At 36.2% G+C, this 144179-nt stretch overlaps 1 long non-coding RNA gene across 4 annotated transcripts; it reads left to right on the plus strand.

Moving 5' to 3' along the window:
* The first annotated feature begins 44714 nt into the window (after positions 1–44714).
* On the plus strand, positions 44715–102649 carry LOC131048528 (uncharacterized). 4 transcript variants are annotated; one of them, XR_009106458.2, is made up of 6 exons: positions 44715–45473; positions 45657–45823; positions 48473–48568; positions 76364–76541; positions 102146–102215; positions 102338–102649. It is a non-coding gene; the product is annotated as an uncharacterized LOC131048528 (long non-coding RNA). The 4 variants fall into 4 exon arrangements; XR_009358603.1 differs by lacking the exon at positions 48473–48568 and having other exon boundaries at positions 44720–45473; XR_009358602.1 differs by lacking the exon at positions 76364–76541 and having other exon boundaries at positions 44729–45473.
* Positions 102650–144179: the final 41530 nt, after the last annotated feature.

Here is a 144179-nt window from a genome sequence, read left to right on the forward strand (position 1 = left end):
AAAAAAGCATGAATACACACATTGGTGATCCATGAGAAGAATAGTGAGAGAGAAAACATGGACTTCTCACCCCTAGATCTTGTCCAGGTGATCCATGGGAAAAAGGACATGGAAAACTAGCCCCTAGAGTCTGTCTAGGTGATCCATGTAAGGGAGGAGAGTGAGAAAGTCTAGCCTTATGCCGCTAGTTCCACTCAACCTCGTGCATGTGTGTGTAAGTGAGGTTAGAAGCACCTCATAGGAGTCTATGCCTGAGTATGCTACAACCTATATATGTATAGTACAAAGGCGTGACATCTCACTCTAAGAGTCTATGCTCTGGTTCCGAGAATAATCACCTTGCATAAAAGAAAAATGGAGACATCTTGCTCTAAGAGTTTGTGCTCTAGTTTTGAGAATGACCCATTGCTCAAAAAGTGTAATGTTTATGTCATAAGTAAAGTAGGACAAGGATACCTACCTTCATCACAAAAGAAGATACCCAAAAAATACAACAATGTCATAAATCCAAGCAAGAGAGTTTTGCACTCTTTAAGCAAGGATAAGATAGTTGAAAAGGGATATCTTGTAGTATGTGTAAAGGAGATCCTTAGAGGAGAAGAGATCTTTGTACAAAAGGCACCTATCCCCGAGAGGAATTGTCTTAGACAAATATAACATCTTCTAGAATAAGACAAAGAAGATAATAAGAATGCAATACTTCCTTCTTTTGCGAGGTGAAAGTGATTCTTAATGAAGGATGACGCTCTTTTTAACCCAATTGGGAGAGTGAATTCATTATGGATGTATTTTACCAAGTGCAAAAGAGGTTGTAGTCAAGGACTTACACCTCTTGTAAGAGAGAATCCTTGAACAAACAACAACAAATGCATACAAGGAATAACATCAAGTAATAAAGTTCACACCATCCACAAAATAGGAAAAAGTGGATCCTTAGATAAAAATAAGGAAAGATCATTGCCTCCCAAGGATAAGGACAATGAGAAGGACTTACACAATCTTCTAGGCAGAGATTTAGACATAAGCAAAATGTACTACATACTCACATGAGTTCATGCAAGCAAGACATTAGTGTATGTAAAATGCTCCTCACAAGAAGTGGGTAGGATAAGAAAGAGAATACACATCTTCTCCCATATCTAGGAAAAGAGGATTCTAAAGAAAAGATGACCAATATTTCCACACTATTACCCCAAAGGGAAATTTTAATCATAAAAAGAAGAGATGTATGAAATCACTCTTGTCCCCATAGGAACAAGAGATAACAGAAAAATTAGGCTATTATGTTGCTTCAAAAATATGATTGCACTTGAAATTGTACCATCATGAATGACAATGAGCCCCCAGTAAATGAGCTACCAATGTCACATAATGATGAGCAACATAATAGCCATTAAGGTTATTTAAAGACATGATAGATTGAATGAGGTATTTGAATATGACATGCTAAACACTCAACCATAAGTGAGATCAAAAACATGTATAAAATGATAAAAATTGAAGAAGAAAAGTCACAAGAAATATTAGAAGAGGGATGAGTGTAATTTATTAGAGCCTTATCCCTGGAGGAAAAGACTTTATGATGAATAGGAGATAAAGATTCATAAGTGGATTTAGAAATTTGAGGGGATTCATAAAGAGATTTGTTCATCGCCAAGATTTCCTTATGAGGGGAATGAGAGTTGATAGAAGTAGAAGATGATTTTGTTGAAGTGAGATCATCATCACTACTAAATATAGCATTCACATTGAGAGATGGTCTTTTAGATGCTTTGGTGCGCTTGTAGGGATTATAACCAAGTCCAAAAGTCTCATCATAAAAATTATTCCCTAGAGGAACCTTTATCCCTTGTTCGTGAGCGCCACAACCATTTCCATTATACCCATACTTAGCTAAAATATGAAAACCATGACCATAGCAATTAGCCATTTCAGAAAGAGAAGGTGGTTTCTCATAAGACAAAAAATCAAATTCTTCAGAATTAGAGGTGTGAGGAGAAGCAGTTTGAGAAGCGGCCACAAAATTATTGTTCATAGGTTCAGGTAAGGTTGATTGATCTTTAGTTTCTTCCTTCTTTTTAACTTTAATCTCTCTAGGAGGAACCCTATACTCACCTACAAAGGTGGGATTAAAGTCAAGAGATCCCCAATCATCTTCTGCGAGAACCTTCTCAGGATCAAAAGCCTTTTCATGTGTAGATTCAAGTTGAGAAGAATCTTCTTCAAGAACTTCAGACTCCTCCAAAGAATTTTGATTATTAGAGGGTGATGATTCATCCATAGGTATCTTGTTTAAAGAGTCATCACTAGAAGAGGAAGGTTTAAAAGAACTCCCTTTGGAAGTAGAAGTTTGCAAACAAGCTTGAAAATTAGTATCACCTATCAAGGTATATGTCTTATTGTTATAAATAAATTTAACTTGTCTATGCAATGTAGAGGGGACAGCTTGCATACTGTGAATCCAAGGTCTCCCTAATAACAAGTTGTATCTTAGATTTCCCGACATAACATGGATAGGAGTAGGCAAAGTAACAGGTCCCACTGTGATGGGTAAGGTGATAATACCTAATGAAGACTTAGCCACATTATCAAAGCCTTGAATAGGATGAGAGTCAAGCTCAATAAGGGATGTATCCATATTCATCTTATGCAATAGATTAATGCTACACACATTAAGGCCAGAGCCATTATCTACCAGTGTTCATCTTATAGCAGTGTCATTTATGATAACCACAATCATCAAGGGATCATATTGATGTTGAATTTCACTAGTAGGCAATTCATCTTGAGTAAACACAATTTGAGCTTTAGGATTCATCACAGAGTTAACCAAAGACACTATATTACTAGATGTATTAGGTGGAGGAACATTCAAATCTTTCAAGGCATCTTGTAACATTCCATGATGAGTGGAAGAAGTTTGGATCAAATCCCAAAGGGATATCTTAGTAGGGGTAGCTTTAAGTTGTTCTATGAGATCATATTCCTTAACAATAACTTGTGAAATACGTGGAGCTTGAGGAAGAATAGGTTGGGAAGGAGGAAGTGAAGTTGGGATAACTGGAGGAGGATTAGGTTGCCTATTGTTTCTTGTGTTATAGGTATGAGCAACCGCATTATAACTCTCTCTAGTCAGTTGCTTAGCATAGTCATAAGGGCTCTTAGAAGAGTAACCTCCTTGCACAGTAATAATAGGTTTCTTATGAGTGCAAAAAGAATCATTAGCATAACCACCTTGAACCACTAAGATAGGCTTATTTAAAGGTTGAGAATTTTGAGAAGGACAAGCACCTTGGACAGTGAAGAGAGGTTTGTTAGGTGTTTCATTCACATGTATCAAATTGATTGAGGATGGTTTAGAGGAATGAACAAAAGTGTTGGAAGAATTATTGATAGTCTTCTCTTGCACTAAAATCTTATCACGGATTAAATCAATTTCAGGAGAGAGACAAGGGGTAGGCAGAGTAATACTAGGAAAGGTCATATCATCCTCTATCATCAAAGGATCTACATGGGGAATAAACTCTCTACGAGAAGGATCAACATTACTCTCTAAAGTCTCACTTTTGAGAGGGAGATCTTTGAAAGAGATGTTAACCATCTTGCTTTGAACTAGGGTATCCTTATGAGTAGAACCAAGTTGAGGAGAGGGAGATGCTTTATTTTTAGAGGGAGAATAATTGAGATTCAAGGAAGGTGAGAAACTATCAAGGGATGTTTCAATCTTGATTTCATCCACTTTGGCTAGGGTTCTCTCATGGGATAGAGAATAATCTACACCTTCTTCTAATGGTTCATCCCAAATAGTGAAGTGGTTGAAAGGAATGTTTGAAGTATTGTCAATTTCGGGAAAGGAGATAACATTGTTTAATAATTCCTCATCCTTAGGAGGGAGAGCATCAATAGATGTGTTAAACTCATCCTCTTTCCTCAAAATATATTCAATATGATCTTTAGGGGAGAGATAATTAAGGAAATTGCTTATTATTTCATCTTCTTTCTCTAAGGGATGCTTATGAATAAGACAAACTTTAGGAGAAGGGTAAGCATTTATCATTAATTCATCATCTCTAGTGGGAATTTTGTTGGAAAAGGAAATGCCATCACTAGGAAATGTAGGGATAATGTCATCTTCTTGCACAAAATGATCCTCATGAAGGGAGTGTTTTTTAGGAGGAACATGAACATATTTCTCCAAAGATTCATGCTTAGGAAGGAGATCTTTGAAAGAAGTGTTCATAACCTCTTGTTGCACTTACATGCCCCCATTGGAAGGACCAACTTTAGGAGAAAATAAGTCAATTTCCATCAATACCTTTTCACTTAGAGAGGCATAATGGAGGGAAGGTGAAGTAACATTAAGAAAGGTGTTTTTGATATCATTCTCTTCCTCTAGGATAGCTAAATAGGAAGGGCACATTTTATGAGAATTGCCAAGATCACTCTTAAAGTCTTCATCCTTAGAGCATGGGAGAGTCTCAAAGGGATTGGTAGCAACTCTTTTAGGCACTAAAATGTTGTTATAGATGGGGAGAGGTTCTTTAGGAGAAGGAAAAATTGAAACAAGGGAAGCTAACCCATTATCACATCTATGAAATGAATGCATCATGACAACAATTTTCCTCTTTTAAATGATAACACATGCAAAATAGAAGGAAATGTTTAATTTTAACCAATGCAAGCACTTAGAATGTAGATTTAGAAAATGAAATTTATGATTCAAATGAGTTCCTAAATCAGATTTGAAATTATTGATCCCAATTAAGCTATCCACAAGTTCAACTTTGAATTGAAAAATTAGGGTTTTAGCAAAAATTTCCTCCAAATTTTTGAATCTTGCAAGAAATTAAAACTTGTAAATACAAATTTGAATTTGGAATACTCAAATTTGAAAACATAAATCAGAATTAGAGAAGATTGGAATTCATGTCGAGTTCACCAAAAATGTGTAGGGGAAAAAGTGACACTAAGCAAACATGCCCTAATCTCACTTTCAATCACACACTTGTGGAATACGAAAGAGCCTAGAGGTATCACACAATTGGCTACTTCTTTTTGTGGAAGAGATAACCACGGGCTACCTATTAGGATTTCTATTCCTTTGTTGCAAATGATAGATAGAATGATGCAAGTTCAACTATTAACCCTAAAGTGTAAGTATGAACTAGTAACTTTGAGCACAAGATTGTAGAATTGAGATTTAATGATGAACAATTGTAAGGATAAGAGGAGAAATGTAAATGTGTACCTTGAATGGATTTGATTCTGCATATTTGCTGCTGAAGCCAGAAGCTTGAAATACTAAAGCTGCTACCTCTGAAACTGCCAAAATTCACTGAAATGGACAAGGACTAGGGTGCCCAGCGCCCCTGTCCCAGGGACCAGGGCACCCAGCACCCCTATCCTGGTAGGACCAGGGTGCCCCATGCCCCTGTCCTAGCTTTCTGGGTTGGAATTTGGTGTGAAGTTCTATCTCGGCCCGCTTCTGTCGGATCTGCAACTTGCGGCATCCTACGAATTCAGAAATCTGCACTTATATCTGAAAAGGTATGGTGGGTGGCTATATAGGGTTTTGCCTTAGTCAAACCCCCACTTTGGTGATTTCCACCTCCACGAATAGCCAAGTTGTATTGTAAAAGTAGTGTGTGTACAGACCTTGTGTGTGTGCAAGATCCTAAAATGCAAGTAAGCAAACTAGAGCAACCTAGAAAGTAAACCCTAATTGCTTGTAAATGATAATGTAAATGCTCCAAACCAAGATGCAAAGTGATCTAAAGCATGAATACAAATGATATAATGAGGCTTATGCAAAGACATGAAAACAACATGAAATCATACCCAACCCCAAGGGAGGGGTACAAGCCAATCTTCAGTCGGTGATCCCTTATTGCTCTTCAATGCCTTCAAAGCCATAAATGGATGAATGAAATTGATGAATGCTTGATGGATGGATGTTGAATGTTATTGAAGTCTTCAAAGATCTTCTCTTTCGCTGCATAGAAGGTCCTGGAACTAAAAATTTAGGATCCTTTCAAATGAAGAAAGAGAGCTCTCATATATGAAACCCTAGGTCTTAATTTCAACTTTTGGCTGACCTAGAGATTGAATCTCCCACCAATTTCTGGGGGTTAAGGTTTATTTTATGATTGGATCGCGCTCCTAAAATTTTGGGAAAAATGTCCGGGACCATGTGCACTCCGGGCGCCATGGTCCCGACAACTTTTCACCAAATTTTCAGGGCCGTTAGATATGATGATTTTAGAGAGAATCCTGAAGTTACAGGTGATTTTGAGATGTTTTGACCCTTGAAATCAAGCCCCCACGTTCAAAATAGGACCTAATTAGGGTTTTTGATTAAATGATGTATTGGAGGAATAAAATGAAAAGGGCACACTTTAATGAAAGGGCCCAACTTTATGATATGGGAGATGATAAAATAGAACCTTAGACCTAATTAATTTAATTAATTAAGTGCTAAAGGGGAAATGCAATGCAAAATGCAAAATGCGCCAAGGCGAGTGCTAAACTAGGTGTGAAATTGTACCACCCTAGTAAGTGCGTACAATTTACGACGCTACAAATTCACATTAGCAAATTACGTTTAAGAATATATACATACGTTGATTTCTAATACTTACAATTAATGACGTTTTCATATATATATATATATATATATATATATATATCACCCGTTCGAAAAGTATATTAAATATAATATATTTATAATTCTAACTATATACATGCATATTCTAAAAACATAATAGTTCGATTGGCGATATCAACTAATGATAATATAATCACCTTATCTTTATTCAAATAACTACCTATAATTGACAATCGCCCCCCGTGTATATAATGTCTATACATATATTCAAATGATCAAGTCACAATTATCAAACTAACATGTAGATGAGATTCATATCTACTTATACCAAGATATTAACACATCCTTTATAAACACCATTAAGTCACTAGATCACTTGACTCTTTTTCCTCCAAATACCAAATCTACACTTTACTCTTATGGACGTAATAAATGTAACAATTACCAATGACATACAATAATTAGGAACACTAGACAGGCAATCTGAACAAGCATCAAGCGACTTTTCATAAAGATCAAACAATAAAATATGAAGAACGAACAAATTGACGGATGACTAACTGAAGACACTCACCCGAGTGTAATTGACTAAAATATGGTGAACTACTATCTCCTTCACTTCCATCGGATAATGTATGACACGCTCAGACTTGTGTAGCTAGGTGGAGACGTTACCCCGTACCTACCCGGTACTTGTTCCTGCAATATCTTGCATCACCGAACCGCACATGCATATATACCATATATAAAATAGGACATACACATTGATGAAGGAGAATCACGACGTTCCCTATCTCACCGAAATGAGTGAAGGAAAATCGTCCCCTTGCATCCATTACACTTGCAGATACACAACATACATTGCATAAATAAAGTAAAGTGTCAGTACATTGCAATAAACCATACTATGCCATAAATCACAAGTACGGAAATAGTGTAAATAAATCATGCATCTCATATTCAAATTAAGCATGGAATAATATCATATAAATCTGAATAATAATTCATGGTAATGTATCCACTGAAAATAACAAGAACAAAATATGAGTCCAAACGAGTAGGGGTACTACAGATTCATAGGAAAAATTGTGTTTCAAGTAGAGAGAGTAGTAAGCAAAGGGGAAGCCTTCTGTTACAATTAGGAGAGATTCAATCTCACACATTGTGACTAAAACCACAATTTTGTGAACTTCCCTAGTTTACAAAATTTTCAACTAACAATTTTAACCCAATCTTAGTATTTTACTCACTCCTAGTGCTAGTGTTGTGTTGTTTTTTATGTGAATCCATGTTTTATGTGTTTTCATGTGTTTAATCTATGTTAGTTTTATGTTTTGTTCCCACTATGTGAAATCTCTAAAAAAATTGTACTGGGATGCTAATGTGGCACATGGATGTTAATTCGGAACACTTCTATCCTTTGATTATATAGTCATACAACATCTAATTTATACTATAAGTGCCCTTTCAAGTTCCATTTTTTTATTATTGTTTGCAGATTTTTACAAGCCGCTCTTGTTACCTATGCATTTGTAATCCATCTTCCATTATTTTGGATCCTCATTTTCTAATGAATGCTTTATCTTTTCAAGGCCAACTTACAATATTATGTAGCATTCTTTAGCACATTACAATATTCTAGTATTCTACAACACCTCCTAAGCCTTGTGATCATTTTTTGTTGTCATTGTGGAGACTATTTTTTATATATTTTATCCTCTTTTCCTTCATTATTGTTTTATTTTTGGGTTTGATTCTTTTATCATTGTGGAGCTTTCACATTCTTTCTTTTACCATACACACTAGGGTATTTCTCCCCATAGACTACGAATTAATGCTTATAAATTTATTTTCTTTCATTTTTACATTCTTACTCCTATACATATGTAGGATAAACACACACACTCTCCAATTTTCTCACATTCCAGTTTTTCCTCATAGAGGCCAAAAGACCAAAATAAGAGGTTCAATTGAAGGCAAGTTGCTAAGTAGCCATTCTCATATTGTAGTTTGATTTTGGACTCTTGAATGCCCAAAGGGTTTCATTTTAATTACTCCCATTTTATTTTCAATTATTTCTATTAGAGTTATTATATTGAATTATTTTTTTCTGTTTTCTTCACTATTGGTGTATCTAGTGTGTTGTCCCAAGTGATGTTGTATCTCTAAGTATAGTTATTCTTGAAATTCATCATAGAACTAGAGTTTTGTAGTTCTTTAGATGACTATACACAAATCACATGCCAACACACTAATTGAATATTAATATATTGTGCTACCACCCTAATTAATCATCTTCCCATGTTATAACTTATTTATCGTTTCAATAATTCTATTATATGATCAAAAGGTGTTGGACACATGCGTTGAGTGCCCTAGTCTAGAGGTTTTCACTTATTCAAAATTTGAGAATGTTTATCACAATATGATCTATAAGTTTTTGTTAAAAATGGTTGATTGGTTGTCATTGATGTCAATCCAAGTGGTTTGGATTGATCTAGATATTGTAGTAGTCTATGTTGAGTATGCAAAATGTTGGTAGTGCAAAACAGTGGAAGATAGGTATGTATGAATGAAAGGTAGTCAATAGTGGTTGTAAGTAGACTCTTTCAGTAGATTGTTGCCCCAAAATTGTGTAGTGTCAGTTCGTAGATATGTTTCATATAGTGTTTGAGTTTTGGTGTTGCTTGTGACAATAAGTTTAATGCTCCACATGTATATGCTTTAATGATATTGTATTTTGGTGATATTCAGTTGACAATTGACAGGATTGTAGTGCTCTGCATTCTTGTCTCGTTGTAGAAATGACAACAAATTTTCAATATATTGGTTGTCATTGCTCAAGATTGTTGTATTCGAGTTTTAGTGCTCTAAAAGTCATTCTTTGGATGTTGTCCTATAGAGATATATTCAGCTATGTAGTTTCTATCAGTTTTATGAGCTCTAATTTGCCTCCAACTTTTGATATCTAATGTCAATCTTATTGATGATCTATTGTTCATGTCCTTAACTATTCCTATGCTAAGGTGGATTGTGCTCTTTATGCTTTGGTAGCATGTTCTTGTGGAAGTTTGAGGTTATCATCATTCCATGTCAGGTTGACCTTGAATGTTTTTATTATTATTATGCTCTAGTGATTTTAGTACATGATTCGACCATTGGAATATCTTTTCGGTGAGTGTGTCTGAGCCTGACTTAATGAATATTCTTATCGGCACACACACACACACACAAAATATATATATATATATATATAATTATACATATTTTGATCGAATATATAAAATATGAATATGAGAAAGCGATAGAGAGCAGAGTGAAGTATTAGTAAAGAAGGTGATAAGTTAGAGAGTGTGAAAGATTGGTGAAGAAGAAGGATAGTTTTTGTGCAATAGTATTTTGTGTGTGAGCAGGTAGTTAGCAAATGAGTTGTAGAGTTTCTTAATTGGATCTACTGCAAGCAGTTGATGTGTTGTCTAATCTTAACAAGATTTGATCCCATGCATATGTAGATGCAATTTTCTCAGTTCATTCTTATTCTTATTGGTAGTGAGCCTTCCAAAAGTGAGCCTTTGTAATCTGGGTAGTGAGCCCTCCGCAAATGAGCCTCCTTTTGTAATCTCATATAACTAGTTATATTATCTTGAGAGTTAACCCTCCCTATGGTTTTTCCCATTTGGGTTTTCCACATATAAAAATTTGGTGCCTCTCTTATGGTTGTGTTTGTTTTGGATTTTATTTCATGTGCTAAGGTTAATTGAGATCAAATTTAGTTTCAGAATTTATGTGTGTTAAATTTGGGATTAAATTTGGGTAATATTGATTCACCCCCCCTCTTAGTATTTTGGTATGTTGAACATATTTGTTGTTGTGTATGAACCTGCACACAAAAGTGGGGAATAATGGTTGTGTTGTATAGGGTATTATTCAAACCGTGTGTTGGTGTTCCTTCTCTACAATTACTATGTTGATGCAAAAGAGAGGTCATCCTCAAAAGGATTGAGGCTAAACAATAATGGAAATATTGCAATAAAATGATTATACCTTAGGTATGAAATCCTCTCATGTAGTCTCACATAAAGGTGATGATGCAATTCTCTTTAGATTAATCTTGAAATTGTTAATATAATAACATGGTAAACATAAATCACAAACATGAAATCATACATAAATTTAGAATGTTTTATTTTGTTATTCAATGTGTTCAATACTCATATTCGGAATACTTGGATTCTCTTAGAATCTATTAACCCTTGTGAATGATAGAAGATGTGCTTTACATAGGGACCACAAGGTTATTTTCAAGTTTAGTCCAACATAAAATGGTCAACTACCCAAATTGAGATCAATTTTTAAAATGTGAAGGCCGACACTTGCACTGGTTACAATTTCAAGAAATTTTAGTGGGACTAAAAACTTGGGTGCCCTAGTCCTATAAAAATAGGGCCTCACAAAAGGGATTCATGACTACTGGTCCCACCAAAATAGGGCCCAAATAGACTAAATTGTTATAGGAAGAAGAACAACAATGTAGGGCCCAAATAGGATAAATTATTCTAGTAAGAAACACAACAATGTAGGTCCCAAATAGTGTGTAATTTTAAAGGGATATAATTTATTATACTACAAGTTATATCTTAAAAATTTTAGTTTTGACTTTGAAAAAATAAAAGCATGCTGATACATATATAATCTCATTCATCTTGATTTTTTCCCATAGATCCTTTGCAAATTATTGGAATATCACCTCCCTATGTCAGTACATGTCATTGCAAGGAATATTTCTTAGAGTCTTCTTCTTGATAGATAATGAATTTAGACAATGGTAGTAGTCCCTTTTCTCTTCATCAATTCATAAATTTCATCTATGAAGGGATAGATTAAGCCTATATTAACCCATGTTACTATTGTCAAATTATTGACGTTACTCTTTCTATACCATCTACTATAATGATACCTTTTACATTAGTCATAATAGAGACACCACATATATCTTGTATTGCTAACTTTACACCTTGCAAAGATAAATCTTCTTCCAACTCATATCTCAGTGATGATTAATGTTCCTTAGAACTCGCCCCTTTTTACATTAGTGAACATAAATGTTTAGCCCAATTAACTTAAGAATTTTATATGAAACATGTATTTAATTTCTTATGGAAGAATCATTCCATTATCTTCTACCATTTATACTACTAATTTTTCCACATATACATGTATACCATTTATACTAGCTAACAGAACGAAAAGATCATTTCATGAAGGGTGATAGTAGTGTTGGATATTGTTGGTCATTGTTGCTGCTACGATATGTTGTTTTCATTGATGTCAACATATTCCTATGGTTTACTCTGGTGATTGCAGATTGGGAAGATTTTATGATCCGGTTTGTAGTGTTGGTTTGTTGATCACTGTTTTGCAGAGTTCAGTATATTCCAATGTGATCAGATCTTGTACTAATATTTTGGGAGATTTCTTGGGATGCTCTTGTGTATCTTCATTTCAGATGGTTCATGATTTGGTTCTCCCCAAGTTATCTTTCTTCGTGACAATTACCGATTGATTGTGTTTTGGAGCTTTCAAATGTTGATCGATGAAGATTTGATAAGTGGTGTTGGTGCATTGGTTCCTGATGATTCTAATGTGCTTGTTGGTGTTTCTTAGTCATGTTCTATTTGTTTTGGTGATCTGTATTGATCGTTGTGTGATTTTTTTGTGGTTTTCATCAACCGGTATTGATTTGTGTGTTATGTGGTATTCTTGGTGGTGTAGCATGTTGCGATTGATCTTGGCATGATTTCTAGTGAAGTTGCATGTTTGGGAATTTTATTTAGGTCCATGCTATGCTATTTAAATCATTGTATTGGTCTAGTGGACGATCTTTGTATCGTTTGATGTAATTTTGTAATTATGAGTTGAGGATTAGGGTTTAGCCGACCTTGTTATCAAGGTTGATAAATTGTATATATAGGTGATATAGTCATATAATTTAGCTATCATTGTTGTGTCTACATTATCAGAGAGAGATTTGTGAGTGAATAAGTGAATTATCCTTCGGTTTTGAGATTGAGGTGAGATTGGTGTTTTAGAGTAGACAACTGTGCTTAACCGAGACAATAATTAGGCACCAGAACTATAATTAGGCATTTTGAGATTCTATTCTTTTAGTTCATTTCTTCCGGATTCTAGTTTGAATCTTATTGTAAGTTAGTGAAACTTCCCTAAGGGTTGTAGCCTTCCAAGCCATTATATTTGAGCAGTGAGCTCTAGGCAGTGTGCTTGAATGCAAGTGCATTCCCCATTGTAATATTTTCACATACTATTGTAGAGAATCATCTTACTGTGGGTAGGTTCCCACTGTGGGCAGAATATCATGACACGTCTAAAGCTAGAATCAACAACCTTTCTCAACATTCTTCATGCCTATGCCAAAATGATAGCTTTTGAATCAGGTATGGAAATTCATCCCAGTATAGTGGTAGGCAAATTGTTTTCAAATACTGTAGTTGCAAGTTCCCTGGTACGCATGTATTACAAAATATGTAACCCTAGACATGAGAGCTTGTGAATTGTTTGACATAATACCACAAATAAATGTGGTCTCATTGAATTTGATGATTATATTATATTTTCAAAATGGAATCATTTAAAAGGCTTTAAAAACCTTTAAACAGGTACAACTAGCAGGTTGAGGCTGGAATTATGCAAGTTTTGCCCATATCATCTATGCCCGTGACAAAATGTGAGGAGTTTTGAACAAACCATAGATGTCTATTAAAGCATGGTGAGAGGGGGATATATGCCAGATATTATAACTAGAAAGGCTCTGATAAACTTGCTCTTAAAATGTATGGAGATGTTGTCCATGGAAAAACTATTCTATACTCTCTTTGAAGTGTATTCGTTTCAACTATAACTGTTTAATTGCTTTTGCATATGCGATCCTCATTACTTAGCACAATAAATGCAGATTTAAAGAAGTTAATTGATAAGGCAAATCTTCTTCAAGCTTTGGCTCTAAGTACAAATGACAACAGTCTACCTCCCATAGGGAAAATGGGCTGAAATTTTGAAAATGGAGGGACAAGGAAGCTTGTTAGGAGTTTGAAAGAGCTTCCCCTTCATGTCAGGTACCCAAATTATCTCATGTATCAGCAATTTTTCAATACCAAAAATCAATTTTATACTCGTCAGATGAATTGAAAGTTCTAGTGCCAGAGGAGTACTGGGAGAAGAAATGATGGACTTGTATGGTACAAAAAATGGTGCCTACAGATTCATTTGGTGAAGGAAATGGATGTCTAGGCAAGGCCATATTTGGGAAAATAGGTATCAAGAATTCCTCTAATGCTACTGGAGATGTATTTGGGTTCATTAAGGTGTGATGTGCAAAGATGGATATGTCTACAAAACTATTTCCATGAAATTTATTAATTCCCAGAATATCCAACGCAATTGATAAGTTTCAAAATTCCCAAAGCCTAGAGATGTTGCAACTATCGATGTAGCTTACTTGTTAACATAACTAGCCAATAGAAAGAAAAGATCATTTCATGAAGGGTGATAGTAGCATGGTTGTTGAAATGGAAAATTATGTTCTCATGATCCTTTTGATACAATCAAAGAAGATATTCTCATATTTGTTGATAATGTTGTTGAAAGCTCCGAAATAATTTCATGGGTAACTAGATTAGGATTAAATGAACTACGTGATTTTGTGCAATTAGATCACACATTTTTAGTGTAATTATAAATGTTGAGAGCTCAAGTTTTAGGTTTTGAAGGGTGCTCTAGATTGGTCGGAACTTGTCATTGGTAAATTGAAAGATATTCAAAAGAAACTTTTTGTCAGTCCACAAATTGCAAATTAAATAGCAAAAGACAAAACTGTATGATTTGATTCACATTGAGAGTGAATATAACTGCCTCAACAAAAAATAGAACAAACAAATAAAACAAATTTAATCTTGATGATTAATATTGTAACATTCCCCCCTTAATCTAAATAAATTAAACCAAGTATTCCTCAAATTTTATCAAACTTCTCTCATCTAGTTGCTTTGGTAAGAAATTTGCGTGCTGATATGCAATAGGGCAGTATTTGAGTTGTATATTATCATCTTTCATATGGTGTTGAATCAAATGAAAATTGGTGTTGATATGTTTGGTATGATCATCAAAGATTGGATTTTGGTCATTTTGATTGCATTTTGATTATCAACAAAGAGTACTGGGGATGAAACTTCTTATTCTTGTACATCTTCACAAATTCTTCAAAGCCATAAGATTTCCCGAGTTGCCTTAGAGCCTACCATATTTGGCTTCTGCAGAGGATAGGGTTGGCACTGGTTGCTTCATAGTATTAAGAAATTGGATGTAGATTTTCTATCGTTCAAGTGACCCGCATGATCAAAATCTAAACATCCAAGAAAAGAGAAGTGTGTTTCCTTTGAGTATTTGATCCCATAGTTTTGAGTGCCTTTTCTATACCAAAGAACTTGTTTGGCTGCTAGCCAATGAGTTTTTCCAATGAGTTTTTCTAGGTTGTTGCATGAATCTAGAGAGAATTCCAACAACAAAAGAAATATTTGTGCGAGGATTTGTTGCATAAATTAAACTGCCAACAAGTTGCCTATATGTAGTTACCTCAAACAATGTTGTAGAGTCATTTGATGTGAACTTTCTAAATTTTGATGTAGAGGAGTTCTAAGTGGTTTGCAACCAGCGATGCCAAACTTATTAAGAAGTTGAGCAATATGTTTTTGTTGGGTGATGAAGATATACTTGGGTTTTTGAATCACATCAAAACCTAAATAGTAATGAAGATGACCCAAATTTGTCATTTCAAACCCTTGCTTCAATTTTTTCTTTCACATTTCAAATATAATCCTCATTATTATCAATGATAAATAAATCATCCACATAAACAGGAGGATAGACAATAATGTCATTGTGGGATGCAAAATTCATCTTCTGTTAGCAAAGTAATCAATTAGAAACAAGGGAAATCATGAATCCCTATCCTAATCAGAATTTAACAAACAATACAATGGAATAACACAACCAAGAAACAAGAATTATAAATCATCAAATCCATAAAAACTCCCTATTTTGTGACTGCGTAGAACTTCCATTTCTCTTCTCCTCTTCGTGGTATGATGGCTCTCAGATATTGCGCTGGTAACCTGCAAGTGACACAAAGATTCAAAGTTTGGGATTGTTGAAAATGGGGATTGGATGCTCAATTTATAGAAAATTGGAGAAGATTGATTGAAAGGTGGAACAGAATGATCAAGAGGTGTGAACTCAGGTGAGCTCAAATGAAAGTTGATAATTGAACTACTGATTGTAGGAGTGAAACTCAATAGATTGAATAGCTTAATTGAGTCATCAACCTCTTTAATAGGAGTTGTATCATCAAAATTCAAAATGCTTGAAATTCAACTTCAAGAGATGGTTGGTAAGTATTTCATACCAAACTCGGGGGGCTTGTTTTAAAACATACAATGATTTTACAAGCTTGCATACTTGGTGTCTTTACCATTGAGCCTTTTGGTTGAGCCATACATACTATTTCTTTCAGATCACCATTCAAGAATACAATTTAGATGTCCATTTGATGAACTTTTCATTCATTTTGTGTTGCAAGAGACAATAGAAGAATGGTAGTCCATTTCACTGTAGGTACAAAAGTTTCATCATTATCTCGTGCAATAAAGAATTTCATGTTAACTTCATCATACAACCTATAGGCTTTTGAAGATTTAGAATAGCCAAGAAAAATGCATTTATAAATTCAATGATGTAACTTAATTGTTTTTTCCTTGGGATTCAAAGCATTGGAAGTGAAGAGAAAAATATGAAGATGTCAAATAGATGGAGGATAACCAAACAAACTTCATATAGAGTTGCTTGGTGAAAATCGGACAAAGGAGATCCATTGCGAAGATAAACTATTGTTATTGCTCTGAAAAATGTAACATGATGCCTTTGAAATATAACATTACTTGAATCATATTCATGATAGCTTTATTCATTCTTTCAATAACCATTTTGTTGAGGAGTACCTAGAATAATGAGATGATGTTGATTTTGATGATTTTGATGAAGTTAATTCTTAGAAACTATAGAAGTAAATTCTCCAGCATTGTCTATTCAAGAGTACCAATTTGTGGTTGTGCTTGGTTTACAATTATAATGTGAAACCTTTTAAAAGTTTCAAAAACTTCTAATTTCTAATACTAGAAATAAATCCAAATCGTGCGGCTATTCATGATTTGGTTGTATCTCATTTTTTGGATATTGTTTGTCTTCAGGAGACTAAGCTTTCAGTTGAGTCCATGCTTTAGTGTGCTCCTACTATTTGGGGTTTTGGTCATTGTTAATGTATTAGAGATATGGGTGCTTCTGGAGGGTTGGCCCTTTTCTAGGATCTGAGGAAGATTGTTCCACATTGGTGGATCTCTAGCCCCTTTTCTCTTTCTTTGGCTACTTCTAGTTTGGAATTGGGTGAGATTATTTTGGTTACTACTATGTATGCCCCAACAAATTTTCAAGGCAAAGTATTGTTTTGGTCCCATATTCAGTATGTTAGAGAGACTGCTCCTTTTATTCCTTGGGTTGTGGCTAGAGATTTTAATTATGTTTTATGTTTGGAGGAGAAAAGTTGGGGGGGGGGGGGGGGAGGGGTTGCCTTGATTGGGTCCTTCCTCTATGTTGTTTCATGAGAATGTGGACCATTTGAATTTAATTGATATTAAACCATCTAATGGAGTCTTTACTTGTAATAATAGAAGAAGTGGTGTAGAGGCAATCTTTGAGAGCTTGCACATGTTTTTTTTTCTTGTTTCTAGGTTGGTGGCAACTTGAGTACTACTTCTGAAATTCTTGACTAGAGAGGCATTGATCATTGGCCTATCAAACTTTCAGCTTCTTTTGTGGTAGTTCCTAGAAATCCTACTTTTCAGTTCTAGCTTATGTGGTTGTGAGACCCTTCCCTTCATGACTTAATGGCTTAGTCCAATGGAGAGATAGAAGCCCTGCTTATGGTACCACTACGTATTGCTTTGTTAAGAAACTGCAATTTGTTAAGTGGCATCTTAAAAAGTGGAACATGTCAAGATTTGGTAACCTTCATGTTATGACGAGGAATGTCCAGGCTTGCCTTGATGTTATCACTCATGAAATCCAGGATCTTGGCTTCTTAAAGGACTTGGGTAGAGCTGAGTCAAAAATTGTTAGTGAGTTGGAAGAGTGGGGACATAGGGAGGAGATTTTTTGGAAGCAGAAGGCCCGTAATGGCTGGCTTCAAGAAGGGGATCAAAATACTACTTTTTTCCACAAGTCAATGCAAGCCCGTCATAACAAGAGTTACATATCCTCTTCCATTAATGCTGCTGGAGATTAGATGAATTCTTTGTCAGCTATGTCATGTGAGGCCACACAGTATTATGATGCACTCTTTACTGAAGATTCACCTTATGCCGAGGAACAAGAGAATCTTATCCCGGGTTGTATTCTTCTCTTGTTACTAATGAGATGAATGATTCTCTTATGTGTCCAATCTCTCTGTCTGAGTTGGAGGAGGTTGTGTTTGGGATGCGTAAGGGAAAGGCTCTGGGCCTGGATGGGCTTCCTATGGAATTCTTTCAGGAATTTTGGGATATTGTCAATTAGGACTTGTTGGAAGTGGTCCACGAATCTTATTGCAACAAACAAATGCTTAAGGCTATGAATTATAATTTCCTTGTTCTTATTCTGAAAAAGGATGGTGCTAATCGGCTAGACATTTTCAGGCCTATTGTTTTGTTTAATGTTGTCTATAAAATTTTCACCAAGTTGATTGTTGAGAGGCTCAAATGTTGGCTCCCCATTTTAATCTTAGATGAGCAAGGGGGTTTTGTGGTAGGTAGACACATTCTTGATGGAGTGGTAGTTAGCTATTCACTCTAAGGCCGTTTCCAAAGAGAAAACTATGTTCATCAAACTTGATATGGCCAAAGCTTACGATCGAGTTAAGTGGAGCTTCTTGCAAAATATTCTCATAGCCTTTGGTTTTAGCTCAACATGGGTTCATAGGACTATGAGTTGTGTTACTTCTTTATCCTTTTCTATTCTTCTTAGTGGGGAACCTGCGATGTTATTTGGGGCTTCCAGGGGTCTTTGCCAAGGTGATCCTCATTCCCCTTATTTATTTATTATTATGGTTGAAGGCCTAGGTAGATTTATCAAGTCTTGAGTTTCCTAGTATATGATTTAGGGTTGGACTTGGAATCATGAGTTACCTAAGCTTTCTCATCTCTAATTTGTGAATGGAACTTCTCTTATAGGAGTTTCTTGCATTCATTAAAGCATAATCCTTTAGGCGAGTGTCAGATATCTACTTAGCTACTTCAGGTCAAAAAGTTAATGATCAAAAGCCTTCAATCTATTTTTTCAATACCCCAAAATCTATTTAGAGGAGGGTTACTGATATCTTGAGGTTTCAAATTTGGTATTTCCCCTTTCTGTATCTGGGTGTTCCCCTTGTTGTTGGACAACAATCAAGGTTTCTCTGGCAGGACTTGCTTGATAAGCTACCTAGGAAAGTTAATCACTGGACTTATTAGTGGCTTTCCACTACTGCCAGGGTTGCTCTTCTTCAATTGGTGATTTAAGCTCTTCCTATTTATAGAATTTTTGTTCAAGCAACTCCTATTTATTTTCTTAAAGAATTTGATGCTCTCACATTCTAATTTCTTTGGAGTAGTAATTTGCAAACTTCTAAGTGGAGCCTTGTTTGATGGGAAGTTGTGTGTTATCCCAAGAAGGAAGGGGGTTTGGGTCTTCAATCTTCTATCTGGAATGAGTAGGCGCTAGCAACCAAATTATACTAGTGATGGTGTACAAGTTAGAATCAGATTTGGTCTCAGATTCTCAGGCATAAGTATTTATCTAGTATCGATTAGGTGGATATTGGTCATTACCCTTTGGAGGGAAGGGGCTCTATGATTTGGCACACTTTGAAAATTGGAGCTCAGTTGGTTAAAAAGGGCCTTTTTTGGATCTATAATCGAGGCTCTGAAGCTCTTTTTTGGTTAGATTCTTGGGACGATAATCCTCCTCTACTTTCCATGTATCTCCATTTGTAGCCCCTCTATGATAGGTTTTTAGCAACTGGTTGGAATAAGGTTATGCATTATAAGTGTATTCAAAATATAGGCCTTATTGTGGGGTATAGATGGAAGGAACCTGGTGAATGGTCATCGAGTGGCTCAGAGGAGAATCAAAATGAGTTGGCTCAGATTCCTGCATCTAGGTGGCATCTAGGGAGTGCAACTCTTAGGTTGGGTAGGATGCATTGGTCTGGGGAAGTGCCTTTATGGGCAAATACTCTATTTTTGTTGTCTATTTGGAGCTTCTTAAACAAATGTTTGGAGAAATTGAGATACCTTGGTGGAAGCAGGTCTGGAGTAAATTTTGTTGATCAAAGTGCAAATTTTTCCTGTGGTTGGTTAGTCATAATCGGTGCCTTATGTGGGACAATTTATGTAAGTGAGGCTTCTAGGGTCCTTCTATGTGAATTTTGTGCTACACTGATGTGGAATCTATCTCTCATCTTTTCCTTTAGTGTTCTTTTCAGTTCATAGTCTGGGGTCAGTCTTGTTGGCATGTTTCTTCTTTGATTGAGTTTTGGGCCCGTTAGGGGAACCCCCTTGTGAGGACCCAGTTCCTTCAGGTGGCTTGGCTTGTTGGTCACTCTTTTATTATTTGGCATATTTGGTTGCAGAGGAATCATAGGATTTTTTAGTATAGTAGGATGATCTGTTTGCATTTGTGGTAGAAAATTTTTCACTCTCTTCAGGAGATTGTCTTAGCGAAGTGTGACTTTTCTGGAGGTGTGGATCCTAGAGATGTTTCTATCTGTACTCGCCTGAGTTTTCTACTTCAAGGAGGTGCTCCACTAATTGTTGATCAAGTTATGAGGAATAGATGTAGACACCCTCTATGAAGAATCAACAGGGAGGATCGTTGGACCCCTCCGCCATAGGGAGTTTCAAAATTAACAATGATGGTTCTTCCTATGGGAATCTTGGTCATGCAGGTATCGATGGGGTTGGTCGTGATATTTCTAGGAACATCCAATTTATTTTTCTATAAAGGTCTCCAATTGAATAATCTTATGGATGCTCTATCCATCTTTTGTGATGTTAAGCGTAGGTATGTTCTTGGTTGGAGAAGGATCACTCATGAGTCTAATTCTCAGGTGATGGTGACTTTTCTTAATAGACAATAGTTGGATGATGTTGGGTGGCACTTGCAGTTGATTATTAGACATATTCTTCGGTTGTGTGGCTCTTTTGATTCTGTTGTTTTTAGGCACACTCATAAGGAGTGGAGTGGGGTTGCTAATTGTTTGGCCAAATGGGCTTCTGATCAAATGTATGCTTGTAATATTGTGGATAAGAGACAACTGCCTCCTAACATGGCTACTATGTTAGATCATTTTGTGGATAGTGGCAAGGTTCCTTAAGGTCCTTGTGGAGTGGCTTGTCCTTCTTTTCTGTATTTTTCTTGTTATTGAATAAAACTTTACCCCTCTTTTAGTTAAATTAGAGGGAAGTGATAATGTATCTACTCCTATATTGAAAGTGGGCATAGTTCAAAAAGCTTATTCTTTAGGAAAAGGCGTCGAATCCCAATTGTTATTTTTCTTTAATGCAACCAACTCTTCGTCCATGAATTTCATCCAAGAATTTGCATCATCCATAGTCGTAGCCTCTCTAATAGTCTTAGGATCATCAATGTTAGCAATCAAAGCAATAAATATAACCAGAATCCAACAATGAATATCCAAAACTTTTTAGTTGCCACATAACACATGTAGACCTCCTTAGTTGTTAAGTTTGAGGCTCTTTCTCTTCTATAGAACTTTCAAAGTTGCTTGAGCTCTCCCATCATCAAGTCCAACAAAATTCTGTAGTTCATCTTTCATTGGAGTAGGTAAGATTTGAACTACCTCCCTCTATTTCTCTTTTTTCTCTTTCTCTAGTTGCTATTAAACAGTGGAAGGTTTCATTTATTTGAAAATCACACTTTTACTATAGAGAACCTTCTTTGCAAATGGATCCCAAAGCTTGTAACCCTTCACATCGACACCATAGTTGATGAAGATACACTTAACTACCTTGCTTTCCAATTTAGATATTTTCTCACTCAATAATGTAAATATGCCTCAAAACCAAATACTTTGAGATGTCTCATTGAAGGCTTTTCACAAGACCATACCACCATGGGCATCTTATCAACAAGTACCAATGAAGGAGATTTGTTGATCAAATAACATGCAATAGCTATAACTTAGCCCATAACTTCTGTTCAAGGCCAACACCACTCAACATACTCCTAGCCCTCTCCATCAATGTTCTGTTCATCCTCACTGCAACTCCATTTTGTTGTGGGGTGTATGGAGTAGTTTTGTGTCTTTCAACCCCATTCTCTTTATAGAACTTGTTGAATTCTGCTAGACAAAACTCACCATTTTTGTCATTCCTCAAACACAATTTTTCTACTAGTCTAATTTTCAACCAAGAACTTAAATTCCTTAAACCAATTAAATACATTAGATTTACTTCTCAAGAAATATAAATACATCCTTCTACTGTAATAATCTACAAATGAAACAAAATATACATATTTTGATAATGAAGGAACTTTCACAAGACCAAACACATATGCATGAATATAGTCTAAAACCTTAGAAGACATATGAGAACTAGAATAAAATTTAACATGGTGTTGACATATAGACAATGTTTACAAAAATTGAACTTGAGACCACAATCATTAAGGCCTTTCACAAGTCTCTTACTTTTTAGAGGTCTAAGACCCTTCTCATCAATATGACCAAGTCTCTAGCGCCATAACATTATTTTCTCCACTGGAAGCTTCATGTCTCGAACATTGACACCCTTAAGTACCCAAAAGCACTACCATCGGATGTAGAAAGAACAATTTTCTTCTCTGCTCGATCCGATAGTGAGGATGAAAAATCCAAAGGTCTCTTCTTTGGTACATCAAAGGAGCTATTGCACTAAACAATGCATGCATCCAACTTGTACAAAGTGTTGATTTGAACACCCTTAGCCAACACCATAGCTCCTCTTCAATCTCACTCCCACTCAAGAAAACAACTTGAACACCTACATCATTCAACTTGTGCACTAAAAGAAGGTTCCATGCAAAACTAAACTAGGGATATGGAGTACACCATAAATTCCCTTCACTTTACCCTTAGGGAATAAAAATTTGACTCTTCCATGACCAACAATCTTTAGATGAGAGTCATCACTAAGATATACTTTTCCATAATTGTGCTCTTCATACTTCATGAACCAATCTCTATTAGAGGTCATGTCAAAAGATGCTTTCAAGACAATCAACCATACATCTTTTAATGCATGCATAGCCAAGGCTACAACAAACACATCATAATCACCTTGAAAGGATTTATCTGAATATGAATTAGAGGCATTTTTATTGTTTTGTTTTTCTCCTCCTTGCATTCTTTAAAAAATGACTGTTCTTGCCACAATTCCAACATTTATCCTTGGACTTCTTTGCAGGAGACTTAGATTCTCTAGGGACTTATATTTGGACATTGTCCTTTTCTTGCCTTTCTCCATTGATCTACCTCGAGCAACTAGGGCCTCCTTAGCCATCTTAAAAGAGTTTCCTTGCATTTCTTCAAATAACAATGAAGCAAACACATCATCTATTTTGAAAGTGGTTTTGGTACTCCCAATACTGATTGCTAGGTGGTCCCATGAGTTCAGTAAAATCTATAATAAAATCATACAACTATCCTCATTCTCAATCGTCACAACAATAGAACCTAGCTAAGCAAAAATCACGTTGAATACATTGAGATGATCAACAATGGATCCTTTTCCCTCCATCTTCAAATAAAACAACTTATTTCTAAGGAATAACTTATTTACCAAGGATTTTCCCTAATAATTGTCTCCAAGTTTCTTCTAAATCTCTGCTACATTATTCTCTTATGAAAATTTAAGAGATATAAATCATTTAAATAGACTCTTATCGGACCCTTAGCTTTTTGATCCATTATATCTCAATTGGTTTGTGGTGTTGTAGATATGACAACCCATAGATCTCTATCCCTGAGCATATCTTCCATTTTTAGCTTCCAAAGTTTGAAGTTACTATGTTAGAATTTCTCCATCTTATAACTACAACAAGGTTATGAGCAAAACTTTTGCAAAAATTCCATTGAAAGAGATCAAAACAAAAAAACTCTTCTACCCAACAAAGTGTGTTGGTGAAAAATTATTTTCACAAAAATGTTGTTGGTTCCCAAATCAACAGATCCCTAAACCCTAAGGATTTAGCCACATTCTTATCAACAAGTCTAAGGCTGGATCTGGCCAACAAACAAGATTCAGTCACTAAGGCTGCAATCTTTTGCACTTTTGGCTTTGCAAAACCAAGGCGGGTAAACCTTAATAGTGCCTAATGATTTTGCAGATCTACTCATGGATTGACACTATTACATAAAGCAAATATTTCAATGAAAATATACCAAGGAAAGGAAATAAATATTCATATTTGGCTTCAACCTCAGTTTATACCTTACATTCTTGCATTGAGATTGGTTATCTAAGATAAAACCACTCCTATTGCAAAAATATAAAAGGTGAAACAAGAATGATTCTGAAAGCTTAAATTTGATCAGTGCCCACCTAGGGTAAACAAATTCCAACCTACAGATTATCAACACTCAAAATGAAACACATTTAATGCCCGTTTGAACATACTATAACTTGCATAATATGTTTCTGAAAATCATAACAAAATACCTAATACTTCCCAGTCAAACACATATTGCAGTAGTTTGAAAATAGAATTTAACTCTTTCTTTGAAAGAGGCCCATATTCAACTACACATTCCTACCAGAGAAAGATAAACTCATACATCATTGACATAAAAGTTCATACAACACATGGACATAAAGTATAAGGCAACCAGAAAATGATCTTCATTTCATCACTCATTCAAAATATCAGTTTACACTTCAAAAGGACATATGTAAAAAGGAAATGTTCATCAACCCATATATTCCTCTTGGCCTATGTACATATTACTTAGCAAAGCTTTCAAAATTCGAAGATCAACCCCTTCACAATGGCCCCTAATTCCCTTTTATAACACTAAGGGAGCAAACAAGCTTCAGCCCGATTGTGACATCTGTCAAAACCCTAACTACTACATTTTACAAAAAAGCTACCTAGTAGCTCAAAATTCATCTTTGTGTGCAAATCTTCAAGGATCTAGGTTCTCATTCAAATCATGTTATTGTTATGAGGCCCCAAAATGGACCCTTTTTGAGAGGACCATGGTACTGGGCACCCTGGTCCTTGAGGACCATGAACATCAGGGTCCCAAGATCTTGGGGAGAGAAATGGAGACCATAAAAATTTGAGCTTGATACATGGTGTGAGTAGAATCAGAGCTTCATTCAGGCCTTAGGGGACAAACTCCAAAGTGAGGGCCCAAGTGAGGACATAATTGTAAGGGAGTACAATTTAGGATGGTACACAAGGATAACAAAGTTGGCTAAGATTTGATACCAATCGAAAGGAAGGTGGGGTATGAAAAATGCTTCCATTGCTAACCTAATCAAAGAGAGTGGATGCAAATAAACTTCAAACCCTTAACTTTTATAGTTTTAGATTGCATTAAATTAAATACAGATTAAACCAATGCAAATAATAACATCAAAATTTATGTTGAAAACTCCTTTTGAGAAAAAACCACACTCCAAAACACAAAGCTCAATTGCATTACCAGAAATAATAGTTACAATGCAATACAAAGAGATGATGCTCTACATGAGTAATCATAACAACAAAGAATCTTGGAGTAATTCTAGCAACATAATAGCATCTCAGAAAAGCCTTCAACCTATCATACAAAATATTCTAAGGCACCAAGTATTTGTAGAGCTCACACATGAAGAGTAGGTGCCCATGGTTTCTAAGACCATCTCCAATTCCTAGGTGGTTAACTAGTGTCCAAAACAACAAGTTGTCACAAACATAACCCATTACACATAGTTTCTCAAACCAATACCTACCTTTTCATCCCTGGGAAATCTACCACATGCAAGACATCTTCATAGAAATTTTTAAATCCAAGAATAGGAGTTTCCCTTTGCACATAACCACCCATTAAATATGAGCTCTTCCACTTTCATAGTGTGAGTTAAATAACTTCCACAATTAACTCTCACAACTATTAAAATTTTCATCACAAGTTGTCATAGTTTGTCATTTAATTGACATAGCAACTTATGACACTCACCACCATAAATAGCCTAAATTATAGGTTTTCCAAGGTGGGTGCTAAATTCCTAAAAAATAGGAACTTTTTCATAGTCATCAACTTCCATACAGGATGCCGCCTCATCAAGAGGTCCCAAGAAGTGATATGACAAAATATAAAGTTAGATACTTACGATAAAATGAACATGCATCAAATAATCAAATAAATCAATTCTAGGAATCTAAGGTTAAGTCACCTTAATCCCAACACACAACTTATGGGGATAAGTGTGATCAGATTAGGATCATATTATGTTATTTTTCAACTTTTACACAAAGTAAGCCATCTTACACACTAGTCAATGGATATAGGGAAACTACTAGGGCATGGGTATGTGATTTTTACCATATATTTTCCCCCCACTTGCATGTGAGCTAATGTGAGAGTACATGTTAGTAAAATCAAGTGGTCAATGTAGAAATGATATTTTCCACACCCAACATATGGATAAGAGATGTCGATCATGTGTGCTATCATCACCACAAGTGCTCAATCAATAGCTTGCAAGAACATGAGCAAAATTTGTAAAATGAGTATAGTCACTTGCTAAGATTTTTTATAAAAATTAAAAGTAATGTGAGATATTTTACTTTCTACTAGAAAAATACTACAACTTTGAGTATGTGGACATACATAAAGGATTCTAACCAAGTGGATAAGGACTTTGACCAAGTGCACAAATGTAAAGGAACTTACACCAACTAGATAAGGTTTCAATAACTTTGACCAAGCAAAACAAGATTTGACTCTAGATATAACATGATAAGGTCTCAACTAAAGAAAAAATGTACTTCGTTTGGTTAGAATGATGAAACTTTATTTACTAGTAGAAAATGATCATATCTATCATAATTGTATTGTTGCAATAAAAATCTAGAAGAAATGTCAATGATAATAATTCCCACTACGTAGTTGCATATTGAATGAAGTGAAATTAGAACAATAAATAAAATAGTATATAGGAAGGTGAATAAGGGGGTTCATTTGTCCAATTATATAAACTAGAAATCAGGCAATTCACATCCAATTACATTAAGTGGAATGAAATTCAATAGGAGAGCACAAATTGAATCTCACTCACCTTTTTTATTTTATTTTAATTGAGTTTAAGATTGGAAATGACGAAGACTAGGTGTAATGATCTAAAATTGAGAGTAATCAACATGAATAGAGAGTTTTAGAACAAATATGGAGATGTTAAGTATAGATATAGCAATGGGAAGTAGAGAAGAATGTATGTTTGAAATCTGAGCTAAAAAATGCTAGACAAATGTTGCGAGGTGACCTTGTCCCAAAGGTATAAGATGTAGATACTAGAAATATATTTAAAATTAGAATGTTGCTCAGAATATTCTCCTAAAATAATGTTAAAAAAGTGTTAGACAATGGGGCTAGGTGACCTTGTCTAAGGTTTCCCGCTTCTTCAAAATTTGGTTCTCTATGTCTTAGTTTATAATTTTCGGATATGTATTCCTTCTCTTTCAAACCTATAACTTGCACACACAAGAGAGGAAAAATGGTGTTGAGCTGATAAGGGTTTTCCTTAGTCAAACCTTGGGTTTAGAATTAACTCGTAATGAAAATAGACTTAAAAATAACATGCAATTCCAAAGGAGGTTTGCCATGAAGAAGAAAAATATGTTGCACATGTAAGGAAGTTAAGTAGTGGAACAACTTCCTACACTAACCTTGAGAGGAGGGTGATGGAAATTTTTTTACAGATCATCACAACAATTACAAAAAATAAAAATAGATATAATAAGATTCAAACCATAACACAATGATTTACGCGGGGAAAACCCTTTCGGGAGAAAAACCCCACACTCCAAAAGCCGCCCAATATATTATTCAGCAATAAAAAAAAATTAAATTATACTTGCAGAGAAATATCTTCACAAGAGTACCACTAATCAAAGATTCAAAGGTAACTCAATAGCCACAAGACTCTTACACCCAACCTCTATCTCACACACTACATATATAGGAGATACAATACAAGAAATAGTCAAACAATATTACAAAACCATGGGCTAAAACTACCCAATAAGGTGTAGCCGACCTTATCTCCCTTCTAGATGCCCTATGATGTGTCCCTCCCTTTTTATAACTCTTTTATGTGTCCTATGTATTTTATATTTCCTATTTTAGGAGTACAAACTTCCAGAGGCCATAACTTGTGAACTGTGTGTTCGATTGACGAACTGTTTGAAGCGTCAGAAAGCTCGCAAAGTACTCTATTGCCTCGTAAAATGCTAAACTATTAACACCCACTTTTCAGGGTTTTTTGGGGCCTAAAGTCCTCAAAATCAAATTTAAACCTTTCATTAGATCCCTCCAAAACGGAAAATTTAATATCTTCTAAACTAGTTGTGATCTTGCGACGTAACTTTACCAAAATGCTTATCTAGCCAACCAGAAGCTTCGAGGAGAATTTCACACCATTTCATGCCCAAATGAAAACTTACCATAAATAGTAACCTCATATAAATGCAAGGTTGAGACACCATTTCCCAACAACACATATGAATGCCATTGTTGTCATTGATGTCAAACCAATGTGAATTTATATGGTCTAGTTGTTGTTGGTGATCCAAATATGTATATGTTTAGTGGAAGTATGTTATATCTGGTTGATGATCCAGATGTCCGTTTCTATGATATGTTGCTACAAGATTGATTGCATATTCACATGGTGTTGATCAGAGGATATGGGATGATGTTTCGAGGTGTTTCCAAAATTTTAGTGTTCCTTGCTTGGTCGAAAAGTGATTATGTTATCTTTGGTGTATGCTCTAGTAAGCTATGTTATGTTCCAGAATGTATGCTTGTACCGAATATGCTTTACATGATGTTTCTATTCTTAAGGTGGTATACTTCTTTTATGGTGGACCACTTATTCTATTTTTGGGCCCGGATTAAGATATTTTTGATTTAGTAGATCAATTTGTACTGTCTCATGCATATTGGTTTGAGTGGTTGCATCTAAATATTTTTAATGATGATTGGAAGGTGTGCCGACTTGGTGTGAATCCTCACATGTCTTCTTTTCCTTCTAGATGATATATTTTTGGGTCGATGCTATGTACACATTTCATTTTCCCACGATAGACTTATAAAGTTTATTTTGATCCGATTTGTATATATTAGGCAAATCGATTATGTTTGAGGTGTGATACATGATGAAAAAAAGGGAGTGCGCTATGATGATTTGAAGGAGGTGTGAAGCAGATCTAAGGTTCGGTGGTTATGAAAAGGAGACATATGATTAAAATTTGTGAACTATTATCCCATTTTGATAGATGCTACTTTGTAAGCAGTTCAATCAATTATTTCTATTGTATGTGAACAACAATTTGTATCTTGCCCTAAAGAAGTGATCTTCAGTAGAGGAAAACCTGATTTTGTATCTTGCCTAAGGTTGTTGCCTTAGTCTGCAAGTCCAGAGTAGTGAGCTCTTTGGCTTTTTCCCTGTTTGGGTTTTCCACATAAATCTTGATGTTCTTGTGTTGATGGTTTTTGGTGTGTTGGTGGTTTAATTTTATGCATAAATGTTTTGATGAATGTTATGGTTCAAGTAACTTAATGTGATCAAGTTTTTGTATATGTTGATTCACTCCTTCTCTTAGCTTTTCGGTAGTGTTCAACAATTGGTATCAAAACATTGGTTCTTGAAAAGACAGATTAACCATTGAGGTAGATCTTATATTTTTGAACACTATGTTTAAAGGAGAACTAAATGATATGGATCATTGTGGTTCGAATGATTTGGATGACATTGTTGATATGGAAGGTGAACTGAGCTATGCATTGGTAGACCTGGATGATAACACAAAAAAATATAAAAGGTAGTTGAGAAGATTTATTTTCTGTGAAGTCTACTTGATAAAGGAAAGAAGGTCATTGGTGAATTTAAAATAAATATTGATGAGAAGACTAGAGAATATTCAAGGCTTGAAGAAGAAATTGGCAAACTTAAGGAGGAATTGAAAGCAACAAAAAATTAGATTGATAATGGATTAAAACTCAAAGGTGGCAGTGAAGTGTTATATGTCATTCTCAATTTTTAGAGACAAAATAAAGGCAAAAGTGGACTTGGCTTTGAAGAAGGTGAATGCTCAAAGGACACTAGAAAAAAAAAGATCAATGAACACTCTAGCAAGAATCGAGAAAACTTCATTCTAGACTAAAACTTTGAAAATTCAAGGAATGTCCAGAGACCTCTTTTTGTACCTACCGGGTATTCATCCTTTAATGGTAACTGTTTATGATGTAATAAACTTGGGCATAGAGCTAGTGAAAGTAGAAATTAAATTAGAAATAAATATTTTCATGGAAGATGTCATTATTGTAACAAACTTGGTCATAAGGCAAGTAAATGCAGAAGTAGGATGAGCTAGAAAAGAGATGAAAATTTGAAAATTAGCAAAGGTGTTAAATCTTTCAATGGAACTTGAAATGTTTGTGTGACCTATGGGCATAAGGTTGTTGATTGAAAAATAAATTGGATATTCAAAAATAGTAGAATGAATGACAATAAACTTTAGAAAGGGCTGATATGCTATAATTGTAACAAAATAGGACACATTGTGAGACATTACAGAAGCAAAACTGAGAAATCTGATGACTCGGAAAATAAAATTGATATCAATGAAGAAAAGGAGAAGACGAAGATGAAATGGGTGAAGAAATAAAATAATGAGACTAAATAGAATATTGAGGATGGATCCACACCTTCTATGGGTGCAAATTCTTCTTCTAGTAACCAACTCAAACAATTGTGTTTGAGGGGGAAATCTTAATGCATATCTTTTGTCCCCTCTTGGTTTGACATTGAGTTTCTCTCAGCATGGAAAATGTGTGAAATATATTTCTAGTGGATTATATTGAAGGTTCAAAATGTTTTTGGTAACTTCAGGTATACAGTGTATCAAGTTTTTGAGAAAACCCTAGATGATGACTATTTATTGCTTATTCATTTGTGCAATTGCAATCAAAGAGATATAGAGTGAAAAGAGAAGCAAATGAGATCAATCAAAGGTATTTCTCTTGTTTTTGATATTTCCAAATGGAAAATCCTAAAATTATCAATGTCAATAGTGAGGCAAGACCTAGTTTGAATCGTTTGTTTTAGCGATGAATGACCCTATTGGTGCATTTTCTATTGTTTTTGACATTGTGGCATGTAAAGAAGACATTTTTTAAAGTTACATTCATGTTTCCTTGGAAGGGTATGATCATAGCTAGCTTAATGATATTAAGAAGATTCATCTAGTAGATGGTACACAAAAATTTAAGGCAATATATGCTTTTTAGGGCAATAGGGTTTAGATGCTTGGAGTAACTTTCCCATGTTCAATGATAAAGAGATAATTAAGATAATGTTAATAAAAATTCATTCAAAGACTATTTATGGTTGGATCAACCACATTTGATCAATTGGAATCATGCTTGCTTTGAATTCTACAAAGAATAATGAGGTGAATAGATTAACTAGTGTCGTGTTTGATAAGAGAGCCCTTCAAATTGATAGAATTGATGACTTGGAAGTCAGGTATGCAACTTTCATATAAGGTGTATAATAGGAATCGTGAAGGACCGTGTTCTTCCACGATGATATATGTGGCCTATAAAATGATAAAGGAAAATGATGATTATGATCTATGTGAATTGTTGAGGTGACAATTATTGAATAACCTCTAATTGACGAAGATTGAATTGTACGCCTTCTAGTATGGTTCACTCATTGTGTGTTTGGTATTTTATTTTCTAATGCATTGCCTAGATTAAATTATGTTGTATGGAGAAGACATGTTTTTGTTAGTGCTCAAAATAAGGAATATTTGGATAATTTAGATGATTGTGATGTTGCTTGTCATAAGTTATTCATCGATATTTGGACAAAAAATGGTTGTAAGGAATTGAATCCCTTCGAAAGTTATTGAATGGTACAAGTATGTTATTAATTTCTTGGTTGACAAAGACAATTGTTTCATTGGAGCTATTATTCTGAGGACTTGATGGGTGGATAAGCTTCCTTATGAAGTGTCAAAAAATGAATGCATGAGTATTGTGGAAATAATCCTTAAAATGCCAAAAGATGTGAATGAAGAAAGAATTGGAACTTATGATGAGATCATGGGTAAGAGTGTTGAAAAGAGATCCAACAAGATTGAAAATGTGTTGAAATAAAATAAAGCAAGGAAATCATCTAGAGAAGCTTGTGCTTCTTCTTCTTTGTCAAGAGCTAAACGTATATCAAAGGAATCTGTAGCGGCTATCATTGTTGAAAGTGATGAAGAAAACTAGAGGTAAGTATACATAGAAGTGTTTCAACAAGGAAGATGGTGATTGATTCCCCTACTTCTTTAGAGGAAGGTTATTTTAATGAAGATAAAGTGCTTGAGATTCTTGGGAGATCAGATGGCTTAAGAAGTTTTGGTGAGTTCTATGTCATTGGTCCCTCTTATGTTCAAGATACCATTGAACAAGCTTGTGTAACGTATTTGCTCCAAAACAATCTTCTTCCCATAAATGTTGCTGATGTTCTTCTAGAAGAATTGATAGAGTTGTTATTTAAGCGTATTATCTATAGTTATTGGTGATGATAGTGATTCTAGTGAACCTTGCACATAAGGAAATGTGGCAGAGAAAATGACAGAAAAGTGCCTAAAGGCACACCATGATCTTAAGTTGAATTTGATAAATTTCAAAAAAATGTTGGATAATGCAACATAGTTGTATGGGTATTGCTTGAGGTGGCCTACGAGTACAAAAAAATTTAAAGATGAAATAGACTCCATTGAGTCTCAGCTTACGGAGTTAGCCTAGTCTTTCAATATTTACAAAGATGCTAATGGTGCAATGAGATCCAAGGCTCGAGATCTTCATTCTCAATTGTCATTGTGACAAAAGTAGAGAGAAGAATATGTGAAGTTATTTTGTGGACTTAAGGATGCCATGGAATTATGATTGTCTACTTTTCTCATACTACTGGCAGATGCAGAGAAAGTTTAGCAGAGTGTGGTAAATACTGATGTCTTTGATGATTCTATGAATTTAAGTATTGTTTGTGAGTGTTAGAGGAAAATTCTATTTGCTACTATACATTCATGGAACTCTTCTTTTGTGGGATTGATGAAATAATACAAGGATATTTGGTCTGGAAATGTTTGATAGGTATTCCTATTTTCTTTACTTTTTGGAGATTTTTGTTAGGGGGAGTTGTAATTTTGCTCAATATTTTTTTTTTGTATGAGAAGTGGCCCTTTTTCATTGTTATCAAAGGAGGAGAAATATTGTTAGGGAAACATATTGCTTGAGGATTTTTTTGTTTTGCCATCAATGACAAAGGGGACATTGTTGCACATATGAATACCATTGTTGTCATTGATGGCAAACCTGTGTCAGTTTGTATGGTTTAGTTGTTGTCGGTGTTCCAGATATGTATATGTTCAGTGGAAGTATGATATATTTGGTTGATGGTCTAGATGCCTATTTCTATGATATGTTGCTACAAAATTGATTGCATGTTCACATGGTGTTGATTAGAGGATATGGGATGATGTTTCAGGGTGTTTCTAGAAGTCTGGTGTTCCTTACTTGGTCTGGAAGTGATTCCGTTATCTTTGGTGTCTACTCTAGTAAGCTATGTTATGTTCCAAAATGTACGCTTGTACAAAATATGCTTAAGATGATGTTTCTATTCTTAAGGTGGTATACTTCTTTTATGGTGGACCACTTATTCTATTTTTGGGTCCGAATTAAGATATTTTTTATTTAGCAGATCAGTTTGTATCGGCTTATGCATATTGGTCTAAGTAGTTGTGTGCAAAGCTTTTTAATGATGATTGGGAGGTGTGCCAAATTGGTGTAAACCCCCACATATCTTCTTTTCCTTTTGAATGATATATTTTTGGGTCAATGCTATGTGTATGCTATATTTTCCTGTGGCCAACTTAAAAAGTTTATTTTGATCTGATTGGTATATATTAGGCACATTATGTTTGAGGTGTGATACTTGATGAAAAAAGGGAGTGTGCTATGATGAATCGAAGAAAGTTCAAAGTAGATATAAGGTTCGTTGGTTGTGCAAAGCAGATAGATTAGTACAAATTATGGATTGTTATCCACATTTTGATAGATGCTACTTTGTATACAATTTAATCTATTATTTCTATTGTATCTAAATAGCAGTTTGTATCTTGCCTCGAAGAAGTGATATTCAATGGAGAAAATCCTAATTTTGTATCTTGCTTAAGATTGTGCACCTTAGTTTGCAAGTCTAGAGCAGTGAGCTCTTTGGCAGGAAGCCATATTCATTGTAAGCTGTTGATATATATTGTGAGTTAGATTCTCATTGTGGTTTTTCCCTATTTGGGTTTTCCACTTAAATCTTGGTGTGTTGATGGTTTTTGGTGTTTCGGTGGTTTACTTTTATGCATAAATGCTTGGGTGAATGTTATTGTTCAATTAACTTAATGTGATCAAGTTTTTGTATATGTCAATTCATCCCCCAGCTCCCAACTTCCAGTAGTGTTCAACAAAATATATGTGGGAACTCATGACCAAACCTCTATGGCTTCTTGTTCATAGTCTTGCATGTCTCTAGTCACTCCTCCATGCATGGTTTCAAACAAACTATAATGTTGGATGAATTTGTAATGGATTGGAATAGAAAATGAAACACCAAATTGTATCTAACACAATTCCAGGTTTAGATCATCCTCTAATGAAAATTTCAAGCTATCACCATCACTATTAGTTTTAGTAGACATAAAACCATTACCAACTAAAACAATCTTATGATCTCCTATAGTAATAAACTCAACTATTTTATCATCTTCCTGTAGCGTCATAAAATTGTGACCTTGCAATTTTGAACCACATTTGGGTCTTCACATTGGCAAAACGAATCCCTAAGCCTGATTGGAGACTCGATACATGCTCACACTGGCCGAAGCTTGTATCATCAACAATTATAAAACCTCTAAAAAGAAGTAAAAGATAAACGTGTAGTTGCTAATGATAGCATGACTTTTAAAAAGGAGTTTTTGCATGACCACCCCACTGGGACTCCAACTGCGCTTCCAACTCACACTTCACTTTTGAGAAATTTTTTGCATGACTACGAAATCCTGGCTCATGCAACACCGTTTTCGTAATGGTCACCTAGTCACAGTTTCATAGTAGTTAATTGAAGTCCAAGGCACAAAATTCCATGTTTTGCATGATTACAAAGTGTTGGTTCGTGGAGCACCGTTTTCGTAATGGTCACCCAGACACAGTTTTGTAGTAGTTAACTAGAGTTCAAGGTAGAGACTTGCATGTTTTGCATGATTACAAAGTGTTGGTTCATGGAGTACCGTTTTCGTAATGGTTACCCAGTCCTAGTTTCATAGTAGTTAACTGGAGTCCAAGGTAGAGACTTGCATGTCAACCGCGACTCCTTTCTTTTTTAGAGCTTAATTTAGATAGGTTTTTTCCTAAAAAATAGGACAAGAAACTTTGTAAATTGGAGATTTCTATTCATTGTTAAGGGTCCACAAATTGATGATTTCAGACCCACTTAGAGATTTTAGATTATTTTTGCAGATTGTTATGAACTTGAGAAGTTTTTGTGACACATTCTTTGAATTTAATACAAGAAGTAGCTTATAGATTGCTTGATCTATGCATATGTTCTATGAGTTTGTTCTTTGCAATCTAGTAATGTCTATTATTTGAAATCAACAACTTGTTCTGATCTTCTGTTTATTGCCTTATAAATCATATTGCGCACGTAAGTGGTGTATGAGAATTAATGCGATAGAATGATATTGTAGTGATATTATTTCCATGAATTTGTGAGGTTGCATGACTTTGTATGTTCATTGGAGGTCCGTTATTGAATGCTGATTTGGATAATATTTGATGATTTTTGGATTGCAGGGTACTAATTGAGTAGTTCGTTAAGTTGTTATTGAATTGGTTTCATTGTTATTTTCTTGTTTCTTTATCTTTTTCATTTTTTTACCCCTATCCTTGCCCTATTTTGGGCCCCTTCCATTCAAATTTTGCATTGGGCTTTGCATTTTGGAAGAGGGAAAAGTTTCCCTATGTCGGCCTATAACAAAAAATCAGTCAATTAACCCTAATTGACGAATACATAAGATGCATTCTTCTCTCATATTTGCATAAGATAGATACATGAAGAGGAAATTGCGATCCTAAGTGAAATCAAGCATTCAAGCATTCAAGCATTCAAGTGTCCATTCAAGCATCCATTGAGCATCTCAAGTCTCCTTTCAAGGCTAGGTGTTGCATTCAAGTCAAGGATTCAACCATTGAAGTGGAGATCTCTCTTGACATTCAATTCTACATATCCTTTCAAACAACTCTATCAACATTTCAATTACATCCTCCCTTGAGGTGAATTCCATTTCAGTCATTTACTTTCATTACTTACAAGTACTTTTCATCATTTGGTTAATTCTGAAACTAGGGTTTGACCTAAAGGAAAACCCCCAATCCCAACAACATTTCCTCTCTTTTTTGTGTGTAAGTTGCAGGTGTGCAATTGTATTTGCAGATTTGGACTCCATTCTTAGAGGCGAAAAAACACTTTTCGAAAGACCGTGTGCACTTTCAACACGGTCTCGAAAACTTTCGCCCAAATTTGCAAGGGATTTTTGTCTCGGCCTTTTAATGCTAATTCCAGGTGCACATCTTCATCTCGCATTTCTATCTCAACTTATAATCATTTCTTTGTCGCTTTTGTCTTAAATCGCATAATTCAACCTATTGCATTCTAAAAGAGGGGTTACTTTCACTTTCCAAATTCATTGTCAATTCACTTGGCATTCAATCTCTTGAGATTGGATCTAGTGAATTCTCCCCCTTCTTTTAAATGTAATGTGTGTGAGAGGTTGAAGATAATATTTTGTGAAGCTTTCACTCCTCTTGAGGAGAGAAATTTTTCCTCTTGACTTCTCCATCCCCCTTTTTCACCACATTACACTTCCATTACTGATAACCCCACATTCTCAACTTCTATAGTTTTCAGTGAAGACAATCTATCATCATTAGAGGCTCCAAAGAACTAGTTTGGGATACAAGCCACATAAGGATGACTATTTTCTATTTGTCTATAACAACCCATATCATTTGGTTTAATAACTGACTAATTTCTCCTCCTTTTCTAATCAATTCAATTTTGAATTTATTATTACTTTTCATATTTTCAAACCCATCTGGTTCCATGTCATTACAAGAAGAAGAAAGATGAAAACTCAGGTCATCTCATTTAGAATCATAGAGTTAAAAAAGAGGATTATTTGTAACTTTCAAGTGTTTATATGAATCTGGTTGCAGGTACAATACATTAAATATGTTCAAATCATTTTCATGCTCTTTATCCTCAATTTTTTTAATTTGTTCATGGATTATTGTTGCTACTATAGCGTTATTTATTGGTTCATCTACAACTTCAAAAGTGAATGTTTTTTATTTCATTTGCAACAAAAATACATCACTATTTATATTTCCTTTGTTGTGAACCATACCATCAAAGAATTATTTTGCATTCCCAACTACTAAAGTGAAGAAAATTGCCATACTTGCTGATTGTGTATGAGGATAATAGTTTTCTTCATTTATTGAACTATTAGAATCACTTTCATTTTCTTCATAATTAAAATTTGTATATTTCAACTATACGAGGCCTAACTTCTAGGTTGCCCACTTCATGATCTTGAAAATGTTCTTGACCAAAAAATGTAAGATTAGAACATTCAACTATGCAAGGTAAAAGATATACTCTTTTTGATTGTTCAATGTAACCATTCATATATTCTTTAAAAAATTTGTAATATGATTATTGTCACACCATCCAGATGACAACAAATCATCTTCTATTTCAATGGCTTCTTGCTTTGCAACTTCAAGATTACATATCTTACTTCATTTCAAATGAAATTGGATTTCTGGATGTAGTGTTGCAACAAAAATGGACAATAGGTTTGATTGACTGGGCTAATTAGCATGTGAAATTCGCTTTAGGGATTGGTTAAATTGATCTAAAAAATCTCTTATATGATCATCTTCTTCCTATTGAATTTTGAAAAAAAGGTATAGAAGAGCACCCACATTAATTGTTGGCTTGAATCTTGCAAGAAAATTATCTTTTAATATATCCCTAATTGCTAATCCATCTTTCTTGCAAATGTTCGAACCAAACTGCAATAATCTCTAGTGAACGACTCAACAAATAAACGAACAAATATAGCTTCAGAAACCCCAATAATCCCACAAACCACAATGAATACTCAAATGGGACTATTTGGATCTTATGTGTTTTCTCCATCAAACTTTGGAACACATTTTCCTGATCTTGTAGGCAAGGTTGTGTATTGAGGAAAAGATAAAAGCCCAAAATGAGTTTGCCATTTGGGCTACAATCAAAGCCATGATAGTTAAACTAATATTCTTTTAACAATTTTTTTTTTCTGTATAAGCTTCAAAATATAGACTCAACAACCTCCATCCTTGGGGAGGTACCTTTAGATTTATTAGTAAAAAAAGTACCAACACTTAGTTCCCTGGTAGAGTTGCCAAAAATATATTAGTAAATCAATGTTAGTCTTTCCTTTCTTTCTTTTTCATCAAAAGCATACCCCTGAAAACCAAATTATGTTATACAAGGGAGCCACCCCTCTTAAACGTAGTGGAAGATCACCAATGCAATGGTGATCTCTCCAACTATTGGTGGAATTTGTGATGAAAGGGTATCAGGTTATTCTATTTAATTTTCTTTTTTTATTTTATTTTAGACTTATTTGGTAGGAAACAATATGGGTAAAGGAAAATCCTGTTGCCACATGGGTAGGAAATTGGATAGTCGATATAGTTGCCTTTGCAAGGAGGAAATGAACACTTGAGAATGGTTGGAAGATTAATGGTCATAGTAGATAAATTGGAACAGTTTGGAGGAAAAGGAATGTATAAAAAGAATTGGTTATGAACATTATAATTTAGTTGGAAAATGGTTAGAAAAGGAAGAGAAAAAAAGCGCCAAGGGGAGAATAAGAGGAGGTCGTTAGCATGCGCTATAGATGTGTGGCTAGTGGGAGTAACAGGAAGAGGCTAGATAGGTTGAACAAAAGAAAGTCTAGGCTAGGGAGGAGCTCCAAGTGTGGGCCTACATACAAATGGTTTCGACCATAAGAGGTGAAGGGGATTAGCAAAGAAAGGAAGAATAAGTTGGGAGATCAAGAAGCCAATGTTTGGGTACTGATCAATAGTTTGCATTTTTAGGAAAGAAATGAGACAAAATTTTGGAACTGATTGAGGAAGAAAAGAGGAGGTGAAAGTTGAGAGAAGAATGAGTGAGTTTGTAGAGATGGTTGAAAAGATAAAGGAAAGAATGATGGTTCAAGTAGGAAGAAAATAATATTAGTTTAAGCGTGCTAGAACCGACATGAAAAGATTGGTCAAATAGGCTTATGGTTAGCATTGTTGAGTAAAGAGGCCTTTTATTTAATTATAATCATCGATGTGTGTGTCAAGAAGGAATAAAGAAACATTTGGGTATTGTTTGAGTCAATGGTTATCCATGCTATTCACTAGTTATTGATTGTTCAGTTGAGTTATTGTAATCCTTGTTGCAAATTTTGTTTGTGTATTAATAATCTAAAAACTATCTTTTTATCTGTGAAGTTCCTATCACTATTTTTGATAGTAAGTGTGTGAAAGAATTTGTGCTAACAATTTGGTATCAAAGCATGTGTATGTGAGGTTGTTGCCATCAAGTGGTATTAGAGCTTGAGATCTTGAGTGTGTAGATAGATCATCGAATGTGAGGCAATCTACACCAGGACCTTCAGGTGAATATTGGTGAAGGGAGAAGAAGATGTGAGAAATATTTGGTCATCTTGGCTCTCCTCCAACATAGATGAAGCTAGGTAGAAGGTGTGCAAACTTCTTTTACTGAGAGGAAGTGGGTAGAAGAGGTCTTGGAGAGGTTCATCTTCTAGAATCCTGCTGGGTAGAGGATGGTAGTGAGAGTTGTGGGAAAGAAGTTGAAGCGGTGAGAGTCTAAGAGGAGTTCAAGAGATGGGGTAGGTGTGAAGGAGTCCTGTACAATGGTGAGATATGGAAAGACTCAAAGTTAATTGATGGAGAAAAGAAGAAAAAAGCACATCGAGAAATAATTTATGATACATGATCTCATGTGCATGAGCACATGCTCTCTTTTGTCCCCTCAGGAGTCTAATGCAGGGGCATCATTTTTTCTCTTTAATTTTCTTGTTTTATTTTATTTTAGTCTTATTTTGTAGGAAATGGTTTGGGTAAAGGTAGATCCTATCACCACATGGTTAGAAAATTGGATAGTTGATATAGTTGCCTTCGACAGGAGGAAGTGAACACTTGAGAACAGTTGGAAGATTAACAATCAAAGTAGATAAAGTGGAAAAATTTGGAGGAAAAGGAATGGATAAAAATAATCAGTTATGAACATTAAAAATCGGTTGGGAAACAATTAGAAAAGAAAGAGAGAAAACAAAAGGCCAAGGGGAGAATAAGAGGAGGTTGTTAGCAAGCATTGCAGACATGTGGCCAGTGAGAGTATCTGGAAGAGGCCAAATAGGATGGACAAAAGAAAGGACGAGCTAGGGAGGAGCCCCAAGTGTGGGCTTGCATACAAAGGGTGTCAGCTAGAAGAGGTGAAGGGGCTGCAAGAGGAAGGAAAAATAAGTTGGGAGATAAAGAGGCCATTGTTTGGGCAATGATCAATAGTTTGTGTTTGCAGAAAATAAATCAGACAAAGTTTGAAATTGATTGAGGAAGGAAAGAGGGGGTGATGGTTGAGAGAAAGAACAAGTGAGTTTATAGAGATGGTCGAAAAGAGAAAGGAAAATGATGGTTCAAATAGGAAGAAAATGAGATTAGTTGAAGTGTGCTAGAACTGAGAGGAGAAGATTGGTTGGATAAGATTATGGTCAACATTGTTGAGTAAAGAGGCCTTTCATTTAATTGTAATCATCGATGTGTGTGTTGAAGAAATAAAGAAACATTTAGGTATTGTTTGAGTTAACTATTGTCCATGTTGTTTGTTGGTTATTGATTTCTTAGTTGAGTTACTATAATTCCTATTGCAAATTTATGACTATGAATTAATAATTAAAAAACTGTCTTTTGATATGTGAAGTTCCTATCACTATTTTTGACAATAATTTTGCGTTAGAGCATTTGTGCTAACAATTTGGTATCAGAGCATATGTAAGGTTGTTGCCATCAAGTGGTATTATAGTGTGTGTATGTGAGGTTGTTTCCATCAAGTGGTATTAGAGCGTGTGTATGTGAGGTTGTTACCGTCAAGTGGTATTAGTGTGTGTATGTGAGGTTGTTGCCATCAATTTGTCTTCGTTGATCGAGCAAATAGAGTTAGTAATCAACTTAATTTTGCAAAGACAAATCTGTCTACTAATAGAGAGGATCTAAAATTGAATCAAGGTGGGGGTTTCCTTTGCATTTCATTTTATATAAATCCACTATTCCTTCTACATTTTTCATTTGGAGAGAGCAATTGAGAAAAATCTAGCGGGTTGTTCATGCACATACACTGAACTTATAAAGTGCCCTTTTTATGTTTCATTCTTGGGGGTATTATATAGACATTTTGTAACTATAAAATGATATAAAGTTTATTTTTGTGAGTTCATGATGTCTTTGTATTTTTTTTATCCTTCTATTATCAAGATAACTTCAAAGAACTATTGGACCTAGAAACAAGAGACAAATAATCATTATCTTGAACAAGATCGATTACCCTATCTCTTTGGACTTGTTCCCAAGCCAAGTGACCATGAATAGAAGAAATGCATGGTTTACCAATAATGACATAGTCTATGTACTAATATGCCTTACTATTTTTGAGGTTTTTCTACATCACATAAAGCACATTATTTCTTAGGGTAAAGTCAAGTATGGTTGAATATGGATAGATTTTGGTGTCTACATTCTAAATTCATCCCTTCATTCAATTTTTAATCATCAAGATCAATAACGACATAAAATAAACATAACTTTAAAAAAATACCATCATAACTAGTATTTACTCAAAACCCCACTAGAACTCCTACATTTTTGTTTATACAACTAGGGTGAACAAGTTCTATCAATAATTAACCATAACCTAAACTATTATCTATAGGACATGCAAATATACCATGATCAAGATACTTGAACCATACTAGTAATAACATTTTCCTATATAAAAGGATATCATGTAACCTTTAATTCCTTGTTGGTAACACCATACACATATTTATCAAGTTTGCACCTAGATCAATAAGACCTCATGAATCTTGCTAGAAGAAAGATACATAATAAAACCTAGCTAAGTGCATTTTTCTTATGCAAATTATTATAAGGAAAGATAATTTGATTATTCAATTATCCAAGCAACTATCCATATTTAAGGATTTAACTTATATAGGTACTATATACAACCATTTTTTGTATACGTCTTTAATGTATAATCCTTGAGGATTCCTACTCTTGGTAGATAGTATTGCTAGAAAGCTAAGGACTAATTTAACCATGAAATATCAAGATGGTGATACAAAGCACAACTTTAATTGATTTTATTGACATGAATCTATTCAATAGGTTAAGATAGTACATTAATAACAACAAGGGTCCTAAACTAACTCTAATTAAGAATGCTAATACCAACATATTTATATGGATCAATTAGTTTAGTTGTAGTGGAATGCCCATTATTAATCACTACATGTGTTCTAATGTGAAGAATATTTAATTATACTAGAGTCACATGTGCTTACAAATTGTTTAAGGAGAAACAAGCTATACAATTATTTTGCCCGATGTAATAAAATTTATGGTTGACATATGAGTCAATTTGCATTTACCATTCACATGCATTGTGATATCATGAACAATTCCTATAGTAATCCAATATTATGTTTCTCTGAATTATATTTTTTATTACTAGTCAATTCATCATAACAAAACAATATTACATGAAAATATATCCTTGATTCCATCACAATTATTTACAACAATGGAAGCAATAATACATTTCTTGTCATTGTGCTATATAAGAGAACTCTTATCATGTTTCCATGAAGAACTATAATATTAAAATAATTTACTTTTCACTTAAATTTTAAACATGCTTCCCATAGGAATATAATGCACACGGTTTCGTTTTCCAAAAGAATTCTATAGTGTTATTATAGTTCTCATAAATATCTACCTTTACTATATTCTAAATTTTATCCTATTTGTACATGTTTGACATTACTATTTAATAAAAAAATAGGTATATTGTATTATTTCTATCATATAATTTTATTTATGGTTGGATAAATGTCGTGCTTACAAATCAATTCCATGTCATTACTACTTCAACGTCATTAAAAACAAATTGAGGTTTCGTAATAGTGAGATCATATATATTTTAACTTCTATAGTTTAAGCTATTTTTATGTTACCAAACATTATGATAGACTGACCTATATCCACGCACACAACGATAAAATTCACCCACATTCCTACCATGGTAGGATATTGGTATGTCTCACACACATATACACCAACTTACTATCTAGTTTAATAACATGCATTGATTTATTACAAACATTATCTATATTATACATCAAGTCAAGGCTCATACACGAGAGAAAAGAGAGCATGGCGAGACTTTTAATATTCCAAGTACAACATTTTCACTAAATGATTAAGGAACAAAATTCTATAGCTAAAATGTAAACCAAGGCCTTGCTAGGTATGCCTCCAATGATTCCATTAGGATCAAGGTATCATCCTTCCATAATAAAAATGTTTAATAACAAGGGAACACATATGCCTCCCTCTAGGGACGATTGAAATTTCCTCCAAGGGCCTAAAGGAAGGGAACAAAGAGCATTCCCAAGACATCGTGTGCTAGATTGCAACAGTACTAAAGTTGGAACACAAGAAAGTGAAACTAAAGGAGAAAATCAAGGGCCTCAAAATCAAATCCTAGGCATGGTAGAAAATCAAATCCTAGGCATGGTAGAACCACACAAGGCTAAATAAAGTAATATCTTTTTCCCAATAAAATTTATGGTAATTCTCTCCTTGTTGAAAGATCTATAATATGGCATGGAGGTGTGATTCGTCCTACATGTCCTTAAATTCATAGATGCATTGTCCTAGCAACAAAAAAATGATTTGCACTTCTTCAAAGGAACACTATGATGGGCACCAAGTACAATAATATCCAAATATTCAATCCATGAAAAACCATAAACAATTATGTATTTCTTCTAAGAATTTCATAAACAATATGCATATCTCTAATTGCTAATTCTATATGCTATTTATTTTTCATAAATGAACCAAATTATAACTACACATATTGCATATATAAATAGAAATATAGAAATCCTTAGGGCAACGCTAAATGACTCCTTGCAATTTTCATTGACCTCACACACCACAAACCATAACACATTTATGACAATCTAGATAAAACTAAAGAAAGGTAGGCAAGCATATGCAATGCATTTTATGAAAGCATTGAGTAGTCACCCAAAAAAACACAAAGGGGATGCTCAAAACCTAGGTGATTCCAAGAGTCCAAGAAAATTCCTTACAAGATTTGTATGCTTAAAACTAAATTATAGCCATTTAGTTATCATTATTCTTAATTCAAGTGGTGCCATAACTTGAATAATGAATTTTAGACCTATCAACTACCTTTAGCTTCTCAATCCTTTTCAACAAATTGATTTTTTTGCTTAACTTAAACTCCTATTATTGCATGAATACACATTTATTGAAATATTTCATCCCCAAAAAATGTTGTACCTCCCCCATACTTCCATAACTGTTTTTTTATAATAACCAGAATTTCACATTAACTAAGTCATGGATTAGGGTTCCGCTATCACTTGTCGAAGCACGATGCAACTGAATCCAAATGAAATCCATTGTAGCCGTTAATAGAAATGTTCAAAAATATCTGAAACTAGAATGTAACGTGAAATCTTTTTTAAAACGTTGTTATGGAGGGCGGAAAAAGCAAAAAAAAGCATACCGGGCTAAGATAAAACCATTCTATCTTTCATTATCTTTTACAGAGTATTCTTCCTCTTCAGTTAACATTTCCTTTTGTTTCCTTTTCTTTCTCTTTGTTATATTTTTTTCAATGTTTTTAGTTGGAGCTTTCTAGGTTTATTCATCTTTTTGTTTGTTTTATTTTTTTGGTTGGGATTTTTCATCTTTCTGGTAAGGGTTTTGTACAGCGTGCACGCAGGTCTGTATTTCTACTGTTTCCCTTTTTTTTTTTTGGGTTGGTTTCTCTGTGATTTTTCCTTTTTTTTTGGTTGGTTTCTGTGTTTTACATAGGAACAAGCCGAGCAGAGGAAGGGGCAGAGGAAAAGGAAGAGGCAAGGCAAAATAAAGTGACAACTGATAGAGGCAAAATCCTTTTGCTAGGTAATTCTTCTTACAGGTTATCCTTATTATAAGAAATTCTTCTTGTTTTAGATTTTTTTGATGTCTATTTTCGGTGACTACCTGTCCTTGTTTATTACGCCGCTGCTTTGAATTGCAACTGGGGAGCTTCCATTAATAATCTCTTTTTAAAAATTTTGCTGACTAGAGAATGGATTTGTGCAGGAATATTTGGCAAGTGAGGAAGGATGGAGGAGTTGTGCTACAAGCTGATTTTGCTATTTTGAATTGAATGATAAAACCACCGAGGAGGGATGGGGGGAGTAAGAGATATTAAAGGGGACATTCTCACCTGCTTGAAATTGAAGGCTCTATGCGTAGTCTACATTCAGGTATGTCTTCTATCTGCTATTTTTTTCCTTCCAGCCACTAGTCATTCTTCACATTAGAAACTGTTTTTTATCTTATTGAAACTGAGATTGAGAATGACTTTCCTAAGAATTTGTCATGTCTCTATTTCAGTTTGATATGTTTTTATAATAATAATGTGTTGATTATTTGATCAATGATGATTGCTACCTATTTAATCAAGATGTTAATAACATTTAATTACATTTGATGAATGACACTTGTTATTTATTTGATTAATTTTTTTTTTTTAATCTGACCGGTTAAGAACTAGAAGTGGTTATCACATTTGTACAAATGTGTACAAATGTGATAAGTGAAGGGGTTCGTTTGACCTTAGTCATTAATAAAGACAAATTTCTGTCCCTGCTGACTGTTCCTTTACCAATCACTGCTAACAACAGACACGTCTCCCTAAATATGTGTGACCTTTGGAGAGATCATGTCTTTACATTGATTGTGGAAGACTATAAAGTATGGAACTGGAGGGGGAAAAAAGAAATAAAAAGGTATTAAGAAAATAAACTGTAAAAAAGGAAGAGATCGATTAGAGCTGGAAGAGCAGATCGATCAAGGACCAGAATTATTATAAATTGCAATCTGCATTTGCATTAATTGGGGTATGCATTATGGTTCATAAATATAAATTACTAACTTAAGTGATAAAAATAGATGAATAATAAATAAATATAATTATCTATTATATGGAGTAATTATATATATATATATATATATATATATATATATATATATATATATATATATAGATAGGAATGTACTTATATATATGTATGTCAAAACACATACATTTATGATACATGAAAGACTATTATAATGATCTCGCCTTAAACCTTTCGCTAATGCCTTTGGAAGGATAGGTTGGTTTGTTTAGGGAGAGGCAGAGTAATTCCATCCCAAATTGGGTGACGCATAAGTGGTGGTATTAATGGGTGTTCATGGAACCCTTGGGCCAAGTGGTGGTATTGATGGGCATTCATGAAACCCTTGGGCCTACTTGTGGAGGTGGTTTCAAGCGTCCTATGGCAGTAAATCCCCATCCTTCATTAGGGTTAGGAAAGAAGTAAGGATGATGTATAAATATAATAATTATTGATTGTATTACGAACAATTAATTGTCTCTAGCATAATAATCGGAATTAAGGCATGATAGTGCATAATAATGTATAATGCTGCATGCTAAACAGGCAGTCCTAGCAAGGGACATTACATAATTTTTTGTGCTATAATATTCTTTCTCTTCTCTCCTTAATACTGGATCTAATTGGAATGAGGGTCAGGTTTTCACACTAAGCACTAACACACGATGCATGTAAAACAAACAATAGGGACAAGGCAGACATGAACCAAAACTATACATTTCAGAATCACAAAATCAGTCATAGGTGCAGAATCACATTTCTCAATTCATGTTTGATGTAAGGTCTCTAGAGTCACATTTCACAATAAATGCTAGATGTAAGGTCTTTAAACTTAAGAGAATAGGCGTCACAATCTAGTGCCTACCAATGTTATGAAAAAATCTTAATTTGAGAATTTTAGAGGGAGGTAGATCATAAGGGAATTAGGGTTCAATTTGATAAGAGATTTATAATAAGTTAAAAATCCATCATAAGATTTCTTGAATTCCTACAGCTACAAGATATTCTATAAATTTAATAACAAAATAGGACCCACTTCAACTACTAGTAAATGAATTCAAAAGCATAGGAGTTCTCATATCAAGTAGACGAGAAGTGTTGTTTCCAAAACCCAACCTAACTATAATTTTATCATATAGTAAAGGTTCCACACAATATAAGCTACGCAAATAGTTAACCACAATTAAAATCGTTCAAGAGAAAGTTTCTATGCAAATTCTTTTGTATCTCATAAATGTGTGGGAAGGGAGATTTTTTTATCTTATTAGTTGAACTACCAAATGGAATTATAAGTAATTTTGTGTATATATATTTTACCTAAATGTACCATAGTCAACTATGGAATGGTGAATACAAGGATGCATAAGGACGTTTAGAAGTTATATGTTTCTTCTAACAATGTCTTGCTATACTCTTTGGCCTCCCTTAAATTTGCAACTAAAATGACCTTCATTCTCATCTCCTTCCTGACTGCACACAACTCATTATTCCACCATAAGGAGTAGGAGGCTATTATTGATCTATGTGAAACTAGCTTCATGTGGTCTCCTCCACTCTCTAATAGGGTGCACCATTTTACATGCCCTGCATCTTTCTCCTTGTACTGCCTTACCTCTTCTTCCACTTTTGTCCATGTTTCTCTCCACTCTCTTCTCTTCCTATATATGAAATATATGTCTTCACATATGGTAATTGTACTCCCCAATTGACACATTATTCTCTTACACTAATAAGTCTAGAACAAATATCTCACATTACTAGTCTTTCTTAGTCTAAACTTGATTTCTTTGGACATGGAGATAGCGTTTTCATTCTTCTTGCTGTCATCACAAAAAGGAGTCTCTTATTTTTTTATATATATAAAATCAGTATGGGAGAATTATTATAGTGTCGAGAAATGCTCACCTTAGAAGTGATCACAATGTGAAGGAGATCCTCAACATATTGGCTTACCCTATTTTTTCTCTTTTGCAGGCTCTCATTGAGTCTAATCTTGTATCTGTTGCTGAAGATACAGGGATATCCATCGTCAAAGGAAATGCTCCTAAATAAAAAGCCTTTCTCTCCTAGGTAAACCCCTCTTTATTACTCCTCTTAAGATTTATTATGGCTTGAAAAGGGATTCCATACCTCATAAATGAATGACAAGCAACGTTCTTCCCATCGCACCCATATCCATTAATAATGTCAAGCCCTTCACCACACCTTCATTGGTTTACAATATTCCCAAATTCATTGTTATGACTCAGGAATTGCGATCTGCTTCATATATCTAAATCTTAGTTGTATACTATTACAGTCATGGAAATATTCCGGACCCTATCTAAATCTTACTTGTATACTGTTACAGTCATGCAAACATTTCGGACCGTAAGTTGAACTTTTTTGGTTTAAGAGAGGTTTATACTTTTTAGTTTTAACTTTATTCTATCAATACAATCAACACCATTTCTTAAACATTTCTAACCCCATCAGTCCGATGACCAAGTAAAGAACATTGCAATAAATAGGACTTTTCTATCTATACGGAACTAGGTTGCGATCCTCACAAGAATCTTAATGTAGCCATAAAACAACATAACCGGTATTATCATGCCTTGAGGATTACCAGTTCAACACTTACCTCTATATTCTATAACAGGGCATGTGCTATCCTAATGTGAACTTTTGAAGTTTGACAAAACATTCTCCTACATGACAGGGCATGACCCATAAACTCTTAATCGCAGTATTGTAGGTTTTTAAACATTGAGACTTGATTTCCACTCATGGCATGCACTATGCAAGTTCTTAGCTGATTTTCAAAACCTGAAATTTCTTTATATTTGGTGCACTCTGAAATGCAGACTTCTGCCCAAAACCTTTTATCTCGTTCTTTATTCTATCCTGAAATCTCAAATCACTGTTATTGAATGACAATTTTAATGCCTTGAAGAATACCTATTGTCTCTGCATGGTTTAAGCTTCCTAGCAAATGCACTTGAAAGTCCATACTTGCTCATGGTAAGAAATGAACGACGGGGCAAAGTCCAAAACACACTGGCTAATTAGGAAAACAGATTTTAGTTGCAAGTCTGACATAATCTGAAAATTCTCGTATGGATACAACACATCTAAAAAATTGACTTTTAAGAAACATCACCTGCCTTCGAACAACATAACTTAGCATATAGACATTATTATTGTAAACCTAAGTTACCAGGTTCTTCTAGTTTAGCTCAGGTCCTGGTATTGGTATAATTCGGGTACTGGTACAGTTCAGGTTCTTTCTAGCTATAGCTTGGGTTCTTCTTGGGTACCTTGGTTTTCTATGGGTCTTTCTATGAAGAACCCACAGAGAACCCAAGCATCCGGAAAGTACCAAGGGCTGTGCCTAAGCATAGTTTCATAAACTAAAATCTCAGTTTCACTCCCACAACTTTGTGACAGCATTTTTTATTAGAATATGCTAGCAAGCAAGCAATTAAATATCATTTCAGTTGCATTTGTGAGCTATACATATGAAAACAGGGTTGGTAAACTTTATATCAGCAATAGTGAGCTTGATTTCAATTGATTTACATTATGCATACGTAGCAGGTGTTTGCTTATGTTTTGTGAAATCACTTTCCTTGTGTTGTTAATGGTTTGACAGTTTATCAAATGTTTGAAAAAATGAAATTGAGCCAACTTCTGCATTTGACACAGCTAGTGGTAGTGGCAATCCAATTGATTGTGATTCAAATGAAATTGAACCAAAAGTTGATATTGACTTTGACTCCTCTGATTAAGAACATGAATATTAAAATCAATTATAATTTGAATTTTCATTGTGTAATGACATTTTGAAACTTGAGTATTTTCATTTTTGCAAATTATGAATGAGGTATAAAAATATTCTACTTTTTGATATTTATTGACAATTATGGATTTATGAGTATCACTCTTCTTGTAGTTTTACAATGATGTAGTCTATGATGTTTGAACACACACACACACACACACACACACGTATATGTATGTATGTATGGATGTACCCAATGAATTTTTTTTGTCGTACCCACGAATCTGTACCTATCTGTACATGTACCGTATCCGTACCCAAATTGGTAACTTGGGATTATACTATTTAGGAAAAATATATCCAATACAATAGGTTTCTTCCACATAATCTCAATCTATAGACCAATTGTATACAATCTCCAACTAGAACTTCATACCTTCAAGATACAACAAATTAGACCAATTCCACACTATCCAACCTTGGCACATTCATATGAAAAAATAGAAATTGCCTTCTTCATGACTAATCATCAAACTATCTAATTGCTATGTAAAATACCAATAATCACTCAACCATCTCATGATCATTGAACCAAAGATCGTGGAACCACTTCTCTTAAATCCTATATGCATTTGCATTAGCAACTTGTATTTAGCGCTTTATGAGCTTTGAGGCATTTTCTAGATTATTTTGTATGCACCATGTATCCCTTGTTTTAAGATATGTATAGTTCTCACATCATGTCCTATGATGTCTATGCCTCAATAATTGAAACTTTGGCATTGCCTCATCTAAGACCCAAATCCACTTGCTCATTTGTTTATGATCCTATGTAGTCGGTCAATATTAAATCAAATAAGCATTAGTGCAAATGATTTAATAAGATATTCTAGCCCTTTATGAATACACAAAATTTCAATACGCTAAAGCTAGCTCTTTATCAAATTCCTTAATCAGGGAGTCTAGGGAGTCTAGCTGCATGCAGCTTTTGTTTCATTAGTCATGGATATACAATAGAGGGGAAACACTGGTGAGACCAGTAAAAGAAAATTTCTCTCAGGAAAATCATCTCATGCATTCAGTAGAAGTGCAATTAGAATAGGTTTTGAGCATATACATGATAAGCTTGATAAAACTCTCAACAGTAACATCATAGGCATGCATAAACAGAGGTAAATAATAACACCTTGCCACTTGCATTGCACTCATTTCATGACCATTTTCAAAGCTTGTGAATGTAATATCCCTACATAAATATTAATATATAATCAATTATCTTATTTCTCATTTTATTAATTTATTTCTTATATAACCAATTTCTATTTTATATTCTTATATAATCAATATCTAAATATTAATTTATAAACAATGTTTAATATTTAATATTAATTTAGAATCAATAATAAATTAATGTTTAATGTCCAAGGGGTTGAGCTTAACTGGCTAAAACATTGGGTTCTCACTGTGGAGACCCAAGTTCAAATCCCAATAGGGACATCTGAAATGAAATTCTAAGTTGTGACTCTTGGTCTTCCATAAGATGGGGAAGGTCTTGGGGTCAATCTAATGGAACTCTAAGTTGTGACTCTTGGCCTTCTATAGGATGAGAAGGTCTTGGGGTCAATTTAATCAGACATCATAATAATAATAATAATAATAATTCAAAGATATGTAATGGGGATGGGGCCCCCTACTGTGTCCCCACTGGTTCATAGCTCCAGTCAAAAGCTATTCGGGCTTCGAGCAATTACCAATCACAATAAATAAATTAATGTTTTTTAATGTTTATCCAAAATATATAAATATTTGCGAAGATTTTATATTTTTCTTTAAGGGGGGGTTTCTTAAAGTTATCATTGCTCCATCAAGATACCTGTACCAATAAACAAGGTGACTACAATCTCAAAGCATATTTCTCTCATCATCCATCATGCCAGCACACAAATCATATAAGATCCATCTAAAGAGAAGCCACACTTTGTCACAAAACAAAGCACAAGTCTTGTCTCAATTGATATCTCAGCAAAAAGACTCATCCAAATGTATCACTATGCATTAGTAGCTATCAAGATACAATAGCCATATCTGAAATAGCACTCACAACTAGTGCTAACACATCCAAATGTCCATACCTCAAAGACATACAAAGCATAGTAAAGTCATTCCATCAACCCATAAATCGCAATCACAAACTCAATGTGCAAACTTGTCAAAGTAAAACATACACATATAGGAACTACCACAACGTGGGTAATACAAATTTGAAAATGATCAAGGCATATCAATCCTACTTATAGCATCACATAGAAGTGCAAACAACATCATGTAGTACCAAGGAACATCCACAATGATATGCAAAATCTGCAAACCAATAACTTGCAAGTACAACTCTCATCATAATTCTCCATAGCTCTCCCATGTCCTCCACATTCAATAAAGGAAATAAATAAAGAAAGCTCCATGTCATCACCCAAGAACCAAGTGAGAACACATGAGCACAAACTAGTAATCACCATAGCTCCATACAAGACCTCAACTTTAATGTCATGTGAAACCAAACATCTAGGAAGATTACCAAGACCAAAGAGAGAAACTACAAATCAAAACTTGTAGCATGTCTTTCTACATACACCTCTAAATGCTAAATGTTTAAGTATGATGTCCTTCACAATACCCCAAAAGAAAAACTATAAAAACACCCAACTATTCAATCACAAAGATCAAACACATGTATCATGTAACCAACATGGATGTAAGCCTTTGTAACCAATAATATCAAAATCAAAGTAAACATTTCCAAAGAAGGAAATCATCCCAATACACCATCTTCTAAAACGAGGAGACAACCATGCTATCCATCCCTCAAAATGAATATTCTAGAACTAACCATCTATCCATAGATCAAAATCTTTATCTATGAAAGATAAAGCATAAAAATAATGCACATGGAAGGAACAATGGGAAATACCTCCCAAGTAATAAACTATTGAGTGGACCAAGAGTGGGGAATGGGAATGGTCCTCCAAGATATCCAAGTCATCATAATCATCCAAAGACAATCTCCTCATAGGTCCATTTCAAGGTGTATGATTCTCTTACTTCCTACTAAAATCTCACCAAGAGTATCTATATCAACACATGTCTCTAATCACAAGAGAAAAGAAGCCTCACTTAAGTCTCCAAGTATCCATGAGAACTTGTAACCAATTGTGATGTGGTGAAAATTAGGAGTTAGGGTTTCACCAAGTATATCCACTAAATAACCCAATCAACACCACAACATTGAAAGAGGAGTGAACCCAATAGATCTAGGTTGAATCCCCAATGGGTAAAGGGCTGAGGTTTTGATTGGATTCACTGGTTGGAGTTGATTATCCTCTTTCCTAGTTTAATTTGAAATGTATTTATGAAATTAGGGCGAAATAAGAGATATTTGAAGTAACTTGACAAATATGGAATGCTACAGATGTCCCATGGAGCCACAAACTAAGATTAGGAAAAATAATAGATTCAAAACCTATTCCTAGAAGTTTGGCCTATTTTTTTGGACCAGGTAGCATAGATCTGTCTTGGTCCTCCGAATTTTTTGCTATCAAAAGCTGAATCTGTTCGTCATTGTCAACATTGCCGAAATTCTCAGAGTATAGCTCTTGCACTTGTTTTTTGCACATAGAAAGAAAGGGAAAGATGTCGTGGATAGGAGTTTGCTTAAATCAAAACCCGGTTTAGGAATTAACTTTGAATGAAATAATGCAAATACTGAAATAAATGTTGAGATATACCTCATATATGCAATTGTTAATGATGATGCAGTTCTCTTTGAATGTAATCACAAATGTTGAATGTAATTCCACGACAAACACATGAACATGAAAAACCTATCACACACACATGCTTGAATGAATATTGATTTAACTTTGCTCCACAATGCTTGAATGATGAATACGCAATCTTGAATCTTTGAAAATGCTTGATGATGATTGCTTCACGGATGCACAAATACTTTAGCTAGATCATGGATGTCAAAATGGATTGATAGGATGTCTTTATATATGGTTCCTTGGGTAAATTACTGATTAGGCTTACCTCCAACCGTCATTTGTAGCCTTGGGGGCTGAAATCCATTATAGAGGTAAAGGATCGAGGCCATTTCAAATTAGGGCCTATTTGAAGGGGACCGAGGTATTTTGGGGTGCCTTGGTTCAGACCAAGGTGCTCCATGCCTTGGTTCTCCAGCAAACAAGACCAATACAAAGAGAAATGGGGGAAGGATCTCCAAGATGGGACCCACCAAGTGTTGTTCATGACATCAAAGTTGGAGAATAGGGTCAAACCAGACATAGAGAGGGGATGGGATATGGCACACTAAAGTAGGAGCACAAACATGAGGTGTAAATTAGACCGGTTACAATTTACAATGCTACATTTAGCCCCCACTTTAACGAAAGTATGAGCCTACACAAATACTAGTGGTAAAGTAGAAAATATGAGAGAGGAGCAATTAGGAGCAAGATCACAAGGAGATTAGACATCACTAATTTCGAGGAACCAAGCCCCCAATCTTAGGATCTTAACTCATATAATCATATGCAAAGACACACAAAATAAGACAAAGACAAAAGGACAAACAAAGACAAAAGACACACAAAGACAAAAAGGCTCCAAGTCAACTACTAGAAGAGACCCCAATAATCAAAATGTCTCACCTGCTAATATCATTCTCGGAATGCTATCACAAGAACACAAGCAATCACATAAAAAGAGCAAGAGCTTGCATCAAATGATGAACCATGATCCACAAATAGCAAATCTATGAGCTCATGGGGAAGAGAAAAGAGAGGACATGGATGCCACAGGCTAGCAAGTTGTGTTATGCTAGGTGATCCATGTTGGGGAGGAGAGTTAGAATAGTCTAGTTGTGTTTTGCTAGTTCCACTCATCTTACTGCATATGTTGTTGTCTGGTTTCAGGAATTAAGCATCTTGTATAAGACTTTGTTTTATCTGTTTTCGAGCATGCAACAACTTGTATAAGACATGAAATGAAAATCAAAATGTGTCTAGTTTCGGGAACATCTCGTATAAGACTTTGTTTGGTTTGGTTTCGAGAATGTGTACCTCGTATAAGACAAATATATGCCTGGTTTCAAAAACATCTCATATAAGACTTTGTTTTGTCTGGTTTTGTGAATGTGTACCTCATATAAGACATAAAAATGTTGTGTTTGGTTTTAGGCATTACACATCTTGTATAAGACTTTGTTTTGTTTGATTTTGAGTCTGAACACCTTGTATATAAGAGATGCAAAATAGAGTACAAAGAGGGTGATATGCAATGCCGCCCCTTGAGATGTCAACATAGTCCTATTTTGATGTCTTAAGGAAGCTAGAAACAAGGATACTCACCTTCAATCAAGGAAGTATTCTTTTAGGCAACAATTTACATAAATTTAAGCTAAAGAGGCATTACTCTTACAAGCAAGGACAAGATATTTTGAAAAGAGATATCTTGCAACAAGTGTACATGGAATTCTTGGAGGAGAAGAGATATTTTCTCGAAGACATCTACCTCCAAGAGGAGATTTTTGAACAAATATAACATCATCAACCAAAAGAGAGGAAGGAGAACAATAATGCATACCTTCCCCCTATTCTTAAGTGAAAGAGATTCTTGATGAAGGATGACACTTTTTGAAAAATTGATTGTTCAAATAATTAGATAATCTATTCAACAATATACAAGCGTATATATAGAGATTACAAGACGACGTTCTAAATTAGGAACTAAATATAGGTGAATAAAATAAAATTAAATATTCTAATACCCTCCCTTAATGGTCATTCTATCTACTAACTACCCTACAGAAGACACTGCCGGTCTTTTGATCACAAACGGAAAGAACACTTTGCTGCGGAGACCCTCCCCGCATCTGCAACATGTGAATGACCAAGAATACTAGAATCCATCCAACTTGATGTTGGGTAACCAAACTGAAACATGAAACCACATTTTGAGGAAAAATCAACAAACCCTTCAAAACTGAAGATACAAATCATTTTTTGTGGAAAAAAATGGTAAAAACCCTAAATAGGAACAAAAACCCTGAAATGATTGCTCAAATAATTAGATAATCTATTTAACAATATACAAGCGTATATATAGAGATTACAAGACGATGTTCTAAATTAGGAACTAAATATAGTTGACTAAAATAAAATAAAATATTCTAATACCCTCCCTTAATGGTTATTCTATCTACTAACTACCCCACAAAAGACATTGCAGGTCTTTTGATCACAAACGGAAAGAACACTCTGCTGCGGAGACCCTCCCCGGATCTGCAACGTGTTAATGACCAAGAATACTAGAATCCATCCAACCTGATGTTGGGTAACCAAACTGAAACTTGAAACCACGATTTTGAGGAAAAATCGACAAACCCTTCAAAACTGAAGATACAAATCATTTTTTGTGGAAAAAAATGGTAAAAACCCTAAATAGGAACAAAAACCCTGAAACGATTTTTGAGGAAAAAACTGAACAAAACCCTAAAACATTGCATGGCAAGACCCAAAATATCACTTGGTAAGACACTAAACATCACGTGGTAAAACACCAGACAACATCACGTGGGAAAACACTAGACAACATCACATGGTAAAATACCAGACATCACGTGGTAAAACCTTGATTTTTGAGGAAAAAATCAAGCAAAACTCTCCCATGATTTTTGGCGAAAAATCAGAAAACCCACTTTCCGCACCCATAAAATCGCAAAAAATCTAGCAAAATCCGTCGCTTGAACTTAGACTGCCAAAAATCGAGCAAATATATGTGGGTAGAAAGACTACCGCCATCGTCGCCACGAAAACACCTAGATGCGAAAATTTCCTTGGGTCAGAAAAAAATGACTCACCAAAATAATATCCCCCAAGCAAAAAAAAATGCGAAAATCCTTTCGTGCGGGGAGGAAACCCTAGTTGCATCCGCCTCACAAACTTCCGACATGGGTTGGGCACAAAAATTGTGGTCATCCTAAAAAATGACGCGAAAAAAATCGTGCAGAAAACTCAGAAAATCAGGGCCGTGAAGATCACAAAAACTCCGCCAAAAAACAAACGTGATTTCTGGAAAGGAAAAAGATGACCTCCAAAAAAAAACTTCCAGCAAACCCTAGCAGGCGGGACCTGCAAAAACTTTTGATCCAATTCGCTTAGGAAAAAACTTTCGAAAATTTTCAAAAAAAAATTTCAATAAGAAATAATTTTAGAATTATAAATTTTCCAAAACTTTTTAAATCCCGCTTTGATACCATGAAAAATTGATTGCTCAAATAATTGGATAATCTATTCAACAATATACAAACGTTTATATAGAGATTACAAGACAACGTTCTAAATTAAGAACAAGTCGTTTAAAGTGAACTACTAAAAAGCTAAACGCTAAATAAAACTTAAAAGCTAATTAACTAAAAAGAAAAAACTAAATGACCATTAAACAAGGAACTAAATATAGGTGACTAAAATATAATTAAATATTCTAATATTTTTGACCCTAAGTGAGGGTTTTGTTAATAATAGATATACATTACCAAGTATAGAAGAGGTTGTAGTCAAAGATACACACCTCTTGCATAAGAGAGAATCCTTGAGAAAAAAAACAAATACACACAAGGAATGACATCGTATTGTAAGCAAACATCACTCAACAAAGGAAAAGTGGATGCTTAGAAAGGATAGGAAAGATCAATCTTCCCCAAGCATAGGGACAATGAGAAGGATTACACAACCTTCAAAGAGAAATTATACATAAGAGGATGCACCACTTGAAGCAAAGAAAGGTCCTAACCAGTAACACACATGTACTCGCACGAAGGAATATTCAATGTAAGAAAAGATATCAAGATATGCACAATGCAACTCAAAAGAAGAGATAATCTTCGAAAAGGAGAGAGAGAATTGAATATATATTGTCCTTGCCCCCCAAGCGAGGAGATAAGGAAAAGCTACATTGCTGCCCCAAGATCATTGTTATTGAAAAAGCATCACCACTCATGACAAAGAGCCCCCAATGAAGTTAATTACCAGTGTCTTAAGGTTAGGAGCAACATGATAGGGTGAATGGACTGCTAAGGCACTACCTCTTTACCAAGAAGAGTGCAATATTATAAGAGCTATGCGAGCTCGATCATATTGGTCTTGAACAAATGCTTTAACGGCCTTACAATTTCCAAGAGAATGAGAATAACACGATGAAAAAGACAATGCTCTTTGCCTTCCTTATTCTTATAATTGTAATTAATTTTAATGAAAGGAAAGACAACATTCTTATCATATTTCAATCTCCAAAAGATCCTTGTAGCCAATTTCTCTTGATTGTCAATAGGAGTAGGTCTTGTCTCTTGAGATGTAGGACAAGGATCGCTAGAGGGAGGGAAATTGTCTTCTATGACTTTGATAGTTCCATTATCAATGAGTTCTTGTATTCTCTTTTGAGAATCAAGATAATAATTGGCATGGTGATCATGGGTTTGATGATTTGAGCAAAAAGGATTATTTGAGGAAGAAGCACCTTTAGGGGGACCATAGAGTTCATGTCTTGCAAAATGCTCCTTAAGCTTTTGCACCTTAAGGAGATCATCCATAGGTGAATGATGAGGATGTCCTAGACCTTCTATACTTGCATGCGAAAGAGGGTTTGTAGGGACTTTGATTCTTTGTTCATATTTTCCAAGTCCTTGTCCACTATAGCCTTGTTTTGAGATTATATTATAACCACTCCTATAAGAATGTTTCAATTTTGAAGGACTATTATCATAAATTTCTTTAAAATTGATAGTGTAAGGACACATGGAAGGATCAAAAGGAGAATTAGATGAACAAGGAATATCCTTTGTAGGAAATTTCTCCTTTATATAATTATTCATATCCTCTTTGATGGGTTGGGAAGGAGGGTACGTATCATCTAAGGCTTCATTTTTGCTTAATGTTATGTGAGGCGATAGATCATGAATAAAATGCATAACATCATTGTTGGTTCCCAAATCAACAGATTCTAAGTCCTAAAGGAATAGCCACTAACTTATCAATAGACTTAGAAAAAGATTTGGCCAATGAATGAGATTCAATCACAAGACTGAGATCTCCTACACTTTAGGCTTTGCAAAACCAAGGTGGGTCTCCCTTGCAATGTCTTAATGACCTACAACAACTTTATGCTCAGACATTGCATGCTACAACAGATTATCCCAATGAGAATATATGAAGGAAAGATAAATAAACTCCTAGTTTTAGCTACAACCTTAGTTTATCAACATCTATATAACCATTGGGACTAGTTTTTCTACACTACTCCTACTCCTAAAACAAGAATGAAAAATAGAAATGAAATGATATTTTAAGAATAAATGGGACCAACTGAACTAGAACATGCAAAGCATTGACCAGTGCCAAAGAGAGGGCAATAGAGTCACATGAAAAACCACCTATGCTGTTACATTCAAACATGCTTTGAAGATCTTCTAAATGTTATCAACTTGCAATAACAAGATCGCTAAAACATTATCACATAACCATGCTTATAAATCCATCTATAAACATAAAACCATCTATAAACATAAAACCATCTAAAAACATAAAATCCCATTGTACTCAAGAAAGCAGTTACTCTATCCTTTGGATAGAAAGCAATCAGAAAACACAACTCAGAGCAGCAAATGTGCCTGAGAATGACAATAATACTTGATTAGTTCATTCAAAGAAGTTTACATTTCTAGGTGGAGACAATTATCTGATAAAATAAAGCCATTAAACATATTTCAAAACACAAAAAAATTCACAACTAAGACTAACTTCCATAATATCTGAACCTAACTAAGAACACTTTACAATTTTTTTTCAAAATGTCTGTCTGCCTTACCAAAAATCAGGGTTGGAACCCTTCAAAATGAGGAAGAAAAGAAATAAATAGACAAAAGAAAAGATCTAAAGAAAACCCTAGAATGCATTATAGAATGACATGTCCTTGTCCCTGTTGTCTTCAATTTAAATCTCCATTTTCTTCCTCCAAAATGGGTTTTCAATCTGCCCTCAAATGTGACACTTCAAAAATTTGGAAAAGCTTCAGCAGTTACTTATCACATTCACCTTTTGCTTCTACTCTGAAAATTTCTCCATTTGGGGCCTGACTGTCACTGCTTGCAAACTCACCTTTCAATTCATTTTGAAAATGGAAAATCACCCCTTTTGAATGCCTTGACCTTCTGCAAACAGCCCACTTTTCTATTTAATCAGAAAATAGAAAATTACCCCTTTGGGTAGCTGACAGCTCTGTCAATAACACACCTTTTTAGTTCAGGCCCAAAATTGGCAAGAAGCTCCTTTTTGCAGCTGCCTTGTCACAATCTGAAATCACCCCCTTGGCTGGAAGCGATCCGTCATGTTATTTTCTATGCATTTGCCTTTTGAAAAAGCACATTTTTCAAATTTAGCAAATATGCCCCCTTTGCACAAAGGAACATCTTACTGTAGCCTTAAAATTTACATTCACATGCGTCCCTTTGCTACAATTTGCACCCGAGTAAAAAAATACCCCTGCTAGGTGAAAACTATTTTTGAATGAAAAGTGATGCCATCCAAAAATATTTGCATGCCTGAAATATTTCATTTCTTTTCACCCTGTACATCTGCATATTATTTTCTATGCATTTGCCTTTTGAAAAAGCACATTTTTCAAACTTAGCAAATATGCCCCCTTTGCACAAAGGAACATCTTACTGTAGCCTTAAAAGTTACATTCACATGCGTCCCTTTGCTACAATTTGCACCTGAGTAAAAAAATACCCCCGCTAGGTGAAAACTATTTTTGAATGAAAAGTGATGCCATCCAAAAATATTTGCATGCCTGAAATATTTCATTTCTTTTCACCCTGTACATCTGCATATTATTCCTCGAATAGCTCTTTAATCATCAGCATCCATTGCTGAAATGCTTACCCCTTACCTCAATTAAATCTATACTGACATATGTTACTCAGATGGAAACAAAACACCTTTATGCATTTTCCCCATAGGTGAAATAACTCATCTGGTAATAATGCATACTCTTTGTTTTATCTCTGCCCCTTTGTGTAAAGTTTTCAAATACATTGAAAGTGCCTCTGAAATCATTTTCATTGTATATTTTGTGTGAACACAAATATCTACAACTTCTTGCTCTCTATTGTTTCCCAAAAATTGTACAATAACTGAGGCTCTCTGGATGAACACTACGACAATTGAATGAATGTTTGATTGATATCTGGGTGTCATTGGTGTGAAAACCCCCCAACACGCCCCCTTTCTTGTATTTCGCAGATGAAGCAGCAAGCAACAACCATCCACAACTTGGCATACACGAGCTTTTATGCCAATTACACGACTTTAAAGTTTCGAAGCCTTTCAAAACCCCTTTACAGATGCTTTGCAATTTTGGTTTTTTAAGAGGCACATTTCTCTTTGGCGTTTTAACAAATCATGTGCCATGCGAGTGTATATGTCTCCCATGGTATTGTAGCTATACCATCTAACATAATTCTTTCATGCTTCAATAGATATGCATACTCCATCTCAGAGCTCCCACACTGGCACAAAGAGGAATGATGCTAAGAGTCATAGCAGTTTTTGGCACCATATGTGCCATTGCATTTGCTTGGAAGTTTATATAACTTCTGCAACAAATACGTTCCCTGCATATTCTATACAGTCACAATATTTGCCAGAACTCCTTAATACTTTATAGATGCCAATATGTTGCCACAAATCTCCCATTCTGGCATTGACAGAGAGAGCTAGGAAAGTGGCGTGTAAATGTTTCATCGATCTAAAACAGATCCTACGTTTGGAGTACAGGCCTACCAAGGTGTTAGCAAAAGGTTGTGGGGTGTGGCCTTATACCGCCCAAATACATTTGACTGACATATTTATAAAGCATTTCATCAAATCTATTTTGTGCATTCACCGCAATCACATTCTATGATGTCACTCATCTCTGAAGCATCGGTCTCCCACCTTTGTGTATGCAACCTCAATACCATCTGCAACAACTTCCTGAAAATGGCAATAACACTATTTGCTCTCCCGCAGTTTTTATAATGCCACAAACACATCGTGGTGGGTTCATTCTTTGAAGATGGCCCTGCTCTCACGCCTCCATAGAGACTTAGCAGAGATTTGCTTCAACGATTGACTTGGAGGATCATGCCACTCTCATCGTGGCCCCTGACTAATACCAAGACATACTTTCTTTGTGATGTGCAGCGACAACGCCTCCACCATGTTTCCTTCCAGCCTGCATTCAGTTTACAATCATCGCATGAAGATGTTGGCACAATTTGGGATAAATATTCCTTACGCGGTGATAGATATCCACTGAATCATTGAATCATATTTGAAACTTGTTTTTGATCTCGCACCTAATCAGCGTGCATTCACTGCGGTCACCATTCCCATTGATTTCCATCAATTCATCCACAATGCAATTTGGGACAATTCCAATCACCATTGATTAGTGGTGGAACAACCACTCTAACTATTTACCTCCATGGTGCCGAATAGATAGAGTTCCTGTGCAGAGAGACCAAGATCAACTCGATGGAAACCCTAGCAATTTTGGTGTTTTTTACGCTTACCACTTTGTTCGCCCTAATTTCATCTCATCTTGTTTGCTTCGCTGGCTTGCTTCTTCATTTTGCTTATCTCGCCGTGTCTTCTTGGCCACCCTGTGCGTCTTGCAGGATGGCGAGGTGAAAGTTTCCTCCCCATGCTTCTCTCATCTTGCAGCCCCTTACTCCCATCAGTTTGCTCCTTGTGGGATGGAGGGAGGAGACTAGGTCTCCCCCATTCCCGCCACCCGCATAGGTTTTCACTATGCTTCTTAATGCTTGCGGGGTGGCAGGGCACCTGCTTCCTATCTCTTATCCCGCGCGTCATTTGTGCGTCTTGGTAGCCCTTCACGGGGTAAGAACAAAGGCTTATAAAGTCTTTAAGATTTTAAAAGACAAATCTTTTCCTTCGGGAATATCCCGCATCACATTACAACACACACACGGGCAAAGACAGATGAAAATCTTTCAAAATTTTGAAAGTGAAAAACTTCATTCCCTCCATGGGATATTTCAAACTTTTATTTTGTTTCTTTAAACACATGGGCCCACCACTTTTTCCCAAAGCTTGCATCATTCACTTAATTGATTAATCAAGAGAAAAACTTTTCATTCTCGGTAGGGTTCAATTACTAGAATATATTTAACAACCCCCTCCTCTACATCACCGAACATTAAGATGATCCAAATCATCTATTTCGTTCTAATGATCCAAAAAGCTCAAGAATAATATTATTTAAATCAACTCAATTTAAATCATATTCATTCCACATTTTGGGCATCAACTGGTTTTGTGAGCATTGACTATTTGCTTGATCCTTGGCATTTTGGCAAACAACTTCCAAAATTAACTCACCCATATGATCTTTCAATCTTGTTGCAGGGATCCACCCTATTATTATTTAAATCAATAGTGATTTAAATGTTTCTTTAGTTGAGTACAAGTTTGTCTGGTTGGGTCATAACTTCACTCGTGTCCCAAGGTGGGCCTGACTAAAAAAATTTCGTTTTCGATAAACTGACCCGTTGAAAACGCTTTGGTGCACTGACTGGAGATGTTCCGGATGTGAGAAATTGAATCCGTGATCATCAACCTCGACATTTTGCAACCCTGATTTTTAGTCAAAAACACCTAAGTAGCTCCCAGAATCAGCTTTAAAAACTGACTCAAACACCTGATCAAGGCCTACAGACTGACACATTGATAAAATGTAATACTGAGAATCCAACACATCAGACGAAACGTCATTATGACCTCCGAGACAAAAGATATTAACCTTGAAAGTCGTTTACTCAGAAAATCTAGAAAGTGCTGCTTCCGAACCCTAAAATAGTCCGTTTGGAATGGGCCTTGAAAACTGAACAAATGACAAGCTTGGGGGGCTACAAATCGGGAAAGTGGTAGATAACTTTATAGAGAATCATGGGGTACACTTTCTTTAAATTGCAGTTCATGTAGGTGTGAAATAAAATTTCACAAAAAGGGCTACTGACTACTGTTTGACACAGTCCAACTTGCAAAATTGAACATTTTGCAAATGGAATCAACTTTGAAAACTTGTCAAACGGATTTATGGGGCTATGCCACTTTGCATGGGGCTTCAAAAAATAGTGGAAAATCACATGCAACTCTCTGTTTGGCATAATTTTCAAGTGGTACAAAGATACAATTGCTCAAAGTGGGCTCCTCAAAAAAGGTAAAGTGTTGTAAATCAGCAAGCCAACTTCTGGACCTCCAAAGGAGACTTAAGAAAATCATTAAATCTGGTGCAGGGAAGCTGAAAATGGAATCATAGCATCTCTACAAGGTGCATAACACTTCCCCAAAGGGATTTATCATGAAACTTAATGGATGCAAAATTATGAGCTGTTAAAAAGAGCAACTCAGGCTTATTCTGCAAGGGCAAAATTGAGTGCATTTGAACAAAATTTTACATGGGCCCTCAAAATTTAGCCAAAATTTGGAGGTCCCAACAATAATCTTCTTTACAAATATGTTGACGATTAAGATAAGCTCTAGAATAATAAGGGGATCTAGAGAGATCGATAAACCTACCTTTCGTTCATACCCCCCTTGCACTAGAGTATGCCTATGAGAAGACGATGGTGCCATATTGCTCTTCAATGTTTGCTCTCTATTAGAGAGATCATTGATAGGAGTATTGAATCTTTCTTCATTCACATGAGATGCCCTAGGAGAGGTACAAGTGTTAGTTTTTTCAATGTCATTTCTAGTATTATCATTGTCTACAAAAGCTTTTATGTGATCTACACATTCAACATAATCAATGCTCTTAAAAATGTTATTATGAAACCCCATATAACATGGATTAAAGCTTTGAGATGTAATTTACAACTAGGAAATATCTTTGAAACCCTAAAAATGCAATATGAAAGAATACTATGAATGAAAAGAAGTAATGTAAAGTGAAAGAAGCCATTATCCAACGCATGATTGTAATAAATGTAAATAAAAAGTAATGTAATCATAGTTGAAATAGAAAACAAATCAGATTTAGTAAATTCCATTATGAGTGCCTAAAATCAAATTTTAAAATATAAGCGAAAAATTATGCAACCCACAAGTCAAATTTAGTAAAATAAATAAGGGTTTTTATGAATTTAACCGCTAAATTTATGTTTTTAATTGAAAATATGATCTACGAGTGCAAATTTGAAAGCTAAAATGCATACAAATCAGATCTGAGAACACAAATAAGAAATTAGCATTCAAGATGTCAGGTTCACCAAAATGTAATGTGGTCAAAATTAGGAATTAGGGTTTCATTGAGTAAATCCACTAAATAACCTAATTAACACCACAAAACCACAAAATTGAAAGAGGAGTGAACCCAATAGATCTAGGCTCAATCCTTAATGTGGAAAGTTTTGAGATTCTGATTGGATTCACCTACTTAGAGTTGATTATCCTCTTTCTTAGTTGAATTTGGAATGTAATGAAATTAAGGAAAAATGAGAGATATTTGAAGTAACTTGACGAATATGAAATGTTACAGATGTCCCACTGAGCCATAGACTTAGATATGGGGAAAACAATAGATTTACAACCTGTTCCCAAAAGTCTAGCTTGATTTTTCAGGACCAGGTAGCACAAATCTGCCATGGTTTTTCAATTTTTTTGTCATCGAAAGCTGAACTTGTTTGTCATTGTCAACACTGTTAGAATTCCTGAGTAGTTAAACCTCAGTTGAGGAATTAACCTTGGACGAAATAATGCAAATATTGAAATAAATGTTAAGGAGATATACCTCAGATTTGCAATTGTTGATGATGATGCAATGCTCTTTGAATATAATCAGAAACGTTGAATGTAATGGCATGACAAACACATGAACATGAAAAACCCTAACCACACACATATGCTTGCATAAAGATGGAGTTAACCTTGGATGAAATAATGCAAATATTGAAATAAATGTTAAGGAGATATACCTCAGATCTGCAATTGTTGATGATGATGCAATGCTCTTTGAATATAATCAGAAATGTTGAATGTAATGGCATGACAAACACATGAACATGAAAAACCCTAACCACACACATATGCTTGCATAAAGATTGATGTAAATTTGCTCCGTAAGGCTTGAATGATGAATACACAACCTTGAATCTCTAAAAATGCTTGATGATGAATGCTTCAGTACGAATACTTTAGGTAGCTCATGGATGTCAAAATGATTTGATAGGATGTCTTTATATGGGATTACCTAGTTAAATTATTAATTAGGCTGACCTTTAATGGTCATGTGTAGCCTAGGAGCTCGAAATCCATTAGAGAGGTAAAGGACCAACCCCATTTCAAATTTGGGCATGTTTGAGGGGGACCAAGGTGTTTTGGGGTGCCTTGGTCTAGACCAAGGTGGTCCACGCCCTAGTCCTCTAGCAAACATGACCAATACAAAGAGAAAATGGGGAAGGATTTCCAAGATGGGACCCACCAAGTGCTATTTATGACATCAAAGTTGGAGAATAGGGTCAAATTGGACTTAGAGAGGGGATGCAGATAGGACATGTTAAAGTAGGAGCACAAACATGAGGTGTAAATTGGATTGGTTATAATTTACAACGATCAATCCATGCCAAACTCCAAATGCAATATAACATCATCATGAAGTAGTCAAGAAAATGATCATGCAGTCAATACAAAGAGAACCAAACAAGGTAAATGTCAAAGTCCAACTATGAATTTAGAAACATAAACATGACAACATGATATAACCATATCCTCCTTGGAGATCACATGCTCTATATGCACATATCATGCACTTCTATTATGCTAAAATTCTAATGTGCACAAAAAAGAGTATGCCACATCATAGTAGCAAACATCTTGTCAAACAAGGGTAACATGCCAAATGACAAAGCATAAATGACACCTTAACCAAAGACTCTAAGACGCCAAAATATCTAATCACATGAAGGTATATCATCTTTGAATAGTAAAGCTACAAATGTGAAAGAATTATCCAAACACTAAATAAAATTATCCACCATAAAATGGTGAATATAACATCACTATCATAAGCTCCCATTGAATTGTGATACCGAGCTCTCCATAACATCATGATAACCATCTCTTGAATGAAGATCATTCAGGTCCACACAAGTATAAATAAAATGTCAATAACATCAAGTGAAACAAAGATCTCCAAGACAAGAAGATACAATTTCCAAAAAACCATTAGGAATCTATCCAACACTACCAATTCATCACTATCAAAAGCTCCCATTGAATTTTTTTAACCAAGCTATCATAACATCATGGTATGATTCCCAAAACTAAATATCTAGGTACTATATGCGATATCCATCCTCTCATCTTAAAGCACATATACCAATATAAAAATGGCCACAATCAAAGCCAACTATTGAAGTTTGCATCAACATAGAATCAATCTGCTACAGATAGAGAATCCATGTGTGAGTCATCACACTATAATCAATAGGTTGCACATACTTAAAAATTACATAACTCATAGATCTAACACCGAAACATGCAAATTCATCATCACACTAGTAACTTGCAATTTGAGATATCAAAGAGAATAATCCAATGGACCACATGACTCAAAACACCAAAAATCTGATTTGCTAAACGTGTCAGCATCCAAGTACCATATTCAAGGGACCAAATATGCATCAAGGAAATATGAAATAACCTCCTAACACGAATCCAAATCACAACTAATTCACTTCAAACTTGATTATGTTGTTGTAAAATGGTAAATGGGATTCACTAGTCTAATCATGTGAACTAGAAATAAAATCCTTTCACACCAACACTACATTCAAGGATAATCAATAGAACTAACTTCAATACCTTGGAAGAGATGGGCTCAATGGTTGATTGCCCCTTTTTGTGATTTTGATATGATTGGATAAGATAGAATGGGAAAATGCAAGAACTAGGTCTATTGATGTAAAATTGACAATAATCGACATGAACAATAAGCTTCAGAATATTTATTCTTGAAATTAATCATAGAACTAGAGTTTTGTAGTTCTTTAGATGACAATGCACAAATCACATGCCACCATACTAATTTAACAATAACACATTATCCTGCCACCCTAATTATGAGCTTCCCATGTTATAACTTCTTTATCATTTCAATAATCCTGTTATATGATCAAAAGGTGTTGGACACGTGTGTTGAGTGCCCTAGTCTAGAGATTTTTACTTATTCAAAATTTGAGAATGTTTGTCACAATATGATCTATACTCTTTATTGTTGGATATGAACCTGCACACAAAAGTGGGGAAGAATGGTTGTGTTGTATAGGGTCTTACCTAATTCAAACCTTGTGTTGGTGTTCCTTCTCCACAATAACTATGATGATGCAAAAGATAGCTCATCCTCAAAAGGATTGAGGCTAAACAATAATGGAAAAATTGTAATAAAATGATTATACCTTAGGTATGAAATCTTCTCATGGAGTCTCACTTAAAGGTGATGATGCAATTCTCTAGTATTCAATGTGTTCAATACTCATATTCAGAATTCTTGGATTCTCTTGGAATCTATTAACCCTTACGAATGATAGAAGATGTGCTTTACATAGGGATCACAAGGTTATTTTGAAGTTTAGTCCTACATAAAATGGTCAAGTACCAAAATTGAGATCAATTTTGAAAACGTGATTTCAAGAAATTTTAGTGGGACTTAAGAGTTGGGTGTCCTAGTCTCGTGAAAATATGGCCTCAAAAAGAGATTCATGACTATTGGGGTTTGTGATGTTAGATTTGGTCCTAATTTAAGTATTTTATGATAGTTAAATTGTAGGATTTAACAATGAAGATTTAAAATCGAATAGGGCCCAAATAGGTATAATTGATCTAGGAAGAAGCACAACAATGTAGGTCCCAAACAAAGTGTGAAATTTTTAAGGGATACAATTTAGTGTACTATAGGTTCTAGCTTAATATTTTTAGTTTTGACTTTCTCAAAATAAAAACATGTTGATACATATATAATCTCATTCATATGGAAGTTTTCCCATAGATCCTTTGAAAATTGTTGCACTATCACCTCCCTATGTTAGTACATGTCATTGCAAGGAATATTTTTTATAGTCTTCTTCTTGATAGATAATGGATTTAAACAATGGTAGTAGTGCCCTTTCTCTTCATCAATTCATGAATTTCATCTATGAAGGGAAAGATTATGCCTATACTAATCCATATTACCATTGTCAAATTATTGGCATTACTCTTTCTATGCCATCTTCTATAATGGTACCTGTTGTGACCATTTCGCACATCACCCCATCAAAATGGGGACCCCCCTTTTTTTTTGAGTTCTGGTTGCTTTGTCTAGCCTCTCTCTCCTCTTCACGATGAAATGTGTGAGTTTATAAGGTTTGCATACCATGTCAGTTGATTAAAATTCTAGTTAAGGAGTTCATTGAAGTTGCCCACTTCATGTTGAGTGATAGATGAGTGATTTTTCTTTGAGTGTTTTGCTTGAGAATTGGTGTAAGTATGAGTTTGAGCAATTTAATGAATTATTCCAAAGATTGAAATCTTGTGCAATGAAGTAATTAATAAGCTCATTTGTTATCCGCCTAATCTCTAAGTCTTCTCTAGGTTTTAACTTCATGACTCACACTTTCGAAGTGAACTTCATGTTTGAAGGATATGGAGCAAACTTCATGTTTGGGAGATTTAGAGTGAGCTTCTTCATGTTGGAAGTGGAAGAATGAAGGAAATTGCCTACTTCATGATCAAACACTCAAGAGCAAGCTTCATGAGTTCACCATTTGAATCAAAATTCCTACTTCGTGACTTGCCTTGTTGGAGCGAAATTCTTACTTCATGACTTCATGTAGAGGAGCAAAATTCATACTTAATGACTTGAGCAAGTGGAGCGAAATTCCTACTTCATGAGTTCAACTTTTGGAGTGAATTCCTAACTTCATGAGTAGATGATCTAAAGTGAACTTCATGAGTTGAGGTATTGGAGCGAATTTCACCTTCAAGGCTTCACAAGCGAAATGGAAGATAAGTAGATGAAATAAATTTGGAATCACTCACTTCATGTTCAAGCATTCACAAGCGAACTTCAAGAGTTGTCATCTTGGAGTGAACTTCATGAGTTGTCTTCTTGGAGCAAACTTCACGACTTTGTGTTTTGGAGCGAACTTCATGACTTTGTGTTTTGGAGCAAACTTCATGACTTTGTGTTTTGGAGCGAACTTCATGACTTTGTAGTTTGGAGCGAACTTCATGAGTTCACCTTTTGGAGCGAAATTCATTATCTCCCAAGTTGGAGCGATTTACGTCTTCAAGCCTTCATAAGTGAAGTTGGATTTAATTGAATGAAGCGAATTAGAAAACATGAACTTCATGAGTTGCTAAGTTGGAGCGAAATTCACAACTTCTTGAGTTGCTAGGTTGGAGTGAATTCTCTACTTCATGGACTGAACAAGTGGAGCGAAAAAACATACTTCATGAGTTGAGCAACCCAAGCGAAATTTCTACTTCATTATCTCACATTTTGGAGCGAATTTCGCAACTTCATGAGTTGAAGTATTGGAGCGAAATTCAGGTTTGAGAGTTTTGGAGCGAATTTCATCTTTGGATTAGAGAAGCGAACCTAGCAAAAAAGGCGATTGGAATAAGACTTCAAGTACACACAACTTAAAGCGAAGTTCATACTTCATGAATTGAGTAATTGGAGCGAAATTCCTACTTCGGGAGTCAAGGAATTGGAGCGAACTTCAGGATCAAGAGACTTGGAGTGAATTCCACTCAGCAATAAACTTCATGATTTAATCAATTTACTTAGGCGCCTAAAGTAAATTTAAAAAAATTGAAATTAATCATGGGGCAGGTCGGCAAAGGGTAGTTTTTGTTTTGTTTTAACTTGACAAGGCTGGCCTACATAGGAAAGGGCACAACATTTCACTTGATCGCCTATAAAGGTAAGAATGAAACAATCAGTTTGACATCAAATCAGACAAATATTCCTTCTCTCTTGAGCAGTAGTCAGCGAACTTCAAGTGAAGATTGGAGACTCTAACATCATAAAGGCGAATTTCTCCCAAAAGATCAGCAACAACAACATCATATAGGCGAATCTGTTTCAAAAGCTCAGCAACATCTTCACAAGGGTGAATTTAGGCAGATTGAAGGGCGAATTTAATCCTCCAGCACCAGAAGATCAAGAAGAAAGCGAACCTTTAACATCAACAATTGCTTCATTAATTAGATTTTAGGACTGAAGTCAGAAGTAAGTACTTTATGTAGGCTGATGTAAGGGCAGGAGCAGGTTTGATTTAGGATTGATAATCAGTTCATTGAAGTAAATCAGACCGTCCTAATGCATTTAATGAATAAATCAGTCTTTAGCAAACTCATTTTGTAGTTAACTAAGCAAGCTTCATTGTATCACCATTATTCTAACTTGCACATCTCTCATAGGTGAAAGATAGCGTCTCCCAAACAAAACAAGACTTTCTCCCCCCAGGCGCTCATCAAGGAAGATATGAAGGGGAGTGCATTCGAGAGCAGGATCACGTCGAATTGGAGCAAAGCTGGAGACACAAATCTTGGCAAGTTCGATACCAAGAAGTTTTGCCACCCATCATACATCAATGAACCTACAACAATAGCCAAGAAGATGATTGAAAGTGGACTCATAAACGCAACTGGCTTTCCTCCTGCAGTGCAATGCTACGAGCTCATTATAGAGTGTCCTCAACAGTATGACTCTGACTCTTGGAGAATTATGGCGAAGGATGGGAAAGTGCTTGCATATCTCTCGGAGACAACAATCAGCGAGACATTCCATCTACCTGAGCCCAAGGAAATGGTCTACATAACCTTGGAAGGAGCTAAATCAACCTACGATGATGATCCAGATGCTTGTGCAAAGATCATTGACAAAGTTTAGTTAAAGAAGAGTAGAGGAGGAAGAAGCAGATGGCTCGATAGACTGCACAGGGTACACTTCAATGATGAATATAGAGACTTCATCACCTTGCTCCATTGTAATGTCCCTGCTAAGTTCTGATATGAAATCCTAATTTGCTTGGACATTTCATCAAACACTTGGCTGTCATAGTTTAATCTGCTGATCTCAGTTTCGATTTGACTTTAAGGATATTCCAAGGAAAACTTTACATGTAAGTTGGGCCACAACAATGATAGAATATCATAGAAATAACTAGGAACAACAACCACAATGAATTAGGGATAAACAGGGTTCATTATCAGACACACAACTACTTGCTGTCATTTAATCAAATACTTGACATACAACTTCAGAGTACTGTCAAAATAAGATGTAAACCCAAACTAGCTCAATCCCTATTAAGAACCTGTAGCGTCCTAAAATTGCGACACTTGCAATTTTGACTGCATTTGGGTCTTCACGATGGCGACGCAACACTGAACCTGAATGGAGACCCCGAAACCCGTTTACGGCATCAAAAACTGCATATTTCTGTACCTTGGCCTGATCCTTCCTTGCAACCTGTTGTCCCGGGAGGTGGGACCATGGTGCCCAACGCCCTGGTCCTTGGTCCTATTTTGGGCCCGGTTTCTTTTGGGCATCGGGTCTTCAAGTTTGCAATTTGATAAATAATCTTTCTAGGTCGACCCAAGGTCGGAAAAATCAGTCTTTTAACCCTAATTGACAAGTATACAAACTACATTTCCTCTCCCATTTTAAGGGGGAAGGGATATACGTGTGCAAAAGGCGGAAGCGATAGACAAACATTCAAGCATTCAAGCATTCCTTCAAGCAATTGAGCATTCTAAGTCTCCATTCAAGGCTAAGTGTTGCATTCAAGACAAGGATTCAACCATTGAAGAGGAGATCACTTACAACATACAACATACAACAACATTTACACCTTCGCATGTAAGAATACAAACATTCTTACAACAAGGTTGCAGGTACGCGGCTGTAATTGAAGATCTGGAACCCTTGTGCAGAGACGAACAGATCCCCCTTCGTTTCGCGGATTTTTCGGAGGACCGTGTGCACGCCGAGCGCCATCGTCCCGTCAACTTTCGCTCAAACTTGCAGGACAACATCGTCTCGACATTTTACTGCTAATTCCAGGTCCGCAGCTTCATCCCATGTTTCTATTTCTATCTGCAAGCGAATCTTTCTTACTTTCACATACACTCCTAGTTCAATCCTTCTATCTACATTCTTTACAAAAGATGATAGCCTTGCTGTCTCAACCCTTGAAACTCATTTAGAATCCAGTCTTGCATTGTGTGGGATTGGATCTTGTGGGTTTCAACCCCTCTTTTGAATGTAAAGTCTCTCCTAAGTGAAAACCGTCAATCCTAGTGACCTCCTTTCTCTCTCCTTGGAGTGGGGGGGGAACACCTAGGGTTCGATTTTTCGCTTTACATTTTGGTGAACCCGACGTGAACATCCTAATTCTGATTATTCATGGTTAGATCTGAAAATTTTGCCTCCTTAATTACATTTCCATGTTTGATCTTTTACAAATTTTAGAGGTTAATTGCATGAAAACCCTAAATTTTCTTTTTAGTAATTGAGCTTGCGAAATGTTTAATGGTTAATGCTTGTTTCAGATCTACCCTTCTATTGAAAATTATCAATTCATATTTGTGCTTTAATTCTGAAAATTAAGTTGTTAAGTGTCAAAACCCTAATTTTAAACCCTCTTGATTCAACCTTTGACTGATAATTTCACCGATCAGAACATCTCCAAATCGGCTGTAACTTTGGATTCCGCAACAAAATCATAATATCTTTCATCCCTGAAAATTTGGAAAAAAGTTGCGAGGACCGTGTGCACCCCGAGCGCCATTGTTCTCGACATTTTTTCCGAAATTTCGGGAGCTAGATCTTACTGTATTTTTCTGGTAAAATCCAGAATCTTGGCTGATTTCATCAATTCTAACACTTTCAAAATTAAAGTCAAAGTTGGTCTAGTGATTGCTTGGATTAAGGCTTCTAATCATTCAAAAATTGTTGAAATTGAAATTTTGTGTCAAAATTGTGTTCTTACTGTCCTAAATCTGAAAGGTGTGTTGGCATTCATTCAAAGTTTCAGTGCTTTATTCAAATTTTTGCAATTTGTGACTTTTGAAATTAAGTGTTTAATTGCAACAACTTTGATTTCCACTTTCAAAATTGAATTTTGCGCGAAATTGAGTCAACTTTTAATTTTCAAAACTTGCATTGCTCTTAGTACTCCCTCTAAAATCATAAAATTCAAAATTTCAGTTTCCCTCTCTTTTTCAAAATTCAAATTTTGCATTTTTCAACAATCTTGGTAGGGTTCAATTTTGAGATTGCAACTTTAATTTGGCCTATCTACAGATCGTAAAATCACTCAATTTTTTCAGATTAGCTTTAAAATCATCATAACTTTCATCCCTGAAAATTTCCAAAAAAGTTGCGAGGACCGTGTGCACTCCGTTGGTCACGGTCCCTGACATTTTTTCCGAAATTTTGGGAGATTGTCGTGATTGCATTTAACAGCTTAAATCTAGGAGATTGGCTGATTTTATTGAAATTTGCTACCTCTAAATTCAAAATCTTCTCTCTCTCTCTAGTGCATGAGTTTTACAACAATAAGCCCTACTTACACTATTCCCGTTAGACGAAGCCTTAGAATTAAGTCTTTCCAAGGTTTAATTACCGAGGAGATGGAACCTAATTTGAATGGCCTTTTTAACGAGGACACGGGTAATTCCTCTAATCCTCCTAATGATGAAGAAGCTCTCCATGAGGTTTCTGTAGAACAACTTTCAAAATTGGATAACCAATTTGATGATTTTCAGCAATGGATGTCTCAAGAATACCCCGATAGTCAAGCTCTTTCATTAATTGAGGGTCTAAAACGTATGGTTCAAAGTGATAAGAACGGAATTGATATTTTGCGTGGTATTGCACACATCGTGGATTCGAATGTGATGCCTATGAAGAGTTGTGCCGAAACTTTAGGTTATACACAACCTCCTACTCAAGTCAATCATTCTATTCCTTTGACAACTTCTATTGCTAGTATATCTACTTTTACATCAAACATAATGACTACTTCAATACAAGACATTTCGCCTATGATCACCAGTCATGGGGGCAATCCTTCCTCTTCAATTAACCCTCTTCCTTCATTCAATCCGACTTCTTCATTCATTCCTTCAATGAGTGTCCCTATTACATCTTCACAAATGAACATGGCGCAAGGGGGCAATTCATTTAACCATTCCATTCCTCCTTGTAGTGCTCCTTTTTTCCAATCATCTCCTATGACTAACCATCATAGTGTTCCGCCACCTTACTCTCAATCAATACCTTCTTTCAATAACATAATACCTCCATCACAATCTAACACGTCTAATATGAACTCTTCGACTGAAGTGACCATTAACAATCTTGCACAAACTGTCTCTTCTTTACAACAACAAATTGCCTCTATGAATCAATCTAAGTTTAGTGTGCCCACATTTGATGTTGCGAGCCCACTTTCTCTTCACATTGTTCGAGCTATCCCTCCTAAGCATGTTGAAATCCCACAGTTGGAGCTTTATAATGGTAAAGGTGATCCTCTAACACATGTTAAGACCTTTCAAACAATATGTACCGATTTTGCTCATGACCAAAGGTTGCTTGCAAAACTGTTTACTAGGACATTAAGAGATAAGGCTCTACAATGGTATTGCTCGTTGCCTTCCTATTCTATTACTTCTTTCCAACAACTTGCAAATGCTTTTATTCAACAATTTCAAAACAATATAGGTCCTAAAGTTACTTTGATTGATTTAATGCATTGTAAACAAGGTGTTAAAGAAAAAGTGACTGATTTCATTGGTAGATATAAGCATTTGTGTGCTCAAATTTCTTTTCCAGTGCCTGACAATGATATTCAAAGAATCTTTATTTCTAATTTACAAAAAGATATTAGAGAAAAACTTCTGTTTTCTGAGTTTACTTCCTTCCAACAGTTGTGTGCAACTCTTCACAATTATCAACTGACTGTGAGTCAAATGGAACAAGCAAATCCTATGGCTCCGAGTGATAAGGGTGATAGTAGTCAACAACAATTTGGGAAGTTTAAACCGAACAGAGAGTCTGTTAAGTTCAATGAAAACATCATCAACAATAATGTGAATGCAGCATCAGGTGTGCCTCCTATTTTTAAGTTTTTCAAGAAAGAAAGAAAGTTTACTCCTTTGAATGAATCATTGCATAGTATTATGAATAAGTTATTGGAACAAAATGTGCTTACTCTCCCTCCTATAAAGCAAATAGATCCTGCAAAGATTAATTCACCCTATTTTGATAACAAATCTTTTTGTCAATTTCATCGTCAACCTGGGCATGATAATGAAAAATGTTTTGCTTTAAAGGGTAAAATTCAAGATTTGATTGATAATAATACTATCTCTGTTTCTGGTGTGAATGATAAAGGCAACACATTTGTAGCTCCTCCTAACCAAAATCTTAAGATTTTTATTGATCCATTACCTTCTCATACCTCTAATGTGATTGAGACTAATGATTCCTCTTTCTCACCTGATGGTCTTGTGTCTATGACTCCGAATGTGATTAACTTTGTAGAGCAGTAGAAAATCCCTAAAGAACCTTCCATCACATTTGATTCTAGTGAAACTATCAGGGCACCTGATGGTCCTTTATATATAGTTGCAAAAGTCAAGAATACACCTTGCCGTGGAGTGCTTATTGATCCTTCTTGCATGGTTAATGTCATTACTGAAGAATTTCTCTTTACTTTGCAATTGAATCAAGTGATCTATGACAAAACAAATGTGGTTGTGAAATTATTTGATGCATTTTCTTCTCCTACAATTGGTTCTATTACATTACCTATTGAGGTCCATAACAAATCCCTTGACGTGAGCTTTGCTATTATTCCATCATCCGAACAATTTCGTGTGAAGCTAGGCTATCCTTGGCTATCTTCCATGAAAGCTATTGCTTCTCCTATTCACAAGTGTTTGAAATTTCCCCATAACGGTGAAGTTGTTACTGTCAATCATAGTCTCTTTAAACTAGCTGAAAAAACTTCTAGCGTTCCTATTGATTATTTTTGGCCTAAACAATTCCAATCTCTTCCACCGCGAAGTGATCATCTATTCAAATCTTATCAAAAGTGGAAAAAAGATATGATCCTATCTCTAAGTGAACCTAGAACACCCAAACTTGATATTCCTATCGTTCTTGAGAAGGAAGTTCTTCCTTTGAAAGATAAAACTAATGTCTTTCCTCAAGAAGATTCCCAACCCATTCCCATGAATGTGACTATGTCTATGTCTAATAAACTTTCTAAAAGCAGACCTATACCTCCTCGTCATGATGGACTTGGTCTCTTTCCTAAACCAAATATTCCTCCTTTATATGGAGCATTTCCTCCTCCTTCCTTTTATAGAGAGAAGAGACCTTCCTCTTCTCCTATTATCCAACCTAAGAGACCACAACCTAAACACCCAAGTGATAAGGATGAGAACATTCCTCCTCCTCAATCTTCTCAACTTCCTACTAAGACTAGACGAAATCGTTCTGCGCGTGAACGCCGACGAAAGCATCGTCTTAGAGCTCAGGCAGCTGCTTTTCAAACTTTGCAATCTCCAAAAACACCTTCAACTAGCATTATTCCATTTTCTCCAAAATCTCCTAAGCATAAGATGCATGATGATTTTGATCCTGTACGAGTGAAAGATCATATTTTTATAAATCTTGACGATGATATAGATGAAAATGTTATTCATGATGAAAATGTTACTCCTCTTTCTTCTGATAGTGAATATGAATATGTTGATGTTGATAACCATATATCTAACGAATTTTCTAAAGCACTTATCCTAGCTCCTAGACAAGAACAACGTGGCTTGGAACATGAACATAGCCCTTGTTTGGATCTCGTGATAGCTCCATCTGCTGTGTTGGATGTTCCTCCTCTAGCGTGTTTCCTGCCTTCCCGAAATATTGATCAACAAGATCGGGGGGTGGATGACGTGCTAGACTAGTTTCATTAGCATAGCAGACTCTCTCCTCCTCTCTTTCTTTTGTTACTTCTTCTATGCGTTATTCTCATTCTTCTATTTGTTGTCCTTAGTGTTGTTTACTTGAGGACGATGCAAAGCATTGAGATCTCTTTTGGTCTCTCTCATGTTGACTGAAAAGACACATGTGTTCCCTTCTTCTAGGTGACCTTCCTTGATTGGGGAATGAAGAACAATTATGCATACATACATATGATATACATGAATTATCATATAGCATACTGACCCCGAGGAAAGCGAAGTCACCTCGTGCTTTGTGTTTTGTGTCTATTATCCTTGGGTTTATCTCACACTTGGGGGCTAAATCTTTGTGATAACGTGCTCCTTTCCCTTCTGATTTCTTATGTGTATCACTACCTTAAAGCAATCACCCCCGTTGAGGCGGGTGCGATCGCTTTAACGTAGGGGGCATACACCCCGTCCATATCCCTTCAGGATACTTGAAAATTTCTTGGCGAATTTAGCTTTGCCTTGAAAATTTTTGGTATTTTTCTTACATGACTCATAGTGAGGGAACCTTACTACTGACAGTCATGGTTCTCCCTCGTGATCTTCCCTTTTACTTTGTCAATCGAAGCTGTAAGATCCTTAGTCCATTGGGGGCTTGGTGTATCTTGCCTCCTTGACGTGGTGAAAGTCTTTCAATGTTGTTTCCTTGTACTTTACCGGAAGTATGGGCGTACACTTATACTCCCAGTAATAACCCACCAAAATTGATTCAACAAAAATTGAGTATTATTTTTTTTTTTCATTATGTTTTATTCAATTGCATACTCTGGGCATCCATCCAATTAGGATTAGGCATTCATCCGTTCGGGATGAGCTTCTAACCATACGGGTTAGGCAATTGTCCATACGGGACGTAAAATTCCATCTATCCAATACGGGATAGGCATCTACCCATACGGGGTAGGCATCCATCCAAACGGGATAGGAGATGCTTTGGCCAGAGACTTAGACTCATCGGGACCATTCGGGTCCTGAGCCACTCACTAAGTACTACACTCTTCTAACAAGAATGCACCGAGGTCGCCGTCCTTAGGAGTAATTAAAAATAATACAAGCTTGAATTCCGCCTCGGAATTTGGCTTAAAGCCTCGGGAAGTCAAGCGAATCCATACGGGATTCCTTCCGAGTATGCATTGAATTAAATTTGATTATCTTATCTTTCAATTAGGATTCTTACTCAACCAAGCCTAGACCCCACCCACGAACGCCTGAGTACGAGGGACAACTCCGTCCCAAGACTGCCTACATACCCGCTTCGGCACGGGATCAAGGCGTAAAGTATGTAGTTCTATTTTCTAATCTATGGTTTGATGTAAACTGATTTGTGGGTACGCAACCCTTTCTAGGGTCGGTGTCCCAGACAGTTTCTCTGCGGTTGCTACCCACGATGGTAGCACTTAAGCGAAGGCTCAAGATGGCCTATTGCTTGTGGCCTAAAAAAAAGAAAATAACTAGATCCTAATACTTATCATGAACGTCACCCAATTGCAAAATGCCAATATCCCTTCGAGATGAATAAATAAATAAAGAAAGTAAATTTCATGAGGGTATTTAACTTAACCATCCTTAAAAGGGGGTTTACTATGGTGTATCTCAACGGATGTGAAAATCATTTAAAAGTTATCTTATTAAATTATCGATCCAAGAGGGATTACCCGCCCCTTGGATTTTTAACTTCCAAATGTCCCTTATTACTCCCCGACGATTTATAGGGACGATGCCACAGACGTCGTTAATGCAGCTTTATTAGGCGTTAAGTGCAGTAGTTCAACATGACGGCATTACCCGTAAGCGTGACCCAGAGGCACCGTATATACCGAACGCTGCTAGTTTTGGTTTTCCAACTTCCTTTGTTTAGTTTTCAAATCTAACATCATGCTTGAAAATATAATTATGAAATGGATGTACATAATTTAAACCTTAAATACTCTTTGAAAAAGAGAAATATCATTATTCTACAATTAAATGAATTAATACATGTATTGGCGTGGTAATGATAATTGTGAACTTATGAATAATTGCATGAAAATAAGGAATACGAAATAATAATAATGCAATGCAAAAGTAACGTCATTAACATACAAAATGCAGAAATATTTTCTCTTATCGCGAGACTAATTAATTATAAGGTTACAAATTTCTCATGAGAGGCCAAATTGAATAATAATGAGACTTACCTATCCCCAAAATCATGGATCAAATAATCCAATAATTCTCTAAGGAATTGAAACAATACATTGAATTCAAACTCTTGCTAATTTTAAGGAAAATAAATTTAACTAAACAAATATGTGTAAAAAAAATTAATTTAAATTTAATTTAAACGATACACAAAAAAAATAACTTAAATTTTTAATCAAGACGTTTTAAACTTCCATCGAAATTCTTATAAGCGAACTTGTTTTATTTATATTTATAGAACTAGGGGGTGGGGACCACGGGTCCCATCACTCCCTGCGGTCCTGCATGTGCAGGCCCGTAGGGGTTGAGGGGGCCACGTGGTCCCCTCCACTCCCCTGCGGCCACTTGCGGTGACCGCAGGGTAGTGGGGGGTACCACTAACCCTGCCAGTTTCGATATCGCTGCTCTGCGTGCTTTTGGTTATTTTCGGGGACTGTGCCGAATGCGGAAATAAATGCAGTAAATGATAATGTGACATTAATATTGGTATAATAACATTGGAATTATATATATATATATATATATATATATATATATATATATATATATATATATGTATATATATATATGGTTTCAAATTTCCTTACAAAAGAGATTTTATTTAAGAAGGTAAGAACAAAGTAGATGGGCAAATAATTGTGTTTTTTCCTCTTTTTTTTGATTTTTCTCTTTACAGAAAACAGGAGTTTATCATTTGCAGAGAGATAGAGAGAGAGATTTATCCAGCCATCACAGGGAGGGAGTTATTTCCCAGACTTTTCAGGAAAATTGTTTATTTCCAGGATTCATTCCCAGAGTTAAGGAGGATTTGTTCAACTGATATCTACAGTGAGCTCTTTGTTCAATCCACAGAGAGTTTCAAAAAAATAATCACAAGGAGGGAGTTTAGAATGGTCATAGAGAAAATATTCACAGAGATAAAAAGAATAATTATTAAATAATTACAGAGAGAAATAATCGTTGTGAAATCTATCCTTACTTTCAAATAATTTCTTTCTTTTCTACAGAGAATTTATAAAACCAGATACAGAGGAGCTAATCACAACGAAATCTCTTTAGAGGATGAGTTTCAGATAACAATAACCAGAGAGATGATCCTAGAGAAAATAAAGATGGTTCTACTTTAGCAAGAATCAATCTAAAACTTAATAAGAAAAAAAAAAACAATTTAATCTGGATCTAATTTCTTAAACAATGAATCTAATTCTTATCAGCAATCTAATCTACTTTTTATCAAGAATCTGAAACAAATGAGTCTCATTCTCATCAAACCATTTAATCTACTTCTTATCAAAAAAACTGAATATAATTTTTATCAAAAATCTGAAACAAATGAATCTCATTCTCATCAAATAATTTAATCTACTTTTTATCAAACAATTTAATCTATTTCTTATCAAAAACTGAAACTAATTCTTATCAAAAATCTGAAACAAATGAACCTCATTCTCATCAAATGATTTAATCTACTTTTTATCAAACAATTTAATCTATTTCTTATCAAAAACTGAAACTAATTCTTATCAAAAATCTGAAACAAATGAATCTCATTCTCATCAAACAATTTAATCTACTTTTTATCAAACAATTTTAATCTATTTCTTATCAAAAACTGAAACTAATTCTTATAAAAAATCTGAAACTAATGAATCCCATTCTCATCAAATGATTCTAATTTCCTAAATAGTTTAATCAAATCTAATCTACAACAAGAATAAGATGCACGAAACTAAGTTTGAAAGAACCTGGGTGCTTGAAAATGGTGTAGAGTCTTCCTTGATCCTCCAAATTTGAAGAGAAGTCCTCCCAACAAAATCTTAGCTGAAAATGAAAATTGACTACAAGGGAAAATTTTACTTGCAGAATTTCTTATGGAATAGCCAACCACCCATTTTGAAACTTGTACCTCTTTTATAAAAGAAATTTCAAATTCCCACTACCTAATTTTTAATTGAAAAAAAAGAGATTCTCTCCCAATTTGGCCTCCATGCAAATTGATTAGGCTTAGTGGGAGGAGTTACATGCAAGGGTGGTGGAGAAGCCTCTAGAAGCTTCTTATTCCTCCTACAACATGTGCCTTAATTTGGGTGAGGGAAATTAAATAACCAATTAAAAATATATATATATTTTCCATGTGTGTGTGTGGTTTATTATTTTTATTCCCTTACAATATTCATTCAATAGTTTATCCAAAGAAATATAATAGAGTTTTGTATTTAAATCAAAAGGTGATAAAGGAGGGTTGTGACATCCTCCCCCCCTTAAATCTGTGCATCGTCCCGATGCACTTATTAAATGCATTCATAAGAGTTTATAGTTCATGTTCAAAACAAAAAAGGAAACAGCTGCTGCATCTCCTTAGTATCCTCCCACGTGGCATTCTTTTCGTTATACTGGTCCTATTGCACTTTGCACTGATCAACCTCTCTGTTGCGCAACTGGCACTGGCGCCTCTCCAAGATTCTGAATGGCTCTATCATTATTCCTCCCATTTCTTGGACCTGTAAAGCATCCCAATTCAAAATGTGTTTCTCATCAGGTACATACTTTTTAAGAAGAGATACATGGAAGACATCTTGGATTCAGCTCAATTGGGGAGGTAAGGCCAACCGATAAGCAACTGGATTAATTCTTCCCAATATTTCAAAAGGTCCGACATAACGAGGTGCAAGCTTAGTCTTTTTCCCAAATCTTATGGAACTCTTGTGTGGCCTAACCCTTAGGAAGACTTTCTCTCCTACTTCAAACTCCCTTGGTGTTCTGTTTCTGTCTGCATAACTTTTCTGCCTATCCGAGGCTTCCTTCAATCTTTGCCTAATTTCCTTAGTTTTCCTTTCCATTTCTTTCAACATATCTGGTCCAATAATCACTCTATCTTCAAGACTATCCCAACTCAAAGGTGTTCGACATGGTCTACCATACAAAGCTTCAAAAGGTGCCATTCCCAAAGATGTTTGATATGTATTATTGTAGGCAAACTCTACCAAAGGTAGGTACTCTTCCCATTTCCTCTGTTGGTCCATGTAGTACATGCGAAGCAGGTCTTCCATAATCTGATTTGTCCTTTCTGTTTGACCGTCGGTTTCCGGATGGTATGCGGTGCTAAAGTTTAGTTGAGTTCCTAGAGCTGATTGAAGAGTGGTCCAAAACCTGGAAGTGAATCTTGCATCTCTGTCTGATATGATTTTCTCTGGTATTCCATGCAACCTAAATATCTCCTTAACGAAGCGTCTAGCCAAGGTGGGTGCATCATCCGTCAGATTTCCTGGTATAAAGTGTGCCACCTTAGTGAGTTTGTCAATTACCACCATTATTGCATCATGCCTAGAAGGTGACATGGGTAACCCTTGTACAAAATCCATGCTAATAACTTGCCACTTATGTTGAGGTACATCGTGCAATTGTAACAATCCAGCTGGGTGTCTATGTTCTGCCTTTACTCTTTGACACTCCAAACATTTAGCTACATACTTGACAATATCGCTCTTCAACCCTTGCCAAAAGTATAACTTCTTTAGATCTGCATAAAGTTTGTTAACTCCTGGGTGGCCTGAATAAGGGGCATTGTGAGCCTCCGACAAGACTACTTCCCTTAAATTCCCTGAATTAGGAATATAGATTCTATTATTGTATCTGAGCAACCCATCTTCATCTAATGTATACCCTTCGACCTTAGGATCGGTCGGGTTGTGTCTTATAGTTAATTTGACTTGCTCATACCATGGGTCATGTCCTTGTTCATCCATTACTTGCCTTTTGAAAGAGGTTTTGAAGGTTGCTATAGTCATCAAGTGTCTCCTCCTACTTAAGGCATCTGCCACCCTATTTTCCTTTCCCTTAATATATTCAATTTCAAAATCATATTCACTTAGGAAATCTAACCACCTTCTTTGTCTGGCATTTAAGTGAGGTTGGGTAAAGATGTATTTTAGTCCTTGGTTATCTGACTTAAGCTCAAAGGGCTTCCCTAGTAAGAAGTGTCTCCATTTTTGCAGGGCATGCACAATTGCTGCCAACTCTAAGTCGTGGGGTGCATAATTGACTTCATGAGTCTTTAGCTTCCTAGATTCGTAAGCCACTACCCCTTCATCTTGGACAAGTACTCCTCCTAACCCTTCAATAGAAGCATCTGTTATGACTGTGAAGTGTCCATTTGGATCTGGTACCTTTAGAATGGGTGCTGAAGTTAGTTTTCCCTTCAAGATTTGAAATGCCTTATCACTTCGCTCGGTCCATACAAACCTTTTGCCCTTCCTTTGCAACGAGGTGATGGGGTTTGCTATCTTAGAGAATCCTTCCACAAACCTCCTATAGTAACCTGCTAGCCCCATAAAGCTTCTTACCTCTGAAACATTCTTAGGAATTGGCCATTCTACTATCGCCTTTATTTTATTTGGGTCGACTGCTATTCCTTCTTTTGATATTATATGCCCAAGATAGTGAATCTTTTCCTCAAAGAAGGCACATTTGGACAATTTCCCATATAACTTATGTTCTCTCAATCTTTGCAAAACAATTTGTAGGTGCACTAAATGTTCTTCTTAATTTCTAGAGTAAATTAATATGTCATCTAAAAATACCAAAACAAACTTATCCAAGTAGTCATGGAATACACTATTCATTAGGTTCATGAATGCAGCTGGGGCATTAGTTACTCCAAAAGGAACTACTGTGAATTCATAATGTCCATACCTCGTTCTGAAAGCTGTCTTTGGAATGTCTTCTTCCTTAATTCTGAGTTGATGATACCCTGACCGGAGATCTATCTTTAAGAAAACTGCCGCTCCTTTCATTTGGTCAAAAAGGTCCTCTATGCGAGGTAAGGGATACCTATTCCTTATGGTGACTTTGTTCAACATCCTATAGTCGATGCATAGCCTTAAGGTTCCATCCTTCTTCTTAACAAATAAGACTGGCGCTCCCCATGGTGATACACTTGGCCTTATTAATCCCTTAGTTAAGAGTTCCTCTAATTGCATTTTGAGCTCTTGTAATTCGGTTGTGTTCATCCGGTAAGGTGCCCTTGATACTGGTTCAGCTCCTGGGAGTACTTCGATAGAAAAGTCAAACTTCCTCTTAGGGGGTAAACCGGGTAATTCTTCTGGAAAAACATCCTTAAACTCCTTTAAGAAAGGGGTATTCTCAAAGGTTGGTGTATTTTCCTCCTTTCCTTCATCAATTTCAACCATAAAGATTTGTCCCCCTCTTCTCCTTTCCTTCTTTAATTGCATTGCTGAGATAGTTTCTATATTAATGGGTTTAAACTTTCCTTGGATTTTGACCCTTTTCCCCCCATCATCCAAACATTCAACAACTTTGTTATAACAATCTACATTAGCTTGGTGGTCTGCTAACCAACTCATTCCCATAATTACATCATATAATCCTAGGGGTGCCACATAGAGATCTACCCTTGTTTCGAACTCAGGGAATTGTACCTTTGCCCTCGGTAAACACTTAGTTACTTCCCTAGTTGCCTTATCCCCATATTGAACCGTCCATGATGACTCCATTTGATTAACTTTTAATGCATATTTGTTTACTAATTCAGGTGAGATGAAACATTCAGATGATCCAGTGTCAATTAGAATTGATATTGGTTGTTCAAATAGTGTACCTGTAGTTTCCACGGGAACATTCTGGTATCTTCTTCTTTGGTTCCTAACCGCTGCATGAATCCTCTGTTGGGGCCCTTGTTGGGGTTGATTGGCCCTAATTTGTCCTTGCATCCTGGGGCACTCTCTAGCAAAATGGTTTTCCCCACACATAAAGCATCCACCTGGAGGACCTCTCCTACCTTGATTTCTAGGGGGATCATTCCTTGTTTCATTTCCCCTGGGTGGATAAGTTGTCCTGTTCTGCTGGTCATTCCTGTTATAGTTGCCCCTGTTATCATTGCCCCTGTTATTATTGCCCCTGTTATTATCATTTCCATTCCTCTGATATTGATTAGGCGGTGGTCTCCTTTCGGAAGAGTTATTCCTTTGACCCTTGTTGAAATTAGTGTTTCCATTGAATTCTTGCTTCCTTTTAAATGAGTGGTTCCCATTATAATTCCGTCCTGCTAGTGTTTGAATCTTCCTCTCTTGCCTTGGGGACTTTTCAAGTACTTCATTCATATTTCTGGGTCCATGCATATCAACCTTTGCCCCTATGTTGGTATTCAGCCCCAAAATGAATTTCCTTGCTTGGCCTTCTTCATCCTTTTGGTACATAGGCACATATTTAAGCAACTTGGCGAACTTATCCCAATATTGTTGAACGGATAGGGGCCCTTGACGTAGATTATGGAATTCTGTCACTTTCTCATCAAAGAACAATTGAGGGAGCCACCTATCTCGAAAATGGTGAACAAATTGATCCCACGTGATCGTATCCCTGTTATACCCATTTTGTTCCTTGGTGTTGGTCCACCAACTAGCCGCCTCCCCTGTGAGTTGATAGGAACCCCATAAAGCCTTGGTTGTTTCGCTAAAATCTCTTAGCTCAAAAATGGTGAACAAATTGAGGGAGCCACCTATCTCGAAAATGGTGAACAAATTGATCCCACGTGATCGTATCCCTATTATACCCATTTTGTTCCTTGGTGTTGGTCCACCAACTAGCCGCCTCCCCTGTGAGTTGATAGGAACCCCATAAAGCCTTGGTTGTTTCGCTAAAATCTCTTAGCTCAAAATATTTTTCCATTTCATTTAGCCAATTCTCAGCCCCTTCACCAATCTGCCTCCCATCGAACTTAGGAGGGGTGATTTTCTTTAAATCCTTGGAGAGTTCCAATATGTTATTTTCCTTTCCATTACCCATCACATTTCCTTGATTGCTACCAGGGTTTCCATTCTCGGTACCACTTCTGTTCTCATAGTCATTCTGCCTTTCCCTGAGGTCCTGCAGTGATTGTTCCAAGAAGTTGATTTTATCCCTTTGTTCGGTTAGAAGGTCGATTATAGCTTGGACCCCATCACCGTTATCCCCTGGGTTGTGTCGAACCTCTTCATGATCTTCCTCATGGTTTCCTTCATGGTTTTCCTCATGGTTTTCCTCATGGCTTACCTCCCTTTGACTCCTAGTACGTCTTCCATTACCCCTTCCCCTTCCTCTTCCTCTTCCTCTTCCTCTTCCTCTTGCCATTCTAGGTTTTACCTGAAAGTTAAATTATGTAGTTAGGCTTTTTTTGTAGAATAAAATTTAATTTCTATTATTGTAAAACATTCCGTTAGTTGAATAAATTGAAGTGAGCACAAGGCCTAGATTTGAACCTTTGCTCTGATACCACAAGTAATAACCCACCAAAATTGATTCAACAAAAATTGAGTATTATATTTTTTTTTCATTATGTTTTATTCAATTGCATACTCTGGGCATCCATCCAATTAGGATTAGGCATTCATCCGTTCGGGATGAGCTTCTAACCATACGGGTTAGGCAATTGTCCATACGGGACGTAAAATTCCATCTATCCAATACGGGATAGGCATCTACCCATACGGGGTAGGCATCCATCCAAACGGGATAGGAGATGCTTTGGCCAGAGACTTAGACTCATCGGGACCATTCGGGTCCTGAGCCACTCACTAAGTACTACACTCTTCTAACAAGAATGCACCGAGGTCGCCGTCCTTAGGAGTAATTAAAAATAATACAAGCTTGAATTCCGCCTCGGAATTTGGCTTAAAGCCTCGGGAAGTCAAGCGAATCCATACGGGATTCCTTCCGAGTATGCATTGAATTAAATTTGATTATCTTATTTTTCAATTAGGATTCTTACTCAACCAAGCCTAGACCCCACCCACGAACGCCTGAGTACGAGGGACAACTCCGTCCCAAGACTGCCTACATACCCGCTTCGGCACGGGATCAAGGCGTAAAGTATGTAGTTCTATTTTCTAATCTATGGTTTGATGTAAACTGATTTGTGGGTACGCAACCCTTTCTAGGGTCGGTGTCCCAGACAGTTTCTCTGCGGTTGCTACCCACGATGGTAGCACTTAAGCGAAGGCTCAAGATGGCCTATTGCTTGTGGCCTAAAAAAAAGAAAATAACTAGATCCTAATACTTATCATGAACGTCACCCAATTGCAAAATGCCAATATCCCTTCGAGATGAATAAATAAATAAAGAAAGTAAATTTCATGAGGGTATTTAACTTAACCATCCTTAAAAGGGGGTTTACTATGGTGTATCTCAACGGATGTGAAAATCATTTAAAAGTTATCTTATTAAATTATCGATCCAAGAGGGATTACCCGCCCCTTGGATTTTTAACTTCCAAATGTCCCTTATTACTCCCCGACGATTTATAGGGACGATGCCACAGACGTCGTTAATGCAGCTTTATTAGGCGTTAAGTGCAGTAGTTCAACATGACGGCATTACCCGTAAGCGTGACCCAGAGGCACCGTATATACCGAACGCTGCTAGTTTTGGTTTTCCAACTTCCTTTGTTTAGTTTTCAAATCTAACATCATGCTTGAAAATATAATTATGAAATGGATGTACATAATTTAAACCTTAAATACTCTTTGAAAAAGAGAAATATCATTATTCTACAATTAAATGAATTAATACATGTATTGGCGTGGTAATGATAATTGTGAACTTATGAATAATTGCATGAAAATAAGGAATACGAAATAATAATAATGCAATGCAAAAGTAACGTCATTAACATACAAAATGCAGAAATATTTTCTCTTATCGCGAGACTAATTAATTATAAGGTTACAAATTTCTCATGAGAGGCCAAATTGAATAATAATGAGACTTACCTATCCCCAAAATCATGGATCAAATAATCCAATAATTCTCTAAGGAATTGAAACAATACATTGAATTCAAACTCTTGCTAATTTTAAGGAAAATAAATTTAACTAAACAAATATGTGTAAAAAAAATTAATTTAAATTTAATTTAAACGATACACAAAAAAAATAACTTAAATTTTTAATCAAGACGTTTTAAACTTCCATCGAAATTCTTATAAGCGAACTTGTTTTATTTATATTTATAGAACTAGGGGGTGGGGACCACGGGTCCCATCACTCCCTGCGGTCCTGCATGTGCAGGCCCGTAGGGGTTGAGGGGGCCACGTGGTCCCCTCCACTCCCCTGCGGCCACTTGCGGTGACCGCAGGGTAGTGGGGGGTACCACTAACCCTGCCAGTTTCGATATCGCTGCTCTGCGTGCTTTTGGTTATTTTCGGGGACTGTGCCGAATGCGGAAATAAATGCAGTAAATGATAATGTGACATTAATATTGGTATAATAACATTGGAATTATATATATATATATATATATATATATATATATATATATATATATATATATATATATATATATATATGGTTTCAAATTTCCTTACAAAAGAGATTTTATTTAAGAAGGTAAGAACAAAGTAGATGGGCAAATAATTGTGTTTTTTCCTCTTTTTTTTGATTTTTCTCTTTACAGAAAACAGGAGTTTATCATTTGCAGAGAGATAGAGAGAGAGATTTATCCAGCCATCACAGGGAGGGAGTTATTTCCCAGACTTTTCAGGAAAATTGTTTATTTCCAGGATTCATTCCTAGAGTTAAGGAGGATTTGTTCAACTGATATCTACAGTGAGCTCTTTGTTCAATCCACAGAGAGTTTCAAAAAAATAATCACAAGGAGGGAGTTTAGAATGGTCATAGAGAAAATATTCACAGAGATAAAAAGAATAATTATTAAATAATTACAGAGAGAAATAATCGCAGTGAAATCTATCCTTACTTTCAAATAATTTCTTTCTTTTCTACAGAGAATTTATAAAACCAGATACAGAGGAGCTAATCACAACGAAATCTCTTTAGAGGATGAGTTTCAGATAACAATAACCAGAGAGATGATCCTAGAGAAAATAAAGATGGTTCTACTTTAGCAAGAATCAATCTAAAACTTAATAAGAAAAAAAAAAACAATTTAATCTGGATCTAATTTCTTAAACAATGAATCTAATTCTTATTAACAATCTAATCTACTTTTTATCAAGAATCTGAAACAAATGAGTCTCATTCTCATCAAACCATTTAATCTACTTCTTATCAAAAAAACTGAAACTAATTTTTATCAAAAATCTGAAACAAATGAATCTCATTCTCATCAAACAATTTAATCTACTTTTTATCAAACAATTTAATCTATTTCTTATCAAAAACTGAAACTAATTCTTATCAAAAATCTGAAACAAATGAACCTCATTCTCATCAAATGATTTAATCTACTTTTTATCAAACAATTTAATCTATTTCTTATCAAAAACTGAAACTAATTCTTATCAAAAATCTGAAACAAATGAATCTCATTCTCATCAAACAATTTAATCTACTTTTTATCAAACAATTTTAATCTATTTCTTATCAAAAACTGAAACTAATTCTTATAAAAAATCTGAAACTAATGAATCTCATTCTCATCAAATGATTCTAATTTCCTAAATAGTTTAATCAAATCTAATCTACAACAAGAATAAGATGCACGAAACTAAGTTTGAAAGAACCTGGGTGCTTGAAAATGGTGTAGAGTCTTCCTTGATCCTCCAAATTTAAAGAGAAGTCCTCCCAACAAAATCTTAGCTGCAAATGAAAATTGACTACAAGGGAAAATTTTACTTGCAGAATTTCTTATGGAATAGCCAACCACCCATTTTGAAACTTGTACCTCTTTTATAAAAGAAATTTCAAATTCCCACCACCTAATTTTTAATTGAAAAAAAAGAGATTCTCTCCCAATTTGGCCTCCATGCAAATTGATTAGGCTTAGTGGGAGGAGTTACATGCAAGGGTGGTGGAGAAGCCTCTAGAAGCTTCTTATTCCTCCTACAACATGTGCCTTAATTTGGGTGAGGGAAATTAAATAAACCAATTAAAAATATATATATATTTTCCATGTGTGTGTGTGGTTTATTATTTTTATTCCCTTACAATATTCATTCAATAGTTTATCCAAAGAAATATAATAGAGTTTTGTATTTAAATCAAAAGGTGATAAAGGAGGGTTGTGACACTCCCGCTAAAGTGGGGGCTAAATGTAGCGTCCTAAAATTGCGACACTTGCAATTTCGACTGCATTTGGGTCTTCACGATGGCGACGCAACCTGAACCTGAATGGAGACCCCGAAACCCGTTTACGGCATCAAAAACTGCATATTTCTGTACCTTGGCCTGATCCTTCCTTGCACCCTGCTGTCCCAGGAGGTGGGACCATGGCGCCTAGCGCCCTGGTCCCTCAGGACCATGGCGCCCAGCGCCCTGGTCCCTGGCCCTATTTTGGGCCCGGTTTCTTTTGGGTATCGGGTCTTCAAGTTTGCAATTTGATAAATAATCTTTCTAGGTCGGCCCAAGGTCGGAAAAATCAGTCTTTTAACCCTAATTGACAAGTATATAAACTACATTTCCTCTCCCATTTTAAGGGGGAAGGGATATACGTGTGCAAGAGGCGGAAGCGATAGACAAACATTCAAGCATTCAAGCATTCCTTCAAGCAATTGAGCATTCTAAGTCTCCATTCAAGGCTAAGTGTTGCATTCAAGACAAGGATTCAACCATTGAAGAGGAGATCACTTACAACATACAACATACAACATACAACAACATTTACACCTTCGCATGTAAGAATACAAACATTCTTACAACAAGGTTGCAGGTACGCGGCTGTAATTGAAGATCTGGAACCCTTGTGCAGAGACGAACAGATCCCCCTTCGTTTCGCGGATTTTTCGGAGGACTGTGTGCACGCCGGGTGCCATCGTCCTGTCAACTTTCGCTCAAACTTGCAGGACAGCATCGTCTCGACATTTTACTGCTAATTCCAGGGCCGCAGCTTCATCCCATGTTTCTATTTCTGTCTGCAAGCGAATCTTTCTTACTTTCACATACACTCCTAGTTCAATCCTTCTATCTACATTCTTTACAAAAGAGGGTAGCCTTGCTGTCTCAACCCTTGAAACTCATTTAGAATCCAGTCTTGCATTGTGTGGGATTGGATCTTGTGGGTTTCAACCCCTCTTTTGAATGTAAAGTCTCTCCTAAGTGAAAACCGTCAATCCTAGTGACCTCCTTTCTCTCTCCTTGGAGTGGGGGGGGAACACCTAGGGTTCGACTTTCTGCTTTACAGAACCATTACAATATGCTGTCAAAAGACCAAGTATGGACTGATTTACAAGACTAATCTCAGATTTTCTGAGGACTATGGACTGATATAGACTCACACATCCATAACTGAAAACAATGGAATAAGAAGCTAGGAATCTGATTTGTTGTCACCCAATGATAGTGATGAAGATGCAAACAAAATCTTCATTTATGATAGCTCCAATGTGCAAGACCGAACTCTACCATGTGCTGTCCCTGCTGCTGCCAAGAAGGTCTGAGAACTACATGAGATCTGCAGTCTTAATGCTCCTCCAAACTGATCGGATCCTCCTCTAGATGAAAGCGCCCTTCTCCTCAAGAGGTCTCCAAGCTATCATATGCATTAATAGCTCAAATCGAAGGTCTGAAGGCCCACGACTTGCCTCAGATTTGATTCACAAAATAAATTGAAATGGGCACCAAAATACCTTACAAACAGTCCCAATGGTATCGCCTCCCCCTTCTATAATTTTTGGAATCATTACAATCAAATCGTTGCATGTAGAAGGTGGCATGAACAAAAACGTGGCGACCAAGCTCTGCAACTGTGATAATGGCAACACCTTATATCTTCGATTTGCCTCCACAAAATAACAAGAGGTATTGCCTAGATGCCCAAATGAAATCGCTGTCTAATAAAGCCCAAGGGATGCCTTCTCCAACACTAGGCGTTCTCACAAAATCTGCAAGTCTGAAGCACTACCACGATCTGATATAAAAATCTCCTTAAGCTCATGAAGGGTATCATGCAAACACCTGATACAATCATAAGGGTCCTTGGGAGAAATCACATTCTCATAGAGGCCTTCGAAGCATTTACTCATGCTAGAGATGTTATCATCCTAGTGCTTCAAGTAATAAGGAAGACACCAAGAGAGTGTTGGCAAATTGACACTCATCCGATAAGAGTTAATGGCATTCTGGGTTGTCATTGATGGCAACTCATCTCCGGGTGTAAATATTCTATCGAGATTCATTACTTTGTTTTGTTTAGGTTTACTAGCATTCATTTCACTTATCCGACATTCACTTTGCTTCACAACCGACTAAGTCCCGATCTCGGTAACTGATCCTGATAACGTGCATTTGGAACCCGGTAATGGGTAGGACTCGGCTAGGAGATCTTATGGCCCCGATTATTTTTTTCATGGAATTTATGGTAATGTGTAAAGGCCGACATGATCTTTGGGATTATGTTTGAAATTCATTTTGATCCGGCAGCCCATAGGTTTATACTTTTCATTGAAGCCGAATGGTGGAAGATAGGAGGATATTTAAGGAGATCCTTTCACCGATGGATTGATGAAGTTTTGTGATGCGAAATTTGATTGCGAATTATTTAGTGATTATTGGTATGCATTTTGGTCAGTGATTAGAAGCGTTTGTGTGCAGTTTCACGTGCACAGCTTAATCGGTAGCAAAACATAGCATCAACAAACTGGTACATAGTGAAGGATATTAGAGCATGAACCGGAACTTATCCAACATGGTTAGATGCATCTTATAAGTTCATACTTCTTGTAATTACTTTGTAATGCTTTGTAAGTCAGTGAGACTTATCATTTTGTATTGAGCAGTGAGCTCTAGGCGGCTGGCCTGATTGCATGTGCAATCCCCTTCATGTAATATTTGTATACCTTGATCAAGTATATAGATATTGTGGATATCAGCCCCATTGTGGGTTTTCCCTTTACAAGGTTTTTCACGTATAAATATTGGTGATATGGTGTTGCCTCTTTATATGTTATTTGGTGTATGCACTTTAATTTTATTTACTGTTAATTGGTTAATAAGCAATAAGTTCAAAACTAACATTACCAGTAGAACTTGGTATTGCAGACCTTCATCCCAAAAGTGATGAGCTTAATGATAAGAGGGAGGATTATGAAAATGTGCTAGGTATGGCTCGTGAACATGCTATTGATACTTTCAGCTTGTTCAAGTGGTTGTTTCATGAACTTAAGGAGATAAGGATCAACCAAAGAGCCCTGTGAAGCAAAATGGAAGCTTTCCCTGCTAGTTCTACTCATGGTAATCCAAATAATGAAGGGAATTGGACTGAGGCTGAGAAGAAGTCGGTCATGGACTGTATCAAGAAGTCGGGGGAAGGGGTTGATCAACTGAAGAAAAGGTTGGAGGAATGCATTACCTGCGTTGAGGAAGGCTATAACAAGATCCAGGATACCCTCAAGACTATTATGGTAAGCAGTCACAAAATTGTCAAATAGTCTGCAATAGTTATGAATACCATGGTGAATAGTTTGGAACAACCGGATAGGGTTGCTATTATTGGGGATGATGCTGAGGCGGCTCAAGATGGTGAAGGATCCTGCAAAAGGACCCGTGGGAACATGAAGAAAAAGTTGGCTATTCAAAATGTGGATCACAAAGCTATGAAGGCTGCTGCTGATACCATGAATGCCCTTGAGGCTAAGGTCGCTGAGACCCTCAGAAGCCTAATGTAATTGGGTCGTTTTCTGTTTTCTGGTTGCTGGATCTGTCTGAGTCTCGGTTTGGTTTTTATGCTGTCTTTTTGTGCTCGACTGAAATAGAGGGGATGGTGACTAGATTCATCGAATATTCTAGAAAGGAACGTGAGAAAGGGAACTAGATTCTAAAAGATAGTTTGTTATGATCCCATGTGGCATTTCGCGTTCCTATTGGAGGATGCTTCCTCGGTTTCTATGTTGGCACATGCTATTTTCCTATTGGCTGATTCATGATGATGATTATCTAGATAGGGTTTTCATTTGTATCAAACCCTAATTAGGGTTTAGGTGGCAAGATCTTGGTCTTTGATCTCCATTCGATCTCAACCTTTCATTGTATTTGGGAGTCTTATATAAGCTCCGCTTATTTTATTTGTAATGGTTAATAGCAATGTTGATGATGTTAGTAAATAGCAATAGAGTAGAAGAGAGAGTAATAGTGCTAGAATATTGACAAGAGAAAGACTTGAAGGATTGTTGTTGTTTGCCTATTGGATCAATAAAACATTGAAGCTAAGGTGTTTTTGCTCAATCCATGAAGCTTACTGCATGGTTCTTTTGTCATCTCAAGTCAATCTTTGATGTTAGTTTTAGTGTTTAGATTAAATGATGGAATGTTGCATTTGATATATTGTGAAACTCGTTATCCATACCACTAGCTTCTTGCTGATTGTAAGTGAGCCTTATTTGGTCAACTGGAACATTTGAAAGTGTTTAAGTTCGATTATTGCTAAATCATTGATATGCATTTAATTGATGGTGTCTATGATTAGTAGTAATTTGAAAATCTCCAAACATTCGTAGAAGATTGCACTAGTTTTAGTGGAGCTGTTTCTGTATGGCAAAGCTATAACTGGTTGAGTTTCAATTGTGTCATTTATTCATCCGTTCATTTTGGAATAGCTTAGAATTTCTCTAAACCGTCATCTTTTGCCATTTTTTTGATAATATTTAGTAATCTTAGGAAAAAATCCCATTGCATACCATCTGCCAATTACTTCATGAAATCTTTTCGAACCATAAATGCCCCTTGATGAAACAACAATCACAATGACCAACTAAGCTTGTCCACACGTAGTGATCCTACATATATGAACCTTGGAGTCTTTTTGGGGGATCCTTAAGCTAATCTTCAACATCCAAGAGATTTTATTCAAGAGAGGATAAGATACTTAAGGTATTTTATTCTGTGTTCGCATGTGCGTAGAAGACACATCAACAATACCTTTTACATTAGTCATAGTAGAGACAACACTTATATCTTGTATTGCTAACTTTAGACCATGCAAAGATAAATCTTCTTTCAATTCATATCTCAGTGATAATTAATGTTCCTTAGAACTCACGCCTTCTTACATAGGTGAACATAAATTTTGAGCCCAATTAACTTAACATTTTTTATATGAAACATGCATTTAATCTCTTATGGAGGAATTGTTCTATTATCTTCTACCATTTTTACTACTTATTTTCCCACATATGTATAAACATCTTTTTTTAATAAGTCAATGATGTGGATTCCCCTCTTTTTTATTTAGATAACAATTACAAGCCTAGATTCAAAATATTTCATAAACATGGACACAATGGAAGTGGTATTAAGAACACAAGGAAATGATCAAGGTCCTTGTGGAACCTAAACTTCACATTTATACAATGTTTAGATCACCAATCCATTTCTTCTCTTTCTCCATTAGTTGATATCTCTATTATTTCTTCCTTTCATCGATTAAACCTTTCACCCCAATAGGAATGGTTAATTCCTACTCCATCTACTTCTCTTCTTCCATCTAAATTATATGATAGCTCCTATACATATTTAATTCATCCTCCTAAATAATTACTTCCCATCCACGTAAATCCCTTTTGATCACTCTTCATCTTTATATATGTAAGAAATTTCTAAAATATAGGCAACTAACATTCTCTCTATGCATATAATTGATTTCTAGGCCATTCCACCAACCAATTCCAAGTTTTGATGATAATATCCAAAAACTTATTGATATAGTTTTCACACTTTCTCCTTCTACTTCTATACCCTTCTCTTCTTCACATGATATTTAAAACATTCAAAATCACCTCTATCTACCTTAGTCTACATCGCGTGTACTCTTTTTATTCCTTTCTACACTGCCTCCATTATGACATTGAGATCATTGCAACAATGATCTTACCTCTATCATATATTGCCTTTTTATTTTCTTTGCTAATGCATGATGTTGATATTACCTCTATCTTGCTCTCCTTATGCTTCTTCATGCTTTCTTATGTGCCATTAGGCCTCTTTTTATCTATGGTATCTTCTTTCTTTCTTTTTTTTTAAAATCTTTTCCTTAATTATATTCTATGGGAGCAAGTACCTCTTATTCTTTCTTATTTTGAGTACACATCCTTCACTAAGGGTCCATTTCTTTGTTCTTCCCCTTTACACTGCCTCAAAATATTCATACATCATATATGAAAATATTTTAAGGGGAAGGAACATATTTTGATCACACGTGCATATTCACATATGCAAATTGATAATGTCAACATGATTTCAAAATAAAATTATATGTAGGGTGACAATTCAACAAGAGTGTTTGATCTAGAATTCCTTATTTGGGAAAATAGGCATATCAAGAATTCCACTTATGCTTTATGTAAGGAAAATAAGCCTAGATCAATTTGGAAAAATAGACTATTCATGGTGATAATACTATTCAGAAGAAGTCTCTATCCCTCCAAAGATGTGCATTCCTGTTAAACTCAACTGCACTGCTGGAGACGTGTTTGGGTTCATTGAGGTGTGATATGCAAAGATGGATACGTCTACGAAACTATTTCCATGAAATTTATTAATTCTCAAAATATCCAACAATATTGATAAGATTCAAAATTCCCAAAGCCTAGAGATGATGCAGCTATCAATGTAGCGTAGTAGTTAACATCACCGGCTAACATAAAGAAAAGATCATTTCATGAAGGGTGATAGTAGCATGGTTGTCAAAATGGAAAATCATGTTCTCACGATGCTTTTGATACAATCAAAGTAGAGATTCTCGTATTTGCTGATAATGTTGTTGAAAGCTCTGAAATAATTTTGTGGATTACTAAATTAGCATTAAATGAACTACATGATTTTGTGCAACTGGATCACACATTTTTGGCATTATTGTAAATGTTGAGAGCTTAGATTTCAGGTTTTGAAGGGTGTTGCAGATTGGTCGAAACTTGTCATTGGTAAATTGAAAGATATTCAAAAGAAACTTTTTTTCAGGCCAGAAATTGCAAATTAAACAGCAAAAAACAAAACTGTATGATTTGATTCACATTGAGACTCAACACAACTACCTCAATAGAAAACTGTTCAAACACATAACAAACAAAACAGACAAATACAACAAAGTTAATCCCGATGATTAATGTTGTAACATTCCCCTCTTATCTAAAGGGATTAAACCAAAGCATTCCTCAAAATTTTTCAAACTTCTCTCATCCAACTGCTTTGGTAAGAAAATCTGCGGGTTGGTCTGCTATGGGCCAATCCTTGAGTTGTACACTTATCATCTTTTACATAGTGTCGAATCAATTGAAACTTTGAAACTTGGTGTTGATGTGTTTGGTTCGATCATGAAATATTGGATTTTGATTGGAATTTAATTGTCAACAAAGAGTGATGTAGATGAAACTTTTTGTTTCAATACATTTTCAAGAATTCTTTGAAGTCATAAGATTTCCCAAGTTGCCTTAGAGGCTGCCATATATTCAGCTTCTGCGGAGGATAGGACTGGCACTGTTTGCTTCTTAACATTAAGAAATCAAATGCAGATTTGCTATCTTCCAAGTCACCTACATAATCAAAATCTGAATATCCAAGCAAAGAGAAGTGTGTTGCAAAGAAAATAGAGGAGGACAATATCCATCTCAAAACTCAAAAGGAGAGTTTACATAGGACTTAGACCTTCAAGGAGAATGAGCTCTACAAATTTTTCAAAGTTGGTGCTCATTTGTGTTAGTGCACGTAAATCAGTTTTTCCTCCATGTTTAATGGGATTATAATCATGGATTTTTGTTTTAATCCTATGACTTGGATACAACTATTTTTTGCTTAGTTGTTAAGCTAATTAAGGAATATCTCTATTTTTAGGTTTTATTCTTGTTTTTCCTTATTTTTTACTTTGATGAAGTCTCTATATATTTTCTAATTCATTCATTTGTATATGATCAATCAATCAATGAAATAGTTTTACTTCTCTCTTTTTAGCTAGATCTTACTGTGTTGTGCGGGTTTAGATAAAATTTTACATGGTATCAGAGTGCATGGGTGCTGGAAAGAAGAAGCATTAACAATTTTTTGCAGTTTTTGAAAATTAAATTGTTTTAGAATGGGATTTTTCATTGTCTTGGGGGTTGTCTTTTAATTTCTTTTATGTATTCACGAACATAAATAAAGTTCCAAAAGGGGGTAATCTAAGTCTAAAATGGGAATAAAGTATCATCCATCTATCATCACTTTGGAAGAAGGAAACTACAAGTCCTTGCGTGAAATAATCCTAAAGCATTGTCAATGGATTCATCTATTGCCACATTTGAATGGGCTTATTCCCGAACCAAGTACTTGTTGGCAGAAATTTGCATGGGGAAGTAGAAATGATCATGCCTTAGGATTAATTGGTTTAAGTGTTGGGGACCACAAAACATGGGTTCTATCACACATTGAGTACCCTCGCACTCTTTGGGCCACTTTAGGGGAAATGTATGGAGGTCCCACTGAACCTCCATTCCCAGATGATCTAAGATCTAACTATAGACATGCTTCTCTCCTTTGATAATGATGATGATCCTATATATGATGATGACACTGAAAGACATCTCCTCCTAATTCTCCTCTTTCTACACCTCCAGTATCGGTAGCTATTCAGTCACCTCCAACTACTAGTTTGACAGAGATTTTGGCTTCTCCAAATGCTACCTTAGATTCTCTTTAGTAGGTTCATTCGTGTCATCTTGATGAGCGAGATATCATCCTATCAGACATTTATCATTTGTTTGTTGAATCTCTCCTTGTCATGATGACAACATTAAGGACGCAAGCCATCTCTCCAATGTCAACTCAGATCGAGATGCATATTCTTTTGGTTTGGACTCTCTTGTTCTCTCTCAACCACTCCATGATACTATCTTGACACATTGACATACACTCAAGTAGGGCAAAACAACATAAATAGACCCCAATCCAAACTTTCCAACACTCACTCAATACCATCTTCAATTAGGACTTCTAGTTGTCTTGGATGCAACTCCCAATGCCAAGTAAATACTCACCATCACTAAGACCTTCATAACACCCTTGAGGACTCCTCTTCTTCGTCCAAAAGCCAACCTACACCCCTCCTTCCGCCCTAATAGACATAAAGAAACCCACTTTTGCAGCACTGTCCTACTGTGATAGTCTTAATTTATTTTGGACAGTCAATGAACTTGGACCATTCCTTACCCATGGAACTACAAACACAAGTAATTATGTTGGAGAACACTTCCACTTCACCCCTGACATCCAACCCAATCATCAAACTCACTTCTAAGTTTGCAAAGAGCAGCGATACAACTCACTGTCAAATTGTGATAGTCTTAAGGCTTTTGTGTGGACAGTCAAAAGACTGTTTGTTTGCTGTGGTTCTACAACTTGATAACCTTTGGATCACACCAAGGGGTCCCTCACACATTCCTCTCTCCCTTCACAAGATCTCCCAAGGACCAATATTGCACCTTCACCACCCAAAACTTCATGAAACCATGTTGTTCTCAGACTGAGACACAGAAATAAGTACTTTCCAACCCAAAACTTCATGAAACCATGTTGTTCTCAGACTGAGACACAGAAATAAGTACTTTCCAATACATTAGCATGTTCCAAAATGCTCATGAGACTCTGAAAACACAAAAATATGGAAGAGATGACATTATATAAGTTCCCACCCATTTTGTGGGTTTCCAATGACTAGAAATTGAGATTTACATTATTACATGCTCATTGTTAACCCTAGGGAGGGTTTTGACAGTTTACACCCAAAACTTTGATATCTCAGTCAAAACGTAATAAAAATGAATGAAACAAAGATCAAATTAAAGTAGTTTCAATTAATCTTCATTCCTAATGAGTTTGCAAAGCAGATGAATGAGATATCATAGAGAAAAACACCAAAGTACAGACTGTCACGTCTAAGAATTACAAGAAATGTGCAGGGAACTTCAAGATTTTTATTGATTTTGTTTTCAAAAGTATATCAAACTTCACACTGATCGAGGATAGGCTTATTTAAATGTTCTTTGAGCCCTCTCCAACTGTTATAAGCAACTTTTGATCTTGCATTACCAACTAACACCTAATTACCCATATAAATGCAAAAGTTGCTTGACAACTTTGTCAAAATTTGATCCTAGAATCAACTTGTAAACACCATGACTCAAAACTCATTTAAATAGGTCCGAATATATCTAAAAGAACCTTACGTATCATTAAACATCATATTTGACCTATTGAGACATTTGCATTATAGTGACAATTTTTGGCAATGTGACTCTAATAAGACTCAACACAACTCTTGATGGTCTCAATGACCTTTATTACATCAAACATGGTCTTTCAAGACCTTATTTATGACAAAAACTCAAAAACATGAACTTATCACAAAGTTGGTCTCATGGTGGCCATCTTGTGCCAGCACCAAGAGATCACAATTTTTTTTTCAGATTTTGTTAAAAATATGAACAAGGTATATTTTCAAAACATTCTACTTTATTCTTGACTATGTAATCTGATATGTTAGATTGTTTAAAAATATTTTCTTTATTAAATCTAATATTGGTTTTATGCTTTTTGGCTTCAGGTGCAACACATATTCTCGATGGCGAATGTTTGGGATAACTCAACCAATTTGTTGCTACCTATTTCTTGGTGTAAGTTTCTTTCACCAGCCATTCATATTTTGTAGTGAAATGAAATTGGAGAAAACATAAAATATTTTCTAAATGAAAGTTCAATACAAATTTGGGTCTTACATGGTGATCCAAATGTGCAGGGACATGGGTTGATGAGAATTCACATGTCATTCATGATGTCAATGGGGTTTTCAAATTAAATGTAAAGGTGCTAGAAGGTCATCAATCAAATATCTTGGCATGGTGCATGCTCTATACAACTCGATATACATTATATTGGCATTATTTAAAATCAAGGCAATGCCCTCTATGACATTGAAAGAGACCAATTAGGTTGTCCCATTACAAGTTGATTGTTGATGTTAATTGTCTAGCCCTTTGTTGCATCATTAATTTGTATCCTCTTTCAACTTTGCTTAATAATAAATAAATTGACAAGTTGCAAAAGCTTCCTCATGGATTTGTTGTCTTTACTTAAGAATCACTATAAGTTATGTCTACTTTTCTACAATATAACTACAAAATTTAATTTTTTTCCCTTGAAATAAACCTGCAATTCATACTACAAATTCATAATTGATTGTGAAGACAAATTAATCCATTGTAGACACATCCATTCATATAAGTAAACAAATAAAATAAGAGACAATTCGAATTTTCTTGTAGTTATTTTATTCAACTCAATTGTGTATGTGTTGTCATAGATCTATCATCTAACCAAGAAATATATTTCTTTTGACTTATTGCATTGAGAGGAAGAAAAAGGAAGCAACTTTTAAAAAAAGGCGGGAAACAAAAATTCAAAACTTGAAGACCTTTGTACAAGAATATATGCATTAACAAAGAGTAATACTTGAAAATTGACGACTTTCCCATTTTGAAATCAAGAAATGCACCTCTTTCAACTCATAATTTTCGAGAAGAGGAAAACGAAGAAACATGCTCTAAATAAAAGGCAGGAAACTTAGAATTTGAAAATTTAAAATTTTAAAACTTGTAAGTATAAGAAAAGAGGGAATAAAAGATCAGAAGTGATTAAATACACGTTGCTTGAACTCTTGAAGCCTCTTGATGTGTCCCTTGTAGTCTTCATCTTCAATCTTTGTCTTTGTCATCTCTACCTTTACCATTCCACTAACAATCCTTGATAGTGCATCCATGTAAGCTTCCAAGTTCTTCAGGTAGTGCACATCCGAGGACCTTTTAGTGCACATCCGAGGACCTTTTTTCTTCACACTTTACTCTTTTATCTATCAAACACACCTGGCATATGACTTGTAACTAGGCATTGGAAACTTCTAAGCTCATCGCCTATCCTCCTTGTCTACATCCAGTGGATAATGAAAAATTTCTTAACCAGTTCAAATTTGCTTTGAAATTCATTATCATGCTATTTAGATACTCAGGAAGGGGCTTAATCAACATGATCTACAGTATTGCAAGCAATTTTCTCATATGAGATAATGAGCGGGCTAAGAATCATTGCCACTTCAAATGCTCTTGATAAATTGCTAGTAATTCTACATGCTCATCCCAAGCTGTATCCACATGATCCAAAATTTCAGCGATCCTTGACTCAAGCAATGAATGTGCTATCTCTATTTTAATCCTTTTTTCTACCCTTGAAGTGTGCAATTTCAATACATCAACCTCCTTTCTTAATTTGGTTGCTTCTATTCTTGCCTAAGCCAACTCGCTTCTCAATCCTATAATCTCCTTAGAAGATTTGGGTCTTCACCTTAGTGTTTGCATCCCACGGCTCGATTAAAGACCTGATTATGCTCTTGCACAACACAAATGACATCCTAACTCAAATTGCACCACATTTGGTACCTTATTCCTGCTCCAAAATAGGGTAGGACCATGGCACCACGCCATAGTCCTCCCTAAATTAAGCCCAATTTGACCCCTCGGTCCTATTTCAAAATTGAATGGGATTTCCTTCTCTGTGTTGGCTCATGTCAGAAAATTAGCCAATTTCACCAACGGGCAATTATATAAAGATGATTTCCCCTCTCATTTGACACACACACAAGATATCAAGCATACACGAGATCAAACATTCAAGCATTTAAGCAATTGGGAATCACCAGTCTTCTTTCAACTTAGGAGCAACAAGTCAAGTTTCTAGTATTGAAGGATACATTATTCATCCTATTTTGTTGAAGACTTCTAAACCTTAATTCCATGTGGAGGCAATAAAAACTTCACAAGGAGGTATCATAATTCAATTTTTAGTCATAATTCAACCTCTCCCTCAAAAAGACATCCTTTCCTTTCAATCATTTCAATTTCATGGTTAATTCCAAAAATGGGTTTTGACCTAAGGCAAACCCCTATTCCCAATAGATTTCCCTTTCTTTATGTGTGCAAAAAACAGGTACATAGTTGTACTCTTGATGCAGACAAGGTAGGGAGATCCAATGAAGGACAACCTCGCCTTGCAACCAATAACACAATCAACATGAAAGATATCGGTAACCAGTTCACAAAACACAAGATATAACCGGGAAAACAGAAAATATCATTTCTTATAATAGTTTAATGATATTGCATAGGCCCTCAGGAATTACACATGCTGGACTGCAACCCAGGATTACAAAACAATTCTTATAACTCAAAACTATGATCCACAAATCATCTGCTCAACAAATCAACCTCCGGTAACAGTCGACATTGCTTTGCACAGATTCGGACCTTAGTCCCTCCAAGCAACAATCTCCAAACAATTCCACTGGTAACTGCTCCAACTGGTTGAACTACTCTAATGCTCCTACATCAGACTCTTGGGCTTAATTGAAAAGTGAGTCCCATCACTTGATCTAGTTTGACAATCTGTCAGTAGGTACTTGCAACTACCTCAAGGGTTCGATGGTCTGACTACAGGTTTTGATTGCCTCTCTTCGACAAATCAATTAGACCACCTTGCAGCCTGCCTCAGTTCGACGATCTACGCAAGTCTCCACATACCAACTGCCTCAAGCTTAAGCTCTTAGGTTCAGTGGTCTTCTTGCAAGCCTTGTACTGCCTCAATGCTCAGTGATCTGAACAAGTCTTCAAGCTGCCTCAATTTCTTTTCAACCAACCCATTCACATGTAGTACGCCTCCCTCAATCAGACTTTTTAGATACTTATTATGTCTATAGTTAACTTTTTCAGTGGATATTAGTGGATACATTATATCGTGATATTTTACTCAGATATTATGCTATGATGTGTTATACTTTGATTTGAGTTTCAGTATATGTTGTTTATGCATTATTTCTTCATTGATGGTTAGATGTTATTTTATTAGATTATTGACCATGAACTAACACATTTATTTTATGCGTGAGATGCATTATGTATATCTTATCATGTTTGTAAGTGTATGGGATGTGACGAGATGATTTTCCTTCACTCACTTCAGTGAGACAGGGAACGCCATGATTCTCCTTCACCAGTGTGTCTACTGTGTTTGAATATATATATATATATATATATATATATATATATATATATATATATATATATATATATATATATATATATATATATGTATGTGTGAATTGGTGATGCAGGATTTGCAAGTACAAGGTACTGACTTCACCTGGTCCCACAGGTCTGAGCGTTCCTAAATAATCCGATGGAAGTGGAGGAGATAGTCTTAAGGCCTTCAGTTTTACCCTTAGCCTTGCTTGTCACTAAGCAGTGTCACTCATCGGTCAACCGTCCCTTTTTGTTGGTATGCGGGTCGTGTTTCTGTTTTGCTTTGTTGTTTATGTGTTATGCGTTTATCTAAATTAATTTTGAAATAAATGATTAAGTGTATTTTAACATTTTAATAGATAAATCAATTGCTTTATTTGAATAGTTAAAAATTGAATTGTTGAGTTAAATAGTGAAATGTTATATTATGTATTTTTAGTTGATTAAAAAAATAAATAAAGTTGTTTTATTTATATTTATATTTAATGGTTAATTGATTTTCATGTTTGAGAAAAAGAAAAATGATTTTTAATTTGAAAATTTAAATAAAAATGCGTTCTTTTGAAAAGAAAAGACATATTTAAAATTTTATTTTAAAAACTTTATAAGTGTGACCTAAAAGATATTTTTGGGGGAGAAAATTCTTTATATGTGAAATATTTTCCAAAAACATTTCATTATGCAATTTGGGAAAAACACTCTGGAAACCTCTGTGTATGGTTTTGGAGTAGAAATTATTGGTTGAAGAATTTGGTTGGTGTTTTGAGGCTTGCTCTTCTTCAACTCTATCTTCCTGGAAAGCTTACTAGGTTGGTGTATTGATTTTTTTTTGTTGGGTAAAATTTTAGTTTTAAATCAGCTTTGTGTTGAGATGTGGGTTGAGTTTGCAAGAAATTTAAATTAGTGTATTTTTTAATTTCCCTGTTTGTTATTTTTAAATTTCCCATTGTTGATTTATAGGGGGTTATGCTGCCAAAATTTTTAATTTTGGACAAACCTGGGAAAATTGGGGAAATAGGAAATTGTTGTTTGTTGAAAGAAATTGGAAACAAAAATAACCATATACCCTGTTGTTTAAAAAAATTGGATATGAAATTTTGCTAGTGTTTGATTTTTAAATTACTATTTACAAAAAAAATAAAAATTCTGGGTTTCTTTATTGTGGTTGGAAAAAAATTGTTCTTGGGACTTTTGCTGTGACTCGTAAAATAAACTAACTGTATTAAATTGGGATTTTTATAAAAAAAATTATTATTAAAAAAAAATATAAAAGAAAATTTAATTGGGGTATCGTGGTGGGTCATGGGTCACCACATACCCATGGGTGGGGAGTCGTGGGGGGGCACCGTGGCTTCCCCATCCCATGGGGGGCGCCATGGCTAGGTAGACATGACATGGCCACCCACCACAACCTTGGCTGTGGGTGGGGGACCACATCGTGAACCCCAAGCCACCGCCTCCCTTTGAGGGTTGCGTGGCAACAATGTTAAGGTTCGATTTAAATTTTTTTATTTTTTATTTTTATATTATTTAATTAATTTAAATTGTGTGTGTGTGTGTGTGTGTGTGTGTGTGTGTGTGTGTGTGTGTGTGTGTGTGTGTGTGTGTGTATTTAGGTATATGTTTTTATATGGTAAAAAAAATTATAGTTTTGGAAAAATGAAAAAACTAAAAAAAACTAAAAAGCGCTGTTTTGTTTGAAAAAAAATGGGTATTTTATTTTGAAAAAAGAAATATAGATTTTTGTTTATATATATATATATATATATATATATATATTTGAGTTATGGTAAATGTGATTAAAATGATTATTATTATTTATGGATTATTCCAGAAACGTAGAAAAATTAGAAACCTTAGTCAATTTTGTGTTTTGTATGAAAGAGAAAAAAAAAATGTTATTCTAGATTAGCGAAGGTTTGTATTGTTCTTACAGTTTTTGCATTCATTTTGGAAACTGCAAGTCTTTGGTGTGCATACCTTGTAGGTTGCTAGTGGGTCTTATTTGTATCTCCTAGTACGGTGGGGTGGTTCGTTTTAAGCCACATGGTTGGGTGCTAGTGCTACTTTCAATCGGGTGTGTTTGTTCCTTCTTGCAGGAGTTGGCTTCATAGGTGTTCCAGTTGCACTTGGATTCGAGCATCTTTTTATTCAGTTGGATCCTATTTGTTATTTTGGATCATTCTTTGTGTATCGTGAACCTTATATGGTCAGTTGTAATTATTTTATATGTATGCCTTCATGGCAAGATGTAAATTGTAATGTAAACATTATCTGATATTTTGAGGCTTAGTGATTTAGTGGAATGTAATGTATTACTATCTTATGATGCAAAACAAATGTATGAATGGAAATTAAATGTTAAATGCATATGTTCTATTAGATTATCAGATGTAATGTAATGGGAAGAATCCTCATGAATGAAACCTAGACTTGTTAATAATATTGTATACTACTGGTTAAATGCAATTATATTTTTATGTTTAATCAACTTAATTGGATTAATTAATGCTAAGCAATATTTAGTTTGAATCATGTTAACCAAGTTGGGAAACCCTTTAGGTGTTCTGTTAAGTCTTCGGGGTTTCCTGGAGGGGCATTACTGTTGGCAATTGACACTCATCCGATAAGAGTTAATGGTATTTTGGGTTGTCATTGATGACAACTCATCATCTTAGGGTAAATGGTTTCATTGTTTGGTTAACCGACATTCATTGCACTTAAGCGGTATTCACATTGCATTACACCAACACCGACCTTCACTTCATACCCGGCTAAGTCTTGATCCCGGTAACATGTCCCAATCTCGGTAACATGTATATGGAACCCGGTAATGGATAGGACCCAGATAGGAAATCATTTGGTCCTGATTATTTCTCTCATAGATTTTGTGGTAACGTGTGATGGCCGACATGGTAATTAGATTTATGTTTGGATTTCATTATGTTTTGATTAAGTAAAAGTAGGTATTTGAAAGGTACCTGAACCTTGTACAAGCCAAGAGAACGAAATTGCTAGATAAAGTGCCTGATCACTTCAAAAAGACAAAATGATCCTACCAAGAGGAATCAACTAATATAACATAACATAAAAACCCGAAGCAGACAACAAAAGGAAAGCATAGAGACAACAAAAAGACAGAACCTAGGACACCAACAAAGACCTAAATACTATTCATAATTTCTTCAACATGAACAACCATTTGTTTCATGTTGCTTGCTGAAGTCTTCAGTTCCTCCAGCTCACGACCTTTGATGTCGCCCTTGGTCTTTGTGTTAGCTTTGGTCTCCTTTCGTGACCCTTCTTGTCCGGTTGCTTTTTATCACCATCCTTCTCAGCATTGTTTTCAAACCTATTTATGAGGATGTTCATGTTGTCCATAGACGATTTGAGGATTTGGAAATTTTGGTTTGCGATCTTCTTAACGTTGAGTTCCAACTTGTCAATTCTGCTGCCAAAGTCATTCATTTTATTTTCCATTTCCTTTCTATCTCCCATCTTGTTGACCTTTTTTTCTGTTGCTATGATTTTTCCAACCATACATTCAATAGCTTCTGCATTATGTAGAATGGCAACCAATTCTTTAACATGTTCAGCCAGGGGCTTGTCACCAATCGTAACTCTTGCAATAGCCTGCGTATCAGTTTTCAAACTGTTGATATCCTTCACCATGGTAGCAATGGTCTCACATAAGGCTTTAACAGTATCATTGTCATCTTTGCCACTTTTATCCCCTTTATCCTCCTTTTGCAAACCTGTAGTATTCACAACCTTGATATTGCCCATCATTGGGTTACCCTCCCCTTCTTTATCCTGACCCTCAACCTTCTTGTTTTCTTCATCCTCCTCCTCAGAGTCAACCAGAATGTGGTTGATATCTGGGTTGCTACCCTTTTTAGCGATCTTCCTCTGAATCTGCTTTCCAGTAGCTTTCCCTTTCTTTTTTTTAACAATTTTTTTCTCAAAAGATTCAGTTTCAGATTTTGACATTTTTGAATCCACAATAATCCTTCTCTTCTTGGCCCTATTCCTCCCTTTTTTGCTAGTATCTTCCGATTCTCCCTCAGTCTCCGATTCGAAGTTAAATCCACTAGCTTCACTCTCCGTTGTCTCATCTCTTGCTTTTTTGCCCTTAATAGGCTTTTCAATACACTTCCCCTTAAGCATTTTATAAACCAGGACCATAAGCCCCTGGTGGAGGGCATGGTCACCTTTGGGGTCCTTCTGAACCTCCTTTATAGTATGATCCATTGAGTATGCTAGGTAATAAGGTAGGCTCACCTTTTCCCCATGACGGAAATGGTTGAGCAGGACAAAGTGATGCTCGTAGGCTCTGGTAAACCTGCCGTTTAAGGTAATGTAAGCTATAAAGGCAAATAAAACAAACCTCCATGGCCTACCAATTCTCTTCGGAGCATGATAGGAGTTGTCAATTTTGATCATCTTTCTCCTCTCTTCATCCATAATAGGAAACTTATCTGCTGCTTTATCTGAAATGCCACGATCCTTGTAAAATTTCATTCCCTTAGTAGTCATCCCAGTAGCTTCGGCAATGACCTCTTCATCAACATTCATCATCTGGGAACCGATAAGGATTTTACCATTTTTTCAGTTCTTGATAAAATAACTGGTGATTGTGGGGTCTTTCCCACTTAACCGCTCCATGAAAACATTCAGCCCCCCTTGTTGAAGGATATCCCAGACTTCTATATTCTTTCTCCAGTTAGAGCAGGAAGTGGGTTCGAATCTTTTCTTGTTACCTCCCATATTTCCAGCACCTTCCTTGCAATTCCTTCTCTCAGCTTGATAACCTCTCCTCTGGTTTCTGTGGGTACTTTGTAAGAATGCCCAGAATCCATGCCAGATGATAATGATAAGACACCTATATAAATGCTCATTAACTTCGATAAAACCCTGCATCGAAAAAGCCAGAAGAAGCATTAGAAATAATGATTAAAAGTACCACCTTTCCTTATCTGGCTCTGATCCTGATTAAGCAGAGATTTCATTTCACTTGCAATCTCCATTTCACCATAATTAGTAATGATGTCTCCCGATTGGCAGGCCAGGTTGGCCGCCTAATCAGCACAGGAGTTGACCTCCCTATACACGTGTAAAAACACTCATATCAAATTCATCGTTGATTTTCCTAGTTGCTTTAATAGCATTACTATTAGACCAAGAAGGCGAGAATTTCATGTTTAAACAATTGATTATGTTTAAAGAATCTCCTTCACACCACACTTTAGTGCATTTAGCTTCCTTGGCAAGGATCATCCCATGGTAAGCCGCCATGGCTTCGACAACATGATTAGTCTGATTTCCTATGGGAATGCTTTTAATTATTTTGCATATTCCCCATTCATCCCTTACGATCACTCCACATCTTGCGACACCCGGGTTACCCTTTGAGGCCCCATCAAAATTGATTTTCATCTATCCCTTGGGTGGACTGATCCATGTCACACCCTCTCTTGATTTCTTATTGAAGCCATCACGGTAAAGTTGGAAGGATATTTAAGATCATTTCAGTGATAGATCAAATATGGAATGGAATGCAAATTTTTTGTTGCGAGTGTTTCAGTGAGTATTGGTATACATTTTGGTCAGTGATTAGAAGTGTTTGTGTGTAGTTTCACGTGCACAACATAACCGGTAACAAAACATGGCAAAATATAATATCAGACAACTAGTATATAGAGAAGGATATTAGAGCATTCATCGAAGCTTATCCAGCATGGTCAGATGCATTTCATAAGTTCATTTCAGTTTGTAATTACTTTGTAATACTTTGTAAGTCAGTGAGACTTCCTATTTTGTGTTTGAGCAGTGAGCTCTAGGAAGTTGGCCTTTTTGCATGTGCACACCTCCTCATGTAATATTTGTATACCCTGATCAATTATATAGATAATGTGGGTATCATCTCCACCATGGTTTATTCCTTTGCAGGGTTTTCCACGTATAAATCTTGGTGTTATGGTGTTGTCTTTCTATGTGTTATTTGGTGTATGCACTCTAATTTTATTTATTGTTAACCGGTTACTAAGAAATAAGTTCAAAACTAACATTACTGGTAGAACACTGATTCACCCCCCCTCTCAGTATTCTTGGATTCCAATAATTGGTATCAGAGCTTGGTTCCCAGGAAGAAGTTTAACCACATGAGGAAGATTTAGAATTTGGAATCAATGGAAACCAGTCTGCAACAAGAACTTCAACTAGCTCTTGAGGATCTTGATAATGAGCAGACGGAGAATAGTAAACTGAAAAAATGAATTGAAGCAAGCCAGAGAACACATCATTTCATTGCAAGGAAAGATTTCAATTGTCAAGGCTAAGAGAAAGGAACTTTGTGATCAATTGCAAAATCAGAACAATGATGAGGAAGATACTATGAAGGATCATTGTCAGAAACTTACTTAGTAGAAAACTATCTTGAAGAATGAGATGCAAGCCCTAATTATGAGAATGTGCAAGGAGATTGAGGACAGAAAGAAAAATGAAGAAAACCTAGCTCAAGCATTGAAAGATAGATCTGAGGAATGCAACAGACTTACTCATGAGAATGATATGCTGAAACTTGAGCTGACCCAGTCCCGGAATAATAAACAGGAACTTGAAAGACAAATTATAATCATGAGGGATGATTTGGTCACTGCAAATGAGTACAAGGACAAATTTCAAGCCAACTCTACCAAACCTGATGAAATGCTGAAGAATCAGAGAGATGCTAATGACAAAAGAGGTCTTGGTTATGAAAAAGGAGAAAGCTTCGATACTGCACAACAAGATCAATCATGTGGACATAAGTAGAATCATGACAAACGAAACCAGAAATCACCGGTAAGACAACCTAATGATTACAAATTCAATGGTACATGCTTTATTTGCAATAAATATGGTCATATGGGTAGTCAGTGTAGAAATGGGAATAATCAGAATAATGCATCATTCACTGGTCTTGAAAATGTAAGATGTCATGCATGTAGTAGATTTGGACATATGACTAACCAATGCAGATCAAAAGGAAATCAAGGAAATCAAGGGGTTAACAAGGAAATTCAGAAGAACAATATTATTTGTTATACATGCAACAAGATTGGGCATATTTCTAAATATTGTCGAAGTAAGAACCCACCGACAACTAATGGAAATGTTGATGAGAAGGGAAAAACAAAAGTAGAAGACATTAGGAAGAAACATGAGATGAGATGGGTAAGAATAATAGATACACCATAGGCATAACAATTGGTAGAGTCATCAGGTCCTACACCAGTAGCAGATACAACTAGTAAATAAGGCACTTGACCTTAGGGGTGGGCAAATTATTGAAGATCATGCAAATACCTCGGATTAGGTCTAAAGTCAGAAAGTTTTGATTGCGGATGGGTACTCAGGATATTTCAGTTGTTTACCAAAACCTTCTCATAGACTATGAGAACCAGTCAAGCCTAACCGACAATATTTATGAGAATACAAAATTAGGGTTAACGACAATAAAAGGGAAAAGTAAAGTTATTTTCTTCACACAACGATTGAGCATTCAGATGAGCGAATTTTGAGAGCATTTCAGAGTTCAAGGCAATTTGAACAAGCACTTTCTTTCAAGGCAATCTGATCTCTCGACAACTTTTCAAGGTATTTTCATTTGCAAAAACCCTAGTTTCCATGTTTGGCTATAATGGCTTCATCTTCATCCAACATCGATACACTTTTGGTGGTTGACATTAAGAACCGCCCTCATCCCATTTTCAAGAAACATCCGTACAAATCTCTTTTGGATGAGCCATTGGGTGCATTTTCAAAGGTTTACCATGGAGCTCTTCATAATGAGGATATTAGGGCGTATATCCATTGCGATATTGAGGAACTTGGAGGATATGAGTTGTCCTACAGTTTCACCCAAAACCTAATTACTGACAACCAACTCAAACCAGAATTTGCACACATGCAGAGGAAGGGTTTTACATAGTTCATGGATTTTCCAACTTTTGATGAGGAAGAATGGGTGTGATATGTTTTGAGCCACATTCACAGAGAGTTCATATGGTTGGACTGGCCCTACAAGATCACAAAGGATGTCATAAAAAATGTTACCTGTTTACACAAAATCGGAGGTGTTCCCGACACAAGGTGTTAATTATCTAACAAAGAGCTCAATAAACTTACTGGCGCAACTTTTGATGGATGTTCTTTATGAGTAGATGATGTTAGGAATATAGATGTGAAGTTTGTAGCGATGATTATCAGGTATAAGGTTTATCAGTCAAACTGGTTAAACTCCGTCTCCGGTAATATAATTTTGATGGCACATTAGATGGTTAAGGAGGACGCCCATTATGATCTATGCGGTGTAATGTTGAAAGAACTCATGACTAACTTACAAAAGATCAAGAAAGACAAGAAGAATACCTTCCTGTATGGCTCCTTCATTATCTATTCGATATTTTACTTTTTGGGTACTATTCCTAGTATTGGCAAGATGCAGTGGGCTTATGACCGCTCGGTAGCAACACAAACTGCACAAATTTTGGATAGGCAAGGGGACAAGTCAAGTAAAGAAAATTTATGGGCCTTTTTCAATACATTTTAGGAGGAAATGAAGAATAGGTCCCAGATCCCCAAATCAATAATAGAGAAGTATAAGGATACAATTTGTTTTATGGTGAATAAAGATGAATGTATGATGGAGGCCGTACATCCTAGAATAATCTGGATAATACCAATGGGATACGAGGTAGACGAGGCCACAGTGAATGCCTATGCACAACATCTATTGTAGGCACTCGTAGATGAGAAGGAAGAAAAGTTTGGAACTGCCCAGGAGAAAGGTCTGAAAGTTCATTAGGAACAGGTAGCTCCGACAATCCGGAAGAAGATGACCAAGGTAGCAAAATAAACATTGATAAGTGAAGGTCATGAAAGGGCTAAGGTTGAGCAGAAAGTCAAAATTTTGGAAGAACAAAGGAAGGAATAAATGAACCAGAAGAGAAGAGAGGAAAGGGAAGCCTGAAAATAGCTCAGGCCACACCCAATGTGGTCCCAGTTACTACAGAAACTTCCAAACAATTGGAAGAATCCACAGCTGAGCCTGGTAGTGAGAAACCGACAAAGCCACCCAAGAAGAAGCAAAAGGTTACCTGATAGTATATGACAGTTTCTTCTGAAGAAACAAAGTCTGATGCAGAAATTAAGGAGGTTCCCAAAAAGAAAGGCGTTTTTGCTAGAGTTGTGAGGGAGAAGAAAGAGGAACAAAATAAAGAACTAGTAAAGAAGACTCCCCCGAAGCCAAAGATTACAATTGTACATAAGAGAAAACCTAAATCAGATGAGTAGCCCAAATCGGAAGCAAAAAGAAGAATCGGTAAGAAGAAGATGAATGCTCAAGATTTGATTGATCATATTATAAATGATGGTAATTTAGATAACCTTTGTTCATTCTTTAATGATTTTAATGAGATGGATAAGAAGAAGATTGAAGAGGCTATTCTTTTGTATCTTGATTCTTTTAGTAAGATGATTGAATTGGAGAAAAATTTGCCTAAGGAGTTATATGATAAGTGAGAGGTCTGAAAGCTACACGCTCAGTCTTTGGACCGACAGATTAAGGAGACAGAATTGGTCAATATTTGTTCCACAATAACTCCTCCGAAGATGGATGACTTGATCAATAAAATAGGGTCATAAGAATTTAACCTTAAGTACAAAATAAACAGTCTTATGCTGGAAAGATTTGAAGAAATTAGAAAGGAAACTATTGAGATATGGGTCAGAATTCTTTTGATTTTAGGCTATGAGTTAAGTTCCAGTTTTGTGCAATCCCAGAATATATAGTTCTCTAAGGATAAGAAACTGATAGATCAATAAAGTGTAGATACTGAGAAACTGACAAGCACTCCACCAGATACCACTGTACCGGTTACTGAGTCACATTTTGTAATAGAGGATGTACCAGCAAAAAATGTACAGATTGCAGAGGATATAGAGGCTAATGTAAATAAGGATTCAGAGAATAAGGATACAGAGGATACTCAGGTTTTGGATGAGGCACCAAGTGGCAAATCCATCGGTGCACAAGAGCTGAAAGATTCAAAGGTTACCTCATTGAATGATAAGGGTAAGGAGACTGTGGTGGTTCTCTCCTCCGACTTGGAAATTGACACTTCTACCATAGCTAAAGGAAATTTACCACAACTTTCCATCAATTTTGACAAACCCTACCACAAAATGTCACTGATAGAGAAGATTTTGGCAGCAACAGCTCTTTAGGCACATGCCACTCAGGAATTGGCCCAGGAAGAGTCAAAGAATAAAAAAATTATTTAACTTAGTTTTGAAGTTTTGAACCGGTTAGTCCCTGAATTTCAAGCTTAGGAAGGCGCACACTCTTTGGGTAAAATAGAGGAAATTATTGATTTTATCCCCAAGCACTATGATTCTTTATTGAAAATTTCACTAATAGAGGCTAAAGAAAATTTTGTGGCAGTCCGAAAGTTAACATTTTTCCAAATGATTGAGGTTGGTAAGGAGAAACTTCAGACCTACTTGCAATCCATTGATGTAACTTTGGCAGAAGGAGGCAATTTATATAAGACTTGTCTAGATTTTGATAAGCTCCCCAGGTCCATAGATAAGCAACTATCAGATTGTAAGAAAAACTTAATTCATATTTCTAAATCTTACAACCAGACAACCAATCTAAAAAACTCTTTGGATGGTCTAATTTTGGTGGTTATGGATCAAATTTTGAAATTGGAGAAGGATAGGGACAATATATTAAAGAGAGCAAATGAGCTCCAAAATCTTATTGGTCCCCGACTTGATAATTTGTTGTTTCATAAAGAAGAGTGCATTTATAACTTGCAGAAGGAGGATCCCAGTACTTCAGAAGAAATATAGTATTATGCCAGTATCTTGAATGGATTCATCTCCATTCTTGAATATCTTAAGCAGGGTTGGGATACCTACTTTTCATTTTTGAAGAATATGTATGCAGTTATTTTGAAGTTTGTATAGAACCGACTCATTTTTATAACTATACAAAATTCTTTGTGGGCACCCCACTTTGTCATTGATGTCAAAGGGGGAGGAATAAGTGAAAAATGTATATATTTATCAGGGGGAACATCAAATGTATATAGCAGATTCATGTACAGGTCAAGAGGTTATGGAGATTCAATGGCAATTTCACAGATGGTACCATTTTTCACATGAGTGTTGCCATCAATGCCAAAGGGGGAGATTGTTCTCAATTGACACTCATCCGGTAAGAGTTAATGGCATTTTGGGTTGCCATTGATGGCAACTCATCATCTCAGGGCAAGATGGTACAATTTTTCACATGAGTGTTGCCATCAATGCCAAAGGGGGAGATTGTTCTAAATTGACACTCATCCAGTAAGAGTTAATGGCATTTTGGGTTGTTATTGATGGAAACTCATCATCTCAGGGTAAATGGTTTCATTGTTTGGTTAACTGACATTCATTGCACTTAATTGGTATTCACATTGCTTTGCACTGACACCAACATTCACTTCATACCCGACTAAGTCTTGATCCCGGTAACATGTCCTAATCCTGGTAACGTGTATATGGAACCCGGTAATGGATAGGACCCATATAGGAAATATTTTGGTCTCGGTTATTTCTTGAATGGATTTTTTGGTAACGTGTGATGGCCGACATGGTCATTAGATTTATGTTTGGATTTCATTATTTTTCGACAACCAACATGTTTATATTTCTCATTGAAGATGAAATGGTAAAGTTGGAAGGATATTTAAGAAGATCATTTCAACGATAGATCAGATATGGAATGGAATGCAAATTTTTGGTTACGAATGTTTCAGTGAGTATCAGTATACATTTTGGTCAATGATTAGAAGCGTTTGTGTGTAGTTTCATGTGCACAACATAACCGATAACAGAACAGGGCATAACATAATATCAGACAACCGATATACAAAGAAGGATATTAGAGCATTCACCGAAACTTATCCAACATGGTCAGATGCATTTGATAAGTTCATTTCAGTTTGTAATTACTTTGTAATACTTTGTAAGTCAGTGAGACTTCCTGTTTTGTGTTTGAGCAGTGAGCTCTAGGCAATTGGCCTTTCTGCATGTGCAGACCTCCTCATGCAATATTTGTATACCTTGATCAAGTATATAGATATTGTGGGTATCAGCCCCACCGAGGTTTTTCCCTTTGCAGGGTATTCCATGTATAAATATTAGTGTTATGGTGTTGCCTTTCTATGTGTTATTTGGTGTATGCACTTTAATTCTATTTACTATTAACCGGTTAATAAGCAATAAGTTCAAAATTAACATTACCGGTAGAACACTGATTCACCCCCCCTCTCAGTTTTCTTGGATTCCAACAATTACAATTGGTATTAGAGCCCAAGTTTCAACACTGGGTACTATGGTTTTAAATTAAGCCCATTCAACTAGACCTATTGCTAAGTCTTAGTGTTTGTGTTTCCCTTGTTAGTATCCTTGCTGTAGATTTAAACTTTTTCTCTTGTGTTATTGTTAGGATTATGGTTGGGAAAGGTAAAGGCCATGGTCGCGGTCATGATCATGGTAGAGGTAAGGGTCATGGCCGTAGAGAAGATCGTTAGAGTCCTTCACTACAACCTACTCATGAGAGTGTTGAGTAGGTTTAGTCTGTTCACCAGAGTGAGCACATAGAGGCTAGCCAACACAGTGAGCAACATACTGTACATCAGGTCCTCGAAAGGGAGGAGATGCAATAGATGTTTCAGGAGGTATTTTCTCGACTTGGTCCTAGACCTTAGGTCGAGCAGTAGGGTAATGTTCAGTTTGGAGAGTCTCACCTTCAGGATCATGTGGAGAGAGAGAGGTCTCCAAGGAGGAGAGAGGTTGCTATGGACAAGGAGGCAGTTGCCATGGGTCATATGAGGGATTGCTGAGATCCCGTCCTCCCACTTTTGATGGTTCAGGTACTGGAGTCGAGGATGAGACTTGGCTCATTGACTTGAATAGGTGTTTCGTCATGCATCTGTATGGTAGTAACACCAAGGCGAGGTGCACTATTATGCATCTCAGGGATTTCACTTCTACTTGGTAGAGGTTGGAGGAGCAAAGGATTAGTGTGGACATTAGTACACTATCGTGGGAGTTGTTCCTAGAGAGGTTCAAAGCTCGATTTCTCTTAGTGCAATGGAGAGAATGTCACACAAATGAGTTTCATGAGCTACAACAGTTGGGCATGACTGCTGATTAGTATGAGCACAAATTCTATGAGCTCAAACAGTATGTCGGTATTGGTAATGATGAGGCGATGTTGGTATAACATTTCATGTGAGGTCTCAATGACCGCATTAGTGGGGGAGTACAAGTATTTGAGCCTTCATTAGTTGAGTTACTCATGGTGAAAGCCAGGCTAGTAGAGTAGAATATTTCACGTGCACATGGTGGTTAGTGAGGGGTACAGATTGACAGTGCACCTTTTAGTTGATCTGGGACTAGGGGTAATCAGTCTTAGGGTGTTGCACCATACAAGAGTTTTCAGAGACCTGCTAAGGGTGGTCAGCAACATTAGCAACAAAAATTTCAGTCTAGGCCAAAATAGTTTTAGGGTCAGCGTGGGGGCAACCCTTAGTTTAGGAAGGACAACAACTGGCAAAGGGCTAGATAGAGTTTCTCGGGATAGTCCTCACAGAGTGCTTCTGAGGCCCCTAGTAGGGGAAGTTTCCAGCATTCCAGTGGGCCGACTAGAGGTAGAGGACCCGATAGGGGAGCTTGTTTCTCCTATGGTTAGTATGGCCATATAACTGCACATTATCCACAACGTTTACAACAAATTGGTAGTTAGAGACCAACAACATCAGAGCCTATAGTTGGGGATGCAGGTTGATCCCACAGAGCTTTTGCGGTGATTGATAAGGCTGAACTCATAATAATGGTTCCCACTTTTTCCCATGAACGAAATTCGCGAGTGGGATTTTTTTTTTTTTTGGATTTGAATGAACTGGGGGTGTTTGAGCGAACTACCCTTTGGGGTTTGAGCGAACCCCCCAATTCGATCGTACTTGTGACATCACTGGGGTTCGCTCGAACCCCCCCTTCGAGCGAACCCCCTTTTTAACTAGTTTTTAACCATTATAAAATGAATGTAGGGGGGTTCATTCGAACCCCCTTTCTATGCTTCTCCACTCCAAACTCTTCAACTTTTTGCATAATTTTGGCCTTGAAATGTCTGGTCCAAGGCTCAAATGAAATAATTTTGACAACCCAAAAATATAGGATGGTAGTGCTAGAAGAAAGCTTTCCAAAAACTCTAATTTTATTACATTGTGAGTTTATTATGATCTTGTTTTTTAAATTTGACTAAATATAGGTTTTTCACCGAAGATGAACTTCTCTGTTCAGTGCATTGGGAAAAATAGTAAACTAATTCAAAGAAATTGTGAAAAATATCTATGCCCTTGGTATTCATGTCTTCTTTCTAACCAAAAAAAAATTGAATTTCAATATATACAAAACAAGTTATGCGTTCAAACGTACCTCTATGTCCAAAATATAACTAGTTGGACTTCAAAACTTAATAAAACGAAAAATATTCAACATATCACTATCAAACCAACTGCAAGCCTTGGATATTGATGTTACAAACCAAAATTTGAAAGAATTGAGTTTTCATCATTTATAGAAAAAAAAGTTGTGTTTCGGGAGGCACATCACTCTTAAAAAATGTAGTTTGCTGTAAAAAAAACTACTTTTTGAGGGAGATGGAAATTTTTTTAAAAAAATCTTCAAAAAAATTTGAAAAAAAAATATAGAGAATCTAAAAACAAAATGCTACAAATCACTAATTTACATCATCTTCAAATTCTTAATATTTTAAAAGCTATAGTTGTCAGAAGTTCAAGATTATTTTTAAAATGTTCATCTCAGTGTCAAAAGTGGCAAAAGTTGGAACCATTGTTGTGAGTTCACCCATAACCGCCAAGTAGAGCACCAGAGCACTGTCATCGAGACTACATGTGTGTTGGGTGGTATATCTATCTTAGTACCATTTGATTAGGGTGCTTCTAATTCCTTTATATCTTCTTCCATTATGGAGCGGTGTGGGCTCGCATCTGCTAGACAGGCAGATAGGTGGAAAGTAGAGTTGGCTACTGGTTTTCGTGTGGCTGTAGATTCCTTCATTCCCAGATGTGAGTTGGACCTAGGACACTTTACTACCATAGTTGACCTTCGAGTCATTCCTTTGGGGTCTTATGGAGTTGTGTTGGAGATGGATTGGTTAGCATCACAGTGCTAGTGTAGACTGTTGTCAGAAGGCAGTGGAGTGTTTAGATGACCATGGCAAGAAAGTTGAGATAGTTGGTATTCCTAGACCTATATCACTTCGTATGATCTTTGCTATGCAACTTAAGTAGTGTATGCATTAGGGGTGCCAACTTTTTGTAGTTTCTCTTGAGGACATGGATGAGAAGAAAAGTAGGGAAGTTGCTCTTGATAGTCACCCTCTTCTTCGGGAATATGCCGATGTGTTGCCTATTGACATTCTTGGTATGCCTCTAAAGTGAGACATAGAATTTCACATTGATTTAGTTCCTGGAGCATAACCTATTTCAAGAGCACCATATCAAATGGCCACTCAGGAGTTGAGTGAGTTGAAGTTGTAGATTGAGGAATTGTTGGCCAAGGGGTTCATTCGTCCTAGTGTTTCTCCTCAGGGTGCGCCTGTTATCTTCGTGAAGAAGAAGGATGGTTCTCTTTGGTTATGCATTGAATATCGACAGTTGAATAAGATAACCATCAGGAATCGATATCCATTGCCTCGTATAGATGATCTCTTTGATCAGTTAAAGGGAGCCAAGGTGTTCTCTAAGATTGATATGAAATCTGGGTATCATTAGCTATGTATTCATGATGCAGACATTCATAGGAGAACTTTTTGTACCCGTTATGGTCACTATGAGTTCACAATGGCTGGATTTGGGTTAACGAATGTGCCTTCAATTTTCATGAGCCTCATGAATGGGGTTTCCACACCTACCTTGATCGTTTTGTCCTTGTGTTCTTGGATGATATTTTGGGTCACTTGCGACAGGTATTGCAGTGCTTGAGGGAGAATCAACTTTATGACAACTTTGCAAAGTGTGATTTATTCCAATATGAGGTGAACTATCTTGGTCATGTAATTTCAATAGAAGGTGTATCCGTGAATCCTTTTAACATCCAAGCCATTTTAGATTGGCTAGCGCTGAGTAATGTTTCTAAGGTTCAGAGTTTTATGGGTTTGGCCGGATATTACTGTCGCTTTGTTCAGAGGTTTTCCCAGATAGGTCATCCGATCACTTCTCTTCAAAGGAAAGGGAAGAAGTTTGTTTGGTCAGAACAATGCAATGTAGCTTTTCATACTTTGATGGAACTCCTTGTAAGTGCACCAATTTTGGCAGTTCCTGATCCATCTAGAGATTTTATGGTTTGTACAGATGCCTCTTTAGAAGGTATAGGAGCAATGCTTATGTAGGATGGTCATGTGGTAGCCTACGAGTCTCGCAAAATCAAGAACCATGATCTAAATTATCCAGTTCATGACATAGAGTTGGCAGCTGTAGTTCATAATTTAGTTAGGTGGCGACATTTTTTGTTAGGGCACTAGTTTGAGTTGCACAATGATCACCATAGTTTGCAGTATATTTTCACGTAGCCGAACTTGAATGCTTGACAACGAAGATGGATGAAATTGTTGGAAACCAATAACACTGAGAGGGGGGGGGGGTGAATCAGTGTTATACCAAAATGATAAGTTTTAGCCTTATTAAAACATGCATACACCAACCGGTATACTGGTACATATAGAATTGAAAGAAGTAAAGAAACTTATAAGCCAATCACATAAATGAGAACCATAATACAGATTTATACGTGGAAAACCTCAAAGAGGAAAAACCATGGTGGGATTTGTGACCCACAATATCAATCCACTGGCCATATGAAGAGATATTACAAAATATGAGGGGCTTGCACTTGCAGGAAGGCTTACAGCCTAGAGCACACTGCTCAATCACAAAAGGAGCCTCACTGACTACTTAAAATTCTAGAGTACAATCCAGAGAAGTGTGAACTGCTAAGATAGCATCTTTAATGGAAGAATACAGTTTCAGTTTAATCTCTGTCTGTTCTGGTTTGAATCCGTAAACCCTTTATCGGAATAACCCTTACAATAATTTCCTCACATACATAATCTCTCTGAACTATTTCACATCATATTACATTCGCATATCCATAATATCCTATCTCATGTCTCTATCTTAAAATGATCTATCAAATTGACTTATATACCCTATACAAATTTACATGCCTTATGTCGACCTACAAAGATATATACAATATCAAATTACATGTCGGCCAGATAACTTAAATGCATAAACATTAAAATCAATTTCTGAAGCCGGATCCAAGAAATGTCAGCCTCCAATACCGATAACCTTTACTAAACCATGTCGGCCTGCATTGTTGGTGACCAAAGAGATTCTTTTGTCCTATCGGTGCCGGTGCCGGTGAAGCCGATACACTATAGAACCAAAACATGAAGCCAAAACACAATACCATGTTTCCATCAATGACAACATAGTGAAACCAACCAATTGAGTATCAATTTCCAACAATCTCCCCCTTTGGCATTGATGGCAACACTCATGTGAAAAATGGTCAAGGTTTCATTTGTTGGTTTCATCCTGCCCTACTCCCCTTGGGCTGAATATGCAAAATACACCACATCTCCCTAATTCCATAACTCCCTCTAATGTATACAACTCATTTTATTCTTTTTCACATCTATACTAGTCCCCCTTTGACATCAATGCCACCAAAAATTCTAAAAGGAATGTCAAAGAAAAAGAACTGTACAATGAATATCCCAAAATGTCTTACCGAAGCTTAACCAACTTCAAAATTTCTGGATAAGCCTTCTCCAATAACTCTAGATAAGTATCCCTGCCAGTTTTGAATGTGTCAAAAATAGATACAAGTCCACTCAATAAATGTGCAAAAGACTCTTTTTCATTTACCTCTGCCGGTGTGGGCTTTCCCACCATATCCATGCATTATTTCTTGTGTACACTGAGTGAATCCAACCAGGGACTCACCAAGCCTCTCAGGCTTCTGGCTCTTCTAATTATTTTATCTCTTTCCTTCTCAAAAATAGAAATTTGGTTCTCCAAAATCAAAATTTGACCATCAATTGATGTAGTCAATGAAATCAATCTGTCAAAAGAATTAGCTATATTTGCAATTTTCCCCTGAATCTCCTTTATCTTTTTATCCACATTAGCTGTAAGTATTTCAGTGTTACAACATACCCTATATATATTTGTACATTTCTTCAAAGAGTTTTCTATTAGGATCAACTTCTCCTCAATATTTTTCTTCTTAGTTTCAATTGCTTGATCAAATGCAACTCTCTTAGCTTGAGTAAATCTTTCTAGTGCTTGCTGGTTTGAGATTTGCTATAAGGATTGAAAATCCTTTGAAATATGATCAGTGATTACCTTAAGCTTGCTGGATGGGCTCACTTCATTTTCAATCTTACACTATGGGACTAGTCGGTGTAAAACTATGATTGATTGATCAATAATCCCTTTATCTATGGATCCCTCCTTCATTAGTTTTTGTGAATATATGCCCTAACATCCTCTACATAGTCAACTCCCTTTAGAATGCAAGAAAATGCTCCAACTGAATCTTCCAGGGAAGCCACATGTGGATACCACTTGAAAATTGGTCCGGGGCGGTCCTTGACCTCTACCACAGTCGGGTTTGCAACAAAAATAGGAATAGATGATGATCTCGCTTCCATGTTTAAAGATAAATACCTTTTGACCACTCTCGATGAGATCGCTCAAGAATAAATCTGATTGCTCTGAATTGCCTTTGATTGCACTTAGTCGCTCTAAATGCAAGGTGATTAACAATGAAGTGTATTCGACCTTTTAACCTTCGATAAAAACCCTAATCTTCCATTGACATAAATGACTACCGATGAAAGATACCAGATCTCGCTCAGAACATATCCATGCCATATAATAATCTCCAATATCTGGAACATCTTCCAAAACCTCTTTCGGGGGCATATGCAACGTCTTCATGAATTTTGCCTACCCCTAAGGCATTTGCCTCAGTTACCAGATGAGCTCCCTGTCGGTGCAGGAACAACCTCCTCTACTGGATAAGTAATTGGTGCATTCCCATTTGATGATTATTCTTCAATCTTCCTAACCCATCTCTGAGTATGATCTTGCCAGATTTCACTAACCTTCTCTTTCCCTTTCTCATTTGATCCTCCATTACTAGCCGGTGGATTTCTGTTTCTACAGAACTTAGCAATATGTCCAACCTCATTACATGCATAACATGTAACATTGTTCTTTTGAATTGCTTTTCTAAAACCGGTGAAATTGCTTGACCTACATTGATTAGCCATATGTCCAAATTTTCCACATGCATAACATTTAACATTCATTTTGCAATCTTCTGTTTTATGACCAAACTTATTGCATTTGGAACATTTATCAGGAGCAGAATCAGGGTTCTGATTTGCTCTGTTTCTACATTGCCTAGCCATGTGACCAAATCTATTGCAAACAAAACATCTACCATTGAATTTATAAGAATTAAATTTCCTTACCGGTGCCTTATGGTTTTGATGTTCATCAGCAGTACTAGAACTCCATCCTTGCTCAAATCCAAGTCCACTGGAATCTCCAATCTGCCTTTGTCTCTTCAATAACTCATCTAGCTGTGCTGAGCTAATCTTGGATTTTTCTTTATACTCACTTGTAGTAGTTAAATCTTCTCTTAGTATTATCATTTGTCTCTCAAGATCTTTCTCATTAATCTAGGATTGTACCAAATCAGTTCTCAACATATCATTTTCATGAACCAACCTACCACATTCTTCAAATTTGTTCTTCAAGGATACAACAAGATTTTCTTCCTTTTTCTTTATGTCCTCAATCTCCTTAGACATCCTCATAGTTATAACTTGCATTTCATTCTTCATAACCATGTTCTCTTGACTCAATTTCTGACATTGCTCCTTAAGTGCATCTTTCTCTTCATCATCCTGACTTTAAATTTTATCCTTAAGTTTTATCCTTATTAAAATATGCATACACCAACCGATATATCGGTACATACATAATTGAAAGAAGTAAAGCAACCAATAAGCCAATCACATAAATGAGAACCATAAAACACAAATTTATACATGGAAAACCTCAAAGAGGAAAAAAGACAGTGGGATTTGTGACCCACAATATCAATCCACTGGCCATATGAAGAGATATTACAAAATATGAGGGGCCTACACTTGCAGAAAGTCTTACAGCCTAGAGCACACTGCTCAATCACCAAAGGAGCCTCACTAACTACATAAAATTCCAGACTACAATCTGGAGAAGTGTGAACTGCTAAGATAGCATCTTCTATGTCAGAATACAGTTCCAATTTAAGCTCTATCTATTCCGATCTGAATCCCTAAACCCTTTACTAGAATAACCCTTACAATAATTTCCTCACATACATAATCTCTCTGAACTATTTCACATCATATTACATTCACATATCCATAATCTCCTATCTTATGTCTCTATCTCAAAATGATCTATCAAACTAACTTATATACCCTATACAAATTTACATACCTTATGTCGACTTAAAAAGATATATACAATATCAAATTACATGTCGGCCAGATAACATAAATGCATAAACATTAAAATCAATTGCCAATGCCAGGTCCAAGATATGTCGGCCTCCAATACCAATAACCTTTACTAAACCATGTCGGCCTGCATTGCTAGTGACCAAAGAGATTCTTTTGTCCTACTGGTGCTGGTGCCAGTGAAGTATCTGTGAAGTGCCTGTCGGTACACTATAGAACCAAAACATGAAGCCAAAACACAATACCATGTTGCCATCAATGTCAACATAGTGAAACCAACCAATTGAGTGTCAATTGCCAACATGAATTCCTCTACGAGTATAATTTTGAGGTTTGATATATTCAGGGGAAAGATAATGCAATGGCAACTGCTTTGAGTCGTAGACAACATGAGGTTGCAGCATTGTCCCTTGGGGTGGATTTGAGAGAGAGAATCCTTGGGATGCTTCGTTACGATAGCTGGTATCAGGAGGTTAGAGCCATGACTGAGACTGGAAGGCCATTAGAGGGTAGATATTCTGGATATATTCTTGAGAAAGATGCTCTTCTTCAACATCTTGGGCGGATCTATATAGCTCCATTGGATGGACTTTGTACTTTGATCATGACTGAGGCCCATCATGCACCTTATTCAGCACATCCTAGTGTCAAGAAGATGCATGCAGATCTTAGATAGATATATCATTGGGATGGAATGAAATGTGACATTGCTAATTTTGTGTCAAAGTGTTTATAATGTCAACGCGTAAAGGTGGAGCATCAACACCTTATAGGGATTTTACAACCTAATTTGGTATCGGATTGGAAATGGGACATCATTTCCATGGATTTCATAGTTGGTTGGCTTGTTTCTTCGCATCGTCATGATGCCATCATGGTCATTGTTGACAGATTGACCAAAGTTGCTCATTTTGTTCCTATTCGATCTTCTTATACAACAACAGTCGTGGCATGAGTTTTTTTGGAAGATGTGGTGAGGGTTCATGGGATTCCTAGGTGAATCATTTCAGATAGAGATCCTATCTTTACTTCATCATTGTGGACCTCACTTCTACATGTTTTAGGGACCCATTTGAACTTTAGTTCAGCTTATCACCTAGATAGGGATCCTGTCTTTACTATATCATTGTGGACCTCACTTTTGCATGTTTTAGCGATCTAGTTGAACTTTAGTTCAACTTATCACCTAGAGAGCGATGGTCAGACTGAGTGTGTGAATAAGGTTTTGGAGGACATTTTTTGCATGTATGTTATGGACCGGCAGTCACGTTGGGAGGAATATCTTTATCTTGTGGATTTTTCTTATACTAATGGATATCATAGCTTCATAAGGTATGTCTCCCTTCCATGCATTGTATGGTCATCCTTTTTGTACTTCTTTGAGTTGGGATTGGTTAGAGGATAGGGTGCGTATAGGACTGGATATGCTTTGAGAGATGGAGTAGCAGGTAGAGCATATTCGTGGGTATTTGGTAGCAGCACATGATAGGTAGAAGAAGTATGCCAATGCTCACAGAGTGGATCATTTGTTTTCTATTGGCGATCGTGTATTCTTGATAGTGCATCCGCGAAAGAGTCTAATCCGTTATGTAAATGGTTCTAAGATGGCACCTCATTTTGTTGGCCCTTTTGAGATCCTTGAGAGGATAGGACCTGTTGCCTATCGTCTTGCCTTTCCATTGAGCCTGTCTCGTATACACAATGTTTTTCATGTTTCTGTTCTTAGACTTTATCATCCTCATGTGACCCATGTTCTTGATTGGAATGCATTGCAGGTCGATGACATACAACTTTCCATGGAGCTCGTGCACATTTTGTAGTGTCGGGGTTTGACCCTTAAGGGTCGTACCATTGATCAGGTAAGGGTCCAATGGGACCCAAATTATGAGAGCTCAACTACATGGGAGGATGCAACAAAGATGAGAGAGCTATACCCTTATCTGTTTTAGGTTTCCAGGAGTAAGACTAGTTTTTGGGGGGAGGATGTAGTACCCCTCCCTCGATCAGACTTTTTAGATACTTATTTTGTCCATAGTTGTCTTTTTCAATGGATATTAGTGGATACAATATATGGTGATATTTTACTCGGATATTATGTTATGACATTTTATACTTTTATTTGAGTTTCAGTGTATGTTGTTTACACATTATTTCCTCGTTGATGGTTAAATGTTATTTTATTGGATTACTGACCATGGACTAACACATTTATTTTATGTGTGAGATGCATTATATATATGTTATCATGTTTGTAAGTGTATGGGGTGCGGGGAGATGATTTTCCTTCACTCACTTCAGTGAGACATGGAACATCACGATTCTCCTTCACTAGTGTGTCTACTATGTTTGAATATATATGTATGCATGAATTGGTGATGCAGGATTTGCGAGTATGAGGTATTGACTTCACTTGGTACCACATACCTGAGCATAGCTAAATAATCCGATGGAAGTGGAGGAGATAGTCTTAAGGCCCTGAGTTTTACCCTTAGCCTTGCTCATCATTGAGCAGTGTTAGTTGTCGGTCACCCGTCCCTTTTTGTTGGTATGCGGGCCGTGTTTCTGTTTTGCTTTGTTGTTTGTGTGTTATGCATTTATCTAAATTAATTTTGAAATAAATGATTAAGTGTATTTTAACATTTTAATAGATAAATCAATTGCTTTATTTGAATAGTTAAAAATTTAATTGTTGAGTTAAATAGTGAAATGTTATATTATGTGTTTTTAGTTGATTTTAAAAAAAAGAAATAAAGTTGTTTTATTTTTATGTATATTTAATGGTTAATTGATTTTCATGTTTGAGAAAAAGGGAAATGATTTTTAATTTGAAAATTTAAATAAAAATGCATTCTTTTGAAAAGAAAAGATATATTTCAATTTTTATTTTAAAAAGTTTAAAAGTGTGACCTAAAAAATATTTTTGGGGGAAAAAATTCTTTATATGTGAAATATTTTCCAAAAACATTTCATTATGTAATTTGGGAAAAAACATTTTGGAAACCTCTATGTATGGTTTTGGACTAGAAATTATTGGTTGAAGAATCTGGTTGGTGTTTTGAGGTTTGCTCTTCTTCAACTCTATCTTCTTGGAAAACTTACTAGGTTGGTGTATTAAATTTTTTTAGCTGGGTAAAATTTTGGTTTTAAATCAGCTCTCTATTGAGATGTGGGTTGAGTTTGCAAGAAATTTAAATTAGTGTATTTTTAATTTCTCCGTTAGTTTGTTATTTTTAAATTTATCATTGTTGATTTATAGGGGGTTATGTTATTGTTAATATTATTTCAAGATTGCTCGTAGGCGGCATTTTGATCAAGTGGCAGCTATTTCTTTTGATTTTTGGCCATTTTCCCGTTTGTCAGCATGCACACCAAGTGGTGTCTTGGCGTTGCCTCGAGTCGCTCACTTTTCTCACTCAAAGTTGAGAGAACGTAGAGCTACCGGGTGGGTCAGGTTTTTATATCGGTATAAGCTTCTTGATCCCACCATCCATTGTGTAAAGTTGAAGACACTTGGTGTCCCCACGTTGCACGATCTGTTTCTCTTTCTGCGCTCAACTTTGGATATCCCCTGAGTCGCCGCGTGTCATCCATGGCAGTTCATGAACCAAGATGTGGTTTTCCTTGCAGTTTTTTTGTTGGGTGGATGTAGGAATCGCCATGACACGATTGAGATAACAACTTTGAGGGTTGTTTTGTTGGGTAGTATCTCGCAGTTTGCCACGCCAGGTTTTCTTATTATAAGTGGTTGCTAGGATGTTGCTGATGCTGTGAGCTATCAATTAGGAGTTGAGGGCTCTATTTATGCTTTCTTTTGCTTTCTTTGAAGGGTTCAAAATTTTAGAAAGATTTTAGACTCTGGCTCATTAAAGAAGCCTTTATGTTGATTTAATTTGGTGAATGATAGACATGTCAGATTGTGCCTATGACCTTTGTGATTATTTTATTTGAAGCTTAATATATTGACTTCTGTGTTGTTTTCAAGTTCAATAACTTCTATGATATCTGCTGTGACACTCCGCGGATTAAACTATGTTCTAAGACTTTTTATCTGTTGGATGAATGGTTAATATCATTTGATGTTGAAAGAGTTTTGTTGAGTTACTCTTTCGAATGATTCTGAGCATGTAGATTGTTGAATGAGCTTTAAAACCGCATGTCTCTAGGTTTTATATGTTGTTAATGCTTTTTCAAAATATTTTGGCGTATCGCCTAAGTAGTGTAGATCATTTATTTTAAGTTTTCTTCTTCCCCTTTTCTTCCCCAATTATATGAAGAGCCGACTTCTTAAACTCGAAGGTCATTTAGTGAGTTTTGCGCAAAAGGTCCCCGATCACTAAATTTACCATAAGGCTGCTAGCGTTTAAGGTAAAATTAAGAGTCAACAGTTTCTTTTCAGGCACACCTGGTGGGACCGTAATTTTGGAAAAACCTAAGCTAGTTTATGAGCCATAGACTCATAACCAGGAGCCAGACAACTTTAAATCCCATTTTGCTCCTTCCACCCCTGGTAAGCATCTATTCGCCCGCAACCACTTCCTTCTGAAACCCACATACCTTCCTTGTGCTTGTTCCCATAATAATGGCTCAGATTCCCCCTAGAAACTTCATGACATGGAACAACGAAAGCCCTCTCATTCCTCCCATTCCTCCTGCATTATGGGGGCCAATTCCCTTTGTCACGCTAAAAGTTGTCCCTAAATTCACCAGAGAATGTCCCAAGACCCCTGGGGAGCACCTACAAGATGTGACTAATGTCTACACCGTCCATAACATCACTGAGAAAATTATAGCTTTGAGATTGCTCATGGCTTCATTCAAAGGGAAATCTCTAGATTGGTACAGATCCCTTGGTACAAATTCTATAGTGGATTGGGATCGGCTGGGTGATCGCTTCTTTCAGAGATTCTCTGACAAGTCCGATAGGTCATCCCTAATGCATCAATTGATTATCATAAAGAGAGCCCCTCAAGAAGCGGTGACAAAATTCAATTTGAGATTTTAGAGGACCTGACAGAGAATACCATTGTCCGCCTGTCCACTTTTAGATATGGGGTTCATTTTTTATTTGAAAGTCTTCAACTCTGATATATCCATGATGATTCAATCTCTAGGAGGCAATACCCTCTCGGATGCGTTTGATTTGGTAGTCCAAGCAGAAAATAATCTAATTGATGCTGGGAGGCTTGCGCCTCGACCACTCATGCTGGTCTTTCTTGAGCTATAAAATAAGGTCCCTGAACTAGCTGTGCCAAAAACATCTTCTCCCCAATCTATGTACGTGTACTCTGGACCCCAACAAGCAATTCCGCCTCCATCCTCATCTCTAGTTGCAGAGGTCAGCGATATGAAAAATTTGTTGATATCTTTCTTGAACGAAATCGTCAGTCTGAAAAGGTCCCAATTCCCACCTGCTAGACCCCATTTCCAACAAAATTTCCAAGGGAATAGACCCGCATATCAGCAAAACCAATATGCAGATAACCAAACTTCCCCAAGTCAGCTAAACGGCCAGATAGTTCTGGTACCCAATCCTTTGCAGTTTGTCTATCTTAACACCAACAAAGAGTTGACCGTGGGACATAATAATCTAGCGGATGATACCAATTCTTGATGTTTTCCATGTAACAATGCCCATGATCCAAGAAATTGTCCAAGAGGTAATTTAAAACAAAAAATTGCAGATCAACGAAACCTAGCCGTGGCTTTAGATGATTCGGTTTATGTATCCCCTGGCATGGACAATGCGTCTCTCATTGCCCAGATGCAAGGTATGTCAATGGAACAAGAAACAAAGATAGCTTCAAACCATGCACTATTCTCTTGGATGGAGGACGAAGATTCCGTGCTCACAAATGGCACAACCACATCAAGCTCGGGGGCTCCTCAAGTGCAATCAAATTACAACCTCCGATCAAAAAGGCACTTCACGGGAGAGAATATAGGCACATAGGGGATATTTACCACAGATAAAGATCCTAAACAATCCGCAGTCGCTACCACATACTCGAGAAATGAATTTATCCCTTATAAGCTGAGAGAGACAAAGAGGTCGGTGCCGTCAGTGTTGGATGTGGTGGAGCAGCTAAAGAAAGCCTCAACCAACATCTCCTTATGGGATCTCCTTAGTATCCTAGAGCAGAAGAATCGGTTGAAATAAGATCTGTCTGAGGTAGGGAAAACTGCAAGCGGAAATGCTACTAATCCTCCACAGGTCAGCGAAGAAAGATTTCAGCCTCCCACAGAAAGATCGCGCTCACTGACCGTGTTGACAAATGAGGCCACACCCCCTAAATCCCAAGCGGAAGGTAAGCCTAAACCAAATCCTTTCTATTTGAACCTCATAGTAGGAGATAAGATTTTACACAATTCTATGATAGATTCTGGTGCCAGCACCACCGTCATGCCTAAGTAAATTGCCGAGGTTTTGAATATTAAATATGAGCCTTTAAATAGGGGTTTTATGCAACTAGATGGGAATAAGGTCTAGACTGTGGGTCTAGTCAAAAGCCTTCCTCTGACGTTGTTTGCATGTCCTAGTGTCACCGTGCCTCAAGAAGTAGTAGTTATTGACATCCTGCCTATTTTTGGTTTTTGCCTTTCTTGAGACTTCACTGCCAAATAGGAGGTTACCTATCACCAGACTGGTCCCACCTTATCCTTTAGAACCCCTTCAAATCGAGCACATAGTGGATCAGGCTATACTCAACTTTGAGCCAACTCATACCTCCATCTCCAATGAAGAGAGGAAAATGATGGAACTTCTTGCGGATGAGGAGGTGACTGGGGATATTCCACCAGAGCAGGAGGTTTTTCTCAATGAATTCACAAATTTTGATCCATACTCCAACTATCATGCCACATGTCTTAGTACTTACTGCATTTTTGATGAAGATTAGGTCATCCCAAAACTAACTAAAGAACCGTTGACCAAAGAAGAGTTTTCTTCTACGCTCTGGACCTTACACTTTGATGGTGCAAGATGCAAAGTAGGTTCAGGGGCTGGGATTTGCCTTACTTCACCTTCGAGTGAACAGATTCTGAAGTCTTTTGCTTGTAGTTTGCTTGCTCCAATAATGAAGAAGAATATGAAGGACTGATCCAAGGCTTAAGCTTGGCAAAAAGGATGGGTATAAAGCAATTGAAAGTTCTAGGCGATTCTGAGATGATCATACACCAGGTCCGAGGAATCTCTAGCGCCAAACACATATGTATGAGATCCTACTGCCATAAGACATGGGATCTGATTGAAAGATTTGATGCTTTCAACATCCAGAGGATTCCTTGAAAGACAAATGCATCCGTTGATTGGATGGCTACTATTGGATTGCAATTTGATCATGCTGTGGACCTACTCGCTAATCCCCAGTTGGTCTGTGTGACTGTTCGACCAACTATTCTTGACAATGACACCCACTAGCAAGTTTTTGAAAGCGACAAGCAAATCAATTTGTTCATTGAAAACTTAGGAGAGTTTGCTGATCAATTACAACCTAAGGTAAAGGAAGCTTACGGGGATCAGATCATTCAAGTGAAATCCAACAAGATCCCAAATAGATTGATCACCCTAGAAAATTTGTTTGACCATGATGATGCCAAAAATGATAGGTGAAAACTTATGGCTGATAAGGGAAACTATGTCGAAATGTCAGTAGGGAATGAGAGAATACTCAAGGTCGGAAAGGAAGTTCCCTCGGAAGATTGAGAGAGACTAGCTCAATATTGTGATGAATATGTGGGCGTGCTAACATGGTCATATGAAGATTTGAAAGGGTACAATTCTAGCATCATTCAACACACCATTGAGCTCGTTGATGGGGCCAAGCCAGTTTGGCAGAAGTAGAGACCTGTCAATCTAAAAATTGAGTTCCTTATGGCTTAGGAATTGAAGAAACTGATAGAATCAAAGATCATCTATCCCATCAAGCATAGTACATGGGTATCTAATTTGGTGCCAGTTAGGAAAAATAATGGAGATATCCAACTTTGTGTAGATTTTTAGGACCTGAACCAAGCATCTTTAAAAGACCATTATCCTTTGCCACCAATGGAACAGTTGTTAAGCATGGTAGCAGGGTCAGAGATGTTCTCAATGTTGGATGGTTTCTCAGGTTACAACCAAGTATTGGTGAAGCCAGAAGATCAACATAAGACAACCTTCACAACCAAATGGGGAACCTTCGCTTATAAAAAAAAGCCATTTGGGTTCTCAAATGCAGGTGCAACTTTTCAAAGAGCTATGGATCTAGCTTTCAAGGAGCTCATTAACAAAATCATCCTCATATATTTGGATGACTTGACCATGTTTTCAAAACACAAAGAAGATCACTTCGATCATCTTTAGCTACTATTCTAGAAGTTTGTATAGTTTGGCGTCTCCTTAAACCCAAAGAAATGCATCTTTGGGGTCCCACAAGGAAACTTCCTAGGGCACGTAGTGTCAAAAGAAGGAGTCTCCATCGATCTAGATCAAGTGAAGGCAATAAAGGAGCTCCCTCTTCCTGTCAACAAAAAGGGTGTTCAATTCTTCCTAGGTAATGTGTAATGCCCCGCTAGGAACCCTAAAGGAAAACAACGCAACTAGGCAACTAAAGGGTGAAATAATTTTTTTTGTTAAAGACTAAGTGCACTAACTAAAACCATTGCACATTTAATAACACAACGGAAGTCTAACATATGAAATCCTAAGGGTTACCAACGAAGATTAATTCATAGATTATATTAACACCACAATTAATCCAATTGTCCATTTAATTAGATAAATTAAATGCTTAAGTTTAAAACTACACATACATCCAAATTCCATAATGAAGAAATAAAAGTATTCCAATATATCCAATTTCCATAAAACATTTAAACATAAGATCAAAGCAATAACACTCATTCCACTGACATAATATTACAATATCCATGGCTTCCAAAAATGCCACAGATTATAAAGTTACAATATCAAGGTTACATAAAAGTCTGATACAATTACCACAAGGTCTCAACTGAACAATGATCTCGAACAAGAGCTGGTACATAAACCACGAACCAAGAAACACCAGCGAAGCCTTTCCTCGCCTAAAGATACAATCCAGAACATCCGATGGGAAGTGGCACTACCACTCGACCATGTGATCCCAAAATGGAATCACCCCACCGTGCTAGGAGATAGTAGAAAACCCTCAAGCAAGCAAAGTAAGACAAGTACGAAAGGACTACAAGACTCCACAACATCCATGTGACTCAACTCACAAAACAATAGTGACTCTAAGGAGAGAGTGTCATCGCATGTCTTATGGTGGATACCATGGTATAGCCTCCATAGGTCCCGACTCCCATCCTGGGTTTCTCCTGGTAACCTCTCCCAAGCCTCCGGTTCCAACTAAGTCTCATGCAGACCCTACCAATCCTTTCGTGAAGACAAGGTGGTAAGTTTGCCATTCCAGGCCTTCTCGTAACATTATGAGCCCTGTACTAGCACTCACCTATGCACGAGGTACATTTATCTTAATTAATATTTAATCTACCCACCCCCTAATCAATTATTAGGTTATCACTTTTTAACTGACTTCCAACGGGTTATCCTGTCATCCACTTCGAGCATGGCCCTCGCTCGAAAGCCACTCTCTCTCATAGAACACTAACAGGAAGGGTTTCTCTATGAGAACTCTATGGCGAAATAGACAACCATAACCAATCTTGACAAAGTACAGGTGAAGGATACAAAATCACTAACCCAAAATTGACCATTTGGACAAAACACACAATGGGTCACATCAGTGAGGTTATACAACATCACCCGATCAAGGAGATATAACAACATATGACATAATGACAACACAACCAAAATTGCAATGAAATTAAGGTTGACTGAGAACACCATTTACACAAGATCTTATTACAGGCAATCTTTTCTCAAAGTAGCCAAAAGCATAAATTTACTTGCAAATAAAGATTTTTTCAAATAATAAGAAAATACAACTATATTAATACAAATAAATCCATGTTGTCATTTGTTCAAAAAGATTTAAATCAAACACATATGAAATAATCTCCTAATGTTCTCAAGCATAAATCTAAATCTTAGACTTTACAAGCTTATCTGAAAACACCCAAACTATAATTTAATTATATTCATAAAATATAATTGTAACTATAGATTAAATTATATTCACATAATATATTTTTATGTACACCAATATATAATTTACTTTTAATTATATTACAGAATATATGTTTATCAATTCAAAATTTAATTTCCACAGTATTATAAAAATAATACCAAACATTATAACATCAAAATAAAATTTACTTATATATATATTTAAAAAGTCAATTAAAAAAAACACAATTTATAAAACTCTGCACGGATATCGAAAACACTGTTTTCAGATTGTACCGCATGAAAAAGAAAACTAACAACCCCCTGCCACCGTGCATGCTAGCCCATGCTACCGCACGGTAGCAAGTACTACCGTCCGGTAGCACTGCTACCGTCGGTAGTATTGCGTACTACCACTGGTAGCAGATGCTATCGTCGGTAGCAGGCGCTACCGCCGGTAGCTTATGCTACCATAGCTAGCTCCCTTACCTTTATATATATATATTAATTTAATTTAATTTTTATTATTATTATTATTTTTATATATTTTTTAAAATAAAACAGTAATTTCAATAAAAACAATATTTTTCCAATAATTTCATTTTCACAGAATTTAATCCTTCATCATCATATATATATATATATTAATATTTAATTAACCCAAATAAGTTTATTGTCTAATTAAACTTATTTTCTTAAGGTAATAAAACCATTTCACAGAGATTTCATTAATAGACAAAACTGCCATAGCCAAAACAAAATCAAATGAGAGAAGATAATTTCTCAGGTAAATACCCTTTCTCACAAATCTTGCAATTCTCCATGCATCATAAAATCTTGATGAATTTTCCATAATACTTTTCCTAATTTTCTCCAAATTAAGTTCTTCCCATAAACTAGAAATACACATCAAGCATGAATTTTAAAACAAAACTTCGAATTCACCAAAAGAAGGTTTTGGAATTGACAATAATTTACACACACATCATTCAGAGAAAAATAGAAATATTTTCTAATAACCAAAAATCAAAGAAGCCATCCAACCTGGTATAGCTTTCCTAGAAGAAATCTGTAGAAAAGCCCTAATCTTTCCAATAAGCTTCCAATAAATTTCTCCACCTAAATTTCCTGACCTATTTCCCGTGTATCTAAAATAAAGACCTATTTCCCTATTTAAACTAAAATTCTAGGTTCAATTGCTTTTTCTCAAAAAACCTAAATTTAGAATAAAAACACTTTTATTTTCTTTTCTAATTTTATAACAAAGATAAGCTAACATGCAATAATTAAAAATCATTATTCTTTCTTTTCTTTTCTCATGCAAATTAATTAATGTTGTAAATAAAGAATTAAAACAATATTTTAATTCTAATTAATTCTTTTATTCATTTATTTAATTATAATTCTAGGAAATAATAAATATAATTAATCTAATTTATTTTTCCATTTAAATAAAAATATATTTCTAATATCATGCAGCTTGCAACTTAATTTACTAATTTCTTTTAATTAACTAAATTTATAATCTCAATGCATAAACAATACAACTATGAGATAATTCCATAAACTTAATTAATTAATTAATTAAATCCACTAAAACACTCAAATTAAACAAAACTCAAGCAATTACCCATACAAAGATCAAACGACAAAATACGAAGGCCGAACAAACTAACAAGACGACCAACTGACGACACTCACACGAGTGTAATTGAGTAAAATAGGGTCAACTACTATCTCCTCCACTTCCATCAAAAAATATAAGGCATGCTCAGACCTGTGAAGCCAGGTGGAGACGATACCCTGTACCTACCCGGTACTTGTACCTGCAATAATCTGCATCACCGAACCACACATGCATATATACAATATAGAAAACACGACATACACACCAATGAAGGAGAATCACGACGTTCTCTATCTCACCGAAATGAGTGAAGGAAAATCGTCCCCTTGCATCCAATACACTCGCAAACACATGACATATAATTGCACATTGCATAGATAAAGTAAAATGTCAGTACATAGCAATAATCCATAAAATGCCATAAATCACAAATACTGAAATATTGCAAATAAATTATACATCTCATCTCCAGATAAAGCATAATGTCATACTAATCTGAATAACATTTCATGGTAATGTATCCACTGAAAACAAATAATAAAATATGAGTCTAATGAGTTCAAACAAGTAGGGGTACTACATAAGGTTAACTTTGTTAGCCACTTTATCTCAGACTTTGCTAGGATGGTGAGGCCTATCACTCTAATGCTTAAAAAAGAAAAACATTTTAAATGGACTCCTGAAGCTAAATAGGCTTTCGAGAATATCAAAGATTCCATCTCTTCAGCCCCCGTGCTATCCAACCCCGATATGTCTAAAGATTTTATAATGTATGTTTTCTCTAGCCATTATAGCATTGTTGTGGTTCTAACCCAGAAAGATGCAGACAAAAGAGGTAAACACCCCATAGCTTTCCATTCCAAAACTCTGAAGGAATATTAGGCTAAGTAAAATTTTGTTGAAAAGAAAGCTTTGGCCATTGTCAAAGGCCTAAAAAAGTTTAGGCATTTTATTGCCTGTAATAAGACTACTATGTATGTCGCCCACCCTTCAGTCAGAGAATATATCATGGGAGGCGATATTACAGAGAAGAAGGCGAACTGGATTAGCAAAATCCTTGAATATGACATTGATGTCAGACCCACCAAGGTAATCTGCAACAAAGGTTTGTGTGAGTACATAGCCCAAGAGCTTGAACCCCAAGAAGTCGAGGTTGCTACAGGGGAAGTTGTAATGGTCACCTCCGAACCAACAAAAGCGTGTTGGATGGAAACTCAGAAACATTTTATGAAGACTAGGATTTTTCCTAAAGGCCTCCCTCCCAAAAAAGAGGAGATTTTACAGGATACAGAACGATGACTTCCACCTAGTGGATGGAGTAGTTTTTAAGATAATTTTTGACAAAATCTTGCTCCGTTGCGTGAACCAGGGCCAAGCTAGTAAGATTCTACATGAATTTCATTATGATTCATCAGGAGGTCACTTTTCAGCATAAACCACCATCATTAAGATCACTCGCGTTGGGTACTTCTAGCTCTCTATGTTTAAAGATGTGCACACCTTGGTAAGGGATTGCAAAGAATGCCACTACTACAGTGGTAGGGGCAAAAAGGCGGAAATGCCGCTCAGGCCCATAGTGGTGGAAGAACCTTTTGCTTAGTGGGGTCTCGATTTCATAGGGATGATCAACCCCCCAAGCTCATATGGACAATACAAGGATCTTAACTACTACTGACTACTTCACTAGATGGTTCGAGGTTGTCCCCCTGAGGAATTCATCAGAGGCCGAAATATTAGCATTTCTCAAAGATTTAGTGTACCGATATGGTCTGCCAAAGACCATAATATCGAACAATGCGCGAGCATTCATAGGCTCACGAGTCACCCAATTCGCTCTCAATAGAGGTATCTACCTGAAGACCTCCTCAAAAGTACTATCCACAAGGAAATGGCCTAGTTGAGTCTACCAACAAGAATCTCATAAGACTCATTAAAAGGATGGGCTCTGAGAACAAAAGGGAGTGGCATCACCACTTGAGAAGTGCATTGTGGGAAGACCAGATAACGCCCAAATAGATCCTAAAGAACTCTTCATACAAGCCGGTCTATGACAAGGACACATTATTCCCCATGTCTTTGGAGATCCCTGCCTTACAATTACTCAAATCTATCGAGGAGGCAAAAAACGGTCCCATGGAGGCGAGATTGGCAGAAATCAGGGAACTAGAGGAAGCAAGGGAAGCGACTTTTTTATCCCTTCAAAACCGTCAGCAAACTGTCAAGAGGTGGTTTGATAATAAGAAAAGTTCTGACTCAGGATTCAAGCAAGGTGACCTTGTTTTGAAATACAATGAGAGGGCAACCAAGCCCAATCAACATGCTAAATTTGATGGTTTATGGGAGGGACCCTTCCGCATTATAAATTGCAAAGGTTTCAATGCTTTTGATCTCGAGGATATGTAGGGAGATTCTCTCAGAATCCCAGTCAAAGGGTTCCATCTTAAACCTTTTCACAAGCGACTTTTTCCTATGTACAATAATGTAAATAGTGTTTTTCTATGTGCCTTATTTATCTAGTTATGTTTCTTCATGTATTCCCAAGTGATAAATGAATCACAAGATGCACCTTGATCAAACAAAAAGAAAATCATTATATTATAGGTATCTTGTTACAATATATACATGAGGTCTATGACCTAGTTTTGAGAAGAAAAAAGACAAAGCTTTCTGAAGACATGGTGACATTATCTCAAGGATCTTCTTCATCTTCATCCTCATCCATCTGGAACTTGGAGTCGTCATCTTCATCTTTGACATCATCTCCCTCCGGCCACTCATAGCCAAAGTCGTTGCAAGGCTCCTGAGCTATTGACACAAGCACCAAGTTTTGTTGGACATGGGGCGTCAAGATCCACAGGAATATGTAGTCCATGAACTTAGTATACCATTCAATACTATCTGTATTGGGAACTATCAAATGGACCCGGAGGAGGAACTCCACAGCAAGATCCGCTCGGAAGCAATGAGATGACGATGACATGGTTTTCTGATCGCCTATAAGTGGATGCCAGGCCACTTCCTCACAAAAGGTGATGAAACACCACAAATTTGAGGCCAAAGGTAAGCCTCTAAAAGGGACGTAATACACCACCATGTCTTCAAGGCCACCTAGATACTCCAGGGAGAAAGCGCTTTAGCTAGCTCCGAGGTCAGATAACCAGTCATCTCAGCATCTAATAACAAAGCTACAAAACATGAGCAGATATTTGTGTTTACACGGAATTTATTCATGTTGTCGATGAAATCCTCCCTAAGAACCCATTTGATAGCAGCAATAATCAGAGGATTTTTGCGTCGTGTCATCCCTTGTAGCCTCTAGTCCAAGATATTACCTAAGAAAGCAACTTGAGCCTTACTACTGGTGAGCCTGACGGGAGTATCCATTTCTTCAATAAACTCCATCGTTGAGTGAAATACTGTGCAAAAGAATGTCTGAAAAGACATATTTATAGTAGATTTTCAGCTCCAGATGATGAATGAAGTAAAAAGCCAGTGCTCCCAATTTTTGATATAGCTATCTTTCCTCATCAACTCATGCAAGTAGACGGAGTTTGGTTTGAAGGTTGCATATGTCCTACCCTGTATCCCGAAAAGAGAAGCAGTATCCTTAGATGCCACACGTATATATAGGTACATCTTGTTTAAGACATAACACTTGTAGGTCTATTATAACTCATGTAAGCTCCGTTGGCTACTGATACTCTCCTTAATGGGGAGATTTGTTCGGACAAGAAGATCGTCTCAAGTGGCTCTAAGTAACAAAGGATTGAATAGGCATTTTCTTGGGAATCACAGATGGCGACGCTCATCCTTTTCTAGAATTAATTGCTACTGGAAAATGAACTAGCATACATGCAGATAGGCGCTTGTAATTAAACACCTTCTTTCATGAAGATATAGGTATGCAACACATTTAAGGAAGAAGGTCTCCAAAAGTGCCCAACATATTGCTCATTCTACACCACGAGCGCCAAAAATCTTTAGAAGTGTCAAAAAGAAAAGCCCTCTTGCAGAAGATAGAGATGGAAGCAAATCCCTCAGGAAGATTGTGGGTAGATGTATTCGGGGAGCTCTCATATTCCTCTCATGCCATGCCCCCAAAGTCAGAATATCAAAGAACTAAAGCTAAATCAAAGATGACCACCCGCAACTCGACTGCAGTGATAGATTCTCTGGAGAATGTTATTGAGCTCGAACTTCACAGACAACCTAAGAACCTCAGAGAGGCCACTTGCGATAGAATGGTAAATCACATAAATGAGCTGCAATCTACAACAACCAATTTCTGGAATAGTGGTGCCCCTTAGTTCATGGTCCCCATGGTCCCGCACTATCCAGAGTTCGTGGCTGCGTGTGCTAGTAGGTTTGACCCCATTTATTTTTCAATTCAGGGCTCTTTTCTGAAAGTAGTTATAATCCTAGAGGCTATGAGAGATATGATGTGTTGTCTCCTTTTTGACAGAATGGAGGTGTTCACTGAAAGTTCCATGGAGGAATATTGGAGCACTAGAAGAGATATTGTCTCTTTTTGTCATGACGTGCTAAACTAAAGTCCATCAGCTAGACCTCCAAGACTCCCTCTATCCTACAGTGACTTGAGGCATGATGACCTCAAGGATATTTCCTCGACTCTTGTGTGGCTATGTGGTCGTGATAATGACTGGGAGATCACTGCTCCTATGATGGGCTTCGTGTTCAAATGCCGGAAGTAGAAAGGGCCATTTCATTTTGATTTCTCTGTATTTATAGCCAGAGAGATGGTAAAGAAGCTATCTGAATTCCAACATTTTTGGCAGTTCAAGTTCACCTCAGTCCTAGCTCACCTTTTCTTACACCAGAATGAGGCTTTCTTTAGCCAATTAATGCAACTAGCTACCCTGAGACAGGAAACAAAATGACTGTGTTGGTTTGGACAACCATCTTGCTAGCTTCTTATGACGCCTACCAATTCTCAGACTATTTCCTAACTCCTATCCTTCAAGATCTTGATTTGATCCCCGAGGAGCCTCTTGCCCACTTTTCTCAGATACAAATGAATTGGATATATAATGAGTGCCCCCCTTGTGACTAGTTCCTAGGTAGTGACTTTTCCTTTATCCAGGTGCATGGCTTCTTTGAAGAGCCTTTCCGCCTACCTACCTATGGCTTCTTTGAAGAGCCTAGTTGGTGAAGATTGATAGAGCTATATGGGCAAGAAAACATGATACATGCATAACAGAGGACCACAAAGCTATTGGCCCCATTACTCTCGTTTGGAGAAGCGTTGCTGAAAATGACTTGACATCCAAGTTGGTGCAACTTGGCTTATTAGTAATTGATGATATGTGGAGTTATGACCTAGATGGGTGCCTGTCTAAGAGAAAAAATGCAATTAATCATGAACCATGGAGTTTGTGGGAAGGATGCACTAACCTGCAAGTGAATGACCCAAGTCTCTATGTGGGTCTCAATGATTTTCCCATTTTAAAATGACCCTCATGGTTGAATTTTTACTCTATTGTGCAAAAGTACAATCCAATGAAGCCCATTCCCTGGAGTATGCGAGAAGCCATGAGATTGGATTCATGGCCTAAGAAAAAGAGGGAGGATTTCTGGATCTTCCGTTAGGAAGTGAATTGGCCTAGGGCTGACATAGGGAACACTCCTTTTGATGAGTGTTTTGAGATTGAATGGCGATAGCACAACAAGTTAGATGAAGAGACAGGCGATGAGTCCCCACGTGGTGACTCATCCCCCGAGGCGACCCAACAATAGGAGGTAGAAGATATAAGTATATAAGAGCAAGAGACCGAGGCTAATACTCCTCTTCCTCTCACTGATTCAATTTGAAGACCCTGTTTCCAAACTACCAAGAGATTGGTTGAGAAGAACGCGCCTGATTCCCCTTTCAGTAAAAAGCAATATCTGGGTTATGCATAGAAAGGTTCATCTTCTCGGGTCCTAGAGGTTCCCTCAGTCCCTCAGTGGCCGGTGACTTCTATGGTTTAGGTATGCCCTTCTTTTCCCTTTCTTCCTACTTAGTCTGTATCTTTTTTGGCTCCTCATTTCGCACCTATGCCTACTCAAATCCCCACTGCTCTCACATTAGCA

The sequence above is a fragment of the Cryptomeria japonica genome, chromosome 7 (assembly GCF_030272615.1).
Source record: "Cryptomeria japonica chromosome 7, Sugi_1.0, whole genome shotgun sequence".
Classification (NCBI taxonomy): domain Eukaryota; kingdom Viridiplantae; phylum Streptophyta; class Pinopsida; order Cupressales; family Cupressaceae; genus Cryptomeria; species Cryptomeria japonica.